Source organism: Brachypodium distachyon, chromosome 3 (assembly GCF_000005505.3).
Source record: "Brachypodium distachyon strain Bd21 chromosome 3, Brachypodium_distachyon_v3.0, whole genome shotgun sequence".
NCBI lineage: Eukaryota > Viridiplantae > Streptophyta > Magnoliopsida > Poales > Poaceae > Brachypodium > Brachypodium distachyon.
The window spans coordinates 36,123,442-36,262,201 of NC_016133.3; the positions used below are offsets into that span (position 1 = coordinate 36,123,442).

General features: G+C 44.3%; 14 protein-coding genes, 2 long non-coding RNA genes, 3 other non-coding genes and 1 pseudogene across 25 annotated transcripts in view; 10 read left to right on the plus strand and 10 right to left on the minus strand.

Moving 5' to 3' along the window:
- Positions 1 to 13,629: 13,629 nt before the first annotated feature.
- On the plus strand, positions 13,630 to 18,340 carry LOC100832569 (serine/threonine-protein kinase BSK2). Its single transcript, XM_003574320.4, has 10 exons — positions 13,630 to 13,947; positions 14,100 to 14,374; positions 14,505 to 14,640; positions 14,913 to 15,046; positions 15,199 to 15,304; positions 15,718 to 15,803; positions 16,116 to 16,304; positions 16,412 to 16,570; positions 17,182 to 17,295; positions 17,648 to 18,340. The coding sequence occupies exons 1-10, from the start codon at positions 13,860 to 13,862 to the stop codon at positions 17,897 to 17,899; spliced, it is 1,539 nt and encodes a 512-aa protein (XP_003574368.1). The 5' UTR covers positions 13,630 to 13,859; the 3' UTR covers positions 17,900 to 18,340.
- Positions 18,341 to 22,766: 4,426 nt separating this feature from the next.
- LOC100843368 (NAC domain-containing protein 72) lies at positions 22,767 to 25,270 on the minus strand. Its single transcript, XM_010236717.3, has 2 exons — positions 24,579 to 25,270; positions 22,767 to 23,990 (listed from the first exon to the last, which is right to left on the minus strand). The coding sequence occupies exons 1-2, from the start codon at positions 24,733 to 24,735 to the stop codon at positions 23,095 to 23,097; spliced, it is 1,053 nt and encodes a 350-aa protein (XP_010235019.2). The 5' UTR covers positions 24,736 to 25,270; the 3' UTR covers positions 22,767 to 23,094.
- Positions 25,271 to 29,440: 4,170 nt separating this feature from the next.
- On the minus strand, positions 29,441 to 30,525 carry LOC112272012. Its single transcript, XR_002965656.1, has 3 exons — positions 30,310 to 30,525; positions 29,712 to 29,768; positions 29,441 to 29,644 (listed from the first exon to the last, which is right to left on the minus strand). It is a non-coding gene; the product is annotated as an uncharacterized LOC112272012 (long non-coding RNA).
- Positions 30,526 to 40,406: 9,881 nt separating this feature from the next.
- On the plus strand, positions 40,407 to 43,052 carry LOC100843981 (DAR GTPase 2, mitochondrial). Its single transcript, XM_003572062.4, has 8 exons — positions 40,407 to 40,607; positions 40,699 to 40,812; positions 40,938 to 41,015; positions 41,145 to 41,292; positions 41,437 to 41,507; positions 41,879 to 41,975; positions 42,046 to 42,233; positions 42,337 to 43,052. Exons 1-8 carry the CDS (start codon positions 40,446 to 40,448, stop codon positions 42,598 to 42,600), a joined length of 1,122 nt encoding a protein of 373 aa, XP_003572110.1. The 5' UTR covers positions 40,407 to 40,445; the 3' UTR covers positions 42,601 to 43,052.
- Positions 42,894 to 45,304, minus strand: LOC100833188 (aluminum-activated malate transporter 12). The gene is made up of 6 exons (XM_003574322.4): positions 44,960 to 45,304; positions 44,725 to 44,865; positions 44,375 to 44,647; positions 44,135 to 44,262; positions 43,851 to 43,994; positions 42,894 to 43,693 (listed from the first exon to the last, which is right to left on the minus strand). The coding sequence occupies exons 1-6, from the start codon at positions 45,231 to 45,233 to the stop codon at positions 43,064 to 43,066; spliced, it is 1,590 nt and encodes a 529-aa protein (XP_003574370.1). The 5' UTR covers positions 45,234 to 45,304; the 3' UTR covers positions 42,894 to 43,063.
- Positions 44,135 to 46,805, plus strand: LOC106866526. Of its 2 annotated transcripts, none has more exons than XR_002964661.1 (4): positions 44,135 to 44,277; positions 44,414 to 44,674; positions 44,891 to 45,180; positions 45,267 to 46,805. It is a non-coding gene; the product is annotated as an uncharacterized LOC106866526 (long non-coding RNA). The 2 variants fall into 2 exon arrangements; XR_002964662.1 differs by having other exon boundaries at positions 44,138 to 44,277; positions 44,419 to 44,674.
- Positions 46,806 to 49,687: 2,882 nt separating this feature from the next.
- Positions 49,688 to 49,760, plus strand: TRNAA-UGC. The gene has a single exon. It is a non-coding gene; the product is annotated as a tRNA-Ala (tRNA).
- Positions 49,761 to 51,030: 1,270 nt separating this feature from the next.
- Positions 51,031 to 54,266, plus strand: LOC100832878 (plant intracellular Ras-group-related LRR protein 5). Its single transcript, XM_003574321.4, has 3 exons — positions 51,031 to 51,672; positions 52,813 to 53,732; positions 53,823 to 54,266. Exons 1-3 carry the CDS (start codon positions 51,129 to 51,131, stop codon positions 53,964 to 53,966), a joined length of 1,608 nt encoding a protein of 535 aa, XP_003574369.1. The 5' UTR covers positions 51,031 to 51,128; the 3' UTR covers positions 53,967 to 54,266.
- Positions 54,267 to 73,172: 18,906 nt separating this feature from the next.
- LOC100844587 lies at positions 73,173 to 81,681 on the minus strand. The gene is made up of 11 exons (XM_010236718.3): positions 81,336 to 81,681; positions 80,828 to 80,908; positions 78,997 to 80,112; positions 77,875 to 77,960; positions 76,478 to 77,277; positions 75,958 to 76,380; positions 75,295 to 75,865; positions 74,994 to 75,224; positions 74,711 to 74,835; positions 74,198 to 74,635; positions 73,173 to 74,107 (listed from the first exon to the last, which is right to left on the minus strand). The coding sequence occupies exons 1-11, from the start codon at positions 81,408 to 81,410 to the stop codon at positions 73,434 to 73,436; spliced, it is 4,620 nt and encodes a 1,539-aa protein (XP_010235020.1). The 5' UTR covers positions 81,411 to 81,681; the 3' UTR covers positions 73,173 to 73,433.
- A 9,049-nt stretch (positions 81,682 to 90,730) lies between these two features.
- Positions 90,731 to 99,240, minus strand: LOC100844896 (annotated as a pseudogene).
- A 3,123-nt stretch (positions 99,241 to 102,363) lies between these two features.
- On the plus strand, positions 102,364 to 103,100 carry LOC104583698 (E3 ubiquitin-protein ligase RNF181). The gene has a single exon (XM_010236719.3). It carries the CDS (start codon positions 102,523 to 102,525, stop codon positions 103,009 to 103,011), a length of 489 nt encoding a protein of 162 aa, XP_010235021.1. The 5' UTR covers positions 102,364 to 102,522; the 3' UTR covers positions 103,012 to 103,100.
- A 178-nt stretch (positions 103,101 to 103,278) lies between these two features.
- LOC100845202 (3-hydroxyisobutyryl-CoA hydrolase 1) lies at positions 103,279 to 109,283 on the minus strand. Its single transcript, XM_010236720.3, has 14 exons — positions 109,130 to 109,283; positions 108,216 to 108,296; positions 108,036 to 108,104; positions 107,382 to 107,445; positions 106,961 to 107,040; positions 106,796 to 106,879; positions 106,114 to 106,198; positions 105,298 to 105,383; positions 104,952 to 105,073; positions 104,395 to 104,455; positions 104,218 to 104,316; positions 103,794 to 103,895; positions 103,679 to 103,720; positions 103,279 to 103,599 (listed from the first exon to the last, which is right to left on the minus strand). The coding sequence occupies exons 1-14, from the start codon at positions 109,160 to 109,162 to the stop codon at positions 103,462 to 103,464; spliced, it is 1,146 nt and encodes a 381-aa protein (XP_010235022.1). The 5' UTR covers positions 109,163 to 109,283; the 3' UTR covers positions 103,279 to 103,461.
- Positions 109,284 to 110,100: 817 nt separating this feature from the next.
- LOC100833716 (AT-hook motif nuclear-localized protein 10) lies at positions 110,101 to 114,169 on the minus strand. Of its 5 annotated transcripts, none has more exons than XM_010236723.3 (6): positions 113,674 to 114,169; positions 112,703 to 113,469; positions 112,540 to 112,592; positions 111,320 to 111,451; positions 110,933 to 111,094; positions 110,101 to 110,829 (listed from the first exon to the last, which is right to left on the minus strand). In XM_010236723.3, the coding sequence occupies exons 2-6, from the start codon at positions 113,319 to 113,321 to the stop codon at positions 110,494 to 110,496; spliced, it is 1,302 nt and encodes a 433-aa protein (XP_010235025.1). In that variant the 5' UTR covers positions 113,322 to 113,469; positions 113,674 to 114,169; the 3' UTR covers positions 110,101 to 110,493. The 5 variants fall into 5 exon arrangements, with proteins under 5 accessions (XP_010235025.1, XP_010235023.1, XP_010235027.1 ...); XM_010236721.3 differs by having other exon boundaries at positions 112,703 to 113,472; XM_010236725.3 differs by having other exon boundaries at positions 113,670 to 114,169.
- Positions 114,170 to 117,777: 3,608 nt separating this feature from the next.
- On the plus strand, positions 117,778 to 121,776 carry LOC100834029 (uncharacterized sugar kinase slr0537). Its single transcript, XM_003574325.3, has 5 exons — positions 117,778 to 118,225; positions 119,121 to 119,386; positions 119,482 to 119,599; positions 120,211 to 120,419; positions 120,821 to 121,776. Exons 1-5 carry the CDS (start codon positions 117,899 to 117,901, stop codon positions 121,272 to 121,274), a joined length of 1,374 nt encoding a protein of 457 aa, XP_003574373.1. The 5' UTR covers positions 117,778 to 117,898; the 3' UTR covers positions 121,275 to 121,776.
- On the plus strand, positions 119,932 to 120,059 carry MIR7715 (microRNA MIR7715). Its single transcript, NR_126995.1, has one exon. It is a non-coding gene; the product is annotated as a microRNA MIR7715 (primary transcript).
- A 1,525-nt stretch (positions 121,777 to 123,301) lies between the features above and the next one.
- On the plus strand, positions 123,302 to 125,530 carry LOC100834332 (uncharacterized protein At2g38710). Its single transcript, XM_003574326.4, has 5 exons — positions 123,302 to 123,555; positions 124,035 to 124,154; positions 124,273 to 124,387; positions 124,471 to 124,564; positions 125,053 to 125,530. The coding sequence occupies exons 1-5, from the start codon at positions 123,452 to 123,454 to the stop codon at positions 125,262 to 125,264; spliced, it is 645 nt and encodes a 214-aa protein (XP_003574374.1). The 5' UTR covers positions 123,302 to 123,451; the 3' UTR covers positions 125,265 to 125,530.
- A 483-nt stretch (positions 125,531 to 126,013) lies between these two features.
- Positions 126,014 to 127,596, minus strand: LOC104584192. Its single transcript, XM_014900743.2, has 2 exons — positions 127,180 to 127,596; positions 126,014 to 126,914 (listed from the first exon to the last, which is right to left on the minus strand). Exons 1-2 carry the CDS (start codon positions 127,399 to 127,401, stop codon positions 126,147 to 126,149), a joined length of 990 nt encoding a protein of 329 aa, XP_014756229.1. The 5' UTR covers positions 127,402 to 127,596; the 3' UTR covers positions 126,014 to 126,146.
- A 4,582-nt stretch (positions 127,597 to 132,178) lies between these two features.
- LOC100845504 (abscisic acid receptor PYR1) lies at positions 132,179 to 133,485 on the plus strand. Its single transcript, XM_003572067.4, has one exon. It carries the CDS (start codon positions 132,393 to 132,395, stop codon positions 133,056 to 133,058), a length of 666 nt encoding a protein of 221 aa, XP_003572115.1. The 5' UTR covers positions 132,179 to 132,392; the 3' UTR covers positions 133,059 to 133,485.
- Positions 133,486 to 136,660: 3,175 nt separating this feature from the next.
- Positions 136,661 to 136,747, minus strand: TRNAM-CAU. The gene is given in 2 exon segments: positions 136,661 to 136,696; positions 136,710 to 136,747. It is a non-coding gene; the product is annotated as a tRNA-Met (tRNA).
- A 390-nt stretch (positions 136,748 to 137,137) lies between these two features.
- LOC106866561 (mitochondrial carnitine/acylcarnitine carrier-like protein) overlaps positions 137,138 to 138,760 on the minus strand; it is a 2,244-nt gene continuing 621 nt past the window's right edge. Inside the window, exon 2 of one of the 2 annotated variants that reach the window (XM_014901456.2) lies at positions 137,138 to 138,479. In XM_014901456.2, the coding sequence (XP_014756942.2) occupies positions 137,509 to 138,479 (971 nt within the window). In that variant the 3' untranslated portion in view covers positions 137,138 to 137,508. Of the gene's footprint in view, positions 138,513 to 138,760 lie in introns of both variants that reach the window. The other variant, XM_024461085.1, reaches the window with a different exon arrangement.

Genomic DNA, 138,760 nt, shown 5'->3' on the forward strand with positions numbered 1-138,760 from the left:
TTTTTTTTGTTCAATAAAGAAGTTTGGTTCAGGTGGGGGCCTTCTAAACAAAAACCTAATCGCTGGAACGTGCAGCTGCACTTTTTGACTCGAGCGAGCGCACCCTGTGTACACCGTCCGATCGATCAGACGAGAGGGCCACTCGTTCCGACTAGGTGACCTGTTTCCTGCGTGTATCTCGCAGATTCGTTCCATCCACCATCGAATCACGTCGGTCACGCATTCCCTGCGTCTGACCTCAAGGCCTAGGCGCTCTCCGTCGCAGCCTCCTTCTCGCAGCCGCCGCGGCCGCCTTCCCCCTCCTCGTCCTTGCAGCCTTTGGTTACGAATTGAGAAAGTTCAAGCAGATGAAACGGGAACTAAAGGGCAGAATCGATTCGTGGGATGGAGGGGAATAAGTCCCATGGAGGAAAAACCTATAGGGGAGAGAGAATTGAAGGAGAGTTCATCAGGCATGTGTGCTGCTGGAGTTTCTTCTGGATGTTGGACGTAAGGAGGAAGAAGACGACCAGGATTCGGTCGGTTGGGCCAGAGATGTGGTCAGGAACTAGATGGGCCGGTAAGGGGTGTTGCGGCCCAGGAAGGAAAGATAAGGAGGAGAAAAAGGAAAAAAAAAAAGGAGGGAGAGGTGGGCTGAGGCCCAGGAAAAAATAGCCCAGATAATTGCTTGCTATTTGATCAAAGTTGCTATACTAAAAAAAAAATCAAACGTGCTATACCTCGTATATTATTTGACTGATTTTTGAATATAAAATTGCTAGACATGCGTAGTTAGTTGCTATACATAAGTAGTTAGTTGGTAAAATACCCACCAGAGTTGTTTTTTCATCCAAAATTGTTAGACCCATCCAAATTTGTGAGAATAGAAAATACTGTTGCCAACTTCAGAAGAAAAGATGGGAAGGGGATATGGGCTCGTTAGTTCCTGGTCGCAACTTTACTTTTCTTATAAAACTTTTAAACATGTGTATTTAGTTTATTAAATATCCATGATATGCTTTTTGACACAAAATTTTTGCACATATCCAATGTTTAGAGAACAAAAGATAATGTTGCGAGCTGCAGAAAAATTCGTTAGCATAAACGACAAAATTGACACACATTGACGAAAGTTGCGACACACCAAAGATGTCTACACTAGAGTGGATATTGCTTGAGTAGAGCGAAAATTGCCACTGGTATACGAGCCAAAATTGTTAATATGAGAGATAAAGTTGGTAGTAGTTAAGCAATGGTTGCTAGTATGGGAGCACTAGTTGCTAGTATGAGACTCAAACTTGCCGGTAATAAGATAAAGTTGCCAACTCGTATACCAAAATTGTTTGTGATAGAGCGAAATTGCCAGTAGTAGCCAAAGTTACTAATATGCGAGTCAAAGTATCTGGATTGGAACCAAAGTTGCTATTTCGAGAGTCAAAGTTGTCGATGTATCAGTCTTGAGTTGTTAGCATATGAGTCAAAATCGCCTGCGTAGAAGCCAAAGTTGCTATTTTGAGACTCAAAGTTGCCGATATATAAATCAAAAGTTGTTATTATGTGAGTCAAAGTTGCTACTGTGAGAGTCAAAGGTGCCGATATAGACACCAAAGTTGCTAATATGTGGCTCAAAGTTGCTAGTTTGTGAAAAATTGCTGGTATAGCAGCCAAAGTTGCTAGTATGCTAGTCAAAGTTGCCGATATAGATACCAAAGTTGCTAATATGTGAGTCAAAGTTGTTAGTATAGCATTCAAAGTTGTTATTATGTGAAAAGTTACCGGTGTAGCACCCAAAGTTGCTAGTATGCTCGGGTGAAAGTTGTCGGTACAGTGGCCATGGCTTCTAGCATGATAGTCAAAATTATCTATATAGAAACCAAAATTGTTAGTATGTAAATCAAAATTTCCAGTCTAGCAGCCAAACTTGTTACTATGTGAAAAGTTACTGGTGTAACACCCAAAGTTGCTAGCGTGCGAGTGAAGTTGCCAATATAGGATTCATGATTGCTACTACGATAGTCAAAGTTGCGAGTATAACGACCAAAGTTGTTTCTTTGTGAGTGAAAGTTGCAGATAAAACTACTAAAGTTGCTATTATGTGAGTCAAAATTATTAATAGAGAAGACAAAGTAATTAGTATGGTAGTCAAAGTTGTCGGTATAACAAAATTGCTAGTATGTGAGTGAAATTTGCTGATAGCTACCAAAGTGCTAATATATATATGAGTCAAAATTTGTCAGTATAAGAACTAAAGTTGCTAGTATATAAATGAATGTTGCCCGTATAGAAGAAAAAGTTGGTATTATGTGAGCGAGAGTTGCCGGTGTAGTAGTCAAAACTGATAGTACAATAGTTAAAATTGCCGTTATAGATAAAAGTGCAACCAGGCACACAAAATTGTTAGTATAAGTGGCAAAGTTCCTAAAATGGAGGAAAAACTGTTGGTGCTATGCATGCAAGACAAAGTTGCAAGTTCGAGAACCGTAGTTGCATTGTTTATCATAAAAGTTGCTTTTAGTAAAGTATTGGTTAAAATATACCAAACATGGATTGAAAATCTCATCACGAAAGAACCAACAATGATGAAAACAGATCATAATTTCGACGCTGGTTTTGAAAGTTATGACATTTTAAATTTTTTGAAAAAGAAATAATTGCACCATGCAGCCAACCACTCAGTGTGCATGCGGCGGACGAGCTACCGAGAAATCGCGTTCTGATTAGAGGACGGAGACCACGTATTAATCATGAATACAAAAGTAGCGTTTCCGTATTCGCGTTGGCTGGTTTGCTCGCTCGCTAGTCGGGTCAAAAAAGAAAACCGCGGCGGACAAGGCCGCGCCTCTCCTCGCCGGCGCGAGCAGCCTCGCGCCCCTCCGCCGCACCGCCTGCATGAAGCCCGAGCACCTCCTGGCCGTCCGCAGCGCGGTCACCTCCGAGGAGGTGCTCTGCGTTCGGACGCGCGGCGTCCTGACCCCCCTCCTCGCCTGGTGTGGGTTCGAGTGCGCGCTCGCGATAGCGGCGACGCCATCGCGCCGCATCCTCACGGCGCCGGCGCACGCGGCCGTGCCCCTGCCCCGCCTCTCGGTGCCGACCAACGCCGCGTCTGGGTTCCTAAGAACCGGAACCCTTCTCCCGTCAGCAGCGTCGACCGGGACGTTCCTCCCCTCTGCAGCGGCGACAGCGACCGCGACCCTTCTCACGTCGGCCGCGTCAACTGCAACACTCCTCCGACTCCGAGAAGCAACGCTACCCCCGTCGAGCAGGCCGAGCCGGTGGCTGATGAAGTAGATGCCGAAGATGGCGAGGCGGAGCCGGTGGCTGAGCAAGGAGAAGCCGAAGATGGCGCGGCCCAGCCGATGGCTGAGCAAGGAGAAGCCGAAGAGCCGGTTCAAGACGATCGTGCTGCTGAGATTCAGAGTGCCAATGTCAGGCTACAGGAACTGTACTTGCTTATGGAGCATCTGCACGACCGGGTTCGCACCCACGCCGCCGACGCACGACACATGCAAATCCGAGCCAACGCTTCAGCAGATTCTGTTGATAGCTCCTTCCTCGCAAGGACCAGGGACATCGTCGCCAGAGCAATTGCAAAGTATGATTACTGTTCGGGCGTTGCCGGCGACCTACGACATGAGATACGTGGGCTCCTCGGAGTACCACTGCCGCTGCCTCAGATTCTGGAGACTCACCCGGAGGCCCTCTTGCCGTCGTGCTTACTTCGACGGAGTCGCCGTAAGTGATGGATCTGCCAGCTTCTATGATGTTTCGTAGTTCATGTGATTCAAATCATTGTTCAGCTTATGCGTAGTTTCGTATATGTAGCTCCGTATGACTGTACAGCTTGAATTCAGATTCAAGAACAGTTATGGGAATTTCCCATCTGATTTGGTCCTAGGATGGATCTGGAAAAGTAAATTGTTCCTAAACTCAAAGTATCTGCCTGGCTTAATAAATCCAATTCCTCCTCCTGTTGGCTTTGTCCCTCTGCCTTCATGGAGGACTGATCATCTGTTGTTGACTGCTCAAATCTGATTATCTGTTTTTTGGTACAGTAAGTGGGCACAAGACGTAGGCTGCCCTTTGAATAAAGCAAACCAACATCGAAATCAGGAATTAAGGAGTTAAATGCTCTATCTATCATTAAGAACCACAAGCAACCTGTTAAATGTAACAGATTAGATTTCTAACACATTCAGAGGTATTACTTGGCCCCTAGCATGCTCATTTGGCACTCTATGAGTATTTCTTAGAAGCACAAGGTCTTTCCCTGGCTAGCCTTTCAAAATTGCCTTAACACGCGGAGTAATATGATCAAGAAGCAGTGGAAGGATATTGATCATGGCTACTGTGATCTCTGCACAGCTCACTATCTTTGGTCAGGTTTGAGATTAATCAATCAGGCCACTCGAGCATCTTTGTCCATTAACTTTCTTGAAGAAATGAGTGCACAAAACAGCAATTGGTATATCTATTCTTCAGCTTGCGCCACTCAACTATGGCATGCCCTGAACGCAAGAGTTTTCCATAATGACAACCTTCCTATTCACATTATTAAGTGAAGAAACTCTGCGTCTCGAGTGTTAGAACTAGTAAGGAAGCACTCAAGCTCTGCCTTCTTCAGTGGGAGGACAAACTTTTCTGATAGATCACTGTACTGAACTTTAGTTTTCTTTCTTATTTGTTTTGACCCTTTTTTAAGGCCTTTCTGTACTTCAGATATTGTGTCTTCTTGGAATATATAAGGTAGACAATTATCAAAACAAAAACTCCGGAAACAACATCAAAATACTGCGAACCATAAAACGTAAGCAACATCTCTGGTTTTTCTATTTCCTCTAATTTGAAATTAATCCACAACATCGAAATGCGGAGATATTTCAGTAAAAAAGCTGAAGGATCACAGGACTGTAACCCTTGATATATCATGGCAGCAAAAGTACTAAACTGCTTACGTTTGTCAACACTTAAAGCCAAAAGAGGGGCCTACAGTTCAGTTCAGACATATGGATAACTTAATAAATGGGAAGAATCTAAAATTCAGTTAAATTATTCTTAATCATATCCGACATGAATTTCAGAAAGTTAGATACTGAAAGTGAGCATCCAAAATAACTGTGTGAACACCAACACATTTCTTTTTCTTTTTTAATAAGAAGGCAGAGAGTTTTATATCTTATATATTCAAGACAGGCCGATGGTGAGGAACACAAATGGAAATGTTTTTATCTAAAAAAAACAAATGGAAATATATATACAAGGAAGATACAAAATCAAGTTCGGGTTCTTTGCTTATTCAAAAGGATGATTATTCATAAATAAATCAAAAAAACAATAGCATGATAATCAAATCCCTTTCCTTTGCCTTTTCTTTTTTCATCATGTGCAATCCAAACAAATACTGTTGGGAAATATGTGTATCGCTTATGGTAGTTATATCTCATAATCTGATAGGTACATTACAGGTTTCAGCAACTGTTGGGAAATCTGCATTTGTCACTTATCAGTGCCACGCTAAGTATGCACTTACCGTTCTAGACTCACCCTTCTATGTTAGCGATGTACATGACAGAAATTGGAAATATTGGGGGTTTTGAGTCCCAGCAGCATGGCACAACCAATAAAATGTTGCGGGTCAAGACTTTGGCAGCTGCATAGGCTCACGACGAGTTCCAAGGTGGCCCAGCACGGCCGTGGCGCCGGTCGACCTCTCGCTGAGCCGCGGCCGTCAGGTACGTACATGCGGTCCTCAGCTTCGTGACACGGCGCGCATGGCGTCCGTCAGGCCAAACAACTCGCATGGTTCGTCATTCGTGTCGGAGCAGGTCATGATGCTCGGTGCAAGTGCAGTCGGACACGAACGACAACCGGGCGCGCGGTGAAAGCGGAGGTAAATACACTGGCAGTCCAACTAGTTGAGAGGTGGAAGCATTTTAGTCCAAATTTTTGAAAATTTGGGTGTACTAGTCCCAAAAGTTGATTTGCGGATTCATTAGTGCGCACGGCCAATAAGAAGGCGACACGTGGGCAGTTTAGTCGCGATTACAATCTTGCTGAAAACCCCCTGGACTGTATTGAAATTAAAGGCTCAATTCATACCGGTTCGTCCTTATTTCGTCTGTCCTTCGTCCCCCGCAGCCGCTCTGCTCTCTGTAGCCCCCCCCCCCCCCGTCTCTAACCCTAGAATCTCCCCGGCGACCACCGTCTAGGACAAATCGGCAGGGCGGCTTCCACATATTCGGAGAGGACGAATCTTGGGATGGAGCGCGTTAGAGGCGGCAGGTTGGGAATGGCGATGTGCGACAGTGACGGAGGTGCGGGAGTCGCCGGCGACAGCAAGCTGTGGAGTGCGGAGGGCCGCGACGGCTGGGCAAAGATAACTAGCGAGGCATACTGGGACCCAAGAGCATGCTGCAAGGTAATTTCTCAATTTTTGGTTCGATTTCATGAATCCCCATGTTTTCTTCGGTTCAATATGGTTTCAAATTTGAATCCCCCTTTTCAGGAGAATGTTAAGGTGCATAATGCTGAAAATAATGAAACGTCGATTGTGAACAACAATGTCAGGCTTTACATGAACATGGTTGCTGCTTTGGAGGGAGAAAATCTGTTGCTGATACAGACTGTTAAGGATCTGGAAATTGAGATGAAGAATTTGAAGCTAGAGAAGAAGATGATGGAGAGGAGGCATAGGGTAGAGATTAGAGTTAGGGATAGAAAAGAACTAGTCATTGTGATGGGAGTTGCAATCTATGTTCTTGGGTATGCATTAGCATCTTTGTTTAGCAGTGTGAAATGTACTTAAGTTGATGTTTCAAATCTTTGACAGTATGTAGTTTAGTTTGAATGATGTTTGAAATGAAGCAGTATCAGTTAATAGCTATGTTTGAATGATGTTTGAAATGAAGCAGTATTAGTTAAGTTTGAATGATGTTTGAAATGAAGCAGTATTAGTTAATAAACTTCATCCATCCACTTAATCATCCAACACTTAAACCTAGAATCCATCAGTAACCCAAGTGCTCCCTTACATCATGTATCCATCAGGATACCAAAATAGACACCAAAGTAACAGCAACATCAAACTGAATTAGAGCTAGTAGGAAGGAAAAAAACATCATTTTCATCCATCTACATGTCATGAGTTGGAGCATTCTGTGTAACTGGTATCTCTTCTTCAGCTGCAGGTGCATTCAGATCTGGAATGTATTGTTCTCCTTGACCTTGTTGCTCATCATTCCCAAATAGCAAATAGTGAAGTGAACCAGGTCCAGTGTTGTATCTTCTTTTTGCCCTGGTTCTAGCTTCAGCCCTAGCAGTTGCAGTTTCAGAAGAACTTACTATTCTCTTCCTTGATACATTACCTCTTCGTTGGCCTCCACCAGCCGTTGAACTTGCTCTTCCTCTCCTTGCTGCTGTATTTCCTCTTCCTTGGCCTCCACCAGCACTTGCTTGAGCAGTTGATGTGTTTGCATTTCCTATCCCATGTCCAGCATCAACATTGCTTGGTACACCTCTTCCCTGTCCAGCTGTTGCATTAGCTCTTCCCCTGCTTCCCCTGCCTCTCACAGTAAAGCTAGCAGCAGTTGCATAAAGTACAAAGGCATTGGCACTCCAATCAGCGAACTTGTCAAGCTTTTTCTGTATTTTAGGACAAATTGTCCCTGGCCATTTCTCCACTTCTTTCCTTTTGGTTTGAATTCTTTTCACCATTTTATAGAATATGGTTTCTAACATGGACAATATTGGCATCTCCCTTGCCTCTAAGATGTAACTGGAATGAAATTGTAAACAAATATGAGATAAGCTGTATCAGTTATGATATGATAAGCAGTACTATTGATTACCTGTTAAACACTTCAGAATGGTTGTTAAGCAAAATATCACACTTTGGGAAATCTTTGAAGAATGCCTTAATCCATGTGCTTGGTGCAAGCTGTTCAACCCAGTGATAAGCTTCCTCATCATGATCATTCATTCTATCTAAATTTGCCCTCCACTTTAGGACATTGGGTGACCTAGCTATGGCCCATAGACCATTTTTTAGTAGTTCACCTCTATGGCCTGCTCTCTAAAAATTCTGGTAGAGATGCCTCACACAATGCCTATGCTCTGCATCTGGCCAAACTGACTGAACTGCATTTATGAGTCCCTGGAATCAAGTTAAGTTCAGTCATAATTCATTACAAATATTTTTCAATTGAACAGAAATGATTCAAAGAAATAATTCATACCTTTTGTTTATCACTCATCAGAGTAAAAGCTGAAGTGTTTGTTATGTTCAGATCATCCTTAAGAGTAGTGAGAAACCACTCCCAAGAACTTGTGCACTCCACCTCCACCAAACCCATTGCAATTGGAAAAATGCAGTCGTTTGGATCAATACCTACTGCTGTCAACAACTGCCTTTTATACTTGGTCTTGATATGGCAACCATCTAGACATATCAATGGCCTATAGCCTTTCAGGAACCCCCTTTTGATTGCATCATATGACCAATAAAGAGTGGACGAGTGCTCTGTTGAAGGCTTATCTCCAACTCCTTCAACATGATTAGTGGATAACAAGAACTTAGAACCAGGATTTGCCCTCCTCAATTCTTGTCCATAGTCTCATAATAGACTAAACTGAGCATCCTCATCTCCATGTATCTGCTTCAATGCCTCCCTTCTTGCCCTCCCAAGCTTCCACCTATTTGGTACCATTTTGTATTCTCTCTGAACTTTTGCAGCAAAACCCTGTAAATCCAGCTTCTTATTATCTCTGAACTCTTCTATAAACCTGTCTGTAAGGAATCTTGCCGTCAAGGTCTTCACATCCCGTGCTTTCTGACATTTATGCCTTCCATTGTACTGCCTGATGATGAAACCACCACTTCTGTTGTCAATGGTAGCCTTCATGTACCAAGTGCACCCAGGGTTGCATATTGCTTCAAGTCTCCTGGTTTCGTTTCTAAGCTTCTCAAGTCTCACCCTGTTTCTGACACTATATGATACCAATGCTTTCCTTAGCTCTTTGACATCACTGAATACCATGCCTACTTTGAATATTGGAGTGTGCATGTCCACTTTAGCATTAAAAGTTTTGAATTTTCCTTTCAGGTGATCCTCTTCTTCTTTTCTCAGATTCAGGTCATCATCTTCTAAAGCAGCAGCATCTTCTACATCTTCAACCTCTTCTGGCTCATTGTGATCTTGCACTTCCTTGTCCACATTGTCAGCAAATAGATCATCATCTCCATCCATAACATCATAATCACTATCCACAAAATTGGAATCTGTGTCAGAATCTTCATCTACTTGTGCATCATCTTCTACTTCTTCCCCTACTTCATGATCATCTTGCAAATTGAGATGAGGTTCATCAGCTGACTGTTCTTCTTCACTCCTTGCCTTGCTACATTGTGCTGCTGACTTGCTAGCTTCAGCTTCCAAGTTCCTAGGCATCTTCCTTGGGCTAATAACAGGTGGCAAACTTGGTCCTCCACCATCCCAGATGATATCTTCTCTAAATGTCTTCAGAAAGTTTCTATGATCAATGATTAGATATATGTTCTTCTCCTCCTTTGCAGCATTGATCATCTCAACTATGCCTGCATCATCCTCAACGCACTGAAGAGCACCTGCCTGGTTAATTTCCATCCCTGGCCTCAACCAATATACATGAAGGAGCCCATCCATCTCATATCCCAACTGTTTCAAACATTCCTCTATCCATAACAAAGACCAAGTCTCACAGCAACAATTGTCAAAAACATCTACTTGGGGTCCCAAGTAATCTAGGTTGTCTCCAAAACCAACAAAAAGCCCACCATGTTCAATTTTACAAGCAATCATGTCTCCACCAGGCTCTACATTGTGACATTTGAGATAAATTAGCAGTTAACAACTATGAAATTTCAGTCAATTTCAAATAAAAGCTACTTAATTTCAGCAAGCAGGTAGGGTTTCGTAGATGCAACCAAAATTTAAGCATGTGAGCGAAACATTTGATCTCTGAACATCTACTCTTAATCAAAAAAACAGAGACGAACATGTATGAAACATCCGCCAAATTCCCCAAATTATGCCCACTTCAACAAATCGCCTCCGAAGGCGACTAACTGAAAACATATGACCTAAAGTCTCACAGCACAAATACGCCATCACCCGTAACTTCGGTTTTGCGCCCGCATTTGACCCTAACACTTACTCCCAATCCGTTCCTAAAACCCTACTGTAAACCCCAACTAAACCGACGACATCACCCGAAATCAACACAAGACGAAGCGGTCGATCTTACCGTACTCTATCGGCCCCGAGTCCCAGTACCGGAGGTGCGGCTCCGGCTGCATCGTCGCGTCTCGCACCGGAGGAGGAGACGATCGCCCGCGCCGTCGTCGTCGAGGGAGGCGGCAACGAAGAGTCAGGGGAGATGAATCGGTTAGGGCATAAGAGTAAAATGCGCCGGCTGGGGAAGGGGTTATTCGTAAAATTATCACCGCCTACTCGATATGAGGCCACGTGTCCTTTCAGACTAGATTGGACTTTTTTGCTCCCACCTCTCAACTTTTCGTACCAGTCCACCCCAATTTTCAAAATGTTGGACTAAAATGCTCCCACCGCTCAACTAGTTGGACTGCCAGTGTATTTACCTCTTGAGTGTTAGCTCCACTCAATGCATGTCCTATCTCGTTTACGTTGCACATATTGCATACTTCCCCCGTTCCGTAATATAAGGCTAACACAATGTGAATGATGTGTTATAAAAATTATACCACTAGATTCATATCTGAAAGAAGTTTTCACCGGTATAATTTTTATAATGCATGATTCGCATTTTGTTGATCTAATTGGTGGTCAAAACAAAATCTTGAAATGCATGCGTGTTTTATACTAGTATTATGAAACGGAGGAAGTAGGCCACGGGCTTTACCTTAGATACTAGCATCTAGATTATGGAGGAGTTAGTTTATGCACGCAACAACACCAATCAGGCAGCTAACTGAATGAGTTTTGGACTTGTGGCTGTGCTATTGATCACCGTGCTGTACCGTACGTTCCAGTGGCGAACAACGTTGCCATGCTTCTTGTGAGACTCGCCGACGACGAGCAGGGGCCATGTCTATGATGGCCACCCTGGACCTTGTAGCGAGCCTCGCCGATTTTCTAAATGCTGGATTGTCACCGAGTGGAGTAAAATCTGGCACATGTTTCGCTAAATGAGATAAAATATGTCAGAAAATTCACTAAATAGGGTAAGCATAAGGAATTACTGTTACATGGGGGAATCGTTGTCACAAATGTCAAAATAGAGGATAAAAAAATGAAATTCAATCAAAATAATACTTGTGTTCATCAACATCAGTCACACACACATACAAGAGCTGACATCTTTACAAGGCTACTGCCAAAAATGACTGCTATTAATCATCCATAATAATACCTGATTAAACAATATTTAGTTTACCAACATGCTATCCTTAGGGCGCCGACTCCAATGGGTCGACCCATTTTGCCCGGACGCGTACGTTTGTGTCTGTCGATGACAAAATGCACGGCCACGCGGCGATCCATTTCCATGCCTATCTGTTTTGTTGCTTGGCTGGACCCATTCTTCTTCTAAATAATATGGCCGAATTTGCGTTTGTCAGGACAACGGACAGGGAGTGCGCTCGTCCTCCCCTTTGCCTGCCCGTCTGCGACCAAAACAAATCTCCCCCAATCCCCATTACGACTGAGGTGACGATCGTTTGTGTGATCATGTACAACATGATTGTTAAGGATGAGGCATGACGATTCCATCTATGATACAGAGTGAGACTTCCAGGAGGATTTGGTTGAACCCCAGCCTGGACCGGGAACTTTCCAACAGTTTCTCCATGTGCATCATGAAATATGTGATCGGGCAACTCACAACCAACTACAAAATTATTTGGTTGAGGATATGTGGAATCATGCAAGAAACCGGTAGATTTTTATGCATTTTAATGTTTGAACTATATTTGGAACTATCTGTTATTGCGTGAACTATTTGTATTGTGGACTATTTGGAATGATTTGTGTGGTCATTGAATGGTCACAGTTGCAAGAGTAGCGAAAAAAACTACCGTCTATCCTCGGACCAAATGGGTTGTCTCAGTTGGGGGCACCAGCATATCTAAACGGACATCGGGTTCAAATATGTCCGGATTGCCACCCGAACAGACCAAGATGGACACTTTGCTTGTCCAATTTGAGTGGCCGCGTTGGAGCAGCACTTAAATCTTGATGGCCGATGTAGAGTAAGAGAGAGATCAGCATCCGAGATGAGTGATGATCCGAGTGCCGCGGCTTTAAAATTGCACCACTCCTGCATGTGCCTATAACTTGCTGCTGGTTTCTCTATGTTCAGATTCTGATTTGCTTTGCATCCTTACCCACTTGGAAAAGAAAAGTAATGTCCAACGATTTCAAGAAAAAAGAAAAAACATTTATGACTTATCACATCAAATTTAACGTCAGAATTAAAATCGCTAGCTAGTGACCCTTGTTAATTTTGAATTATAAAACCAATCATAATTAAATGATACTCTCTACGATCGATAATTGTCTCAAATTTGTCCAATTTTGGATGTATATATGACTAAAAAACATCTAAATACATGTAATATTTCGATAATTAATATGGATTGGAGGGAGTAGTTGGCCATGTTGTCTCTAAAATTTTCACCGCTTGAACCTTCTCACTCTACATCTTCTGTTTTTCTAGTACGTAGGTCAGGCCACAGATATTTCGTACTAGCAGCAGAATATTACTCCATCCGTTCTTAAATACTTATCGCTATTTTATTGCAAACTTGAACTAAAACAGCGACAAGTATTTAGAAACGGATGGAGTATTACGGAGTAGCAGTATTCAGTAGTATTGTAGCTGTAATAAAACAGCGACAAGTATTTACGAAACGGATGGAGTATTACGGAGCAGGAGTATTCAGTAGTATTATAGCCATTAGTCAAGCAATCAGGCCGGAGTAGACCTCCTACGTAATAACGGTATCTAGTGCCCTGTGACTGGGATTGGTTTCAGCATAGCCAGATTAGAGGCGGGACCGGCTAAATCGTAGTACTTGCACAAACAAACCCAGCTAGGTTGGGCCTGCTGGGCCTAGTGCAGCATCATAGTCAATTAGCCATAGACACCACAAGTAGACTAACTGGAGGGCCCAGGGTAAGTGACGTCTCCTCACCAGACTGACTGGCGGGCCCGCGTGGGCCTGTCAACAGAGAGATGTCATGTGTGGCGGGCGGGCGGGGAGAGCCGAGCAGGACAGCGGACACCGGCAAGCCCACGTGTCGAGCCTGCGACAGCGACTTTCCCGCTCCGGCCAGGGCCCCCGTGCGTGCCGTCGAACCGGGACGCAGCCGATCGTGCCGCGGCGCCCATAGGCTAGTCTGCCGCATGCTGTGCCTGCCGGCTCTCTCTGCCCATGTCTCTGAGGCCATTGTTTTCTTTTTCTTTTTTCATCTTGTTTCTTCAGGCAGGTTTAGGCATCTGATTTCGCAGAAAAGGACACATGCAGAAATTGATCCTGGCGACATAAAACAGACCAGAGAAAATATTTAATTGTTTCTGTGGAAACGGAATGATTTTCTGTTTAAAACGGAGCGCAGAGCGGTGCACTGGAGCGAGAGCGAGGTTGCTGCACGGTGTTAGGTGCGCACGCACCGGATCCCTTGCTTGCTTCCCCTACCCCGCTCCCTGCTGCCGCCGCGCTTCTCTCGGAGCCCTGCCTCCCACCTCACTGACCACACTCCCTGCTTCTTCCGCCAGTTCACACACACAGACACGCACGCTCTCCCCTCCCCCACACCGTTCCACCGTCCACATTCGTTCGCCAGCAGCCAGATCAGAGTAGATCTCCGATGGGGTGTTTCCAGTCCAAGCCGGCGGGGAAGCCGCTGCCGCCCGACGCCGACGCCGCCCTCCCCGCCGACGACCCCGCAGATCCCGGTAATAACCAAACCCGCAACCGCATTGCCGCGCGCGGCTGCTGCTGCTTCGTAAACCCTAGCCAGCCGCACTCGTTGTGTACTGTGTGTATCTGGAACGAATCTAATCTGGTTGCTTTCTCTTGCTTGCTCGGCGGTTTTGCGTTCGGGAAGAGGCGGCGAACGGCGTGGATGGGCCCGCGGGGGTCGCGGAGGGGGACGAGAAGGATGGCGGCGCGGCGGCGGCCAAGCGGGCGGTGCCGGTCTTCAGGGAGTTCGGGCTCGCCGAGCTGCGCGCCGCCACCAAGGGCTTCAGCGCCGACCTCATCGTCTCCGAGAGCGGCGAGAAGGCGCCCAACGTCGTCTACCGGGGCCGACTCGACGGCGGCCGCCTCATTGCCGTCAAGCGCTTCTCCCGCCTCTCCTGGCCCGACCCGCAGCAGTTCCTCGTACGCTTCCTCCCCCTCGCCTCCCCGCACGCCGCTGCAAAGGCGAATGCGAATGCGAATGCGGCGTCTGTTTGTGCGGCTCGCACCCCTTCCGGATCTCGCGCTCACCTGTCTGATTGCTTTATTGCAGGCGGAGGCGGGCGGCGTGGGGAAGGTGCGGCACAAGCGCCTCGTCAACCTCATCGGCTGCTGCGCGGAGGGCGACGAGAGGCTGCTCGTCGCCGAGTACATGCCCAACGACACCTTGTCCAAGCACCTCTTCCACTGTACGTGCCACCGTCCATCCATATCCAGTTCGTTACTTACTTGTTGCTTTCTGACGTACTGGATGATCCGTGGAGGGTGGATCCAAAAAATGAATCTCCTCCGCATTGATTGAAGAGCTTAATGCACCCTCTACAATTACTCCATTTGACTCTTGTTGGCTCTGCAAAACAGATGTGGCTAAATTTGTCAGGACTATGTGGCCGTGTCTCCATTTTCTCTCTTGCTATTTTTGCTTTCTTGTTTGACTGTGGAGTGGCATGCATATTTGCAGGGGATAAGCAGCCATTGCCATGGGAAATGCGGTTGAGGGTTGCACATTACATTGCACAAGCACTCGACCATTGCAATGCAGAGAACCGGAAAATCTATCATGACTTGAATGCTTATAGGGTACTTTTTGATGAGGTAGGCACTATTTTATATTTGTCTTTTGTGCCATAACTGTTCTTTGATGAACATGAAAGTTTGCTCATAACTATTCTTTTTGAAATTTAATTGACATCTGTCACTACTGAGGAAATTCTCACTTGTCATGAATAATCTGTGATTTCTCTCAGGAAGGTGATCCTCGCTTGTCAAGTTTTGGACTAATGAAGAACAGTCGTGACGGGAAAAGTTATAGCACCAACCTGGCTTACACCCCACCAGAGTTTCTACGAACCGGTAAAATATAACCACACGAACCTTGCACACTAGTACTATCTGTATTACATTATACAGTGCAAATGATTATGCGAACTTAATTTAAGCTCATTGTGTTCTTATTGTGTTCACAAAAGTAGTTCATGAACCTCTAATGAATGTCTTTCTGTTATATTATACAGTGCAAATGATCACGTGAAAGTGTTCTTATTGTGTTCAGTGTTCACAAAAGTAGTTCATAAACCTCTAATGAATGTCTTTCTGAAAAAACACCTGTGACTGAGGTTCATGAGTATCATACAATATGTACCATGTGGATCGTGGTAATAAACTGATCACAATATTTTTTTTCTTCACTCCTAAGTACTGACTGCCTCTTACCATATGCTTTTGGACTGCATTGAATAATTTTGTGCTCCACTCTTGTATGACAGGCCGAGTCATCGCTGAGAGTGTGATATATAGTTACGGAACGGTTCTCTTGGATCTGTTGAGTGGGAAACACATTCCTCCTAGTCATGTATGCTTCATTTCCATCTTTACTTTATGGTTATCACTTCCTTCCATCTTGGATAGTATTACTGTGATGTTGTTTAATTATCACGTTTGAAGCCAATACGAGCTTTGAACCATTGACATACATATGTTAAGCACTAGATTTCTGTAATGGGCGACATGAGGGTAGAACCATCTTGTATTGAATATCTTCTATTCAAAACCAAGTGCAGCTCAAAGAACGTAGCAGCATGATAGTGAAGTGCTAGGATGTTGTACTGCCATACCAGTGTTTCTGTGGCAGTAGATTTCTCACTTCATCTGTTTCAAATTCCAGGCGCTTGATTTGATAAGAGGAAAGAATATACTGTTATTGATGGATTCCTCCTTAGAAGGGCAATATGCTAATGAAGATGCTTCAAAATTAGTAGATCTTGCATCAAAATGTTTACAGTTTGAAGCTAGGGACAGACCCAATATAAAGTATCTATTGTCTTCTGTTGGGCCTCTTCAGAAGCAAAAGGAGGTATATAGCTTGAGTCTTCTTCCAGACATTCTTTTATATTATCATTGTTCTGCCGTCTGCGTTACCTACAGTAACATGATTGATTTCTTTTATCAATCTTAATTTAGGTGGCATCACATGTGTTGATGGGCATTACAAAAACCACGTCAGTCTTACCAACTATTCTTTCTCCACTTGGGAAGGCCTGTGCTGGTATGGACCTTACAGCAGTACACGATATATTGCTCAAAACAGGTTACAAAGACGACGAAGGTGCAGAAAATGAGGTAACATACAATTTATGCATCATTCTGCATTTGTGATGCATCTGATGTTAGATCGTCATTTATGTGGTGAACTTTACTTACTCATGATTTGTTTCCACTTGGCATGTTTGTAGTCCTGTCTTGACTTAACTGCGAATTGTTCATGAAGGTCCCATACTTGTTTTTTTTTCTTTCTTGACATATAGTTTCCTGTTCTTTCCGATGCTAGTTTACATATGATTAGCTATGTTGGCATTTCATGATTAAAATAGAGGCTCTGATGGCATTAGCATATACAGTGTGCATTATGTAAGTCTCTAAAACGCCTTCTAATGCGCATGGAGAGAAGTTGACTTGCATTGGCAAATATTTCTTGTCCACAGTTTAAATAGCTAACAGTTTTGCACTGAATATTTCATCAGCGTTCAGTTTAGGAGGTTGTAGTGCACTTTTGCGTATTAGGCTCCTTTTTGCCCATTTAATTTCAAGCGTAGAATATGATATGTGCTATTGCCCTTTCTCTTTTGTATTCCCATTTGCCCATATTCAGAAATTATGAATTCTCATCCATTACTTTGTTAAGAAAAGCTAGTTTTATTTGTTGCATGTTTATGCTGCTGTAACAACTGAAGTTGTCCTTTCAAGAATGGACTCAGCAAGTGCAAGAGATGCTGAACACAAAGAAGTTTGGTGATATTTCATTTAGAGATAAGGATTTCAAGAGTGCAATTGACTACTATACGAAGGTGACACCACTTAAATTCTCTCTGCTTATTTTTAACTAGTTTATCCAGTTTTGCGAATTTAGCAATGTCCATATGCTGTTGCTTCATGATTGTTTGTGCCCCTTCAAGTTACTGGGGAACTTTATTCTATGGAAAAGACTAACATGACTATGAATAGCTTGGTGTCTGTAAACAGTTTGGCCCTTAGCCTGTTCGCTCATGTGCTGCCAGTTAGCAGTCACTGAGAATTCTATGTCCATACTACTGATGTATTATGTTACCAAAGCATTCATTGGATTTGTGATTTGCATTCAGCATTGCAAATCTGTACCTCCTGTCCTGTAACATGACAAGCTAATTTACCATGCTGCAGCTAGTTGGAATGATGTCAGTGCCTTCAGCTACAGTTTTTGCAAGGCGGAGTTTCTCCTACCTGATGAATGGGCAGTCGGAGCTTGCTCTGCGGGACGCAATGCAGGCTCAGGTCTGCATGCCTGAATGGCCTACCGCATTCTACCTCCAAGCCCTTGCTCTCTCAAAGCTAGGCATGGAAACTGACGCGCAGGACATGCTCAACGACGGAGCCACTTTTGAGGCCAAGAAGCAAAACAGCTGGCGTGGTTAGGGAGCAAGCCACAGCTTCCTCCAAACTGTTGTTGCCTTTCAACAGAGGAAGGTACAATGAAGATTGTTCACTGGGACGTCGGATGCGCTGCTAGGAGTGGGATTGAAGTGCACTGTTTTATCGTGCGATCTCCACCCTGAAATGTCGATAACGTTGCTGTTGTGACATGGAAGAAGAGAGCAGAGGGGTAGGAGTTGCGCTTTGTTTTCATCAGCGATTGCGGCATGCTCTTGCTAGTCATTACGCCATGGTGCTCCTTTGGGAGAGAAGATTGTAATTAAGGTGACGCTGTCTTAACGATTCTCCTTTTTCGTTTTTCTTTCCACTGGATGGTTGGATGATTGATAGCGAGGTTAGGAAGGGGGCTCCTTCCTTGTGATTAGCTGGGAAAAAAATAAATTAGACTGAATTCCATTCGATTCAACCATGCATGTTTCCTCATATGATGTTTTCTATCGAATGAACGGTTGTGACTTGCATAAAAAAGAGAGAAGAAATTGCACACTGCGGGTCACTAAACTTGGCACGTGTGTACAGTCTAGTCAATCAAATTCTAAATCGTGCATTTCTCACTCAACTTGGCAAGCTTGCACGGGCGGCCCGAATCCAAATCTCGCTGATGCTAAACTGGCTATGTGGCTGCGGATGTGGACATATGGGGTCGGCTGCAGGTTCTTTTAGCAAAGTTGTAAGAGTGTAATTTGACCTTAAAATAACGATCTAATTACAGTTTAACCCATGGGTCCGCCCTCGCTCGCCTAAATTCCCCACTCGTGAAATCCCTAACCCTAGTTTTGAGCAAATAACTCCAAAGAGTGACTCCCTTGCACTAATCTATGTCTCGTTGATATATGTATCATCTCTAAAATTATACTCCAAAGAGTAGAACTGAAGAGTGTCATGTAAGTTTTTCGTTGGTAAAATCTGCCATGTGCCAAAAATTTAACTCAGAGGGAACATGAACAACATTTCTCTACGGGAGAAAGATTAAAGATACCTCGTGGAAAATAAACTGTCGTTTGTCCTCACTTGCCTAGAGAAAGAACAAAAAGGTCACAGGAAATAAAGTGAATGAAATGTGTGGGTCCGGTGAACACCTGCTTCCTGCAAAGACCGGCTGAATTTTGGAGTCGTAGCAGCAGAAAGTCCTCGTGATAAGATAAAGGTGCTAGGAAAAGAGAAACTCGGTACAAAAGTTTGATTTGTTTGCCGCCGCTCCATCGCCTTGCGTAACTATACGAATTTTGTCATAACGCTCGACGGCAAGCCGCTACACGTTTCTCATTTTCCTGGGCAACGCAAGAACTCATTGGTCCTCGTCTAATACACACTGCTCAGTCTAATCCTAAATTATTGATTCAAATTTGTCTAAACATGAATATATCTATTTTTAAAAAGTCTAGATACATGTAATATTTCAATAACAATTTAGAATCGAAGGGAGTCGTATTTTCTTTACCGTATAATGCGCACTAGTATTGTTAGAGAGTGTGCATGTTTGATTTTTTTGGTCTGAGCAAGCATGCATAACGGTCTTATGTTGAAACTCGACAAGATTTGAGTTTTCTACATTCTCTGAACAAGTTCGTTCGTCTCATGGAGCACAATCTACTCATTAGTTAAGAGAATTGAAGCCACAAGTAAAAGGTCAATTCGACACTTGTGTAGTCAACGTCAATGTTTCCCGAGATAGGCCGTTTGAGACTTCCAAAGTCGACTGTAGAAGCTTCCCACACAAGTTCTGAGTTACGCACCCCATAAATGTCGCAAAATTCATAGATGCACGCTAAGGCGTGTCCGATTACAGAAACATGACAAATTTTACTGCAAGATAAACCCAAGTTTGTGTAAGCACTGACTGTGCACAGTTGCTCCATTAATCCTTCATCTTTCATCCTTTTTATACATCGGACAACATGTGTTTCTCATAAATCTTGGTACGTGTTTATGTTATGACCTTGTTTTCAATTTTTTATAAGACTTGGAGATGCATATTCTCAGTGTGGAATGTCCTTTTCCGTGCTAATTGCGGCACCGTGTAAAAACCTAGAATATGAAAAGGTGTAGAATAAAGAAATTTAAACTTTTTTAGTGCAGAATAAAGACATTGATTGAGGGAAAAGCACTAAGACGGTTAAAATTTGTGGAGTGGCCGCTGCGGTGTGCCGTCCTCTCGTCTTTTAATTTGCTTGAGGAATGACTGTGGCCACTTTTTCATGTATTTCAGCGTAGGTACGTATGTGGTTGTGTCAATTGTCTCGCTCTTGACAAAAACTACAAAACAGAGCCGAGGCCAAACAAAATTACAAAATGAATTCGGTACGAAACTATTTCACAGATCTAATCTTTTTGCTCAGTGCCTGACAGTGGGACGCTATCATACATAGCTCAGCGCCACTCTCCTAGGCGCTATCCAACTGCCAGCGTGGCCAAACGCGTCCAGTCTAGGCCCCACACGTGGTGGTTTAACGCCTAAGGGAAGGGCGCTATGCATCAGAGCATAGCGCATGTTTGTAAGGCACTGTGCCATGTACTGCCCCTGGCTCTTTACACGAAGACAAAGGAGTGCTGGCGATGCTGATTTATGTACTGCATGCCTCGCCTCCCTCCCATGTACTGCATGCAAGCCTTACAAATGCACTGGCCATTTATTGCATCTCATGAATCATGATGGCATACTGCATGCGAAATCTCTAGGTCCAGGTGCAGCAGCAACGGGGGCAGAAGAGGGACACCATGGTTGGCGCGGCGGCCGGAGCATAGAACGTTGAGTGCGCGGCAGCCCGTGCCTCGGATGCGTTTGGTCACGGCGGTTGCGTAGCGGCTGGTGCCTCGGCACGGGCCCACGACTCGGGCATGGCGACCGACGGGACGGAAACGCACTAATTAGCACGGCATGGAACGGCCGGCCGATAGCACGGCAGCATGAGGCCACGGCTTGGACGTGATGGCCAGTGGGACGGAAGAACGCGGCCACGGCGCGCATCGAGCAGACGGCCGACGACATGGTGGCGCGAGGCCACGGCAGCGGTGCAGCAGGGTCGACATGGCGGCATTGTTCAACTTCATGGAGTCAGCTCGCGAATTCATGGAATCAATCGGCAGCCTCGACTCCAACGAAGAATCGAACGAACCAAGTCAACAACATCCTATTGGACTTGCAAGGCAGTGGGATGGAAGGCACGGAGAGCTGCAGCATGCTAGCATGTGCTGGCTGCAATATTTGCGGAGAGAAAGCAGGATTGGAAAGCACACAGTACATGTGTACAACGTAGGAGGCATGCGGTAGACCAGGGGCAGGGCTGCACGGGCAAAGTAATCCAAAAATGTACAGCACCAGCACTCCTTAGTATTTTTTGCAAAATGTTTTTTTTTAATGTTCCTGAACGGAGGGCTTGCATGCAGCACAGGAGAGAGAGGCGAGGCATGCCGTACATCAGGGGCAAAACAGTATAGAAATAAGCATCCTAGCTCTCCTTGGTCTCCATGCAAAAAGTTAAGGGCAGTGCATGGCATAGCGCCTTACACAAAGGCGTTATGCTCTCATGCATGGCGCCCTTCACTTAGGCATTAAACGACCATGTGTGGGGCCTGGGCTGGCCCCGTTTAGCCATGCTGTCAGGTAGATAGCGCCTAAAGGAGTGGCGCTGAGCTATGTATGATAGCGTCCTATTTTCGGGCACTGAGCAAAAGAGTTAGATCGGTGAAATTGTTTCGCGCTGAGTTTATTTTGTGATTTTGTCTCGTCTCGAGGTCTGTTTTGTCATTTTTGCCCTCGCCCTTCTCTTCACGCCCTTTCCAAAGGAGAGTGTCGTCACTTCATTTTTTAATCTTTTTTGCTCGGACACCATGAGTTTTTGCGATGCTAATGATTTCTTATCATCACATATACAACATCCTTTTCAGTTTACAAGAGGTGTGTATTTCTAGATAATCAATACAGTATAACCAACGAACATGTGTTATATGCTAGAAGACGTATACCGTCTAATGATATACTTTTGTACAATACTCAATGATCCAGATATACAAATGTGTCCTGTAAAGTGAATTAGCACAGTGACCCGCACATTTGCGCGTTAAGGTTTTTATATTTTTATATTAGTACATTTACATATTTATTAGTATTTTCCGTGTGACATGTTTTTATATTTTTATATTAGACAGATATGTTATATTTTATCACCATATTTTAATCCATAATAAGTGTTTAAAATTTAGTACTTTCTTCGTCCAACAAAGGATGTCTCAACCTTAACTAAATTTAAATGCATCTATACACTAAGTTATGTCTAGATACATTCAATTTTTGACAAACTTGAGACATCTTTTGTTGGACGGAAAGAGTAGTATAACTTTGTACTAAGTTAGTAAAAATCTGTGATACTTTGTACTAAATTGGCAGAGAAATTGGGTGCGGCAGCAGCTCGTCCTTCCCCTGCGGAGGCAGGAAGGGCTGCGCCCTCTGGGTTGCCCCTACTCGTCGAACGGGTCTTTGCGTGAGCGATTAGGGGATTTGATTCGGAGTTTTTTGTTTGTAAGTGAAACGACGCAGGGGCTTTTCATAAAATGAACAAGTCAACAGGCACACCACGTGTCGCCCTCTCATTGGCTATGACCAAACGTGCACCGGTAAGTCAAGTTATTGTACCACCTGACCCATTTTGTAACTTGTTGACTAAACTGCTCGCGCAATACAAATTTTTGTACCTCCGGTGTTATTACCTCTACATTTTAAGCCGATGTAGGTATACATCGTGGCCTTTCTTCGTCAACATGTGATTTATGCGATACAAACCATAAACAAAACAAGCAATTTTAATGTACAATTGCTTATTATGAGAAAAGTGTGTCCTGGAATCAGATCAGGCCTGCTAGAATATTCATACATGAATATTAATACCGTATGAAAATAAATGGAAACTATTACATCCCGTGAAATGAGGGTGCGACACGTACTTGCTCGTATACACGTACACAAGAGAAGGCGGTGATAAAATAGGCCGTCACTCTGCAGCGACTACGAGACACACACACACCTGCACGTAGGAAATACATATACGGCTATATGCCTCCGTATACACGGTGGCTAAAAATATACGGTCATTTTACGGGAGCAATTAAAAGTTTCTGGAATGCTCTGTTACTTCCTTGCCCTCGAGACGAATCACTGAAACCGTAAAGCCTTGTTGAGATCAGAAGACCACCATGTTCTCGTCCACCGGCGAGAACCACGCCGTCAGGTCGTCGATGCCGTCGCTGGCCTGCCTGCACAGCAGCGGCGCCCCGCCGGCGTTCGGCGGCGCCGGGTTCCAGAGCTCCCCCGCGCCTGAGGAGGGCATGAAGCCCCCTGTGGCGGGGAAGCCGTTGTTGGTGGAGGGGAAGTTGTCCCATCTGAGCTCGTTTTCCGGGATCAATGCGCCGCCGCCGCCGCCAATGTCGCCGAAGATGAAGGGATCGCACTCTCCTGCCGCGCTGGGGAACAACAAGTCGCCGGTGCCGCCGACGAAGAAGGCGGCGTCCTCCTGCTGCGGCGGGAAGCACAGAGGCGCGGGGGCCATGTCGCGCCAGGATTCGGTCCCGCCGCCGCCGCCGATGATGTCCAGACGAGTTGGGCTCGGCGTGAAGGGCGAGGACCCATTGCTCGGCTGCTGGTGGTCGGCGGTGACCAGAGACGAGCTGCTAGCCACTTTGCTCATCCTCGCCCCCTTCCCCGCCACCGCCGGAACCATCGCCTTCGCCGCCGCGTCGCCATTGATGAGGCCGGCCTCGCTCCTCTTGACGACGCGGCAGAGCGCGTAGGCGCCGAGGAAGACGGAGGCGCCGTGGAGGGAGAGGTCCTGGCAGAGGCGGTACTCGTGCATGACCCAGTCGGTGCGCTCGCCGCCGGGGGCCCGGCCCCGGTAGAACACCAGCGTCTTCCTCACCCCGCACACGGCGCCGCCATCGCAGGAGACCTTGCGGTCCTTGCCCGTGGCCTTCCAGTACCCCGTGGTCGTCGCCCGGTTCGTGCGCGACCCGTTCGGGTACTTGCGGTCCCGCGGCACGAAGAAGAACCACTCCAGATCCTTCTTCGGCAAGAAGGACTTCTCTGAAGAAGCAAACAGGAAACTCTGAATGTTAGCATTCTGAATCACATTGATAGCAGCTGTCTTTTTCATCAGCTACTCATTGAATTTTTCACATTGATCTAAACAAGATTTAATTGAAACAAATCGTACTGTAGTAGTGTGGTTTACTGATTTGTCACATAGTAGAAAGCTTTGGCAAAATTAACTGTGCACTGATTACTGTCATTAGCTGTGGAGAATATGCTAAAAGTCTCAGAAGGAATGAAATGATGCCTTTTTAATTTTTGCTGATTTGGAGAACAAGTTTCTTTTCTGGAAAAGGTGTCAAAATGACTCATCTGCAACCGACCTAAGCTAGGGAGAATAAGGCTGGATGATTATTCTTGTCCGAAAGTCCCTTTTCGTGTATGCTAGCTAGCAAGCAAATGTGAATGGCATTTTTCTCTTTCCAAAAAGGTTTACTAATTGAGGCTGACAAATTAATCTCTAATGAATTGTTAGTCAGGGAAAAAGTAAACATCATGCTGTTTGACATTGCTAGAATTCAACTCTTCTACATCAAAGAATATTCCACTAGCTAAATCACAACATGAAAATAGGATATTTACCTGGTAACTCCCATGGCTCGAACTTGTAGAGATCAATGACAGGGATGACCTCGAGCTCGATCTTGAGGTTGTCCACCCTCCTCTTGAGGTAGTACCCGACTAACTCGTCGTCGGTGGGGTGGAACCGGAACCCGGGCGGCAGCGTCATGGTCCCCATTACAAACTTGCTTGAAACTTTTGCAGCCAATTCAAATATCTTCGGCAATCGCAATTCGATCTAACAGTGCTAGTACTGTAACTACCTAACTATAGTGTCAACTGCCAATCACAAATATCTTTGGCAGGACTTAACCAGAAATAAAAGTGGGGAAGTGAAAGAATCAGGTGGAGAGGCCGTATCGATTGAAGATTTGGAAGATCCAGAAGTAGAAGCTCTTGTGGAGCTTCTCGACGTCCAGCGGCGAGGCGGCGATGAACACGGTGTTGCAGCTGCAGGGACCCACGCTCATTATCCTCTGATCACAAGTCTCAGAAGTCAGAACCTAGAACCAGAAGGCCAATGAAACAACTTGAAGCACTCAATGGCTTATGATCAATTTCTAAGGCAAACTGTTGATTGCCAAAGATTAATTGGGAAGACTATGGCGGCTGGAGACGATGAGGAAGAGAAGGGTGCTTGTGTGTTGTGCTTGATTGCCAGAAGATTAATTGGGAAGACTGGTTGGGGTGCTTGGGTGTTGTGCTGGATTGGGGAGGGAGTTGTGTGGAGCTCCTAGGGTGTTTATAAAGAGGGAAAAGGGGGGGAGGTGGTCGTGGGAGGCAAGCAATTCGAAACCCTTGCCTGCGCTTGTCGCGCCCCCAAGCAGCCGCCAAACCGTTCGCACTCTGCTCCTCTTTTTCCTTGGGGGCTAATTAACAAACGTGTCCGTCCTGTGTGCAAAGCATCCTCCTCATGATGATGATGACCATGGTGTACTTCTTCTGATTTCCTGATTCCTGAGTTGCAGGGCAGTCTTGCAGCAGTAGAAAGTGCAATCTTGTTTCATATGAGCTTTTGTTTTGTCTGTGGGCTAATTCCCCATCAGCCGCGTATATGGTTTCAGATAAGTCCCGTGAGTAATTTTGTCTCTACTTTGTTCCTTTTTACAGGTCATGTATGGTATGGTATGCTAATCTTCAGCCGAATTGCACATTTGCAGTTTTACACTAGGCTTGGACGAGGACGAATCCCACATCTCCACCAGACTATATCCTGCAGTAGTTAATTAGCTAGCTAATGACTTTGATTGACATTACATGGTTTCTGAATCGTCATGCATTAATTAAGCATATCAATTCAGTCTGAAAAAATGTTTCTTCTGAAAGAAAAAATATTCTTTCCAAACGACCATCAGTCTTTTTTTCCCCGAAAAGAAACGACCATCAGGCTGGATTTCAATAAAATGGTTCTTCTGTTTTCTTTCAATTTTGCCTCCCACTTATTTTCTGCAGGTTCCCGCGATACTCACCACGAAACAGATGCAGTTCCAGCGACAAAACTTGGTTTGCAGCTCACTATAAATCGCCAAAGAGAGGAGTCATGGGTGACAAGCACTAGCTCCTATCACGATGAAATTGCATATTTGCATGTGAATCCTGGTTGGCAGCCAATCATACAGTATGTTCGAAGAGCATTGTATGTGTATAACAGATACGATGACGCAGTTACAGCCAGATACCATCTCCTTTCGACAGCTTTGGGGCGTATAATCTATATATAAAGCTACTCCAGTCATTTTTCACCATGCCTGAATGTTGAAACTTGTTCTGCCGACAGGCTTGTTCACTGAACATGTACAAAAAGTTATCCCGGGAATGCATCTGCAGAACTATTTCGGACCTTGACTAGCTGCACATATATTTCCAAGCGCATCAATTGATCGACACGTATTTTCTTTTCTTCCTGAAATGTTTAGAGCCTTAGACAGAAAAAGGAACATTCAGTGAGCCTAAACTGTTGCCAAATAGGGAAGAAGAGGCCCTACCCCTGCAGTGACATTAAGCTCTGGAGTGCTACATGCACTAGCTAATTTGTTGTATCACCCTTTTCCTAGCTGAATTGCACTTTAACGCACATTCCTCTGCTTGTCTCTCTCTGAAAACAAGAGCACCTCTGCCTCCACTGGGGGACAAATGTACTTCTCAGACACCAGATCTCCCAAGAACTTGAGTGCTTCAGTCAATAACAGTCGCCATCTTATCACTGCTTTGCCACCCTCAGCAGGGCCGGGGTTGGTGCTCAACTACTTACTTACCACCTCTCCTTGACCAGAATGCAAGTGCTTAACTTCACTTGGAGGTTCAAATATGACTTACTTTTCCAAAAGTGAACACGTCATGGTTAGTATACATGGCAATTGGTTTAAGCACGCTAAACGACAAGCGTTGGCATTTCAGCACTTGTTGTAACTGCTTAAATTATCACTTAATCAGTGGCTCACTTAGTCACTTTTGTCAATGGTCAAGCAAACTTACTAGCATGGGTCAGTGCGGGTCGACCCCGCCCGACCCACTAGCATGCATGCCTAACTGAATTGTGTTGCTGACAGAGGAAATTTAGTAAGCTCTTAGTGTTTAAGTCCTGCTAGCTCACTCTCAGGTGTTCCTAACTACAATGTCTCCACAAATTAAAGACACCTCACTACCTCAGCCACAAAGATACAAATGCTACCTTTAATTGTACTTTGCACCTACATGCATGCATGACAAGCTTTGTATGATTGTATCGTTACTTAATTAGCTTAATATCTTGGACCAGGCCACTGCTACTTGCACTGTCAAGACCCCAGTAATTGGTGGGGTTTTAGGACATAGGATGACGTAACCAAAGCCATTTTCAGATATGAACGCTTAAAGGTGTCTCCCGAAGACCTGAATTGCTTTATGTGTGTGCAGTGGGGTCTAGCTAGCTCTAAACTGCTTGACTTGGCAGGCTGGGGTGCATGACCAGGTCACTTTTCAGAGGGCATCATCATCTGCACCATCACAGCCTCATCAGCTTGCCACTTTGCCACTATGGTGGCTCCTTTTGATCTCATCCCTAGGAGACCCCCACTTCTCTAATTTCCTAGCTATTTCCTTACCCTGTTAACTAATTACGCAGGCATTGTTAATTAATCCAGCCATTAGCTGTGATCTGACAGGGCATCATCACTGGAACTAATTCTAAGTTAGTGTGAACACAGACGCTTTATTTTCTTATCATGATTTGCATGCCCATCTTATATGGTGATGTTAGTCCAGCTAGCTTTAAAGCAGATGTGTAATGGTATGATCAGGCAGATCATCAGCATATAGCTAGATTGGAATGCAGGTACATACAGCTGAGTCAGTGGACTCGTGCATATGATTAGATGTCAAAGAGACGAGATGACACATGCATCATCTTATCTTGACTGACACTGCGTACCTTTTAACTGCTGCACCCAAGAATCTCTCTGTTTGCATGTAATGGTGGCCTAAGTAGGGTCGGGTCATATGCTGCAAGTTCAAAATTCGTCTCAAGTACAAATCGGTAGCTTGATGCCATGCATACATGTAACTAGCTAGGATTCTAGGATCGTCTTATAACTAAGTATTCAAGTTGCATTCATGCATTGGTCGATAGAGACTAAATTGTTCCCGTAGTTAATGTGAGAATCATTGGATTCTCTGCTGCTATAATTATTTGTACAGGGAAGCACTTTGGGTGACCAGCTTCAGACTGAAGTGTTGGCTTGGATAGTACTTACGGAGTATATGTTTTCTCTGAGGTAGCTTCCTTCATGCATCCGAGACAAGTGAGTGCCATATAAATAATGCTATCAGTTAACTGAATACTGATATATATAGCTAGAGCCGGAACAACATAAAGGCCTGGCCGGCCAACTAGTACTGATAGTTTAATACATGCAAAAGAGAACCTTCTCCTATATGCTACACATATGCCAAGTAAGTGATTAGTGATTACATCGAAAGGAATCTGCGTAATGTAATGAGGGCACGAAGCATTCCACAAAGATATACCTTTCCTGGCCCCTACTGGAATCCCATTGACAGCACAGATTAAAATATCTAGAAAAGAAATTGTGCAATGCCCATAGTATATATTGTAACTAGTTATGCATGTACTAGCAGCTAGCTATTTGCTTCTCTCCCAAGATACCAAACAATAAGGAGAGATCCAAAGCTTGATGAGGGTCACTCAGGCAAGGAATCAAATAGCGCAAAGCCGGTTTCGGCGTATGCTTTGCTTTCCTGCCAATTGTTTTTAGTAGGCGAAAACTTGCAACTTGACTTTCGTTCGTTACCGCTGAAGTAATATCAGTATATTACATTTGCCATATATTTGTTCAGCGTTTGAGCTTAATTTCAGTGCATGAAACTTGACGATTACGACACAAGTAGTGCACGACATGAGTTTCGATCAAGTAGGAGTTACTTCCTCCGCTCATTTTTATAAGACAAATAAGAGCATTCTCAACATGATGTTATTATAACCGTTACTTTGTCTTTGATGTCAATATCTCTTTTTATTAGGACCCATTTGTCATACTCCTCTGCCATTACTTCTTTTCTCCAACTTTTTTTTGGTAACAATAAGGTAACTGTTTTTGACTTTTTTTCTGCAAGAAAGTGGTACTGTACTTCTTCCTATTTTCTTTTTCTCCACTTAGGCAAAAAAGTGAAAAACCTGACATGCCACATGTGGCCGCAAGCAACGGTTGATTTGCAACTGTTCAAGATGTTCTAAGGGCTTATTCTGTTTACGGGATTTTTTTTTTGAGAACACAGTACAAACACAGACGCTCACATTGAGCACCTCCGAAAAACTCAGCCGGCAGATCTTAAGAGATTGATGAAGTTACCGCAGACGCCTCGCTATTCAGGGGCGGAGCTAGAGAAAAGAATGAACTGGTGCACAATAGTCTTCTTGGGTTGCTTACACTACGAATTTTCAGGACATAGTGCACTTTTCTTCATCTAACCTGGTGCACATTGCAAACTTTTATCCTGATTGCTAGTAAAAAAAAAATCTGGAACCTGGTGCCTGTGCAGAGGCTATGTAGCTCCGCCCCTGTCGCTATTGATGGGTACGTCACCTACCACTGAAAGAATAGCGCCGGTTAAATCACGTAGTAAATGTCACACTCATGTCAAGTCTAGAACTTGAACCTGAATGGGTTGGTTCCACCACAAGAAATCAGGCCGCCTGAGATAGGCTCAGTTCACCTGTTTACGGGATTTTGAAATCACATAAATAAGAAAAGTAGAAGACTGTAATGTCAAGCAATCTTCAAACCTTAAGATTTTTTCATGATGTCTCACATAGTACTAAGAATCCATGAAATTACGTCAATTTGGACATGATCCACATATCTAGACGTCTTTATTTATGTGAAACGAAAGCTGCAGATAGAAAAGAAGTCCTAGGGTTCAATATAAAAATCCTCTAAAAATCCTTCAAACCAGGAAAAGAGGAAGTATTTAATTGTTCCTGGAAAGGAAGCATTAATTTTATATTTTTATTGCTCTTTGGAGTTTAAATTGTGTGCACACATCGTACTATAAAGATCAAGTTCCATTGAAGTAATTAATTGTACATAGAACAGATGCAAATGTAGGGTACTTGTGTGAGTGTGTCCCTTTGTCGATGGCTACCATTTTATAAGTATATTTCTGGGGTGTGTTGGAGGGATGCATGGTCGGCAGGAGATAAGAGTGGCTAAGTCGTCGAGATGGCGACGATATGATATGGAGGTGAATGAGATACCTTAATTTGTCATCGATCGTTGGTTTCCTGCATCCATGCATCTTCTTCTTCGTCTTCAGGCCGGGTTGAATGAAGCTGTTATTTTCATGATTAATTGTTTCTTTGTCACCAGCCGGCCGGCTGTCATGCTCAACACGTACTAGTACTTCCGAACTAAGCGCCCGTTGGGCATTTCCTCGAGCAATTGCGAACTAGTAAGGTTCAGTTCAACAGCGGCCAGCAATTAAAGTGTGCATGCGAGATGCACGGGTTGATGGAGAGTGCCGCATATGTGTGCGATGAATTCTTGCCATGCATGTAGCTCAACAAGGACATCGACGGCGGCGAGAGAGCGGCTCCTCGGGAGTCGGAAAAGACGCCAAAGACAAAGTACAATGGCATGTCCGCGTCGTCATGGACTAGTAGCTGATGGCTGATGCTGCTCCAAAAAAGAACATGGACATGAACGCAGCGTGTTTGTGAATCTAGCTGGCTTGATTAAAGCCACGTTTCACACTCGCGGAACATGAAGCCCGAAGAACAAGGCGACAACGACCGCGACGATCGAATGTCCTTCCTTGTGTGTGTTTCACGCAAGCCATATGCCATTGCCACCACCAATAGATTGCATGTATGCATGGGTAAATGGGTTGTCGTTAGGGGCGGTCTCGAGCTACGAGATGTTCCAGATTTCTCTTAAATTAAGTTATATTTAAAATTTGATTAGTTTTACAGAAAAATGTGCCGACATCTACGATACTTTCTCCTTTTCACGAAGGTTCCCGTATTTGATTTCGCTAAGACAAGAATTAATTTGATAAAAAATATTTTATTAATATGTTTTTTTAAGATATGGAGTTTATATCAATATTGTTTTCAAAAGTATTGATAGGCACAAAAATAAGTTGGTTTCAAGTAAAAAGAATTTTTAAAACAGTAGATATGGATGGGGCTCTGGCGACTGAAACCCTAACCCACCTTCACCTTTCCGGCCGGCGATCTCTCTGATCGGTGGCCTTTGGCGGTGATCTCTCCGATCAATCTCTCCGTCTTTCTCTGCGCTTTTGTTTGATCCCCATCTCATGGCGGTGCACGCCTCCATCACGTTGGGATTGGACTTTGCGCCGGGAGTGGCTTTTCGAAAAGAAGTCAAGAGGATCCATGGAGTCCCCGTCCACCCTGAGGGTAAATCTAAGCACTTTTACTTGGCTGTTTCATTCGGACGTGCAAAATTTCGTTTGGATGTGGATTCGGTCGGTCTTGCTTTGGAGTGTTGCCTTGGGGGACTCTATGATGAGTTTTCGGTGGTTCATCTGCGGGATCGAGTTTTTCGATTTTCGGTCTCCACCAAATCTGTTGGTTTCATGATCCACAATTTGCATAAGTTTTCTTGTGCTCAGTTCAAATGTTTCTTCCATCTTTGGGGAAATGGTGTACCTCATTGGAATTCGGAGTTTAAAGCTTGGCAGCGTGAAAATCAGGAGGAATGAACCCTCATCCGGCTTTCTGATCGTTATGTCAATCGCGCCCTGAATGCCATGAACTCTGTTGCTTCCCCGGTTCTGAAATCTGCTTCCCGGGGCAAGAGGAAAGTTCATAATGTGACATCCGCTCCTATTATTTCTTATGAGGCCTGCAAAGGTTATTCGGCCCCTGATCCGGAGGTTCTGGTCATGGATTTATTAGACGCGGGTTATGATCATGCTGATGCTCGTGCTACCGTTCTTTGCCAGTTTAATTTGCCAGGGGTCATATTTTTTCCCGGGGTTACTTTGGATTCCCCTTGTCAGATTAATTTCGGTTCGTTTGATCGGGTTTCTCGTGAGGAGGAATTCTTGGCACCAACTGAGCCGGCTATTTTTCCTGCTCCGATTATCACGACCCGGACTTCTGCTCCGGATCATCTGGCTCAAACCTCGCTAAGCGGGTACTCAGGGATTTCAAATTTGGATGGCCATCTGGGCCTTTCTGCTGACCGTCTTTGTGGCTGGACAAGGTTGTGGATGACATTGCTTACCGTTTCTAGGACTGTGGAAATTGTTTGCGAATGGGCCACTCTGCTTCGGAGTGTTCGAAGCGCGTGCGTTGTAAAAGGCTGTTTTAAGCTGGGCCACATTCTGAAGGTGTGTCCTTCCAGGCCTAATGCCTCATCGTAGCAGCCTGAGCATCTATCTTATTCAGTTTTGGCGGGGGCTGATACGCCTCCTCTAATTCCGGACGGGACAGATACCTACCCTACTTGTTCCTCGGAGAGTCCGGATGCTACAGTTGAGAGGGTTTTCAAGAATCCCAATCTGCCATCGCTCTCCTTTGAATCCATGGCGAACTTCGAACTCGACCATGCTCCCTATGTTCCTCGCGGCATGGCGATTGAAGATGGCGGTCCGTTCCGCCTGCAATGCACCTTCGTCACACTCGCGGGTGCGCCGGCGCGCCACCATGAGTCCTACCTCATCACCTTGGTTGAGCTGCCACCGCCAACGGAGGAGGTTTCGGCCGTCATTGCTCAGGTGCATGTGTATTACGAGGTGGTCAATTTGCGTCGCCACCCCTTTGGTCTTGCTAGATTTCGCATGCGCAATGCTATTGATAGGGATGTGCTGGTCAGTTTGCTTCCTGTGGATTTTAGGCCTGGTCGCACACTGAGATTTGTCAAGCATGATGAGACCAATAATTTTCGTACAACTGAGTTTACTCGGAATGTGTGGGTCATGCTGTTGGGGATTCCTTTATATCTCCAGGACGATGCTTTCATTACACAAGCTGTAGAAACTTTTGGCAAGCTTGAGTATTGGTTTCAGAGAGAATCTACGGATGTTAGAGTTCTTGCCAAGGTCATTTATGAGGACGCCACCACTGTCCCTCGTGACATTGTGGTTAGGGAGGTCATGGTTGTTGGGGGAAGGACTGCCAGTTGGACAATCCCGGTTTATATTCTGAACAACGATTTTGCTGATGAGTTCCCCCCTCCTGAGATCAGCTCCCTCCACATGGTGGCAACCAGCATCTCTTGCCTGGTCATGCACCTGTTCAGTAGCAACCTGCTTGGGTTCCTGATCCTGCTTGGGACGTTGCTGGACAGGGGGGCAATTGGGGTCAGCCTCAAGATGAGGAAGATGATGACATGAAGGGCGTGGTTGATGAGTTGAACATCACCCCTCCGAGTTCAAGTTCTTCTGGTGCTCTGCTTCGTGCTACTGGGCCTAGCCTGACTCTGGAGGTGGTTTCCACTTGGAGGAATGAGGGCTTTTCTGATGGGTTGTCACAATGCAGGGCCATTGTGCCTTTTGTACCCCCAAGGCCTGTGGAATCTGATTTGCTTTTGTAGGCCTAGGCCTGGAACTTCGCTTCTGCTCTCCCCAGGATTTTGGCAGTACAGATACCAACTCAGTTGCCTTCCTTTCTGGGCCCAATACTTCCTATCACTTTATGCAAGAGATCTTGGTCGGTTGCTTTTGAGCAGAATTCTGGTTTCTCAATGTCTTGGCAGCAGGGGGATTTGGTTCCTAAAGTTGCTCCACGCAGGGTTGCTAGATCTCTCAGCTTTGATGCCGCCCCCCCCCCCCCCCCCCCGATGAGGATGTTCAGACTGTGACTCCAGTCTTTGCTCAGACCCCCCATTGTCACTCCTAAGAAGCGTGGGCGCCCCCCAAAGGTTACTATCCCTGTGGTCTCCTCTGGACTGCGAAGGTGCACTAGACAGAGTGTCAAGTTGGGTGGTTTCAAATTGGCTGGCCCAATTGATTCAGTCAAGAAGAGTAAGAGGCCCAGGGCATCTGCTAGAGGGGAAGACCAGCCCGTGATTCCTTTTCTGACAGTGGGGCAAGCTAGAAGGATTGGGTCTGATCTTGAGATAGCTGCTGAAGAGCTCACTGATACTTCCCTTATGGGTGCATCCACTGCTGCTGCACCAGCTGGTTCTGATGTTATTTAGACCTTGTTATTATCTTCAGCTCATGGTTGAGCTTATTTTGTGCTCCATTTAGCTGGTCTATTTGGATTGTCTGCTTTACATTATGGTTGTTTTAATGAATAACAATCATGGTGTTAAAAATTGGCGTGTTCTCTGTTGGAATGTGAGGGGCATTAACTCTGCTGATAGACATCGTGCCATTAGAAATAAGATTGAGGAAAGTCTTTGCTCTGTGGTTTGTTTGCAAGAGACAAAGAGAGATAGCTTTGATAGCTCTTATATTCACCAATTCTGCCCTAGCAGGTTTGATAGTTTTGTTTTTTCTCTTTCGGTTGGTCTTTCTGGTGGTATCTTGATTGTCTGAAATAGTTCTGTTTTCTTTGGAGCTCTTGTTCATATGCGCCCCTTTGGTATCATTGTTCGTTTTACTTCAGTGCACTCAGGGGAAACTTGGACCTTGGTGAATGTATATGGGCCATGTTCTGGGCCACAGAGAGATGTTTTTGTGCAATGGCTTTTTGACTTGGAAATTGATGAAGAGGATAATTTGCTTTTGCTAGGGGATTTTAATTTTATTAGGTCCTCTGATAACAGGAATCAACCTGGGGGAGATATGAATGATATCTTCCTCTTTAATGAGATCATCAGTCACCTTTGTCTGTTAGAACTTCCTATAAAAGGAAGGAGGTACACCTGGTCCAATATGCAATCTACTCCTCTGCTGGAACAGTTGGACTGGTTCTTTACCTCTCCTTCTTGGATCTCTGTTTTCCCTGACACTGTGGTGCTGCCACTGGCTAAGACTGCTTCCGATCATGTTCCCTGTGTTGTGGTTGTTAATACTTGTATTCCCAAATCAACTATCTTTCGGTTTGAGAATTATTGGGTTGAGCAAGCTGGTTTTCTCGAGGTGGTGATGAATGCCTGGAATGCCCTGACTAGGAGGGATGACATTGTTTTGATCATCTCTGAAAAACTTAAACGTGTTCGGTACTCGTTGAAGCATTGGAGTAAAAATATTTCAAAGATCAATGCCTTAACTGATGGATGCAATAGGGTCATTTTTATTATTGACTCTGTGGAGGATCAGAGGCCTTTGTGTACTGTTGAGAGGACTTTTCGTATTATTGTCCAGCGGCATCTTGCTAAGCTTCTTCGTTTCAGGCAACTCTATTGGAGGAAGCGATGCATTATTCGTTGGGTTAAGTTGGGTGATGAGAATACTAAGTTCTTTCATGCTATGGCAACTGAAAGGCATCGCATAAGTTCTATTACTCAACTGGTTTTGGATGATGGTAGGGTGGTCACCGATCATTATGAGAAGGCTGCAGCGTTGTGGGCTTGTTATCGGCAGCGCATGGGCATGTCTTCTGGGCCTCAGATGGCTTTCGACCTACATAATATCATTCAGCCCGTTGAGGATTTGGATGGGATTGTGGCCCCGTTTGGTAGAGAGGAAATTGATAGTATTGTGAAGAGGATGCCCATTGATAAGGCCCTGGGCCGGATGGTTTTAATGGGCTTTTCATTAATAAATGTTGGGGCATTATCAGAAATGATTTCTATACTTTATGCGAGGCATTTTTCCATGGATCTTTGTCTTTGCAGTGCTTAAATGGGTCCTTCATCACGCTGGTTCCCAAGAAGAACTCGCCGAAATCAGTCAATGATTACAGGCCTATCTCATTGACAAATTCTTGTCTAAAATTCTTGACCAAGATTGTTGGGGATAGATTGCAGGGACAGATTTTGCGATGTGTGCACGCCAATCAGTATGGGTTTATTAAATCTCGTACTATTTAGGATTGTCTCGCTTGGGCTTTTGAATATCTGCACATTTGTCAGCAATCTCGAGAGAAGATTATTATCTTAAAGCTGGATTTCGAAAAAGCTTTTGATACTATTGAGCACTCGAACATTCTTCAGGTCCTTCAGGCTAAGGGATTCCTTGTTAAATGGATTGGTTGGGTTAAGGAGATTTTGTCTTCTGGCACTTCTAGTGTTTTACTCAATGGTACTGTTGGCAAGAGTTTCCACTGCCGCCGGGGTGTCAGGCAAGGTGACCCCTTGTCACCTTTACTCTTTGTTCTTGGTGCTGATCTCCTTCAGTCGGTGATCAACGAGGCTTTTAGGCAGGGGAGATTATCGCTTCCAGTGCCGGCTTGCCATTTGGATGATTTTCCGGTTATTCAGTATGCGGATGATACCTTGTTAATCTTGCCTGCTCGTCAGGATCATTTGGATGTGCTGAAGGAGCTGCTTCTGACTTATGAAACCTCCACTGGGCTACGGGTCAATTTTCATAAATCGTCGATGATCCCTATTAATCTGGTAGACGGGGAGGTGGACATGCCGGCGGCTAACTTTGGTTGTGTTGTGGGGACCCTCCCTTTCACATATTTGGGTTTGCCGCTGGGAACTACACGACCGCGGGTTTGTGATTTCACTCCTTTGCTTGATAGGGTGGAGCGTCGTCTTACTGCAAGCTGCTCCTTCTTGTCTCAGGCTGGTAAATTGCAGATGGTCAATTCTGTGCTTTCTTCGCTTCCCACATATTATATGTGTTTGTTGCGTATCCCTCAAGGAGTGATCGTCGATTGATCGTGCGAGGAGACACTGTCTTTGGAGTGGGTCTGCAAAAAATCGTCACCGTCAGTCTTTCGTGGCTTGGGATGCTGTTTGTCGACCAAAATCCAGAGGGGGTTTGGGGATTGTCAATCTCAGGCTTCAGAATGACGCCCTGCTCATGAAACACCTGCATAAATTTTATAATTGTGCCAGGGTGCCGTGGGTGGAGTTGATTTGGAATTGTTATTATGCTCATGAGGTCCCCCATGCTGCTAATCTGTGTGGATCTTTTTGGTGGAAGGATATTATGAAGCTTTCGGATCAGTTTTTGCCCTTCACCAATTGTCATGTGGGGGATGGGTTGTCGATCCTTTTTTGTTTCGATCCTTGGCGTGGAGATCCCCTCTGCCTGCAATTCCCCCGGCTGTTTTCTTTTGCCACTGATTTCAAATGGTCGGTTGCTCAGGGCTCTCATGTTGATGATGTTTTAAATATGTTGCAATTGCCTCTTTCGGAGGAGCCTTACTTGGAGTATGAACAGCTGGTTGTAGGCCTCTTTCAGAATATTCAGCATGACCAGCCGGATGGATGGACTTATTCTTGGGGCACCAATTACTCTTCATCTAAAAGATATGGGCTGAATTTTGATCATTTGTCAACTCGCCCTGATCTGATGAGGATTTGGAAGATTGGTCTTACTCACAGAGTTAAGGTCTTCACTTGGTTTTTGATTAATGATCGTTTGAACACCAGGGATATGCTGCATAGGAGACATTGGAATGTGACAAATGACTTTATTTGTGTTTTGTGTCACTCGGGCATGTGGGAGGATTGGCAGCACTTATTTTTTGGGTGCCAATTTAGTCAGCGGATTTGAAATTATCTTCAGATTCAGTGGTCTGCCGGTGTGGATTTGAAGCAAATTATAAGAGACACGCAGAGATCTTTTGGTCATCCTTTCTTTGTAGAGGTGGCTGCCATGTGTTGTTGGCATATTTGGAAGCAGCACAATAGATGTATTTTCGATGGTATTAGGCCTTCCTTTAGATCCTGGAGGAGAGATTTTGTTGAGGACATTTCTTTGCTTCAACATAGATTTAAACCTCCCTGGATAGCCCCCTTCCTCCTTTGGCTGAGGTTTTTACCTTAGTTTTGTAATTTTAACCCTGTACATATTTTTGTGATTAATGAAAACAACTCACTGTCGGGGCTTCCCTACAGTTTCCGGTCAAAAAAAAGTATTGATAGGCCAAATCTTGTCTTAACGAAACCAAAATATGGCCACCTTTATGAAAATATATGATGGCGGATTTAATAAAAACAAATTAAGTTGTAGACGCCGATAAATTTTTCTATAAATTTAATAAATTTTTAAAAAATATGACTCAGAATAAAGTTCGGACTTCCTATATAAGGAGTATTTAGAAGAAAAGAACCGTACCAATTTACCACTGGCGTCAACTCACCATCGTTACTTGTGAGTACGGGCGTGCAAGTGCAGGCCATTCCATGCGTGCAACTTAACTTATAGAAATAAATAAAATAAGGAACAGAACAATTAGCCTAAGTCTCGGATCCGCCGCGCAAATGCATGGTCGGCGCATCAGGGATGCTAAAAGGAAGAAAATGTTCTATGTCCTGGGAATAGACCAACCGATCCAGCCAAGCAGCCAACAAATGGCGAAATGAAGAATGATTTTATATGCTATAAGGTTGAAAAATGGAGTAAGTCGCACTCTCTCGCTCTGCGCTTTCGGTGAGCAATCCCATGACTCTTTTGCTGCTGTATTCTTTGTCGTTTTGGATTCGAATTAGCATCATGCGGGACATGACAGGTCGCGCAGCTTCGACGGCTGGAGCACCCAAGCATACTTGATCGACTTTCTGCGGTCCGGTCAAATACTCCTCAGGACCACTGATATATTTGGTTATTGTCTATTCATGTCTTACCAATTATTGTCAACTATGTCTTTCAAACTAATTGGTTAAGGATTTATTGGGTTATACTTGGTTAAAAAGCTGACTCGGATTGTGAAGTAATATGTTGGATAGTTGGCAAAGTTTCATTGACAACAAATTTTTCATTAACCAGGTACGGACCAAAGTAGTATATGCTGCCAAAAATTTGGTAACACAAGTTTGGGCATAACCCAAACACACCCTAATGACACTTAGAAAATATGCTAAATTACCCAAATTCATATAGGTGCTTAATTACATGTGACGCGAAACTCGTGAGAAACTGGTCCACGCCACACACAATGAATGGAGTGGCTGCACATTTCATCACAGATGTTTCACACCGCACACCGCATGTTTAAAGATCAGAGTCACAATTTCAAGATTAACAAAGTCACCGCTATTGTTTTATTTTTTTGAGAGGTCACCAGGAGATCTCCACCTTATTCATAAAAGGAAGCATGAGAGATAATACACCTTGCCGGAGTAACGAACACCGAGGAAAGCAGAAAAAAGCTAGTATATGATTACAACACAACATAAAGAAACTCATATAAATCAGCTAAGTAGCCTTTAGGAGACTCAGTATGCATCATAGGTTATGGTGTAATCAATGGCCGCACCGCACTAACGACCGAAGACAACACATAAAGCAAGAACTCTGAACCACAACATTTGACAACAATCAAAACCGCCGAGATTAGTGGACTGGCAATAGACAATTACCATACCACTGCCCATAGATAGCAGGAACTCCAAACATCTCCAAAGACCAGCAATCAAAATCGTCGAGATTATCCCCGTTGAATAGCCGCACAATCATCAGCTCCTTGCTGCGGTGGGAGCGGGGCAGAGGAGAAGAATCAAGCTCATCGATCGCACAACACACCATTACTATTTGCAATTGAGTTGTACTTCGGCTAGACAATCCATCCTTTATGAATGATACACACTATAGCAAACCTGAGATCTAATTACTAGTGGGTTTGGGGGTATAACCAACCCACCAAATACACTATAATTTACCTAATATTAATGCATTCAAATTGTTAAAATAAAACGAAGAAAAAACTTGAAGCTTTGTCGCTTTGTGTAAACAAACTTGCATGGAAGACAAAAATCCATCCATTCCAATCATTTTTGTGAATCTACTCACTGCACTGTAAAAACATCTTTAGCATTTTTTTAGAACAATGATACTCCCTCGATCCTCAATTCTTGTCGTGGTTTTAATTCAAATTTAGGATCGGTGGGATTATTATTTTATTGATTAATTAAACGATGATATGAAATTATTTTTCTAGCAGATTCCTTATATCACGACCATTAAAGATGCATATAAAGTATTTTCAACAACAAAAAAACGCTTCTTAAAAAAAAGTACTCCATCTGATTCTAAGTTCTTGACTCAAATTTGCCCAAATATGGATGCATCTATTTTTAAAATGCATCTAGATACATGTAATATTTCGACGACAATTTAGAATTGAAGTGAGTATAAGCTGAACGACCGACAAACACATGACAATGATTTTTTTGGGGCCTCACAGATGGGCCTGGAAGGCAAAGTCTACTCCACGACCCAGCCCTTGATGACAAGCTCAGCCCACTGGATGACACGATGATCCTTTTCGGGCTTTACTCCCGCAACAGCCCGGCAAGGCGGCAGCCCGACCACACCAATCCCGTGCTCCCGCTTCGTCGACCGTCGTCCTCAATGGCAGCAACAGCGGCGGCGGAGGCCTTCTCGCGCCGCCTGGGCGCGGCCGTGCGCGGCCTCTCCGGCGCGTGGTACGGCCGCCACATGGCCGCCGCCGACCGCGCCATCCGCGCCCGCCTCCCCCTCGTCGACCTCGTCCTCGAGGTCCGCGACGCCCGCGTACGTTTGCCCGCCCTCCTTCACTCTCCACCTGTCAGACCAGACAGAATCTCACCGTTTCGTGAACTCTCCCCTCCTCCCTCCACCGCAGATTCCCGCCACCTCGGCCTTCGAGCCTCTTCGCCGCCGCTCCCAGGAGGACCTCGACGGGCGCCGGATCGTCGCGCTCAACAAGGCCGACCTAGCAGACCCGTCCGAAACCCAGGTGACAAAATCACGAACGCTACGTTGCACGTGGGAACAATTTGAACTGTTTGAGATGCTGCATATATTGATCAGTTCCGATATACGCAAGCTTATTTCGTGATTGCATCCGTGTTGCTGCTGCAGAAGTGGGTGGCGTTCATGAAGCAAAGGGGCTGCTCCTCCGTCGCCATTAATTCACACAGCAGGGAAAGCATCAAGGAGGTAGTTAGAACTGTGCTAGTGTAGCTTGTTTCTAAGTAAATCTATTTATCAAATGAACAGGTGGTTGTTATGTGTTTGCCACGGGAGAGATTAGTACCTGAATTGTGGTTCGTTTCAATCTTAATGTAGCTGTTGAATGTTGTGCGGTCGAAGATCAGGGAGATCAAGCTAGGGGAGAATGATTGCACCGGAACTGTTCTCTTGGTTGGTATCCCTAATGTTGGCAAGTCAGCCATCATCAATGCCATGCATCAAATTGGGAGGATTGGGGCAGCAGGTATAGGAGCTTATTTTCTGCCACTTATGTTCTTGCTGCTTTTTTTATGCAGCTTATGTGTCGTCAATGTTCTTACTAGTTACTGCAGCTATTTCTTTTATTGGTATTTGACCATTTTGTAATAATGGCTGATTTGGCTTCAAGAGAAGGGAAAACTCAAGCATGCCATTGTCAGCAGCCACCCTGGAGAAACCAGGGACATAAGTGGATATAAGGTAATTTGATTGATTGCATAACTAGTTCGGTACTGTCCAATGAACAAAAGGAATCCGTGTTTTTGCAGAGCACATGTTGGTATTTGTAGCGATATCATACTAACACAAAATGAAGTACGCACAATGCAAGCATCATATAAGTTACTTTTGTTCATGCTGGCCAAAAGTCTGAAAAACTGAACTTTTCTGTAGAGAAGGGCCACAAAATTCAAGCTTGCTGGTTGTAGAAATAGTTGCTGTGCCTGTCTTTGGCAGCTTCTAGTGTGAGTTGGGTGGAGTCCACTACCATCACCATGTGTTGGCTCAGTAACTATCTATACGGCAATAAAGTGGAATTTAAATCTTAACAAGATAAATTTGCTGGTTTTCAGGTTGCTAGCCATCCCAATATATATGTGTTAGACACACCTGGCATTCTATGTCGTACATTTGCTAGTGATGAATGTGGTCCCAGGCTAGCTCTGACAGGTACCAACTGCTATGAAGTTTATGGTTTCACTTGTCATTATACTCATTATCCGATGCATAACTATTTCAGGAGCAATTAAGGATTCCTTGTTAGAAGAGCATGATATTGCAAAATTTCTTCTTGCACTTCTGAACTTAAGGAAGGAATACAGGGATTGGGACAACCTAAATCGAATGGGTGATAAATCTTGTCTGGCTGATGGAACGTCCGGTAGGAGTCAACATACTAAAAGGCAGTATTCTTCAGATCATACCCAGGTAAAGTGTATGAATGAATGTCTGAATTGCAGCCTAATATTGATCTCATTCAAGCTCTTACTGACATGCATGCCAGTAACTGCTGTGTTTAATTTCTGTGCAGGATTTTATTGTTAAAGCTGTTCGCCAAGTGCTTTTTGAGACTACTGTATCTTTCCAGGGAGATTTAGGAAATGAGAATGAATTAAGAAGATTGGTAGACAGCCAGTTTACATCCTTGCAGAATGCTTTCAGGCTTTCTGCTGAATCCAGTGAGGATATGAATAAGCGTGTTGCTATTAAATTACTCAATCTCTATCGAACGGGAAGGCTTGGCCATTATACATTAGACCATGTTCCAGAGGTCAGGCATGAAGTAGTTGCATAATCATGCAATGTGCGGCAGGTCAGAGAAGGATATATTTAGACCAGAAAGGCATTACTTAGCCCAGAAACATGATAGATTTAACATCATTCCAAGTCTGATCACTGAGACATCTGCAAGCACTCCCTCTGTCCGTTTATTGTGAGCGTGATTTATTTCACCTTTAGTCCCCTAGTAGAAGGCGCATACAACAGCTGCCCAATCACATAATCATGCATGCAAGAATGGTCCAATCAATATCAGAGCAGCAGCTTTCCTTGGTATGGGAGAAAACAAGCTTCATGACTAGAAAAAAAGGACGGAGGAACTAATTCATTTGTAGGTGGAGAACATTTATTACACCTATATGCCATTCTAACAACAACAATTATTGAGATCGCACAGTTCATCTTTCCCTAACCAAAGAATATTACATATTGCTCTCAGAGTGATCAATACACTACTGCTTTGATCTATGAGTGAGTGCTTATTCAGCTGCAGTAGAAACTGTGTGGCTGCCTAACGGAACACTGCTATTGTTTTTCTTCTCCTCCTTGCAAGTGAGATCGATGGTCAGATGATCATACTCCATGAACTCTTTAAAGTTTGCGGACCTTTCCAGATCCTTCACTTCCTCAATAACTAGCTCCAGTCGTACTACCATTTCTACAAGTAATGAAGCAAAAGCAGCGAATGGAAGTGCTTCAGAAAACTCGAGGCTTGTGATGGCTATCTTACTTAGCGTCCGTCCTAATGTGCCCCTCTCATTGCGTTCTGGTGGTTGATCTGCTTTCATGTTTTTCCTTTCTAATAGTGATGCTGTATCAGTCTTGAATGAAGGCAGAGTAGTTCTTGAGGTGGTATGCTTACTAGAATTCAATTCCATTAGCATACGACTATTTGTAGATCCATGTTTTGCACCAAGAAAGAGGCGTGGTTGTGCCCGTATTGCTGAGTTTAGATCTTGTAGTGCTTCATGAAGATGATCAGACAGCACATCCGGGGCACAACGATGGTGATTTCTTATGCTCACTGCAAGCTCTTGTAGAACCTTGGCCACTTCTCGTGCTACTCTAGTGCATGGATTTCGAAAGAGTGATCTGACAGACGTCGGAGTCTTCATCATTAATAAATATAACTATATGTTAGCATAAAATATTTAGAGAGTTGGTTTTGCTTGAAATAATTTGATATGCCATATACTCTTCTACTGTTCTGCATGCTAATTGAAATCTGGAAAAGCATGATTAACAGAAAAGTGGTATTTGTAATACCTGAATTTCAGATTCTAGACATCCATGAAGTGCAGCAACAGTATATGCGAAATGCCTAAGCACAGATCCAAGTTTCACATACTTTTGCCATGGGTAACTGTAACAATGCATTGAGTGTCTTGGCTCCCAACTTGCATAGTGTGCCTGGACAATTTGTTATTATGTTCTAACCATCAAGTGCATAATTTTACAAATAAGAGATATGCATGACATCAAGCTGGATAGAAAAAGACTGCACAAGAAAATTTTAAAAAGATTGCAACATGAGACGGTGAGCTACTTACTAGGTTCTCATCACTTGATTTTGAGTCTAGGACTGCTCTATAACCAGTATGAATGGAAGCTCTTGATGCCTGCTTATCAAGAATATTATCATCCTTGTCTTGATCTCGGAAATACTCATCAACACAAGCTGCAATACATCTTTGTAAGATTGATTGGATTTTGATATTTGTTATGTTCTTTAAGGCTTAAGCTATGATACTTCAATTTTTGCTAGCTTACTGTTATATGATGATACCCACCTTCAACTGATCTTGCTAATCCTTCAAATTTGCGCACAGTACAGCTGTGGAGGTCCTCTCCTGACCAGTTTGGCAATACAAAGAGGCTCATAAAGAGACATATTGCACACCCTATGGCAATTGTACTCAAGCGATCTCGTGCTAGTGGCAGCACATCATCTTGGCGGAAGCTTGAGACGGTTATCAGATTGAAGGTTAGCAGAAAAATCACCACCCCGTAATCATAGTTCTTCTTAATGGATGGGAAGAATCTCAAATACGTTGCAGCAAATCCTGTCAGGGAAAATGCAACAACATAAGGTATGATGGAAAAAAATACGCACTTAATTTTTATTCTACAAGGTGCTTACCTATTAGGAAGACTGAAGAGCCGATGAAAACACCACGGAAAATTTTTCCAGATCTTACTGCTACAAGTTCAATGATAAATGCTAGAGATGCTGCCATGACTGTTCCAAATCCTCTATTCAGACCTTTGCATATGGTTGCACCTGTTGATCGGTAATTACTTGTCAGGAACCAGAACTACATTAACGAAGAATATGAACTGTTATCAACGTGATGCTTATGGATGATGCAAGTTACCTGCAGTAAATTCGAGCACGACAACAACTGTAATGACAGCCCACATTGCATTCTTTCCCACTCCTTTGAACAATGGTTCTAGTATATACAGGAGCGAGACCAGTGTGAGAGCCGTCCCAACCTTGAGAGCATGAATGCCTCTCCTTTGATCTTCTTTTCCAATACTCCATGCGTATGCCCCCCATGAAGCAGGAATTCTGCTGATTTCCTTCACTTTCTCAGTAAGTATCTGCAAACTGTTCTTGTTGCTGCTGGAATGTAGAGTGCAAGCCATTGGTGCAGCCTGAAGCTCAAGATGAATGTTCAGGTTCCTTGGATGATGGCAATGCAAAACTTCCTGTACCGAATGCCAGAAGTAAGTGCCTCCCTAGATAAGGTATTTATATAAGCCATATGGTCTGGGCTTCAATAATACAAGCAACCACACACATACTAAACTTTTTCAATTCAACGATGTTGCAAAAAGTGTCTTCATGTGCTTTCTGGAATGTTGCTATCGTGTATGTGAATAAAGTAATGGACTGATGGCCGCCTAGCTAATCCTTCGTATGTGATAGTAAATAAATTCACCAGCTTGCTACTACCTATATACTTTTACCTGTTCTTTTTTTTAATAGGTTTTATGTGTTCTTTTTAACACATTTTTGTGAACTTTATAGAGAACAAACTTGTTTATTGCTTTCATATCTTTGCAGTAATACCTTACTGCCAGTTTGATACTTGAATGTTCTGGCCCTATGTTCCAATTTTCATTTGCTTACTGTTTTGGTTTAAATAGTTTGAAAAGGGGTGAAGGTGGGGATACTATTTTGTAGATAAATAGCGATCTTGTGAAAGGCTGAATATACTTGCTTTCCTGGCTTACCACTGTGATTAAAGTTCTGGACAATTCAGACTAGCTAATTTTATAGGCCAACTTTCCTGCTGTGCTGTGTTTTCTGTATTATGTAGAATTAGACCGTCAAATTTACTGCTTTTCTTGTCATGCTCTTTGTTCTCAATTTCTCATCTTGTTTTTTTCGCTATCCTACATTGCGTTTTTATTTCTCAATTTCACATGTAGTTGTCCCCAATATCTCCATCCATAGAACCATTCCCATCTCTAGTTTGCTTGAGACATTTTCCAATTTTAATTTATCGCCGCATTTTACAATCTATTGCTACTTTTAGTTGCTGCTTGGCCTATCGTACACGCAATTCTCTTCGTCCTTTCCGCAGGTGACGCTGTCTAGGTGTCCCAAACATCAGGACTCGAGGGGACGCCAGCTTCCCGCCGTTTGGTGAACAACTCGCCGAGTCACAAGCAGATACGCACTTCCCCTTTTCCTGACGCTGATACATGGCGAGACAGCGTTGCCGGCCTTGACTTTTGCATGCAATGCAATGCAAGCGCGAGACGACCATTGATAAGTGAGTGAGCTCACGTGAAGGAGGAAGTTGGGGGAAAGGGGCCGGACTCTGGCAAGCCGCTCGTGTCCCTCGCCTTGGCCCCTGCCTGGCCTTGTTTCGATGGACAACGACTTGTGCGGCCGCGGTGGTTCCGGGCTTCTTAGGTCTTTGCCAACTGCAGTGATTTACGGCCGGCCGGGTTTTTGTATCTGGATCTGGGTGCCTTCTGGTGGTGACACCTTGCCGGGTGAGACAGAGGGCACACCTGTGAATGGGTTGTTGGCGCTGTGTCAAAGCTGGACTGCTCGAAATGTACGGCTGGTGTGGTGTTGGACTATGGATTCGTTCGCATGGTCACGTAGCTAGCTTAGGGATAATTTTGTTTTTGTCGCCACGCATTTGTATATGTACTACCCCTCCAATCCATAATAAATGTCGGAAATTTAATACAAAGTTAGTATCTTGTTTCTTTTGTTGTTACTTTTGCTGTAATTTTGCAACTAGCGACGGCAAAAATGAGATGAATGGACGGACGGTTGAATAAAAAGCAAAGCTATCGAAAGCAAGGCTGCATTTTTTTTGTTTGACGAAACGGCACGGCGTACCGTTCATATATCAAAGAACATCAAGGGGACCTTAGCCCAGGATTACAAACACAGGGCAGAAAAAAACAATAGAAAGAAAATAAAAGATAAAGAAACGTTTAGATACATGTAATAGAAAGTTGCTTAATACGAGACGTAGGAAGTACACAGGACAGACGGAGAGGTTAAAAACTAGGGCACATCGTCGATTCCAGATTATTATTTTTTAGAATACGTCGGTTCCAGATACAAGGCTGCATTTGTATGGGCCTCAGTTTTGTTGGTTTCTTGGACTACGCCTTGCCCCGTTCTGTCGGGCCGAAATGAATAATGGGCTACTCGCAGAAAAAAAGAGTAATGGACTGGTGCTGACATTTGGACGCAGTAAAATCAGAAGACTTGGGCCGATTTGCTATTGAGCTAGGCTGGGGCTCATTGAGCAAACGGGATAGGTTTTTCTCGCGCCAAACTTCTGCATGCACGATGTTCCACTCTATCCCTCCAACAAAAAAGATGTCTCAAGTTTGTCAAAATTTAAACATATTTAAACATGATCCTGTATAGATGCATTTAAATTTAGTCAACGTTGAGACATTTTTTATTGGACGGAGAAAGTACGATTGTTGCTCTGATGGATGTCTCTCGCGTGCCTGTTGTAGCGGCATGGCATCTTATTCCTTCTTTTATTTTGGCGACTTGTCATTTTGTTTTTGCCACAATACATGTACCATAACTTAACAACTAGTTAAAAACCCATGCGTTGCTACGGAAAAGAAATAATCAAACGTAAGTAGTACAAAACATGCTAATGTATAGAAAAAATCCCACCATTTTCATTTTCTCTCTCTATATTCATTCTGCATCAATATTCTCTGGTTCTTTAACATATATTTTCATTTCGCTCCACTCCCCTCCCTTTTTCCTTCTGGGCTGCAACCGACCTCTCTCTTTTCCTTTTTTCCCCCCATTTTTCTTCCTGGTCAACACCTTTTTTTTTTCTGGCCCATCTTCATGCCAATCGCCTCAGCCTCATCTTCCTGGCAACACACAGTGGACTCCAGTAGCGCCAGCCACCAGCGCCCGCTGATCTCGTTTCGATTCTCTCTCGTCCGAATGTTTCTCCTCAAAATGAAAGCATCCGAATTATTTCTCATCACCCCACGAACCGAGTCCGACTTTCAATTCCACGTTTCATCTCCTTAATTTTCCGATTTATGAATCATCTCCGACTTGTAATCGAGGCAAAAATCCTACCTTGCTCTATGTCCTGCGCTCCAACGGTCAATGTTGCGCCGGCAAGGAGCTCTTGGCGCGTGGGCAGATGGCACTAGCAGTATGCTGCTGTTACAACTCGGTGGGCTCAAGGCCGCCGTCGATGACATGCAGCGCCGCCGGCCCGGTGGCGGTCGGGACAGTGGTGGGGAGGATGGGAGGAGTAGCAGCGGTCATGGCAAAACTCTGGCGGCCAGAACGGAGTCGGTCGGTAAGAAGAAGGGGTGATGGAGGGGTAGCACGGCCATGGCGAGATTTGGTTCTCTCGCTCTCTTGATTTGGATCCGAAACGGGGGACGGGGTGCTATGTGTGCGAGGAGACGGATCGGGCGGGCGTGCAAGGAGGTGGGGCGTGGAAGAGATCGGCAATCTGGATCCCATTGCTCGAATTCGTGTTGGAGATGGGACCTGAGGAGACAGAGAGTGGGGAGTTCATGTTTGAATTGGATAGGATTTTGAGCGATAGAGGTGACGTACGGGCAACACACGCGATTTTTAACATCAACTGCAATTTAATACGGAGTAGATAGTAATAGACACTCCCTCCGTTCCATATTAGATAATAATATCACAAACACATGCAGCCTCGGCTCGGCCCTAGGGACAGGCCGCTCCGGGGATGCCCTGTCTGTGCTAGCCGTTTTAATTAGGGGTTTAATTAGTGGTGACGCAAGCGCCTAGCGACAGACATGCATGTACACTTGTGCGTGTCACCAGTGAAGCTCAAGAGGGGCCGCCGAGACTGGACTCTGCACCGAAAGCAACGGAAACCAACCCAAGAAAAGACAAGGTTTCTTAATCTTCAGTGTTCCATCCGTCCCTTCCATGTGTGTGTGTCCGCTAACTAACCCTCTCAACTCAAGCGTAGCTGCGTACTCTTCGCGCTCGCCCGTCTGATTGATCCATCAAATCCGGGGTCCCTGCTTTTGCCCTGAAACGCTCCAACAATAAAAGAGTCGCACCGTCGATCATCTCGATCGTCAAGGCATCTCATCTGAGTTTCTCCTATCGTGGCAGCGATGCCGATATACTTACGATGGGCGCTTTCACATGCCTGACGACGAGGTGTAGCAGTGGACTTGAAATGGAGGCATGTGCGAGTTATTTTGTTTATATATACGAACTTGATCGACCAAATATATACGTACTTGAGTAAGTATATACAGTAGTAGCAGTAATAGTAGGTCGGGCAGGTGGTTTGAATTGACAATTTCCTTGGCGTAGCGTGCGTTTCGTTGATTATTGCACGGATTTGTTGGGTCCAATTAGTGCAGGCGATGAGTATGCGTCAGGTCTGTTAGTTTGACTGATACACGTCGATATTTTAGTCCAGCACATTGATAATACAGTGGGCGTTTGCCGCTGTTTCGACATCTAGTCAACGGTTCGTAACTTGGTGGTTTTGTTTACCGCAAAAAAAAAGAGGAAAATTATACCTAGAGAAATATGTCTGATAAAATGTATAGGATTGAAAGACAACCCTGGGGATGTAGCTCAAATGGTAGAGCGCTCGCTTTGCATGCGAGAGGCACGGGGTTCGATCCCCCGCATCTCCAGTTTTTTCACCTTTTGCGTTTTGTGGTGCCAGTAAGTCCAAATGAATGCTTCGCATCTTATCCGATCAAGAATCACTCTTCACATTGTTCTTCCTCTGTCCTGTCGTATTCGTTTCGGTAAAATTCCAAACTAACATGCTTGGCAGCTTTATATCTTTACTCATCAAGCGCCCGCACTCTCCAGCGCTTTGTTTTGCTAGCCGCCTCACATAAATCCCCATGCTCCAGTCCAGCAAACTACAACTCCTCCTCCTGACCTCACGCATGATCAAAGCAGATCGCGTCGCTGCGGAATTTCCGAAGGGCTTAATACATCAACGTCGAGCACGCCTCCATCCCAAGTCCACCGTAGCAGGTCATAGGTTCCGTTCCGTGCAGGGACATACACACACAGATCGATGCGGCGATGTTGATCTACCGTACGTCCTCCTGCCTGAAATCTCCTTCCGGAAGGGTCAAATCCGTGGAATTTCGTTGCTTGGCTCCCGTCCAAGATCCTGCTTTTAAGTCTTTTTACCATGCCCGATACACACGAGGGGGGGAGACGAGGAGATCGGGTCTTCAGCTGAACCGAAAACCGGTGTCGTATCGTGTCGTCCGTCATCCAGCCCACCGCATAGAGCGACGCGCGGCGGAGCCACCACGCATGTTCTTGCACGACAAAAAAAAAGAGAAAAACCAACCTCTGCTTGCATTGTTGGATGCCTGACCTGTCTCCGCGTCATCCCAGCCTGTGACACACACAACGTATAGTAGCTCTAACTAACTTAATTAGCCGCCTCCCGGAATCTCATTAACTGCACTAATGATTCACTGTTCCAGCTGAGAGGAAATAGTTACTTCGAAGAAGCGACCGTGACGCGGAGCAGAAGAAACAACAATGCCTGGACTGAAACCACGCAAGTTTCCAAGATTGTTTTTACTGAAAATCTCAATCCCAGTTTGCTGTAAAGACTGTTTTACTTACAAAAGGAAGTAACTGTGGCGTGTGAGCTGAAGCGGTCTCGGGACCATGGATCGGACACAGCGGGGCCGCAGCGTGGTGCGATTGCGTTTCCAGATCCCACGGGACGCATCCCGATGCGCTGACAGCTAATCCAGGGGGCCCATGTGGCCCCAGCCGGCCGCTTAATGAATATTACTCCGACACCCCTCTTTTTTATCTTCAATCCCAGTTCAGCCCCTCCTCTTCCGGAGACTTTTCCGCACAACGGAAACCTCCGCCGCATTTCCCCTTTGTCTATATACAACTCGCATCGCACTAACGCTCTCCAGTTATTACCGGCCTCGCTCCCCTGTCCCCTTCCCCCTCTGGACTCTGCTCTGCTGCTCCCTTCTCTAGCCTAGCCTAGCCTGCCTGGGAGAGAGATGGCCGGGATGGCACCGGCGACGGTGGAGGTGGTGGAGGAGCTCACGCGGTTGTACCGGGAGCTGCCGCCGCGGCCGGCCGTGGAGGACGTCGAGGCGGCGGCGGCGGTGCTGGCGTCAGCCGACGCGGAGGAAGAGGCGCGGCTCGGCGAGGTCGCGCGGGAGGAGGCGGCGCGGATGCGGGAGGGCGTGCCCGGGGAGCTCCTCTCCGTGCTGAGGGAGGCGAGGCGCGCCGCCGTCCGGCTCCACGCGCTGCAGCAGCGCAAGGAGGCCGCGCACGTCGTGGAGCTCGAGAGGCGGTTCAAGGTGCTCGACGGCTTGATCCAGCGGGCGTCGCGGGTCCTGTCGTCCGCTTCTTCTTCCGGTGAAGGAGGCGGCGGCGGTGGTGTGGAGCAGGAGGGGGAGGTCGTCGCGGAGGAGACGGAGGCCAAGCGGCGGAACGACGTGGCCGCGGCGCCGGCGATTGTGGAGATAGAGCGCGGAAACATGGGCCTTGGCTTCGGCTTGGAGGCCGTCTCGTCGCTCCGTCGCCATGGTTCTACAGGTGATTTTTTTTTAAAAAATTCCTTTACTTATTGATTAGCTTCCCCATGGTTCTGTTGGGAGAGCTGTGGGGATTTCGTTACTGCGATAGGTTGTTGGAGCGGTGTGGTTTGGACGGAGTTTTGGGGATTTGTTATTTAATCTTATATACGAATTGGACGTTTCCGGCTAGATATGCGAGTGATACTTCCATTACGCTGCACTGCTCCATTTTTTAGGACAGTTGACTAGAAACTCCTACTACTAGTACTTTGGATAATGCAGTAGGAGTAGCAAACAATCTACTTCCACCAGATTTGTTGGCGTTGCTTTTATTATCAAGAACTATGGTAAAGGGAAACTATTATTTTTTCATGTTTGTTTCGTAAAATGTACTATTCGAAAGATGTCATGATAGTACTCCCCCCGTTTCTCAAAAGAGAATGGCACTCGCATTTTGAGATTTTAACTTTGACCAGCAATTAGATCAATAATACGCGGAGATATGTGGATTATGCATTGTAATTTGGCCATCAATTAGACCAATAATATGTTGTTATTATGTGTTATAAATTTTATATCATTGGAAACAATTTTCGAATCAAATCAAATGATACAATTTTTTGTAGTAGCATGTAACCCATATATCCTTGGTCTAATTGTTGGTCAAAATTAAACCTTGGAATGCTTAAGCATCATTCTTTGAGAAAGGAGTGAGCAGCATTCACCACTCGGTGAGAACACCATTCTTTGAGAAACGGAGGAAGCAGCATTCACCACTCAGTGAGCAACACCGGGAATACTGGAATAGTGGTGCCCACTATTAATCTATGCTTTCCTTTTCAGTAGTTTACTGCTGTTAGCCTGTTGGTGACTGTAACTATGGGGGATGGGCCATGGGATTTGTGATGTTTCATCACAAGTTTGCATGTTTTTTAAGTCATGCAAAAAGCTGTATCATCACAAGTTTGCATGTTCTTTAAGTCGTTATAGTCAATTTTCCCCATGCTATTTTGTTTAACTTTTCTTTAGAAGTTGGTTTTTGGCATACTTCTAATCAATTCTTAGGCAGGTAACGACCATCAGTTTGTAACTGTGACATAAATGTGATTAATGTTTTGAGCCCTTGGTACTTATCCTAACTCTTGTGATCACCCTGCAGGTAGTGATATGGTGGACCAGAAACTCAGCCTTATCCAAGTGGCAAGCCTTATAGAGTCATCAGCAAAGAAAGGGATCACAGAGCTCAATCTCCGAGGGAAGCTGGTGGACCAGATCGAGTGGCTCCCTGTTTCACTTGGGAAGTTGCAAGATGTTACTGAGCTTGATATATCTGAGAATAGGATCATGGCACTCCCATCAACAATTGGTAGCCTTAGATACTTGACAAAACTTGACCTCCACTCAAACCAACTGATCAATCTGCCTGATTCATTTGGGGAACTCTCCAGCCTAATTGATCTTGATTTGCATGCAAACCAGCTTAAGTCTCTTCCTACATCATTTGGAAATCTCACAAGCCTAGCAAACCTTGACCTGAGCTCGAATCAGTTCAGGATTCTGCCAGACTGTTTAGGAAAATTGACGAACTTAAGAAGATTAATAGCTGAGACTAACGAGCTTGAAGAGCTACCCTATACTATTGGATCTTGCATGTCTCTTGTGGAGCTTAGGTTGGACTTCAATCAGTTAAAAGCCCTTCCAGAAGCTATTGGGAAGTTGGAGAAGCTAGAAATTCTCACATTACACTACAACAGAATCAAAGGCCTGCCTACAACAATTGGCTCGCTTACCAGATTGAGAGAGTTGGATGTCAGTTTCAATGAAGTTGAAGGTATCCCTGAGAGCATTTGCTTTGCGACTAGCCTTGTGAAGTTGAATGTCAGCAGGAACTTTGCTGATTTGAGAGCGCTACCAAGATCAATAGGAAATCTTGAGATGCTCGAGGAGTTGGACATCAGCAGCAACCAGATACGAGCACTGCCAGATTCATTCCAGTTCCTTGCAAAGCTTCGTGTATTTCATGCTGACGAGACTCCGCTGGAAGTACCACCAAGAGAAGTTATAAAGTTAGGGGCTCAGGTGTGTACTTGGTGTTGCTCTGCTATATTTACTATCTAAACTTGTACTAGCCAACTAAATGCCTAAATTATGTTTTCTCTTGCATGTCAGGCGGTTGTCCAGTATGTGGTTGATATGGTTGCTTCAAGAGGAGCAAGCCAGAAGGAAACAGATCAGGCAAGCTTCTGGGCCTGGCTTCGCTCACTGTTTGGTTGCTGCAAAAAGGATGAAGAACTGGGATTGGTTGCAGCGTAAAGAAGTTCATATGTATGTATCATCATGCATTATTTGTGCTGTTGGTATCAATTCATATATCCGAAGTCAGCAATGAAAGGAAGGTTGCTCTTCATGTTGATTCTTTTCATTCTGCCCTAAGTTTCTGTATATGTTGTTTTGTTTTTGCTGGGATATGTATATGTTTTCTTGTATACAAGATTCATTTCTTGTTCTTTCTGCAAGAACTTGTAAGATTCACTGTTGTGTGTAACTTCACCTGTACTATATACTGGAGTACTACATTAAATAAAAGAATGTCTGTTTGACATTTATATGCAATCTGTCTAGTGCTGATACCTATTTTGCCTTCCATATTAACACCACCGATTGTTCACTGTCTTACAAACCTCCTCTGTTATCTTAGAGGTGAGAGGTGATGAAGAACTACACGTGCAACTAATTCTTATCCTAATCAACATACCTATTGTGCTAGTGTGCTGAAACTTGGAGTACCATATTGTCTCATCTACTTCCAAACCTGACGCACTGATACTATTGCAAGACCTGTCATTGTTTATTTATTTACTAATGCATGATGTCTTCTGTAATTTTTCTTATGTAATCACTTTGTCTAGGTACTTTCCATGTAGAGTAAATCTACATAGCAACGTGTTTTTTCCAAACTGAAGTCCGAAGGACTCAATCCATTAATATAGAAGAGAGTTGCCTAGTAAATTAAATGGAAACCAGGCAAAAATCATAACAATTCAAAGATAGAAATGATGTTGCAATAGCTACGAGATTCGCAGATTAAAAAAATGTAAACCAATTCAAACATGAACGAAGGAACAATATCTGTTATGTATTCCCGGCCCCAAAGCATCATCAGGCTTGTCGATTTGCTTTTCGTTGCATATTATTTTCAGACACACAACACCCTTTGGTGTCTTATGCGTTCCTTCTGCAGAACATTTATTGTGGTATTGCACTTGCTGTGCTAGAGAACAATGGCTTCCATGTCCATCTATGTTATTTCAAATCGGGAGAATTTCATTCACAAATTCAGAATAACAAGAGTAGCAACATTTTTTCTGTTTAGAGACATACAAAAGTAACAACATGTCTGTCGTATCTATCCCCTTGGGTGCACATCATGGTTACTAAAGTCAGTTAAGTTGACTAGGTGAGAGTTTTGCTAATTGAATGTACTTCTTCGTAGATAATTTGTTATGATGGCTCAAGACTGATGGCTCCAGCTGAGCTCTCTAATACATATGCGGAGAAAAACCGGACATGACGTAGAATGACTTTGTTTTTGTGTCGAGAGGCAGATATAGGGGTCACATCAACAATAGAAGAAGTCAGTGATAATCCTTGGGCACAGCGACATTTAAGCTTTCTTTGAATATGACAATAGCCAGTTAAAAATCATGTCTATTTACGTCGTTACCTCATTGTAGGATAGAGCCGGATTCGTTCCATACAGACTGCATGCACATATGCACATAATAAAATTCATACTTCACGAAGAAAAGTGCAAATCAATTTCTCAAAATTAAAGAGAAATTCGCATCTAACAGCAGGAAAATCTTCACAACAACAGCAGAGGGATAGCACCAGGGAAGGAGCTCTCCGTCGCTGGATCTGCGTGGAAGGGAAGCGATGATGGCGAGCAGAGCGGCGGGTGGACGAGAAGCTCGCGCTGGTCCGTATGCCCCGGAGTTGGCCGGTGAAGGGCGGAGTTGGTCAGGGAAACTCGCCGGCGGCGGGGTCAGGGGACTCGGCAGCGGCGGGAGGAGGAGAGCGGGGAGAGCGCGGACTCGAGGGAGGACTGGAGATACGCGGACGAGGCCGCAGAGGCCAGCGTGGTGGCGGGCGCGTGGATCCTCCCCAGACTAGGGAACTCGGCAGCGGCAGGCGGCGAAAGATGGCCGGGGACGGGCCCATCGAGCCTTGGAGCCACGGGGGGCACTCGAGGGCAGCGGCGGGAGGGATACTCCGGGGTGGTATATTCACCGGAGGATGCTCGCCGGATGTCCCATCTTGTGTGGCGGCGTGGATCTGCCGGCGGAGGGGCGGCTGGTGGCTCTGCCCGGAGAAGAGGGAGGGAGGAGGGGGGGTGGAGGCTGGGGGACGGAGTTCCGGAAAGGGCAAGTTGGCCGTAATGTTGGAGAAGCTCGGGAAGCGCCGATTTCGCCGCTTCCTTGTAGCAACGGGAAAATGAATGGGCTTCCGGAATTGCTTTTTTTTTAAAAGGGCTTCGGGATAAGCAGTTTTTTTTAGGGGATCCGGGATAAGCAGTTAAGAAGGGCTGTTTGGTCTGCAGGCAAAAACTAAACTACTCCATATCAAATAGTTTTGCTGGGCTAGACTTGGCGTTTGGTATTCCGAAATTGTCATGACTTCTCGGAAAGTATATCAAGATAAGCATGCTATCGGTTCCACACCATCTGTTCAGTGCCCGATCGTCGCTAGGTTTTTCAGGAGCATTGTCGTAGCCGCCGTCACCGGAGATTTTCGGTTCCCCTCGCCTCCGGCCGCCGCCTTGGCGCTGCGAGGTCGGGGAAACCTCGGTTCCTTATAAGATTATCCAAAAGTTTTTGCTTATATCGATTGTTTGGTTCGGCAACGCCGTGGCGGAGGGTGCGATGCCGTCAGGAATAAACGTACTCTGGTTCTTCCTCTGCTGTGGTGGTGCCTCAACGGGCGTTGCTGCGGAGCCAGAGATTTTAATCCTCGTGGATTTAGTGTACCTGATCTTGTGGATCTTGGGTTTGTGTACTCGCAGATCCGTTTACACGTATCTGTTGAGTTTTTGTTAGTGTGTCATGGTGCTTTTGTTGGTTTAATGTTTTGTAATTTTGGAATACTTATCTGGCGTTCTGATGAAGATCTTGTGGTTCGACGACCTGCACGTTTAGGGGATTATCTCCAGCCCAAGTATGTTCAACGCTCATGGCTTCTCATCTTTTTGGATGATCGACTCAAGGGACTTTTCGAAACCTTTGAAGGTAGTCAAGTTTGTGCAGGGATACCAGTAATGATTTTGCTGCTACAGTTTGATTGCAGTCTCTATGTTGAAGCCTCAGCAGAATTTCATGTTGCAAAGTATGAAATCACGGAGAAGATTTTTTTAAGAAATTTCATTGTAATTCCTAAGTATAGGAGTTACCTTAGAGTTTATAGAGTCTATGATCCAAAACATTGTATCTGTAATGGTTCTCTGTTTGAATAAAGTTACAAGTTATTCTAAAAAAAAAGATAAGCATGCTACCTTGACAAAAGGGCAGAGTATATCAATATGCCTGACGAGGGAATGACCCATTGGGTCCTCAACTTCGGTATACCTACTACGGCCTAACAGGGGGTCCACTCGGAAGCCCACTACAATCCGTGAAGCCCAACTACCTCGGCTTGCGGTTCAAGATAAGAACAGATAATTAAGGAAAACAAATCAGGTTTATCTCTAATTGTAACCGACCCGGACTCTATGTCCGAGACCTAGCCTCCTATATAAAGGACTAGGAGGGGGAGCCGGGGAGGACAGAGCCAGACAGATTGAGACGGATTCTCTCTCACCAGAACCTCTCCTTCTAAACAGATCTCATCTCTCATACACGCCTTCATAGCAACCTTGTACTCTTTCCATCAATACAGATCAGACAAGTAGAGCGTATGGATATTACCTTTCGAGGGCCCTGAACCTGGGTAAATCGTGTCCCCTTGTGTCCTTGTTAGCCGACAGAATCGTCAACACACACCCGTGCTGTCCCTACTTGAAAGCCCTCTAGTTTGGGGTATGCCGAGGTAGCCCCTCGTCAATGCCCATTGCTTCATTTGATCATATGGAGTATGTATTTCAAGATAAGCATGCTCGCGGAGAGTTCTTAGTTCTGCAAACACCCTATGACCATGTTTCTTCTCGTGACAAGGATTTTGTTGGTGATAAGAATGTGAGTGATGTCGATGTTGATCCTACAACGCAATATGATTCGGATTGTCTTCCCGACGACACCAACAGTGAAAGCTCCTCTTCAAAGCGCCCTAGAGGTGGTAGTCTTGACAAAGGTAAGAGAGACAAGTGTGATGACAACGTAGTTACAGACGTAACATATTCTCTGCGTGATATATCTGAAACCATGCGTTTCACACATGTGACTAATCCAAACGAGAACTTATACAAAATAATTGATTACATGGAAGAATACCCTCTCTACATTCTCCTTGTATTACATACATCTATGGCCACGAATGAACAAGTGGCTTCCATGTTGAAGGAGCGTCCAATGCATTCTATCAAAGAGTGGGTGCGGCGATGGGTCACGGATAACTATTCTTCTTACGTTCCTACTAATATGTGATTTATTTTAGTTGTAACTTTTGAAATAAGTGTTTATTCCAGCATTGTGCCATGTATGTAATAATGTGACACATTTATTCTTGAATAATAAGTTTGTTATTCAAATTATGATCTATCAATGTCTCAAATTAATTGTCTTGCAGTTGCAATGTTTCTCTATGAGTGATTATCCATTGAGTAGCTATTTACAATTTTAATTGTGTATGCATTCACATGAGCTGGTTGCCTGCGCCTGAGCTGAACTAATCCGTTGCTAGTAGTTGGGCTTGCCCTCAAAAATAAATCAAACAAACGACTAACACCTAGCTTTTGCCGGCCTAAGCAAAATAACCAAATGCATAGCCGAGGCAAGGCGAGCTAAGCTCAGCTGCGGCTAGCTGAGCTAGCTGGGTAGCACCTAAGTGAGCAAGGGAACCAAACGGACCCGAAGCTTTCCCTTCTAGATGGCTTATGGCTTCCTGCGGCCTAAAGCCATACAAGAAGCTGTCCCCTAGAAGCCCGGTATCCTTCTGGTTAGCCTTAATTGTGATCTTTTTATTTTTTGTTTATAAGCAAAAAGCCAAAACCAAACGCACATAAGTAGATGTGTTTGTGACTTATAAGCCAAAAGTCAAGTCATATTCAAACCTAACCAAACAGGTCCTTAAATATTCATGAGGTGTAGCTAGGTTCATTAGTTATTTCTATTATGTACATCTTCTTATCGTGCTGGGCTATACCATTACATCGTCGAAGCAAAATGAGGTTCTTTTGTTATTTTCAGGAAAGAAATGAGTGGTTTTCGTGTTAGGCCCCAGATTTTAGATCCACGACAAAGGAGACATGATGAATCATAAAGACTCTGCTCGTGTTTTCACAACGATTCATGACTCCCACTCTACAAACCATGGTTTCCAATAGCCGTGATATAACCTTTTGACACAGTAACCGTTACGCTATTGTCAAGACCATGTATAGTTGGTGAAAAAAGAAGGTCCTGGAAGTGGAGCCACTTACGTTGTGGTTAATAGCAAAGGGTATGAGTTAAGATCACTTAGTTTGGGCATCTTACATGGTGGGATGTTGGTGATATGGAGTGTGGATTGCTTCAATTGCCTAGCATTGAGAAGTTGCATTGACACAGTTCTAATTTGCATAAAAAGATGGATAAATTGAGCAACTTTTGTTTTGGCTATTGAGTAAATTTTGCGATATCATGTAACTAGTTAGAAGAAAAGCATCAATACACTAAAGATTCTCACGACAGAATCTCGAATGTGGTTAACATTTTGAACAACATGGGTAAAGCTTTGGGTGCTCCTAGAGGGTCAGTACGTACATAAGAGAGAACCGACCTGAACTGTGAAACTCTTATGATGCTAGAAAGTTCACAACCCTTGAATCTAGCTAATTCATTATGATTTTTGTTTTCTTCAGTGAAATGTTACTACTTGCAAAATTTATAAGAAAAAATATACAAATATTTTACTCAATTGATAGCAATAACCAAAATACATAACATAAGTAAGATACAGATTAGCAATTCAACAAATTGATACTTGCCTTACTGTTCCAACTCCTTGTACCGATAAATAGAATCCTCAAATTACTCCTTGGTGCTTCACTCTAACGATAAGAAACTAAGAAACATCCACAAACAAAAAGAGAGAGAAAAAATCAATAACAAAGATTTTAGACATCATGAAATGCATCATACCAAATGGAATATTAAGATACGAAACTAATGCAACTGAAATAAAACAAAATGAAGTTCTAAAATCAGGGTACACATATTACAAGTTTCGGCACTTTTAAGATTTTCACACTCCACATTAGTGGCGAACCACCACGTCACATGTCATATTTGATAACTAATACCAAATAACGAACGAAGTAAATATGTGCTCCCCACAACATAAATGGCTCAACCTCTAGGACCTTATAGTCTCACAAAACGAACATGGGTTTTCCATGCACATCACCACGTAAGAAAAACCGGTAACCCATAGTATGCCCACTCTAGGATCAATCAATTGTTTAGGTGTACATGCTTAACTTTATACTCGCTTTTCATGCTACGGCCAACATGTGGCCACATGGAGATGTGGTGGACCGTCTAGACAATCTATCAGCTTGATCACATCTCGTGAGTGGTACTTGTACGATATGTGGCATCTAGAAATGGGCACAGGGGCAGACACACTTTAGGGGTTGTGGGGGCAGATGCCCCCACTGCAACGTTTAATCTTCTTGTATTTTATTCATGATATATTAAGATTGCTCCCACTGATGCTAAAATATATTTGCCCCATTCTTTTAATTTTGGTGTATATTTTCAAATGCTTGCAATGTTTACCCCATGTCAATTAATATTCTGGGTCCGACCCGGAATAGGCATCTCCTATAAATACCCCAACACGATCCTTCTCTCATTGCAAAAGTCGAGCTGGCACACAAGACAATAAGTCATGTATCCGTGTGAGAGGAGAACAATATTGTGTGTGAGTGGGATCAAGCTTGGTTCATCTCACGAGGGCAACCATGGGATGGAGGGCATCGCTAGAGGACGACCCGATCTCAGATCTGGAGGGGTACGACTCTGTCAAGATAGGAGGAAACCACTCATGGACCCCAAGGAGGAGCTCGGGACAATACGAAGACGGAGGAAGAAGGCGTCAGCTGGGAACTCATCGATGCAGAGGAGCAAAGGTGTGGCGGAGATTTACACAGAACGAGAAGGAAATGTGCTGAAGGTGTGTAGACAAGCCCCTTTCTTTCTTTTTGTTCTTGTTGCTTTTGCATGTAAAAGATGCTTGTTTTGGCTACTAGCTGTGGACTGTGGTATGGTCATTTCGAAGTTTTCGTTTTGTACATCCGTTGCAACAGAAGTGGAATAGGAGGCAGCCACGCAAGATTAGGGCACCTGAAGACGTCCAAATCTCACAGTATATATACTCACGTTGGCTTGTCGAGGATGGTTTGTGGGAGGATCCTCGTTGTTGTCCGACGGCTCGAAGGAGATTGTGTAATAAAAGAGGAAGATAAGGCAGCCGTGCAAGGCCAGATTGCTTGACATGCTGATCCCATTGCCGAGCGATCTGGACTTACGTGAATGCTCTATCTTCCTCTTATGTAACACAATCTCCTTTGAGCCATCGGACACCAACGAGGATCCTTCCACAACCATCCTTGACAAGCCCACATGTTGGCCGTCTTAGAGTGCCTTGATCTTGCGTGGCTGCCCCTCCCCTCTTTTCTTACAAAGGATGTACAAAATAAAAATTTGAAAATGACCATACCACGACCCGTTGTTTGCTAGTAGCCAAAACAAGCAGCTTGTATACGCAAAAGCAACAAAAAAAATAAAAGAGAAAGGAGAATGTCAACTCACCTTCGCCATGTTTCCTTCTTGTTCTGTGCAAATCTCTGCCCCACCATCGCTCGTTTGCATCGATGAGTTCTCAGCAGACACCTTCATCTTCTTCCTCTATCTCCATGTTTTCCTGAGCTCCTCCTACGAGGTACATGAGTGCTTTCCTCTCACCTCATCAAAGTGGTACCTCTCAGCTCTGAGATCTGGTTGTCCTCTAACGATGTCCTTCGTCACATGGCTCCCGTCTCGGGATGAACCACACACACACACATTGTAGTTCTCTTCTCACACGAATACATGATCTATTGTCATGTGTGCTTGCCACATACTCAATTTGCATCAATCACGAGACATGATATCGTGTTGATAGATAGTACCCCCGGTTCACTATATCTCCATGTGCCCCACATGCCGAGGATTGTATGGAAGATTTGAAGTTAAGCTTGCGCACCTAAACGATTGGCTGATCCTGAAGTGGGCGCACTATGGGTTGTCACCCGTTTTGCTTAGGTATTGATGTGCATGGAAAGACCATATCCGGTTGGTGAGAATAGAAGGTCCTAGAAGCGGAGCAACTTATGTTGCGGAGAATAGCAAAGGGCATGAATTAACATCACCTAGTTTGGGCATCTTACGTGGTAGGATGCTGGTGATATGGAGTGTGGATTGCTTTAATCACCTAGCCTTGAGAAATTGCATTCACATAGTTCTAATTTCCATAAAAAGATGGATAAACTAAGTAAATTATGCGATATCATGTAACTAGCAAGAAGAAAAGCATCAATACACTAGAGATGCTCACAATAGAATCTCGAATGTGGTTAACATTTTGACAACATGGGTAATGCTTTGGGTGCTCCTAGAGGATCAGCACGTAAGAGAGAACCGACCCGAATTGTGAAACTCTTATGATGCTAGAAAGTTATCAACCCTTGACTCTAGCTAATTCATTATGATTTTTGTTTTCTTCAATGAAATATTTACTATCTTGCAAAATTTATAAGAACAAACAATATAATTATTTTATTCAGTTGATAACAATAACCAAAATACAAGGAAATAAACATAACACAAGTAAGAGACGGATTAGCAATTGAACAATTTGATACTTGCCGTACTGTTCCAACTCCTTGTACTGATAAGTAGAATCCTCAAATTACCCCTTAATGCCTCACTCTAACGATAAGAAGCCAGAAACATCTACAAACAACAAGAGAGAAAACATCAATAACAAGGGAGTTTTGGATGAATATGATATCCATATTAACTTCTCGAAGATTGTCTAGATATATACAAATTGGTGTGCTGATATTCCCAAAGGAAGGTGCTCAAGTTGTAAACCTAAGAAAACTTGTTTTTACCCAAAATTCTTCATCACTAATTTCTGCCTGAGATGATTATGTACTTCATCAACATCTTGGTGGTCAGCAATGATGTTTAGATCAACTACATGTTTGAGATTTCGTGATGAGCGCATGAGCAATCATTATTTGAGGAAACCCTTTGTATAAGGAACTTGCTAGTCGGTTGTACCAATTTGGTTGTGTGTTAACTCATTAGTGGCTTAGTCAATTATACATGATTTTGGTGAGTGTTAACTCATTAGTGCCTCATTTAATCATACATGATCTAGTTTACGTTGTATGCGTATTCAGAGTTTGAACTCCATGTAGAACGATCATGCATATGTCCTAATCTAGCATGCCATAGAGATATCCTTGCGTGGAACCTTATTCTACAAGTATTGCTCTGAATCTCACTCCATCTCCGGATGGAAACCGGTGTTGGTATTACTTCTGTGCATACCTTTTATTGAAGGGGGCCATTTCTACTTGGACTACACCCTTCGATTGAGTCTGCTCCAAGTTCTTCTAAATCACCATGGTCTTTGGATCAGGATCACTCAAGAGATTTTTTGCGATCATAAAACAAAAATTTATGTTTGATAGTTTGACTTAGACTTCGGTTACACGTTTCTTGAGAATCTAGAAAATAATAATTAGAAATTACATTTACCTATTACCAATGCAATTAAGTCTAGGTTCTCCCATGTCCTGGCATTAGTAATTGAGTACGCGAAGTTGTGGAGATTTTCCATCCATTGGGTGTACACAACCCATTTTATCTTTGCCAACTTGGGGTTGACTTACCTATTTCCTTTGGTAACGCACGGGTGACCTAGCAGGTGCGGGTCGACACAGCAACACAAAGGCGGTGTAGAGGGGTTGCGGGATGCTGTAGCGGTGGAAAGAGGGTTGGGCATTTGATATAATCGAATGTTAGGTTACTAAAATTAGCAACTAAATAGGCAAATTGTAAAGTCGGTTAACGCAAATTTTGGTTTGATGGCACACGCATTCAGTTAGCATTTCACCAGAATTTTTTACCACATGTGCTAAGGCGTCAATGGGGTGTAGTATTGGGTGGCATGTGAGACTACACCAGCAATAGGTGGTAAACAACAGCCTAGCAGCGCCACGATACAAGGCCAAGTTCGAGGGCAGGCGGCGAAGACGTACTCGGTCGGTCCAACAAAGCCACGAGACAATAGCAACGAGGATTAGAGAAGAACGTCAACAACGCAATGACGTGGGGTACTACCCACGAGGAGTCGGGACTAGTCGTGCTCTGTGGCGACAGGAAGTTGATACGAGGGAGACGATCAGGTGCAACAAAAGTAGAGATTTCCTAGTCCCTTAGTTGGGCTATGGTGCGACAGTGGGCCCTTGGGCCTTACAAACTTCGGTTTTCTTGGTTAACCAAAGAAAGTACCGAACCGGCCGAATCTTGTACGGTGAGCACCAACCCAATCTACTCCATCCGATCCTAAATTCTTGTCGTTGGTTTAGTTCAATTTGTACTAAAACAACAACAAGAATTTAGGATCGAAGGGAGTCGTTTGGTGAGCTACAATAAAAACCGAAAAACACTAAGAGCATCTCCACTCGGCCCCCCTAAACGGGCTTGGGGGGCGCCGGCGCGTAAAATCCGACCTAGCCGGCCTTCCCAATTTGTTTTTTTAGCCGGCGCGGCCCAAAGGTTATCCGGCGCCCCAGGCCGAACCCAACTTTGGGGGCGATCGGGGGCGCCGGCTGAAGCCAAAAGGCAATGCGGGCCACACCTGTCAGCGAGATAATCCACTCCAAATTTTCGGCGGCTACCCCTTCCCCCCCCCCCCCCGCCTGGGCGCCAAGTCCCGCCATTTCCCCCCTTTCTCGCCGCCGACACCACCGCCGCTCCAAGAAAAACCATGGCGACGAAGAGGTATGCAGCGCCTCGTTGCACGCTGGCCAGCGACGAAGCGGCGAAGAAACCAAAGGAAAAGGAGCGGCCGCCTGGGATGAGCAACGCCGACTGGGCGGCGGATGTTACCCGCCGCAATGTCAAGAGTGCCTCCCGCCGTGAACGGGAGAGGAGGGCCAAGGAGAGGAACGCCGACCTGGCCCGGAGATGGAGGCGCAGAGGGCCGTGGCATCGGCGCAGATGGCAGCGCAGAGTGTTGCGGCCTCGGCACAGATGGCTGGCATTCCTGTGCCGCGACCACCCAGCACTGGAGCTGCAGCCAAGGGAGCTCTTCGTCGTCCCCGTCGCCGGTGGGCATATCGCCGGTGTCGCCCCATATGCCCCATGACCACCAGGGGAATGCCACGCCGTCCCTCTCGTGGTTCTCGCCGGACTACCCCGACACCGATTCCCTCGACGGCTTCAACCCCAACACCTTCGCCACAGATCCCCTCGGCGGTTTCAACCCCCAACGCCTTCGCCTCACCTCCTCTGCGGCGGAGGCCTCTCTCCTACGGCGGTTCCTCGCCGTCCGCCTCCTTCCAGCAGTTCCCCGCCGGCTGCAGCCAGCCCGCGCCTAACCCGTTCGGCGGAATGTCGCAAGGCGACTCCATCATGGCCGACATGATCAACAACGGCTCCCAGCACGCCCACTACAGCTACACCCAAGAAGAGGAGCCTTACGCCGCCGAGGACACCAAAGCGTGAGAAGAACGGGCCGACGAGACAGAGGAGCCCGTCATTGCCGCGCCGAAGGGAAAGAAAAGGGTGCGACCGAGAAATTAAGGCCGGCGGCAGAGGCCGAGGCCCCATATGGACCGCCAAGGAAGACGAGTGCCTCGCCGAAGCTTGGAAGGTCGTGAGCATCGATCCCTTCACCGGCGCGAATCAATCCGGCGACACCTATTGGTGGCGTGTGAAGACAGCATATGATGAGCGCCGGGTCATCGACCGGGAGTTCGCGTCGGTGACCCACGATCGCAACGAGTCCAGCTTGTCGCACGGGTGGCAAATGATCCAATAAGCATGCAACAAGTGGCATGGCATTCAAGAAGACCGCCGGCTACCCGCAAGCGGCAGCAGCGCCCACGATCAGGTAAGCTGGCGCCATCTTTGAGCTTTTCGTCGCCGATTTTACATTTGACGCCCTGTCTTGTAGATGGTCGCCATGTTCACCACCTTTCAAGACGACAACGAAGACGCCGACTTCAAGTTCATCCACGTCTTCACAAGAATTGAGACGTGCGACAAGTGGACGAAGACGCGTGCCGGCCTCGCCAAGACCGGCACCTACGACCCGAAAGCAGCTCCTCCGGCAGCAGCGGAAGGCCGACCCATCAGCTACAAGAAGGCAAAGGCAATGAGGGATGCCGCGCCGGCCACGGAGCGCCTGTACATATGCATCAAGAAGTGCATGTCCGACGACGCCGCACAAGCCGCGAAGAGGGACGAGCTCGCCGCCAAGAGGGAGACTGTCGCTGCGTCACGGTGATCAAATAGCAAGATGACAAGCTCGAGAGCCTCAAGGCGAATGTCACGGCAAGAAGATGCGGGAGGACTTGTTAATCTTGACATGCGACACCAGCGGCATGGACGACAAGGTGAAGGCGTGGTACGACGGCCAGCGCAGGTTCATTTTGGCCAAAGCGAGAGCGCCAGCGTCAGCGCCCCAAACAGCAACAACGGCCACCTCTACTCCATCGGAGCCCTCACCGCCCGAAATAGCAACTCTTGCCACTTCTACACCACCGGCGGGCACAGAAGAGCCATCAGCGCTGACGGAAGACGAAGAGCCCGAGTGATTTCACTTTTATTTAAGTTTGATGTTATTTTGATCGCCAAAACTTGTGATGAACTTGGACAATTTCGTGATATGTGCCGGCATGAAAAATGGCGCTTTGTTTAAATTGTATTTTTTTTTGGGGGGGGGGGGGGGGGGGGCGGGGTCGACGTTTAGAGGGTGCGGCTGGATCCGACGCCTCCTGAAATGGCCTACCGCTGGAGGCGAAATGGGAGGGCCGAGTGGAGTTGCTCTAACACCAAAAAAAATCTGGTTTCTTCCCACTCCTAGGCACGGAGTGGATGCAATGCCGAAGCGGCAGCGCGGCAACAAAGGACCACCCGCCACCACCGCTTCCTCTCCAACAGTGAGTTTGAGGTCCACAGCGTCCCACCGTCAAACATGGTGAGTTCAAGATCCAACGAGGGTAAAATGTGGGATTGGGCGCATACCTGAAGCTGATGCAAAGGACGTGATAACGAGGCCACAAAGCTGCTCGTAGTGGCAAGAAAAGCCTCCGAAGGGGTCGTTTGGGCTTGGTTGTCCTCCAACCTGAATCTATATTTGGCTCACAACCGAGCTGGGATGGCTTCCCCGAAAGAGTAGTTGTTGGAGCCTGTTTTTCAGTTGCAGTAGCCAAATCAAGGATGGCTTGTGGGGTAGCGCAGCTGTTGGACATGCTCCAAGGCTTGTTCCAGTTGCCTCGCCCTGCCGATGACCTGCAATCTGGAGAGGAGAGCGTTTGGTAGCAGAAACTTCCTATAGTACACGAGATCCCCCGGGCTCAACACCTACCAGGGCAGGGCTGGCAAATCGCTACACCTGCAATGACCAAAACCATCATAAAAATATAAACGGACAAACAGAAGAACTGTTCTACTACAAACAAACGTATGATTTTGGGCATGGAAGTAAAAGAATATCGATATTACATCCTGACCCAACTCTGCAGCCCTTAATAACTAACATAGCTCACAAGCCCTTCCACAGGGACGACATTACAGACATCAATAGAAAGTTAGAAACCGTGGAACTAGGAAGGTGACTGTTTGTTTCCACCGTTGTGTTACTAACTAAAATTAACCAAGAGAGTCTGAACAATATCCCAAGACCAGAAATATTAACAAAGCAACCCCACACATTGTTTAAGCTCTGATTTGAGATCCTCCTAGCAGGGCAGTCATATATATATATATATATATATATATATATATATATATATATATATATATGTATGTATGTATGTATGTATGTATGTATGTATGTATGTATGTATGTATGTATGTATTGCTTTTAAGTTTAAAACATCCAGGTTCATCATTCTAAATTCAAACACTGAAGTAAAACCTTCTGAGCTAGTTGGATGAAGCTGAGGTACTCTGACTTGCATGAGTAAATGGAGGATAATCGTAGAAATATCATATTGAACAAATGGTGCGTGGCTAATTTAATAACTTGCACCATGTAAGATGGCCTGATATCAGAACTAGTGGTGTACTAGAAGCTACGGCATTTTCTAAGGTCTAGACTCAAAAATACTTTTCACAAATCAAGATTAACTTAAGATAGTAACTACCTACATGTAGACCCTGCATAATTTGATGTCAAGTTAAATGTTATTGCTTTAAACAGTACATCGATTGTTTGCATGCAGTACTTTGAACCAATACAAGGCCTAGCGTGGAGAAAAGCAGCCCTTTTGAGGCGTGATGCTGTAGTTTGTACCATCACGACCAGGCTACTATAACTTGCAGCTACAAGATGCTATATGGCAAATTAGAAGAACATGATCTCGTATGAAAATATTCCAGTTTATAGAAAATTAGCAAACATATGACGTTCAGCGACAGTGTTTATGGGAATGTACATGCCATGACCCACCACAGCTGAATCTCAGCCACTGATCAGCACACATCATAAATTCATAGAAATGAGACGGGGAGCTGTAATGACCAAAAGGCAGAATAAAAAAAGATAAAGGTCTTCGAGAGGCAAAAAAGATGACTGTCGCATGAGATGTTGACAGAGCTGGGGCGGAGCGCCAAGAGACGGTAGTCACGAACGAAACATACAGTACTAACATAATCCCTCTGATCCAAAATAAATGTCTCAGTTTTGAACTAACCCTAGTTCAAGCTTAGTTCAAAGCCGCAATACTTGATTTTGGATTGGAGTTAGTAATAACAAATACTAGTATATATTGTTCTACATATCAAATGTGATCACTGATTGGCATGGGCAATACAAAAGGTAAATGCGTACTCCCTCCGTCCACAAATAAGTGTACTTCTGGGTTTTGTCCTAAGTCAAACTTTTTAGATTTGACCAATTTTGTTGAAAAGAGTAGCAACACATATGATATCAAATCGGTATGTTATGACTTATGAAACTACGTTTCAAAACGGATCTAATAATACTAATATAGTGTCATTAACATTGCTATGTTTTCCTATAAAGTCAGTCAAACTTAGGACAAAACCTAGAAGTACACTTATTTGTGGACGGATGGAGTATTAGTTTAAACTTGGCCCTGCAACTACAAATAAGATCAAAGATGTTAACATTAATTGGAATTGAACTTTGATGCTAGTTCATTTTCAATATAGACTGTTGTGCAATGTCGAAGAAAATAATCTCCCATTTACAAAACCCAGTTACTGCTTTCATGTTCTAATTATACAGTTCTATAGCACAATTTAGGAGATCTGCAATTTGGGAGTTTAGTCATTCGGGGACTAACAGCAGAAATTCCTTAGCGTTGTCACCGGCACCAATTGGGTGCAGATTGAAATTGAAAGATTGAGGATATCCTGACAACTTCCGTCCTGGGCGAATTGCCCTAGACAGGGGCGAGAAGAAAATGTTCGAGAGAAGAGAACCCCCTTCCAATCTAATGGACTGGACAATATAGTGTTTTGGCTATTCTATGGCTAGTTGGTAGCCTTCCTGATTTACTTGCATCGACACCTTGATCATGGAATGCTCGACCTATATGCCAGGTAAAGGTAGATCAAGAATTTTGGCTTGGAGGGGTAGTTCTGAAGAGTGGGTTTACCATTGACAAGTAGCAAGCAGTAAGTAGGTAAAATTCAGAAAAATAAGTACTCCAGAAGTGAATCTAACAATGTCAGATTTGAATTATATTCTGGGACAGCAATGAACGGTGGCCCATGGATGATATTTCTAAGTGTTAGTTTTCAATATACACATTTGGACAATGGTACACATCACTCAATTCTCATGCATAATGAAAAATCGAAGCTGTAAATTTATGCCACTGCCACATCACAAAAGGCTTTACTTGAGTTTTCTTAGCATGTCTACTATTAATCGTCACAGCACATACATGTTTGCCAATTTGCATCGCCTTCCAAAGTGCATGCATGAACTAAAGTTCGAGCACTAACAATATGCTGCATAATTTCAAGACCTCTGTGTTGCACGTGAAGGCATGCCTTTAGTGTGGTTCTGCAGTTCTCTGATATGCTTACTACATACCACGCGTCGTTATTAGGTAATACAGTGATGTGAGGTGACTCACCCCCTACCTTACAGCTGAAGAGCCTAAAGCGTACAGCAAGAAGACGTCATACACACATCCAAACCTAGTAAAGCAAACACAGAAAAGTAAATCAGCTATCTGGTCAGATATGCATACCTAGATGTTGCTGGTTCTTGAGTCAACTCCTTTGCTATTCTCCCATGAACCATCCATCCCTCAAAGCTCTAACATCTGCCTTGTTACAAATGTAACAGCACAGTAAGTAATTCAAGTTCCAGTTAATTGAACAAATATGAATAAAGTTGCATACCTTTTTAAATATCTCACCTCCCAACTTCCATTATCTCACCTCTCTTCTCCTAAGAAAAGATGAGTGGCGACAAACTGCATGTCAATATTTGGTTCAGTGCATGTCAATAAATGTAATAGCACAATACATCATTTAAGCTACCAATTAAATACACAAATGCATGAACAAACATAAGCCTACACGCATAGAGAATAAAGGCAGAACATGATCCAGCATCATTCAGCATTAGTATCAAGACATCAACGATTAATAGTAGTATCAAGTCATCAAGAATTAACACTTTACACTGGCAAGTATCACAGACAGATGGTGACGTGAGAATAGCTAAGAGAGCAGAAGAGGTCAGGGAGAAGAAGAAAAAGAGAAGGGGGAGGGAAGATCATTCCTTCAACTCCTTCCTCGGATCTTGATATTTTTTGCCTGTCGGTTTTGCTCCTTATTTAGCCCAATTCTTTACCACTCAGTCCTACCAAATGGCAACTGCTTCAACTGTCCCAACGCTATACTCCTTCAACCCAGCTAAGAGAACACCAGATAGCTTCTCGTTATTATTGTAAAAAGGGATGGTTATCTATAAAACATTCCAAATACAATATAGTGCTTGCGAATATGAAGACAACACACAAAGATGCAACATAGTGTGCTAAAAGCTCAGAAAGAACATTTTACAATGGGCAGTTGTTATCTTTTTTAGGCCTCTCTACTACAGTAGATTGTAGTATCTGAACTCACACACAAACGCATGGCACACGCACACCACACTCACACACCCTACCTCCAGTGCGCAAGACAGACTTACAACCTAATACACGCAACTAGATTCCCAGAATCAGTAGACTCTGTCGGCAACGAGTACGTTGCACTACCACTAAGGAACAGGCGTGAGAGAGGCAGACCAAGAGGGAATTAATTCCCGGTGAGACACGCAGGAATCGCCCCAACCGGGGATCGATCCCGCGCGGGGTGCCTGCATGACAGCAGTGCAAGCCATCCGAGCAATGCTCAGTTCTCCAATGGGCAATTGTTATCCCCAAAGCAAATGAGCAATTAATGAATAAAGATTATCATGGTATGTTTTTGCCTGAGGATTGGTATTAACGGGAATACATTGCTACAAATTGCCTCCATGATCAGTTCTCCTAATAAGAGCATCTCCAATGGGATCCAAAGCCGCCAATCATATGGGCCCCAGTATTCCGATAGGTGGAAGTGAAGCAGAAGAGAGAAACGATGCTTATGCATTTGTCGGTGCTAGGAACAGACCCCAAACTACGTAGGAGGGAGAGGGATTGAATGTTAAATTGTCGGGGTGTGGAAGGGAAAATTGGGAGTATGGGCGCAGAGGGTACCAGCATGAATTAACAACAAGGTTTTAAATCGCGGTTTTCACGGCTTCAGCTGTGATCCTAGCTATAACTATGGTAACTATTGCTAGCTATTGCCAGTAGCACCTTAATATTAAAATAGAAAATAAACACATAACAAAATCATATTCAGATAAAGTCATTTAGAAGTACTGATCCATGTCCATGGCACCATAATTAATGTCTGGAACCGGTCAAAGTAGCATTACAACATGTCTAAAAGAGACTAAACGTAAGTTGGAACTGAGAAAGATAACAAGAGAATCAAATCGTGATAGTTAATTTAATTTCTTGCTGGCCGCGACAACATGAGATGTATGTAGATGTCGTGGCCGGTCGAAGCTTCAAGACGGAGCAGTAGGCACAAGTCTTTTTGACATCAACCTATTCGGATTTTTTCTGTTTTTTCACGTGATTTTCTCATATACATGGTTCTTGGCTTAGCTCACGACTACTATTGAGGACATGATCACATGATGTTGTTCTGGCCCATTTCCAGTTACAGAGAATAGCGTCGACTAACCAGATTTCGCGTTAACACAAATAGCACAGCTATTTCCCGCAGTCGCCACCTTATCAAGAATAGCAATACAAAGTGCCATAGCTTAGCTTTTGTGTTCCAAAAAGGTATAGGTCCACTATAGCTAGCTACTCCCTCCGTCCAACAAAGGATGTCTCAACTTTGACCAAATTTGAATGCATTTGTACACTAAGTCATGTCTAGATACATCCAAATTTTGACAAACTTGAGACATCTTTTGTTGGACGGAAGAATATTTAAAACCATGATTAGCAACATGCATGGAGGGTCGGCCATTTAGTAATAATATATTGAACACTACTTGTGATGAAGGTGCCATAAGCAGAAAGACTCAAGCCACGACATAGTTTGAGAACAAAAATGGTTCCATTTTTTTTACCATATTGGTCAACCATGATAACTACTGTAACAAATACTCCTAGTTACCTGAAGTTGCATAGGGAAGACTTTGAGTTATGCGTCCTGTTGTTGACTGCTGATCTCAAGTATAAAAACTTTCCAAATACAGAATGGAGAAAACAGGAGTAATAAACTGCCAGCTGTAGGCTAACATTCTATAAGATGTCATAGAAAAGAAAAGGTACCGTATAGTTGCCTGTGGAAAAGCCTCAGCCCTCATGAAACCTGATAACTCCTACACCACAGCATGGCCAAATGAAATCGAAGTTCAACAAAGAAGAGCAATAATTACAACGAATCAATTGATAACAATTGACGAGACACATGCACATACCTAATTTGCATGCAAATTTGGTTATTTTAAAATTTTGTCACATAAACCATAGGAAAAACTTCCATCTATAAAACCGTTCACATTCCGCAACTAAAACTCAATATATCAAACAAAATGCAGCAGTCAATACCATCACTAGACCAGCATCAACCAACAACAGCAAGAGATGCATAGAGCAGTGAAATAAGACCAAGATGTTCATAATTTAACAGCTATACCATACTTCTACCCTGTCTAGACTCCATAAAGTTAAAGACAGCACAAAACTGTACACCCGCATATCTAAAGAAGAAACGAAGTGTTTATGCCAGGCTTCTCCGGCAGAAACTGCTTTATCTCGAGAGCTTGGTTTCCTTCCGCTACACCAGGGAGAGGGAGCCCAAGAGACAGAGACAGTGACTGATCATCTCCCCTTTCAGAACCACCAAGATTATGTGGTTTTGCCACTGTAGACAGGGAAAGTGACAATAGAGGGGAGGATCCCTCCTCTGCCTTCAACGATGCCTTATTCATACCAGTACTAGGTTCTGGAGAGTCTTCATCATCGGATGAAAGAACATGAACGATATGATCTGAGATGGTTTTTGTTGTAGAACCTAGATCAGCAAGACAGCTGTGGGTATACTGTGTGTCATCTAATGGAGTACACCAACCAGCTGGCAATGATTGTATCTTTGACAGGCATTTGCTAGGCATTTGTTTATCTCCGCTGGAAGTCTTCTGCCTTTTGTAGCTGGACTCAGAATCACGCAAAATAAAGTCCACCTTCAAGGTTGATTCGCTAGGATGCCGTAGGGATACTTCTGTTGAGGATGTGAGTGCTTGCTTCTCAAGTAATATGTTGTCAGATATTGATCTGCTTGCACCTGCATGCCGTTCAACATAGCATGGAGCTTCATTCGGATTAAAGTCCTCCTCTTCCTCCATGTTGTCTCTACCTGCAGTTCCCATGACACCTGAAACAAGTAAAAAAAGTAAGGGGAAAATGATGAGATGAAAAATCTAGCTTCATCAGTAGCTTCATGTCATTAAAAAAATATCAGCACCTATCATATCATTTGGATAATATGGCTTCATGTTGCAACCTCCCGAGCTTGAGGGGATATAAGATTCACAGACAACTGCAGAAGCACTTCCCAACATAATTTTTTTGGTGACTGCAGTATCTTGGTGGTATATGCCACAGGTATCCAGATTTGCAACCTCATGTTTTGACCCAAACAAAGTACTGTAATCTTCAGTTGCACCAGAATTCTCTGTCTCTGATCCAAGTGATATGGGTGCATCATATAATTCATCACCAGGACACTGGTTCAAATCAATACACAAAGATTGAGGAACCTTAGGGGAACACACAAGCTTATCACAAGGTCCAGCGGTTGATTCTAGTGGACAAGGATCTGTCACTCTGACAAGAAGCTCTGCTGGCCTATTTGCTTTCCTGGCATAGAAGACGCCCCAGAAGTAAAGCAAGCCATTCCACCCTGGAAAGTATTGAATCATTTAAATGAGTAACCCAGACGTTTTTAGACAATAACCTTAACTAAGATAGGTCTTACGTTGAATCTTCTCCGGTAACATATCAGAAGACAAGATGAGTAGCTCAAAGCCACTAATATTTGCTGTTAGGGACAAATCTCCAACAAGCATTTTTTCCAAGAGCTTCGTGTATACTCTTTCATAACTACATAATGAGACAGGATAATTCAGCTAGCTTATTGAGGGCAAAAGATAAAAGTACTCCCTCCGTTCCTAAATACTTGTCGTGGTTTTAGTGCAAAGTTACACTAAAACAACGACAAGTATTTAGGAACAGAAGGAATAATAAACATTGACCATTACCTTTCAACATCTTTAGCAAAGAAAAAAAGAGCAATGTTATCTTCACTCGGCTGTGCTTCCTTAAATTGCTGTGGCCATGAGGAACATCGAGGAACTTCTACCAGCTGAATTCTCTGAGGTAATTGTTTGACTACTTCAAGTGCTTTGGGCGAGGCACAGGTAGACAAGTGAGCCTGAAACCCATCATATACTTCGGAAGCGTTTCCAGGTCTCGAAACCTCGAAGAAACCTCTGGAACAAAAAGAATATACATGTTAAAGACTTCATAACTAGTTAAGAGGGCTAAGGTGAGAGGACATACTGCCAGATGTAAGTCTGCTCTGGAATAACTAAAGCTGTACAAAGATTCCCAGGAGTGGGCATTTGATCAAAAGAATCTTGATGCTTCAAACTGGGCTCACTCAATTTGTTGTCAGGGGCACACAGTTTCTGTGCCACTGAAAGGCCATGTGGACTCTGAAGCAATATGCCTTCTGAAGCCTGAACTGCCTCAGAACTTTGACTTGACTTGTTTGCCGTGGTTTCAAAACTCTTTTGTTGGAACTGTCCCACATTAGGAGTCAAATCTTCTAAAGCAATTGCTCTTGGCACAATATCTTGTAAATCTGATTCAGAAGCAGCAGCCAGTGGCGTGGAAAGTGCCTCAGGCTTAGTTGGCATTTCACTATCATTTGTCAGCAAAATGAATGAAGCTTCACCAGCACAATCATTTATGCTACCCTTATTAACATTTTCCAATGGAACTGGTGGCTCAGAAGTCTTCACTGTGCAAGCATCTTTAGCAGAAACAGCTCCTGTTGACGTTGAGTGAACAGCAATGGCCCGCTTCTCACTTTTAGAAAAAACAGAGCTCTGCTTCTTTTCAATGTTACCTGATTCCAACAAGCCATAAAAAGGAAAGTTTGTCAATTACCAAACCCTGGTATTTCCTTGAGAAAATGTATTACGGAAATGACCAGCTTACCTGGCTTTTTGCTAGTTTTAAGTATGCTTGGTCCAGGCCTTGGAGAATCTTGGTCAATTTTTCGATCCCCTGACTTGATAGAACAATCAGTCCTTGGTGATGAAGGAATATTTGGTTTCTGAAGATTAAAAGAAGCCCTCCTTTCTAAGAAACTTCTATCGTTCATCGGCTTCAACATTCTTGGTTTTTCATCTTGAGACAAAAGAAACGATTGCTTCTGCTTAAATGAACTTGAGTCTTTACAAACTGAACCTTCACGTTTAAATGATCCAGAATTGACAAGTTTTCTCATGGTCCCCTTTTCTCCAAGATCTATTGAGGAATGTTTTGCAGGCTTCAGCTTGCTTGGCACACCTTCCACTAACTGCTTGACCTTTGGTTCGCTGATCGATTTGTTGAAAGACAATTGCTTCGATAAAGAACCTAGCAGACCAAGCTATAGAAGGTTAACAATGCAGTACTAAAAATAAATGAAATAAAGATTTTATTGCAAATATAAGCCAAAAGGGTTTGGTCAAACCACGTGGTGAAGGTGAAGGAACTGGTGCTTTCACATTTGCCATGCTTCCTAACGAATATGACCGTGATAAGCTCGCGGAACTTTTGACTGCCTGAATACCCCTCACTGGAACATTATTAGGTGACTTAAAATCTCCCTTGTTAGATTTCTTAAATGAGTTCTGTCGAGAGAAAACATCATGTTTCCTAGGGCTTTCCGTCTTGAACAGTCTCGGATTAGAGGATGAAGTATTTTCTGCATGCCTCTTGCATGATTTAGGTGGACTCAATAGGCCTTCACTTGGCAGTGGTGATTCCATATTAGTTGCAATTCGCAACTTCTTACAATTCAACAAAACTTCCGAACTTTCATTCTTCTTGCCTAATCTTCCAGCTGTTGGTGTGCCACAAGTGGGTGGCCGTGCTTCCATGTCAGAGGTAAGAACTTGCAACCGCTTACGATTTGCCATACCCAGAGAGTTTTTATTCTTTGCATCCAGCCTTTCAGCAGTTGGGGCAGTACACTTCACCTGCCGGCCCTCAGGATCAGTTGCCACTGATTGCAGCTTTTGACTATTACCAGACAAGTGAACAGCTTTTGGTGGTGCACAAGCGAGTTGTTGAGCTTCAACATTACTGACAGCAACCTGCAACGTCTTAGGTTTGCTCGTACTTTCTGAATTTGGGTTCTTTCCATCCAAAATATCAACTGACGATGCACCATGGTTACTTCTTGTTTTATTTTGATCTTCATTAAGCTGGCATTCTTCACATAACCATTCACCTTCTGGAACCTTCTCCAACTTCACTCGCATGCAGTAACTAATCAGCAATAAACAGAATGTCAATAGCTACCATATTATGGCATATGCTTTTCTGTTACAACATACACAGAAATGTACTAGCTAAGAAGGTAACACACAACAAGCAGAATAGTCTAAGTAGGTAAAATGTAGTTCCCTTACCTTTCATCTCATCCATCTACTCTGATAGAATTGGTATGCATGTAAATGTTGTAGGAAAAAATTGCATTCCATGTGTAAAGCCATTAGCTCGGCATGCATTGTGAGAACAGTACATTAATGTATTATTATTATTATTATTTTCTTCGAGAAACTATCCTACTCCCTCTGACCCATATTAAATCTGCGACAAGTAATATGGGTCGGAGGGAGTAATAGATTTGGCATACGTAAACATCCAGATTTAATTCTCTATAGCGCCACCGTCATCAACTCATCATACATGTCTTAAAAGTGATGTAAGAATATCATCCTCACTTCCACAGAAAGCTAGTTAACTTACGCACAGAATTCACCAAATAGCACTTCCAGTGTGAAAAGCAAAGTAACTTTCAACTTTGATGAAAGACTTTCTGAAAAAGCAAAATAATAAATAAGGTGTTTTTTAAAATCTTACGTATGCTCCGCCCCTTCAAGGCACCTAGTGCATGTAGCCAGAAAATACTCCCTACCAACATCTCCACATATATCACAAACATTAACCTGGAGACAATGGAAGCCAGAGAAGTAAGTGTTATAATAATTGTAATGACAAAATACAAGTAGCAAAAAAGGCCATGAAATCAAAGCATAAAATAAATTAAAATCTCCAAGTATATGACAAGTCTTAAGACTTCAGTTAGGAGATGAACCTATATGCAAATACAGAACAAAAGGTTGCGCATAATAAAGAACCAGAATACATCTTCCCTTTCAAAAAGAAAAAGAATACATCTTCCCTGTCACCAATTTTGCATGAGTAGGAATGTGGGATATCCTATATGCAAATGCAGAACAAAAAGTTGCACATAATAAAGGACGAAAATACATCTTCCATGTCGCCAATCTTGCATGAGTAGGAAAGTAGGATATAACAATTATATTTCATAGTACAAACTTCCAATTGGGTGGGTTATTATAAGCACAAGATTGCATGTAAGATTTTAAGTTATATTTTTCCATGGAGGTTGCTAATCCAAAAGATAATTCTATGTACTGAACTAAAAATATTTACATGGTCATCATGTGTAACTGAAAATATTCAACTAGCTGTGCTTTATTCTAGCATTTCATAATTTCATGCATTGCTCTGACGGTATAAATAGGAATCCAAATCAATGTCCCTGAGGACTCAAACCCAGATGGTGGGATTGTGCATTTACTCCTCCGCCAAGTGAGCTAAGGACAGAAGACTACGTGGCTTCAAGCTTAAACTTGAAACTTCACCACTTCAATCTATCTTCCGCATGAAACAATCAAACAAGTATTGCTCAATAACTGTCAACAGACTGTGAGGTGTTAAGTGTGTGTTACACACCAACTAAACAATGGCCTGCATATTAAACCTTTGCGAACAACACTCCCGGTCAAGCCAAGCCCACCTTAAAACAAAACAATTATGGATATGTTACATTCAACTTTTCGTCTAAACACATGTTAATTAGTAATTAAGGTTCACTTGCATATTAACATGGTTATAGGAGTTACATTTTGAGGAAGCACACAGTAGCAGGAAAAGAAAGATCAGGAAAATACTTACATCTATTAAGCTTTCTGAGTTCCCGCAGTCTGTCATCACATCATTCTGTGTATTCAACTCCCTACCACTCGACATGTCCGTTGATAAATCTTCGTTCTGATCTTGCTGAACATTGTCATTCCTCTTAGCAACATCATCAGATTCGGTGTCAGCGTGCTCTTGACTGCCATTCCTCAAGCAAGGGGTGCCACTTTCCAGATCCTTTGATGAAGATCCAGCTTTGATTTTATTTCTGTTACTTGTACTGCAACTAGTCAGCATGCCATGCTTGTCACCACCAATCACAGACAGGTTTGATTTCCCTCCCAGTGAATGATCTACGTTATTATCTAAAAGAGGAACTTTGTCGTGAGGTTGTTGCACTAAATTATCTTGTGAATTCCCTAAACCCTGGCTTGGTCTTTTAGGAGATGATCCTTGAGATGCACTGGCAGAGGAGTTCCGGAGTAACTTTTTGATCAGAAATGAAGGAGAATCTGCAGGAACTGATCGATCAGATGAGCTAGGATGCGTAATGTGCACATCAGATCTCTTCTCATGTGTAGATTCTTCAGCACGGGAATTTCTTAGTCCGTTGTGTCCAGAAATGTTCTTGTCTTTGTAGTCCTTAACAGAAAGATCACGACTTGATGCAGAAGTAGATAGTTTATCCTTTCTATCCAACAGTACTTTGTTTCCTGCTGATGTACCAGTAACACATGAGTTACTATCATCGTGACAATCTTCTCTAGGTGACCTCGGATCATGATTCAATAGCCTTCTACGTTTTGCTGGCATGTCTACCTCCGAATCTGCTGCAACGGATGACCTTGCCATCGCCTTATTTCCACCATTTTCAGAATAGGAAGCATGGCTTGAAGTAGCACTGAATTCATCATCATTCTCTACTCCCTTGGCATGGAGCCCTTTCCCAGTACGAACTAACAAACTGTTTTTTGATTCTGACCTTGCACAGCACGTTTGAGATGATCCGCAGTCCATATTAGAATCCACAGGTGTAAGACTTCTGTGTAGGCAGGAGGAGCAAGGAGCAGAACAGACATTACAATTGCCAGATTCTGCCTTCACGCGAGGACTATCGCTTGGCACTGGTCTTTTTGTTACTGTAGGGTTGTCCTGGCAAAAGGTGAACTCACATCAATGTTCAAAATCATTATCTAAGAACAGCGTAAACATAACGAAGATATGGAAGCCACAAAAATGCACTTTATAGTACAAACAAGAACATAACATGGGTTGGCTAGATAGTACATCCATTTAACTGATTACAAGATCAGATTAAGCATTACTGGAATTAACAATCATTATATTATCTCGTTCTAATTAGCAAGCTGCCAGTTTGACCTAAAATGTATTACCTTGATCCAGAAACATTTCTAAGACTAAGAAATGAACTGTTTGGCATACATTGTTTGCTCCCTTTGCATCCATTGATGTACACCATACGTATTCACAACACACAAAATCATGATCACTAACCAAGTAAACAAAGGGCATGAGAGTGTAGCAAAGAAAGATCATTGAAGGGTCCAGGTACTGTCAAGCAAGCGAGATTAAGTCATCCAAAAGTAGGAGATGCACTCATCACATATTCATATAACCCTTACTGTACAGCATTATGGGATCAGAATCACCTCCAAGCATCTGATACCACAACAGCTAAACCACAGGCCAATAGCATAAACACCGGACCCATAAACACCGAGGAATAATCTTAGACTAAACTCAGGCATCAGATCATCAGAACAACATGCAGATTTGTACGAAATTCTGAAAGAACCAGAATATTTCCCTGCATATTCAGGGAAAACCACACACTGGTAATGCTCACCTCAATCTTGGGGGCCACTTCACGCTGTTCGGACCCCTCCGCCCGTCCTGCACCACCGCGTCGGCGTTCCTTGGCCGATTCCTGAAAATCACAAACAAAAAAATATGACACCGCACGTCAATCACCAAACCCTTGGTGCTGCAACTCACCTAATCTCTCAGATTGACGCCTAAATCGGTGAGAAAATAATACCACAGATCATATGGGGGAGATTCAACTAGAGGGAATCCATCAAATCCGATCGCCTCTCGCAAAATCGCATCGCCCCCCACACAAAACGCGAAAAAAAATAAAACCTAAGGACACCCAGGAACGCGCACCGATAACCAAACCTCGAATCGCGAAACCCCAACGCCGCCGATCTCCAATCCCATCCCCATCCAATCGCCCGCGAAAGGGTTATTAAAACCCACGGCCGCCGCCGCCTCCGCAATCAACAGCCGAACGGAATCGGCAGGGGGGAGATAGAACGAACGAACGAACGAACATGGGCGGCTGATGTACGTACCTCGGGGAGCGCGAGATCCTTGTGGCGCGTGCGATCGTAGAGATCCCTCATGGTGCGCTCCTGCGGCGCCCTCATGCCCGGCCCCACCCACCCCCCTCGCCGATCGGAACGCCCCCTACCTCCCGGCGGCGAGCGGCGCGGCGCCGACCATGGCCGTCCAAGAGGAGAGAGATGGAGATTGGTTTCGCTCGGTCTAGCGTGGGAAGGAGCACAGCGGAGCGGAGCCGAGGAGAGAAGGAGAGGGGATGAGAGAGAGAGAGAGAGAGAGAGAGAGAGTGCCCCTGTGTGAGTTTTGGAGTCCTCGGGAGAGGCGGACGGTGACGCGACCGGGGAGCAAGCAAAGGAGGGGGGGTCAGGTCAGGGCAGGGGGAAATGAAACGGGACGGGAACGAGGATGATGGGCCGGTGGGCCCGCTCGCTCAGTCGCACGTACGTACGTAAGCCCGTCGCGGCGGATTTCCAATGGCTTTTTCGTTTTCTCAGAAATGTTTATACTCCTCAAAAGGCACGAGGTATCGCAAATAATTTATTTTTACGAGAGGTTACTTAACTTAACCCCGTAATTTATACGGTAAATAAACGAATACATATGTTTTTTTTACATTCTGCTCATAAATCTAAACTTGGATATAGAGAAATGCCATAATGACTTGCTTTCTTTTGCTGGCCTGCTCCAAACTTGGTGATAGATAAATACAATAAAGGCCATATGTTAACCTCCTGCCTTTTATATGCTCCCTCAATCTGTACGCTGCAAATGGCATACAAGTAACTCATCCGTCCAAAAATAAATGTCGAATTTTTGTCTAGATACGTATTATGTATCTAGATATACGTATCTAAACACGTTTCTCGTGTAGATTCACTCATTTTGAAATAAAATTATAACACTTATTTTGGTATGAACTACTGTGAAGAAAGTAATCCATACTAGTAGTATTTTTCCTGTCTGTAATTTGATCTTGCTAATTAATCCACCCCGCGCGCGTACCTCCGTGCGTTATCTCGCCGAGTTAAGAGCACCTACGAACGTACGTACTATACGTACCTATTACGACGCAGTTTGATACGGAGTATGTCGTTTATTTCAATGCAAAATCGGTAGAAATATTGATGTTACGCATGCATGTGGTCAGTACGTACATACAGATCGATCATAAGCACGTACTCCGTACTACGTACTACGTACAGAAGAACGCATGTACGTACGCGCACATGTGCCCGCACTGACCGACGTACCAGAGTTTCGACTCCGCGCGCTTCTGTCTCTATGTATGCATGGACGACTTGCGAGTACGTCTTCGATCGTTTCTCAAAACAAAACATAAAGTACTCGTATGTGTACTGACAAAGAATCATGCAAGACCACGGCAACACGCTTAGCTGCAACAATATTCTAACTCGATCTCTATCTACACTTACCAGAGTGGTTACTAGTGACTATGTACGGCCTAGATCATCGATCGAAAGAAAACACAAGGCTGGCTCGATCGGTCTAGCTATAGCTAGCTGGTTATAATAGTTGCGTGGATTTCTATTGCAAAATGTCCGAGCAAGCTGATCATGAGTATGTGTGCTCGGTCCAGGTGCACGAGTCCAGTCCACGCCTCACGTTGGAGCCAGCTGTTTGCCTCGCCGGCCCCAGCTTTTCTCGATATTTACGACTTGCTCGCTCCGTTCTTAAATAATTGTCGCTGTTTTGTTTTAGTGTAAATTTGTATAAAACAGCGACAAGTATTTAGAAACGGAAAGAGTAAAATTTTTTTCAGGTTTATATTTACAACTTACGTATACAAGTTAATACAGTAAAACTAGAATTCGTACTATGTATGAGCTGGATCTATCCTCATCAAACAGGAGCTATAGCTGCGTGTCAGTTTCTTTGTACTCATATACGTACACACGCAAAGCAAATGTACATGTAGTGTACATGCATGCTATACGTATCCGCATGGTAAAGAAGAACGAAAAGTCTATAGTGCATGGCTTCATGCCATCGAGTGAACGAGGAACAAGATTCTGCGTCCCGTCCACGTGCCACGAAATGACACGTTGCCTTATCTCGAACCACGTCTCCGATCTCCCCCCTTCTCTCCTTTTTTTTCACCACCTGTTACCATGCAACTTGCAAGGCATCTTTCATCGCCATCCTCCCAAGTATACGTAGCTTTATTTTCTTGTAGATAGGTAGGCAGGAAATTACTATAAGTATATATGGTGCCGGTGCTGTGCATGCACATTCTTTTTTCCAACGAAAAGCAAGAACTTGTGGCGAAAAGTTACCCGATGCTTACTTGCACGCACACGACATGCCCAAATTAGCATGTAGGAGTAGAATTTTATTTTTTTCAGACCCTACCGCGAGGTCCGCGACAGTAATATATAGAGCTATTCAGTACCGACAGATGCGCAAACACACTTGCGCTGTCCACTGACAAAATGGTCCAACCAAGCGCGTGGTCCCACTTGTCGGTCAGCTGTATGATGAATGGATAGGTGAACGAGGGAAATACTAGGGCGGGGGGACATGGGTGGGGGAAGGATCAGACGTGTTTCACAAGGTATCCCCGTAGAGTACAGTGACCATCCCTGACACGTGGTCGGCCATGCTTTCTTCGTAAACAAGTATAGTACGCGAGCATGCAATGCCCCTGTGATTGACTAAATCATTTTAACCCCCTTTCTCAACGGACAATGAAACAATATTTCTAGGTGGATTTCATACAAGTTGGATATCATCTTATTAGAAACAATATTTCTAGCTACTACTTTTCTCGTATAGTATTAATTGGCCTGGATTTAATAAAATTAATATGGAACGGAGAAATTACTGGTTGTTCCATTATCCAGAAAATGGTCATATACACAGCTGAGAATCAGTTTTTTTTGTTTTGTTATCTAGGAGTATCGCGTTAGATGATGATAGCTAGACACGCAGATAAACGTCCAGTCCGATCACGACCCACGAAAGCGAGGAGGAATTCGTATAACCAAGCAAGAAGGAAATCTACACACTCGGTGCATGAGCATCCAGATCCAGGCCAGGCAGACGTCTGAGAGTCATCATCAGATGCAATCAATCACATCAAGTCAAAATCACATCATCGATCAATTGCTTAGCGTCCTACTACAAATGTCTAGCTAGCCTAAGCATTCATAGCCTAATTCTGATCATCAAAAGAAAGAGCATGCATAAATATAAGCATAGGGGCATATAGCCCTCGTTGAGTATGGGGTTATCTTTCGTAGTAGTACTACGCCGTGACTGCCCTAGCATGGAGCGGCGTGCTTCGTGACGGTTGCGCGGTGCAGAGGTACGGAGTACTAGGCATTTTCATGGCGGCCGGCGGATCGGGCAACGTGGCAGACGGGTCCACTGGTGGTTGACACGTGGAGGTCCTCTCCTGCCACACCGTACACGTAGAGTACGTTCGAACCGTAGAGCCGGATGCGTGGGCAGCCTGCCCGGCCGCCTTCCAGAAGCCCTGGCCGGCGCGCGGCGGGCCTCAGATCCGCCGCTGCCACGCGCGAGGAATTGCATTCTTTGTTGGAGCGGTGCTAGCTGTGTGTACGCATGCACGATGGCGCGCACGTACGTACGGAACGGCAGCGGGAGAGATCATGCATGGTTGCATGCATGCATGGACACTGCTCGAGTGCTAAGCTGGACGATGGTTACAATAAGCCAGCCAGCAGCCAGGACAGCACGAGTGATCGATGGAGTAGCTAGCTAGAAGGGCATGCATACATTATTCCGGCCGGCTTTACACGTACCTGCTGGCTGCTGGCTTGCTGCGCGTGCTTACATGTTACGAGCTGGCTATATATGGCTACGTCGATCCGTCGATTTACAATAATTAATTAGATTATATGTTAATTTGTACTACTCCTCCGTTCTGCTCCCTCCGTCCTATATTAAGTGTCCAAGTATTACATGTATTTGGACGCTTTTTAGGTGTAGATACATTCATATATGAACAAATTTGAGACATTTAATATGGGACGGAGGGAATAAAATAAATGACTTGGATATGTATAGATTCTTATTAAAATCCACATCATTTATTTTGGGACGAAGGAAGTACATACGTGATTAGTATGTTTTGTGTTCTAAAACTGTATAGTACTACGTTACTACGTACTCCTATAAATGTACAGAGTTAGGAGGACTAGATCACGCTCTTCGTGCCTATAGGGATCGATCCCCAGTGATACAGGATATACATACACCCATAATAAAACGTAGCGCACCGTCAAAATTAAGAGAAGCGTAAGGCGCTGTGGCTTGCAGCTTTCAACTGTACCCTTTGATGAACGAATTAACGCGTTTATATTAGAGAGAGAGACAGACAAGGTGGACGGCTGGGCCAAATAATTAAGGCGGCCGGCCCGGCGACGAATCACGTCGACGAAGAATTAGCTACGGAAGATTGATTTTCGACATACGTGTTGGAAAAGTTTGACAGGTCAGAGAAAGCAGAGGCTGCTATACAGAATGGACGTGGCTCCTGACGGAGAGCGCGTTGACGTATTAATCAGGGACTACCTATATACGTATGCAAAACTTCACTGTAAACCACTTTTGCCGATTATTACTTAATTGTATGATCGAGTAGGTACGAATATATATAGGTTGGAGAATTGTCAGAAAAGAGAAGAGAGATCAGTAGGTACGTATAGCTAGGTTGGAGAATGGAGACATATATACGTACACGTCGATTGATATTTGATTCGATTCGATCGACAGGCCAGTAATGAATCCGTCCGTCCGCGAGCAAAGTCCAACGTCATAATTAACAGGCCTCCATTAAATTTATCTGACAAGATATACACACTGCAGTACGTATCCTAGATCGAAAAAGAGAGGGGGAAAGCGCCACGATGTGATAGTACGGCACATTACATACGCGTATGCAGAGCTTGTAGGACCGGCCTCTATACCACGCTCCTTTTCTCTCTCACACGCACGAATTAAAGGGGTGGTCTGTGGTCATATATAATTGATGATTTTTCTTATTTGTCTCAGACTTAGTACTAATTCGTACTAGCTTTGTACAAAACTTGAGCCAAGTATTATGAATCGTGGTATAATTTACGTACAAAATTTAGTTAAAAGGTGTTAAGGGCGGTTGCGATCTGCGCTCTATTCATGATGCATGCCGCGTGGATCAGCTAGCTAGCCAGAGGATTTTCTTTTTCTCAAGTGAAGTACTCAACGGGGACGGGGATCATCACGCGTACACATCCAAGCAAGTCGCGGCTAATGCACGAGGGTAACGTACGTACAAAGTACACGGCACATCGCTAGCTTGATTAATCAATACAAACACGCACGCATCTCTCGTACGCCTCATAAAATCCATCACCCCGATCACGCGGTGCGTGCATGTAGCCATACAGCAGGCCGGCCGGCCGGAGGGCCGGAGAAGGGCCGGGCGCGGGCGGTGTCGGTGAGACGACTCGACCAGTCGACCGGCCAGAAAGTCGTCGTCGTCGTTGCTTAAACTGGGTGCATGCATGCGTCGACACACGCGTAAATTAACTGCATGCCGATCGACTCACCCCCAACTTCATTCTCCGACTGTACGCAGTCCTCGCCAAAAGGGGTGGTTCTTAACTCGCCAAACCGTAGCTGCTGCTAACTTTCAAATCCTTTTAGAAAAAACAACACCGGCTAGCCTGCTGCTTTTGCGTCCCTAGCTACGTGCCATGCACGTTGTTGTGAGATACGGTAAGCTAGCGCGTGTATATATATATATATATATCTCATGGATGTGAACGCCGGTGACGGACTGACGGATAACCTCAAAAGAGAAGCAGGACCAGACCATACGCTGAAAGGGAAATGTCAGGAGAACTTCCCGGAGCGGAGTAACTGTGTTAGATGAGTATACAAATTAAGTGCTGGGGCCGCGCTAGCTAGTGGTTGGTTTTAATTTCAGTTCCATCGGTGCATGCGATGATACGCACGTGCACGCGCGCATGCATGCCGCGCGTGTTGCCGGCCGTTTTATTCCCACGCTCGTGTTTTTTCTTTGTTCTGCATGTATACGGAGCTTCCTGCTCGTGGTTGGAATAAGTAAATCCATACGGCCTCAAGCAGACAAGCAGCAATTTGCATGGTTCATATCCGGAAATTAAGTTGGGTTTCCGGCTTCCTGTGTACTTATCGATGAAGCTCTTGCGCATTTGACATGGCAGGCCGGGCATGCATGCAAGCCTTTTTTGACTACTTCTATGCTTGAATCAATCTTCGCATCTCTGGCATTCTTGAAAAAATCTTCGCATCTCTGGTCATTAGCTAGCCAGCTGGCCTTGCAAGAAGTGATAGCTAAAATAGCATGGTGTATTTGGTGGGAATGGCATTAGTTTGTTCACGGTGAGCAGGTGCATATTCATCTCGCTCTCTCCCATAGCCATTAGTTCTCGTGGCGAACGTACAATTCGAAGAAAGCCCGGGATAAAGATTCAAGGACGGGCTCGTCCTTTTGCAGGCACGACGAAGCTTAATGTGGCTGCGGGTTTCAATCGATGCGGATACAATCTGAATCATGCCTGCTATCTGGTGGAGACTCCGAAGGATTGGCAGCAACGATCTTTGGTACTCACGAGTCACGAGTAACTGTTTACCTTGCGAGAGATTAATTTGTTAAGGCAATGCGTGGAATGGGGAGAATTCTAGTAATCTTCCAATCCATAAAAAATATTGTCCACTTGGTATAAAATTGTACTAACTTAATATAAAATCGACGACATTTTTTATGAATCGGAGGGAGTATAACTCATCTAAAGCTTCTTGTTCTCCATCAGGATATTATGGTGAGGTGATCCCCAAATTTCATTGTCGATCTGATGATGGAAGAAGTAATATTGTTCACGAGTTACTAAAGGTGGTTTAAAATAAAGTTTATACAGGGAAAGAAAACTCTTCGAAATTGTCAGGTTGGGCTTTGTTGTGCTCGAGCCGGCCCAAGCAATGCCTGGTCAAATATGAATAGCAAAAATAAATTAGATTCTAAAAAACGTTGAAGAATCAAATTTTAGTAAAGAATCGTAATGACCCACTCTGAAAGCAAGAGAAGAATCATTCGTGAGGTGTGTAGGGACGCGTGACATGAGAGAAGGAGGGAGGAAAGTTTCTCTCACGTGATGTTGACTTGACCGAATCATACGATGCGGAGCACAGCACAGCACATCACGTATTAATATGAGCAAAAATACAATATAGGCAGTTAGCGCGCGAGAATTCGTCCCGCCATGGAGGCCACCTGCCTCCCATACTGACAAGAGATAAAGGTGAGATCAACATACGGATTTGTCACATGACTGTCTTATATTATATGATGTGGCAAGGAAAAGCCAGCTGCACCTCCCCTTGCATTTCGCATTTATCCACGTTTAATTACTCTTTCCATTCTAAAACACAACTCATATAGATTTTTTTTCATTTGTTTCACAATACACCTCGTTTTTCTTTTGAAACCCGCACCCGGCCAATAACTACTTACATCCATTTACTATTAATCCAATATGAATGGTCAGACACTATAAACGAGAGCTGACTTGGTCCAAATGCACAAATCTATATGACTTGTGTTTTGGAAACGTAGGGAGCATGTGTGACCTGTAATTTCCCAGAGTCCAATCCAGGTTTTAAAATCGAAGCTTTTGATCTGTGAAGTGCATGGCATCAGATTATCTACACATCAACGCATGTGTTTGTCTCATGCACCGACCTATGGATAAACTGGTCCGTTCGCGTGAGGTTAGAAATAGAAAGTTGGGTGTGCTGAAGATATTCCAGGCGACGGTTCCTGCACGGGTATGAGAAGAACATCATTTGTTTTAGGGGACGAGAAGAACATCTTGTCGGTGGTTAAGGCCCCCTTATTTAAAGGAATTCCGAAGGATCTTTGGAGGATTTTGAATCCTCAGGAATTTTTCCTACGTGGTTTCGTTTGATTCGAACGATTACAAACTATAGGAAACTTTTCTTGGCGTTCATTTCTACTAGGTTTTGTAGAAAGAATTCCATCCAATCCAATCTCATTGTAAGAATCCTATGTTTTTTTTTGCACAATCAAACATCATCTAATTACTGTATTATTGAAGATGACATGTCACTTTGACCCTGTATTTTTCCTATTCCTGCATTTTGAAAATCCTGTGAATCAAAGAGGCCCTAAGTGGTTTCAAGGGGTACGAGTTAAGGTCTATAAGGGGAGACATGCATCAACAAAGAACACTCAAAGAAAACATTTTCTTCTTCTTTGTGCTTGCGATCTTCGAGTCTCACCCTGCCGTGCAGCAAACAAGGAAAGCACTAGTCGACGGATTGTCCCCGACAACCAAGTTTGTAGGAAATGCTCCGTTCATGTTCTCCATCTCCTCTTCCCATCGTTGTCTTCTTCCTATAAGTATGATCACATCACTAACTCTCCATCATTACTAACTTCGTACAAAATGTCTGACGCTTATTATGGATCGGAGGGATTAATTTTGCACTAGATGTCCGATACTTATTATGGATGGGAGGAAGTATCATGTTTCATTCTATTTTAGATGTGATCAGGTCGTTGGTCGGCGCATGTCGGAACTAGTTTGTTCAATGTTTATGGCGATGATTCATGCAGTAATAGCTTTTGTTTTACAACTGCTAGTAGATATTTTGTAGATGTATCTATATTATCTTCTTTGGTTCGTATGTTCGTAATTCTTTCTTTTTTTTGCGTATGTTCGTAATTCTATTCATGTTGGATCTTGCATTACTTCCAACGACACTCGTCTCTCATTAGAGCGTTCATCCAACGGTGAGAAATGGTTTCCACCTGAATACTCTGTAGGTAGTACATAATTCAGAATATAATACAGAGTGAAGAGAGAGAAAAAACGGAGTGATGTCTACGGCGCGGTTGGAAGCAACAAATGAAAGCGATGGACGGTGCACATGCTATTTGTTTTCTCTTCAGTAATTGAAGTCGCTGGATTTTATATTCGTCGTTGGATCAAGACACGTCAACTGCTCCTTTTTTGGTCTTATATATTGCAGCAAAGAGTCCTAAAGAAAGTTACGAGGGTCTTACTGTAGTGTTCCAGTGAGCTGTCAATTGGCGGCTACTGAAGAGAAAAATAATGTACAAAATGCAGCCGCTTCTGTCAGCTAATGTATGTCGTTCATGACTTTTGCGACACCCATTCAAAGACTTCGACTGACTTTCAGCCTAAGGTGCTGCATACCAATGCCAATGGGCCGCTCTCGAGGGCCCTTCTGCCAGTGGGCCGTGCAAACACAGCTATCGTCGCACTGTTAGAAGCCGAAGCCACTTGGAGAGCAACCTTTGACCTAAAGAAAATAAATTTGGAGAGCAACGTCGGCAAGGATTACCCCCCTGTGCTAAAAAAAGCAAGGATTATCACTGGAGACTTCTTCAACAGTTCTCTTTTTCTTTGGAGGAGTTCAACAGTCCTCTTTGGTCCAGTTTTTTTTAATAAAAAACTTCCTATAACTACAGGCCATCCAGAGTTTTCTTTTGTAGTAATGAGTGAATTTACAATGCGTATTTCATATTTATTTCATCAGTTGTCTCGGACTGGAGATGATATGCTACTCGGGATTGATAACCGTCCACTCGTCCAGGCTTGTTGAATCCTCCACATGAAACTCCAAGCAAAGCTTTGAGAACAATTCTTCTACCATGAGAACGTCTGGTGGGTAGGTTCAAATCTTAGCACTGTGGATCATCAACCTTGGAGAAATATTTTTTTCAACTGCCACATCGTGCACCTGATCCAAACTTGGAGGCATCCACTGCAATTTCAATATGATCCATATTCTGAGAACCATTGTACATTTGAAGTAATATATGTGACCTTTGGGTTTCGATCTTTATCAACTAATATAGCCCTGCATCCCTGCAACAGTAATCCGGTTTTAGATATATATGATCCCAAATAAACAAGACCTCAAAGAAGTCTCTACTAAAGTCACCTCGCATCACATGGCAAACCATTCTATATTCTCGACACAAGCATTCGCCAAGTCTGCAGTCTTCCTTCTCTTATCTGAAATGACAATCACAGAAAAAAAAAGTAAGAGCCCACATAGAAATGGGATATGCATGAAAACTCACTTAGTTTAACATCTCATTGAAAGCAAACTTGGTTCACGAATTGGTGAAACTACACAGTTCTTCAGAAGTTCTGAAGTAAAACTAAGACTTTTGGTACTGATGCTTTTTTTATAATACTAATGGTGTTTGGTGCAGCCAAATTACTTTTTCATGAGCAAAAGCAAATAAGCTTAATATGTAATGATTCTGCTTGAGGTAGGAACTGGTCCAAGGTAGACCATATGATATTATTATGCTCAGAGCTGATGGGTATCTAACTGGAATAGGCTAGAAGGTGATATAGAGAACACCACAAGTAGATGATCTGGAAAATTGGCAGGAGTTGTAAATTGTAACAAAAATAAATGCAAGAGGGGACAAGGAAGTTGAGATGGGGTAGCTGAGCAGGGAGGTGGAAAGAGGGACAAGGCTGGATCCAGTTAAGTGTGCACCGGTCTCACGAGTAGACACAAAGCATCATGACATTGAGAATAAATTTGGTGGTAACTGCAGATTTAAAAAAATGAACAAATCAACCAGTCCTTTTGTTATGCGCCGGCAGTTGTGCAGATAGCCAGAACACTACATAGATGCTGGGATCCCACACTATCAATTCCAAGGCTTTTCAACTCATATGCCTGAACTCACAATTGGTCCATGCAAACTGATACATATATGGGATTTATCGATCGTGCAAAAACACAGGAACCAAAGTTCAGCAGATAGGACACTTGGAACCACTCAGCAATTGGAACGTGGCTGTTGGATTACCTTCTCAGAGACTGTGTGTAGAACCAGACCTACATCTGATTCGGACTCTTCCAGGTAGTCCTAGGTGAGTCAGCTCAGTGCTCCAATTAAAGGTCGCGTCAGACTGAAGTAGGAATCATGTACTCCTATTAGGAATAAAAACAAGCCCATCTAAGTCAACACCAGAGTCAACATCGAAGTCGTCTAGACTACTGTCTATATAATGGGGATGGACACCCTATAATGGAAATCAATGAACAGCTTAGTTCCATATCTATGTGTTATTTGAATTTTGGCCAGGACCTCTGGCTTCCAATGTAGAAGGAGACGAGCACCCGTGCCAAGCTTGGGTTTGAAGCGGGTGAGGTGGCTTGACCACCAACCTATGGTCAGCTAGGCCATCAGGGTGCCACAAGGGTCGAGGTCCCCAGCATCCTAAGGTCCTACCTAGCACAACTACTGCATTCGATCAATACTATACCAAGCAATAGAGATATTCAGTAGATGAAATCATATCAAGGGTCAATGGATCAAACCAACCATCAATTACTATTGAATAACATAACATGCCAAGACAATAAAACAATTGACTAAAATTATATGGATAATGATGTTTTGGAAGTGTTTGAAAGATACCGATGCGAGAACAGATTTTCAGACTAGTAGGAGAAGCCTTCGGCAATGATCGGATTGCAGCAGTTATCCATCCATCAGCCGCACTTGGAGCTTCCTATTCCTGACATGATAGATACCAAATTTAGTAGGACAAAACACATAAATTCATAAAAGCCACAATTAACTCCAGGAGAACTCACAGAGCGGATATTATTTCTTCGACTGTTCTTTCCGAGAAGCATTTGTTGATGACTTCCAGTCTTGGGGCACAAAAGAAGTGGAAGTAACAACGAGAGGAATCAGGCATAATTGATCCAAGCATCAGTACATAACCTTAATTACAGGGCAACATGGACTTCGGCTAGTATATAGATGGGCCTTAGGACCAAATTAAAACACAATGACAAAAGCAAGTGTAAATGATCACTTCAGATTATTCATGCATTGCTAGTTTAAATCAGTTGGAACATAATGTTAGGAAGTCTTATGGACAAGCAAGCTGTCATGTTGCAGAACTTATAATTAATGAGCAATTAGACAAACTGTTTTTTTACAACACATGATTATGTCAGAGGCAATTTTCATACGACATGTCAGCAGAAAAAAGATGTCAAGGATATCTTGTCAGAGGCAAACCTATGCCATATCTTATGCATGCAAAGGACAGAGCATGTGCATAACAACTTCTCTTTCTTGACCAATATAAACTCCACATGCATTCCTGAATATAATTCCACATACATGAATAGATAATACAATTGCCCACCTACCTATTCAGAGTGCTGCTTTCTTTCAGGGATGGCTGTTGTGAGAACTGATCGATAATGCCACAGACTTCAAATGGGTCAGAAGTGTCCACCTTTTTAAGCGATTCTTCAAGCAATGACATCCTCTGGAAAAAAAAACACTAGCATGAAGGTCAACTAAATATCAACAACGTTAGCAAAGCATGTGCGTAGCATAGTAATACAAATCTGGACCACAATATAGGAATGAAAATCATACAGTAACTGAAAGCATGTAAGAAAAAAAAAACACATATTGCTCAACTTTCCAAGGATGTAAGGAACAAGCACACGGTGATGCAGCGAACATCAAATTTAAATTATCAGCAAACTTACATTCAAATGGACAAAATGAGTTGCCAGGCCACATGCAAGCATTTCCGCACCATCTAATCTTGCACCAGTAAGACCAACATATTCTCCTGGAGAAAGACGTCATTAACAGTTTAGTAAAAAAAAACAACATATTTCTCCTGGAGAAAGATGTCATTAGCAGTTTAATGAAAAACTGTCTTCCAGGATAATTCTGCAAAATCAACCTAAGAGTGTGTATAACCAATTGACAAATGATCCTTGACTCAAGTTGAACTAACCAACCTTAGAGAACCAGTGAAGTTAAATAGACATTCAGAACTTTGGCTACATATATTTCCACAACCATGCAGCATGAAGATAGTTTTAGTTTTCTATGAGATAAACTGAAGACTGAGAACCAGTGAAATTTAAAGGCATCCAGATTTTTATTTTTATTTTTCTACATATATTTCTAATGCCTACCTGAAGCATACCTTTTCCATAATTTCATAGGTGTTTTTCATTAGAAGCACCACGGATCAAAATCAAATAAGGACATGGTCATTCAAAAGAGTTATTTTAAGGATAATAAACGAAAATTCCTCAGCAATGTAAAAAAAATGAATATAGCAGTACACAAACTAATTTAATAGTTGCAGATTAAGTTGGTATGACATATGATTATGTGTCAAAAATCAATTGAATACTGAAGATATGAGAGAAAAGGTTACCATAGAACCCAGGTAGTTTAGAAAAAAAAAGACCCTAGATCTGGAAAGAGTCCCAATACTGTTTCTGGCATGCAAAAACATGCATAGACATTTCAATACATGAACTCAAATTTTGGTGCATACAAACATGCTGGTTATCCATAAAAAGGCATCAAGAAAGCAATCTTCCTACTAATTACAAGAGCTGCAAGCACAGACAGGTAAGTGGCGAGTTGACTACATGATTACCGACCTAACTGTGAGACCTGACAAACAAGTTAGCACCTAAAAAAACATCAAAAACATGAGAAATGGTTGGCTGAGAAAAGGCACAAAGAAGAGTAAGCACTTAGCCATGAATTAATAATTCTTGGTCAAGTACTTTGTGCCAACATGGAGTATAATCTCCATAACTTATATTTGACATGCATACATCGCGGTGCAATACAAGCACCAGTAAACAGTATACATATGAGTGCCAGTGGCGGATCTAGGAATTCAACAGTGGGGGTGCCATGCTTAATATCTATTAAAAAAATGTCGCATTCAAACATTGCAAATTTAACACACAAATTAAAACTTGTTATAATTACAATACAAGTAGTTTAATACAGTCACGGACAATAGCAATTGCAATAAAAAGGTTCAAAATGTGGGAAAAGCCGATTTAAAACTTTAAGTTTAAAATACTCTACATGTTTTTAGCGCCATGAAAACCTTGACTACATTGTCACCGGTTACTTCCATGAAGATATCTTGCTCAAGAACCAAGCAATTATTCAACTATGGATCACCAGTACTATTTCAAAGCCGCTCAAGAAATGTGACCAAGCAATCATTCAACTATTGATCACCAGTACTATTTCAAAGCTTAATCTTCACTAGCTTCATCGCGGAATATACTCTCTCAACACTAGCCGTCGTCCATGTCTTCGCTGGTTCTGCCGTTGTGAGGTTTCGTGTGGGGATGGGGGATCGATTGATTCCTCTGGACTCATCGACCGGGTCGTTGCTACGTGAATGGCCCAGCTTATTTGCTTGCTGGGCTATTAGGATGGGTGTTGGCCCATAACGAATTTGTTCCTTTGATTGTTTCTGATTTATAGTTTTAATCTCAAATTATCATCTAATACACCCAGGTTAAGTGTAACTTCTATATTTTCAAAAAATCTGCATTGTTTGGACACCCCCCGCTGGATCCGCCCCTGATGAGTGCGTGTATACAGTATCATCATAAAATATTTAAAAACGTGAAATTGAATAGGGTAATATGCAATCATTACACAGTTATAGTACTGGACTGAGTGTGCGGGAACCCCAACTACAACCCTAATTAAAAGATCTAAGTAACGAGGGAAACAAAATGCCTTTTGAGTTTTGTTCAGAAAATATATACCGTGTTCTCCGTGGCAACTAGAAACCTTCCATGTATAGAAACCCCAGCACCTCCTCCCATGACAATTCCGGCAAGTAGAGAAACCTACAACCAAATGTTGTAGCTTTTAGTAGTGTGCAATAGAGACATCAATGATTTTCTGGAGAATAAATTTCAAAGGATGAAGCTCACCTGTGGTTTGATATAAGTTGCAATGGTCTAGTTTAACAAAAATTCAGTCCGGAAAAAATCAGCACCATATTTCCAGGTATCTAATTTCAGAGAACATACAGTCAGTCAATGTCCGGAGTAACAATAAATGAATATAAATATTACTCCTATGATTGAATCCGTGCAGGAGAAAATAAAGGTGACAGAAGTAACAGCAAAAATGCTGAAGCAATCAGCTTTAGATATTCAACTAGCGCAATACCCATCATTGCTAAGGATTAAAAATAGTTACACACTTGCACTACATGTTGAACGAAAATTTTATACTACCATTTATTGTCTTAGATCAAATAATCTATATCCGTTCTCATCTTAACCTTTTGTGCCACTGTTGGCATGGTCTGAAGGTGATGGACCGCCGCCACCAACTGAGATCTTTATAAGAGTAAAGATATCCTCAATGCAAGTAACGAGTACCATTATTTACAGACCGGGCAACTTCAGCAACATCACCTCTACCTTTACCCTGGAAAAGGTGGTGATTGAATCGCATAAAGATATGATTTGTTAAAATCGGCAAAGGAAGGGATGGAGATCAATCTAAGAGAATATAACATAAGAATAGCCGGAAATGAAAAAAAAAATGATCCAAACAACAATATCAACAGCAAACTAAAGAACAACCCAAGTCTCCCTCTGTTTCATAATAGAGAAAAGTCTATTTTCAACCCTGATCTTTAGACAAAGTCTGAATTAGACCCAACCTTTTAATCCCTGGATTTTGAACCCTAACTTTACCGATCCCGGTTAATTAAAACCTTTAATCCCAGAAGTCGTGTTTGGCCTTTGGCGGACCAGTTTAATTGGCTTGGGCCGGGATAGTCCCAAGACGGTGTTTTCTCTTATCTCTCTTCTTTCTGGCATCGACGCTCTAGCGTATGTATAGCGTGCGACGCTGACCAGTACTTTGCAGCATGTAGAAACGACGTGATACCTTTTCCTTGCTATTTATATTATCATTTTGTCGAGTGGGCTGGCTTTGTGGATCTTCTATACTTTCGGGTCCATAAATCCGGCCATGTATAGTACAGTATGTTTACTGTAGGCATATACATAGACCATAGCTTGCATGAAGCCATGAGGCCCATGAACTGAAGTCTATAGTTACGTGCTAGGTTGTACTTGACAGCTAAATGATCATCGAGTCTGCCAAACAGGATTCCCGGGATTAAGGGGATATTTGACCGGGATCAGTAAGGTTAGGGTTCGAAATTCAGGGATTAAGAGGTTAGGGTCTAATTCAGACTTTATCTACAAGATCAGGGTTGAAAATAGACTTTTCTCTTCATAATATAAAGACTATTTCGTTTCCTTTGACCAAAATTACTCCATTAACATGTAATTTATGTGATATAAAATTGATATCATTGTATTCGTATTCAGAAGTGCTTACTTATGGTTATAATTTATACCACATGAGTCACATGTTAAAGAAGTAATTCTTGGTCAAATCCTCGGTCAAAAGAAATGAAATACGCCTTATATTTTGGAGCTGAGGGAGCTAAATGTGAAATTGTTAAAAGAAGACAATATGCCATACACTTCAAATCAGCAATGAGTACGGACGGAAAAAAATGAGTGCAAGGCTCAGAAAACAAACGATACTAGCACCATAATTGTTTGACTAAGCACAGCATTGTTACTTACAGCTCCTCGATTTTGAGAGAACTGATTGGGTGACTGTTTCACTGCGACTTTCTTATTACTCGGTAATTTCTATTTCGACTTATGTGTTAATAGACAGCATCCTAATATTCAAAGGTGAGGCCCAGGTTACAGGACCAAAAAACAAGACATCCACAAGCTACATTTAAGAACTAAATCAAATATTAAATGATAATAGACATGCAGTGGTATCCGTTACCTTCGCAATCAACAGTTTAACTGCATTTTTTTTCCTCGTAAGAATTGACACACCTCAGAAGTCCTGTAAACTGGAGGACAATAACAGAATTTTTGCCTCAGCCTTTCTAAAAGCAAGTGTGGCCACTATTTCTACATGCTATAGTACTAGTAGAAATCATAACAAAACTCCCTTGCAGACATACCATTGCAGAGGAGAGGGCATTCAACTGCCTTGGCCTATTGAAAATCAATGTCCGTGTACAGCCTTTTGCTTCCAACAGTACCTGGCAAATTGAGGGTGGATACAAGGCTCATTATTTATTTATTTTGAGGAAAAATGCTCGTTATTTTGCGGTGAAATCTATTAGAGGTCCTTACATGAAAATTGAGTGCAAGATAGCATCAGGGAAAAGATGGAGATTGTAAAAGGCAATAAGTTTGACAATACAGCCAATTATTATATGAAACAACACAGCATTGCTTGGTCATTAAAAAGCATGCAGACCCTTGGAAGCATAGTGAGCATCCTAGAACTAGCATACACCAATCAAAATATGTACTAGAACAGAATGAAACCCACGCAACGACGTCACAAAATGGTCCTGCGGATGTAAACAAGGTGCTTCTTGAACACTTCATTCTGACCAAGCAACCAACACTTTTATTTTTGCAGAACAGACAAGACGCATAAGCAGTCTGGAATGTTCGAGCTTGGTCAAAACTCAAAATTAGCGCCCTAATCAAACATGGACTAGTGATTCCAGTCTTGCCCGGACAATTTGTGATCCATCTATCCAATCAACCATTCATGTGTTAATTTATAAACACTAGGCGTTGGGCAAGCGAAAGGGGAATCGCCAAACCTATCGGAATCGACCAAACTGCAGCTACGAACCAGGGCACAGCGGCTGTAAGACAGTAGAAGCATCAAGCGTCCTTAGCCCTAACCTAACAATTGAGCCTACGCAGTTAAAAGAGTCGAGCACGACCGAAGCAGAGCGAGAGAACGCCGATGCAATCGATAGAAGCGCCAGCAGAGCAGTAAGACGCGGGGGTTGGGATCGTGCGATCCATAGGCAACCGATGGGTTGGGCTTGGGAGGGGAGAGGGGTAAATGAGGAGGAGGAGGAGGAAGCGGCCTACCTAATCGGAGTCGCCGCTGGCCGGCGAGGCCATCTCGTCGGCCGTTGGAGCTCTGGAGCCTTCCGATTTTTTTTGTTTTACAATATATCTGGAGCCTTCCGCGACGACGACGGCCGACGAGTGAGGAGAGCATGGGCAATGGATATCCATACCCGCATACCCGAGGGTTTTTACCTGTTTAAGATGGGTTTGGTAAAAACAAATATCCGCGGATGTGTAAACGTAAGATTTTGTAGCCGACGGGTTTGGCATCTACGGGTATGGTATTCGAAGACGCGAACCCGTCTATCTTTTTTTTTAGAATAATCTATAACTTTATTTAAACACGAGAACCATTATAGGTACAATGCTTTGGATCATTGATTCTAGAAACTACTTCCTCCGTTCCATAATTCTTGTCTCAAATTTGTCCAAAAATGGATGTATCTATTCCTAAAAAGCGTCTAGATACATGTAATATTTCGACAAGAATTATGTAACGGAGGGAGTACAAGATAACTCTTATAATTAAGAATTACAATGAAATCTCTTAAGAACACATTTTTTGTGATTTCATACTTTGCAACATGAAATTCTGCTAAGGCTTCAACATAGAGATTGCGATCAGACTGTAGCAGCAACATCGTTATTGGTATACCTGCACGAACTTGACTACCTTCAAATGTTTCGAAAAGCCCCTTGAGTCACTCATCCAAAAAGATGAGAAGCCATGAGCGTTGAACGTACTTGGCCGGGGATGATCCCCTAAACGTGCAGGTCGTCGAAACGCAAGATCTTCATCAGAACGTCAAAGAAGTATTCCAAAATTACAAAAGATAAAACCAACAAAAGCATCATGAACGGATCTGTGAGTACACAAACCCAAGATCCACAAGATCGGTACACTAAACCCACGGGGATTAAAAATCTCTGACTCCTTAGCAACGCCCGTTGAGGCACCACCACAGCAGAGGAAGAACTAGAGTACCTTTATTCACGACGGCATTGCAACCTCCGCCATTGTGTTGCCGATCGAAACCAAATACTTCTGGATAATCTTAAGAGGAACCGAGGTTCCCTGCACCTCGCAGCGCCAGTACGGTGGCCGGAGGCAAGGGGAACGCTAAATCTTCGACGGTGACGGCTAGGGCAGAGCTCTCGTGGAAAACCTAATCTTTCTGTGTACCCGTCTATCTGTGTAACTGCACCTACAGTTGTTAGTGCCTAGTACAAGAAGCCCATTAACCCCTGTCTAAGACCCAACTCCGGATGCCCAAGCCCAACCCAATATCCTTTGACTGGCACGTATATGCTGAAATAATGTTGTTTTGCGTTTTCAGCGGGTCAGGTATAAATACCCGCGGGTACTCCTTATCCGTCATGGGTCGCGGGTATGGTAAAATTTTATACCCAACCACGGGTACACCACTACCTTATGGTAGACATTTGCCTGTACTATGATAGCCGTACTTTGCTCAAATGTAGTTAATTTTGATTTTTAACCGCATTTTTAGCACTTCAACCGCAGATTTTGTCAATAAAGTACGTCAAATACTTTTGTCAACGCGAATATATTCAACACTTTTAAAATGCCACGAATATAAATTGACGCACTTTGGAATGCGTCCGATTATCTACCGTAACGTAGTGCGTGTTCGTCGAGGACGGTTGAGCTCTACTTGTACCTGACGAGGCCGGATGCCATCCATCCGTAGAGGAGAATGAGCAGAGCGACAATATTTGGAGACTGGAGCAACATGGGTGATAGGCCCATATCGCAGCGTGGGCCTACAATCGCATCTTTGTGGGCCCAGGCTAGGGACGGGCCAAAATTACACGAAGTAGGTCACCTGTCGGGGAAAAAAATTAGCCAGACCAACATAGGCCTGGCCGGATGTCGTTGCCGGGACGGGCTCGAGCGTGCCAAAAGATTTTACGTTAAGCCCGGCCCAAAAGCTCGGCCCGGCACATTTTTATCTCTATGAGGCCAAACTCGGGCTTGTATTTCAACATTTTTCGTTGGGCAGGGCCGGGGTCGGGCCAGGAAATTTGGCCCCTCAGCCCCGACCAGGCCAGGGCTGAGACTTGAAAAGGATGTATAGCGTCGAGCTACTGTATTTTTTTTAGATTTGATAAAAATCTACATAAATTCGATAAACAAATCCTTTATCAAAACATATAGAATTTTTTTTGATGATTCCTAGGTTTCAAGAAGCCCACCTTAGGTGAAACATAAATATTTCATCATAATTTGATGCTCGTTTATGCGTTGCACACATAGTTTTAAAAACCGGACCGGACAGCCTGTTGAACCAGAAAAAACCCGGAACATGAGACATTGTCGGTTTGTTACGCGCACGGACCGCCCCCGCCCCCGAGCATGAAAAACCGATAGGTTTTCATAAACCGGAGGACCAGACTTTGTGGAAAAACGGACGAACTGGCCGGTTTTTATGTTACCCCTTGTTAGATTTATTTTTATGTGAAAAATGCAACAGTAACTTTGGAAACGGAAGGAGATGATGCTATCTCTAGTTTTTCCGGTCGATCTCGATCCACTCCATGAAATTATAATGTGAATTATTATTCATATTGCCAAGTCTAAATTTTGCAGTATACATTCTAATCTGTTTATTGCAGTATTTATGAACAAAAGTACACCATTTTATATCTTAAAATACCGGACAATGACCGGTAAAATCCGAAACCGACAGCCTCGTCGGGTTGATCGCCGGCCCGGTTTTTAAAACTATGGTTGCATATACAAACTCAAGTAACACAAAACAAATCATATGAAAGTAACCATCCATCCCAAAAATTGGATTATTCTGTGGATGCTCTCTAAGAGTGTGATAAACCTATTACATGTGTAGAAAAATTAGTTAAATATTTATTGAAAACCTTATGCGCTGAGTATAAATTAAATTCATAGCTAGGTAACATAAAACATTATGTAATTGTGAACATTTGACCTAAATTGAATTTAGGTTCAGTATAATCTAGTACTCCCTCTGACCATAATTACTTGTCGCAGATTCACCATAATTTTTGGATGAGTATTTTACTTTCTTGCGATTTGTTTATTGCGTCGTACTTTTGGAAGGTGGGAGTTAATCCGAACACACATCGGCCACCGAAAGAAATCCGTTCCGTCGGCAAGGTCGGTGAAAAATTTATGGCTTCGACAGGGCGATGACGGACTCCGACTAGGACTAGAACTGGTGCGCCACAGGCCCACGCGCAAGACCTCAGTATATATATAGATACCCTCCAGGCCAGCATCCTTCGCAACCCCAAATCACGACCGAATTGCCTCGCAAAATTAGAGCAAGCGATCTGTTATCGAGGAGCATGTCGGCCGCCATTAGCAGCCCTCTGGTGGTGGAGACGGCGTCACCTGGTGTCGACGCCGACGGCGATGATGCCATCAGGAACACGGCTCGTGCTATCTACCGTGCGGCGATGGAAATGTTTGGCCCAGAAGCGTCGAGGCGCGTTTTTGAAGATATGGAGACGGAGTTGATGCTTCTTGATGATTCCGACGACGACGAACCAACGGCGCCGCTCCGGCCGGTCGTCGTCGACCCCACATCGGCCACGGCGGTCGCAAATCTCCGGCGGGTGAAATTCGAGGACGGCGCTCGCAGCAGCAGCGCGGAGGGGTGCGCCATCTGCCTCCAGGACTACAAGGAGGGCGACGAGCTGACCGAGATGCCGTGCTCGGGCGGGCACAGATTCCACCGGCAGTGCATCCTCGAGTGGTTGGCCCGTCGACGTTCCTGCCCGCTCTGCCGCCATCTGCTGCCCGGCCAGGAGCGAGATACACCAATGTTACTTTGACTTGCTTGTATGTTTGACATGGCGCGGCTTGTAATGTATGGAAAACAGTACTATAATGAACAAAAGGATATATTGGGTTGCAAAGCTTATTCCATGAATCATGCATGTGGCCATAAGCCATTGCTGAAATGACGGGTGCCAAAGGAGCTGTTAATGTGATCTTGCTCCTTCAATAAGAATCTGATGATACCCAGAGTATGCAACCAGAAAACACAAAAGCTCGCAACCGGCAGTGGAATCAACCACCTGGTCGATGCAAGGCTGAGCGAATGAATCCTTCGGACATGCTTTATTCAGACCTGTGTTTTTCTTTTGTAGCAATACAAGTGAATTTACAATGCGTATTTCATATTTATTTCAAGTTGTCTCAGATTGGAGATGATATGTTACTAGGTATTGATCATGGTCCACTCATCCAGTCTTGGTGAATCCTCCACATAAAACTCTCAATCAAAGCTTGGGAACAATTCTTCTCCCTTGAAAACGTCTGGCGGGTAGGTTCAAATCTTCCCACTGTGGGTCATCAACCTTGGAGAAATATTTTTCAACAACCCCATCGTGCACTTGATCCAAACTTGGAGGCATCCACTGCAATTAACAGAAGCATCAATAGAATTCATAGATTTTCTGAGAACCATTGTATATAGTATTAAGTAATATATGTGACCTTTGGGTTTCGATCTTTATCAACTAATATAGCCCTGCATCCCTGCAACAGTAATCCCATTTTAGATATATATGATCCCGGTAAACAAGACCACTGCTGAAGATGCTGATAGTACCTCAAAGAAGTCTCTGCTAAAGTCACCACGCATCACATGGCAAACCATTCTATATTCTCGGCGCAAGCATTCGCCAACAGTTTGCAGTCTTCCTTCTCTTATCTGAAACGATAATCACAGAAAGAAAAAAAGTGAGTCAATATAGGATTGGGACATGCATGACAACTCACTTAGTTTGACATCTTCATGACAAAGACAACAAACTTGTTTTAAGGTATTGCACCCACATAATTGTCTCCGGATCCGCCACTGGACATACTTACAAAACTACTACCTTCGATCAATACAGATATTCAGTACATGAAACCATATCAATCAACCATTAACTACTATCGAATAACACAGCATGCCAAGATAATAAGACAATTGACTTGCAGTATATGGATTGATTGATGATAATGTTTTGGAAGTGTCTGAAAGATACCGATGCGAGAGAGATTTTCAGACTAGTTGGAGAAGCCTTCCGCAATGATCGGATTGCAGCAGTTACCCATTCATCAGTCGCACTTGCAGCTTCTTGTTCCTGACATGATAGATCCAAATTTAGTAGGACATACACGTAAACTCATAGAAAGCCACAATTAATTCCAGGAGAACTCACAAGAGCAGATACGATTTCTTCGACTGTTCTTTTCGAAAAGCATTTGTTGATGATTTCCAGTCTTGGAGCACAAAAGGAATGGAAGCAACAACAAGAGGAATCAGGCATAATTGATCCAAGCATCAGTACAAAGATTTAATTACAAGGAAAAATGGACTCTGGCTAGTATATAGATGATGGGTCACTGGGCCTTAGTACAAACTTTAAACACAATAACAAATCAAGTGTAAACGATCACTTCAGGTTATTCATGCATTGCTAGTTTACATCAGCTGGAACAGAATGTTAGGAAGTATTATGGACAAGCAAGCTGTCATATTGCAGAACTTATAATAAATGACAAATTAGAAAAACTGGATTTTTTTAGCAAGACATAATTCGTGTGAGAATTTTCATATGACACCGCGCACAAGAAAATGGCAATGATATCTTGTCAGAGCCAACCCTATGACATCTCGCATGCATGCAAGGGACAGCATGTGTAGAACAACTTCTCTGTTCTGGAATATAAACTCCACATGCATGAATAGATAATGACAATACAATTGCCCTCTTACCTATTCAGAGTACTGCTTTCTTTTATGGATGGCTGTTGTGAAAATTGATCGATAATTCCACATATTTCAAACGGGTCAGAAGTGTCCATCTTTTTAAGCGATTCTTCAAGCAGTGACATCCTCTGGAAAAAAATTGAGAACTTGCAGAAGTTACATCAACAACGCTAGCAAAGTGTGTGCTAGCATAGTATTGCAAATCTAGACTACAAATATAGGAATGAAAATCATAACTGAAAACATGTAACGAAAAAATGCATGTTCATATGTTGCTCAACTTTCCAAGGGCGCAAGGAACAAGCACATGATGATGCACAGAACATCAATTTTAAATCATCAGAAAACTTACATTCAAATGGACAAAATGAGTTGCCAGGCCACATGCAAGCATTTCCGCACCATCTAACCTTGCACCAGTAAGGCCAACATATTCTCCTGGAGAATGCCATTAACAGTTTAGTGAAAAATACCAACATATTTCTCCTGGAGAAAGACGTCATTAACAGTTTAGTGAAAAACTGTCTCCCAGGATAGTTCTACAAAATCAACCAAACAGCACATATAGCCAATTGAGTGACAGACAATGACAAATGACCCCCGACTTATGCTGAACTGACTAACATTAGAGAACTGTGAAATTAAGTAGATTTCAGAATTTTGGTATTCCCTCCGTCCAACAAAAGATGTCTCAAGTTTGTCAAAATTTGGATGTATCTAGACATGACTCTTACTGTATAGATGCATTCAAATTTAGTCAAAGTTGAGACATCCTTTGTTGGACGGAGGAAGTACATATATTTTCACAACCATGCAGCATTAAGATAATTTTAGTTTTCTATGTGAAAAACTTTAGACTGAGGACCAGGGAAATTAAAGAGATCCAGAATTTTATTTTTCTACAAATGACTACCTGAAGCATACTCTTTTCAAAACTTGATAGGTGAATTTCATTAGAAGCACCACTGATCAAAATCAAATAAGCACAACTGTCCATGGATAGCACCACCAATAGAGTTATTTTACGGATAACCAATGAAAATTACTGGGGAATGTAAAGAAAATTTAATACAGCAGTAGATAATTTTTTTTACTAATAGCAGAGCAAGTTTGTATGGTTATTGGTGAAAAATAAATTGAAAACTGAAGATATGAGAGAAAAGGTCACCATAGAACCCAGGTAGTCTAGAAAGAAAATAAGAAGCCCCTATATCTGGAAAGAGTCCCAATGCTGTTTCTGGCATTGCAAAAACCTGCATAGGCATTTCAATAGGTGAACTCAAATTTTGGTGCATACAAACATGCTGGTTATCCATAAAAAGGAATCAAGCAAGCTCTCTTCCTACTAAGTACAACAGCTGCAAGCTCAGACAGAGCCTGCATAAGTGGCAAGTTGACTACATGATTACCGACCTAACTGTGAGACCCGACAAACAAGATCTCACCTTAAAAAAATTCAAACCGTGTGAAATGGTTGGCTGAGAAAAGGCACACAAAAGAGGAAGTGCTTAGCTCTGAATTAATAATTGTTGATGAAGTACTTTGTGCCAACATGGAGTATAGTCTCCATAACTTATGTCTGACATGCAGGCATTATGATGCAATACAAGCACCAGTAAACAGTATACAGATGATTGTGCGTGCATATATTATAAAATATTTACAAGCATGCAACTGAATAAGGTAATATGCAATCATGACACAGTCATAGTACTGGACTGAGTGTGAGAGAACCCAAACAAGCAGATCTCAAGCAGCCTCATGACATATCAACATTCTGTGCACCCCAACTAAAACATACAAGTAACAAGGAAACACAATGCCTTTTGAGTATGGTTAATAAAATATACCGTGTTCTCTGTGGCAACACGAAACCTTCCATGTATAGAAACACCAGCACCTCCTCCCATGACAATTCCAGTAAGTAGAGAAACCTACAACCGAATGTCGTAGTTTTTTAGTAGTGCGCAACTGAATGATTTTGTGAAGAATAAATTTCGAAGGATGCAGCTCACCTGTGGTTTGCTATAAGTTGCAATGATATAGTTTAACAAAAATTCAGTTCGGAAAAAATCAGCACCATATTTCCAGGTATCTAATTTCAGAAAACATACAGTCTGTCAATGTCTGGAGTAACAATAAATGTATATAAATAGTAGTCCTACTCCTATAATTGAATCCATGCTGGACAAATAAAGTTGAAAGAAGTAACAGAAAAATGCTTTAGATGTTCAACTAGCACAATACCCACACGTTGCTACAGTTTAAAATAAGTTACACTACATGTCGAAAGAAAACGTTTTACTACTGTCATTTATTGTCTCAGATCGAATAATCTATATCCATTCTCATCTTAATCTTTTGTGGTTACGGACCGCGGCCACCAATTGAGATCTTTATAAGAGTAAATGTATCCTCAATGGAAGTAATAAGTACCGTTATTTACAGACTGGGCAACTTCAGCAACATCACCTCCAGCACAAAATGCTCTCCCTTTACCCTGAGAAAAGTGGTTTATGAATGCCATGAAAGATATGAGTAGTTAAAATCCACAAAGTAAGAGATGGCAACAAATAGATCAATCTAAGAGAACATAACATAACAATAGCCGGAAATGAAGAAACATGTGATCCAAACAACAATATCAACAGAAAAATAAAGAACAACCCAAGTTATAAATGTGAAATTGTTAAAGAAAACAATATGTCATACACTTCAAATCAGCAACGAGTACGGACGGAAAAATGAGTGAAAGGCCCAGCAACAAATATTACTAGCAGCATAATTGTTTTACTAGTCATACACTTCAAATCAGCAAGGAGTAATGAGCTCCAAAACAGTAAGGCACTAAGCACAGCAATTTTTGTACTTACAGCTCCTCGATTTTGATAGAACTGATTGGGTAACTGATTTCACTGTTACTTTCTTATTGCTCAGTAATTTCTATTTCGAATTATGTGTTAATAGACAGTACCAAAATATTCAAAGGTGAGGCCCAGGTTACAGGACCAAAAAACAAGACGTGCACAGGCTACATTAAAGAACTCAATCAAATATTAAATGATAATAAACACACAGTGCTACCCTTACCTTCACAATCAACAGTTTAACTGCATTTTCTTCCTCATAAGAATTGAAACACCTCAGAAGTCCTGTAACCTGGAGGACAAAAACAAGATATCTTACCACAGCCTTTCTAAAAGCATGCATGGCCACTATTTATGCTACAGTACTAGTAGAAATCATATCAAAGCTCTATTGCAGGCATACCATTGCAGAGGAGAGGGCATTCAACTGCCTTGGCCTATTCAAAATCAATGTCCGTGTAGAGCCATTTGCTTCCACCAGTACCTGGCAAATCGAGGGTGGAGAAAAGACTAGTTACTTATTTATTTGAGGAAAAATGGCTCGTTATTTTGTGGTGAAATCGGTACTTAGAGTTGAAAGTTGAGTGCAAGATAGCATCAGGGAAAATATGCATATAGTAAAAGGTGATATGTTTGAGAATACAGCCCATTATTATACGAAACAGCACAGCATTAGTTGGTTATAAAAATCATGCAAACCCTTGGAAATATATTGAGCATCCCAGAACTAATATACACCAATCAGAATATGTACTAGAACAGAACAAAACCCACTCAAGGATGTGACTAAATGGTCCGGATGATTAAAGAGGGTGCTGCTTGAACTCAAGCAACCGACTCATTTCTTTTTGCAGACCAGACGAGACGTGTAATCGGTCTGGAATGTCCGAGCTTGGCCAAAACTCAAAATTGGCGACCTAATCAAGTATGGCCAAGTGATTCCAGTCTTCCGAGGACAATTTGTGACTCGTCTATCCAACCAACCATTCGTGTGCTAATTTATAATCACTAGGCGTTAGGCAAGCGAAAGGGGAATCCCCAAACCTATTGGAATCGACCAAACTGGAGCTGCGAACCACCGCATAGAGGCCGTCAGACAGTTTAAGCATCAAGCATCCTTAGCCCTAACCTAACACTTCAGCTTACCCGAAGTTAAATAATGAGAGCACGAACCGAAGCAGAGCGAGAGGACGCGGATGCAATCGAAGGAAGCGCGAGCAGAGCAATAAGACGCGGGGGTTGGGATCGAGTGATCCACACAGGGCAACCGATGGACTGGGATCTGGGAGGGGAGAGGAGGGGGAGGAAGCGGCAGACCTGATCGGAGGCGCTGCTGGCCGGCGAGGCCATCTCGTCGGCCGGTGGAGCTCTGGAGCCTCCCGAGTTGGAAGCGACGAGGCCAGGAGGGAGAAGAACGAGCAGAGCGAAAGTTGCGTCCGGGGCACTCCTGTCATTCCTGTGCTAGTTACTCATGGGCCACCCTCTCAACAGCAGTACAGCACAGCCACAAAAACTTTTGGGATTTGGTTCAGAAAATTTTCTAGGGTTTCCAGCACGAAATTGCCGAGACTTCTAAGTTCAGGCCTCATTTGATTCTCAGACGATTTTCATAGGAACTTTGTAGTGTTGAATTTCCTACGTTGATCGTTTGATTTCATTGGTACTACATTTGCTTTTCTCATCTACTCCAACCTCTTGGTACAAATTTTATGGTGCAATTAAATAAACTCTGGGACAAACAAAATCTTATAAGGATCAAGCGGACATAACATTACAGTCCTTCATTTTTGTATTCCCTTTTTTTTTCAATCATGTGAATCAAAGAGGCCCTCGATAGGTGCGTTATTTTTGCCCATCCTGCATGATATCGATTACACGAAGCTAAGTAGTTTTCATAAGGTGAAACCCCAGATTAAAGGTTGAAATCATTTCGATTTTGCCTACACGAAGCCAATTTTCATACGGTGAAACACCAGATTAAAGGTTGAAATCATTTCGATTTTGCCATACAAGATCTCTTATACTCCGTAGATCATCTGAAACAGGTTTTTAAACCGTAGGGTTCTGTGATAATTTTGTACAATCTTTTGTGTGCAACTTTTGATTTTATGCAAAAGGGGTTTAATTCGCGTGAGTAACAGTAAATATACCAGCACGGAGCACAGTTCTTCCAGAGCAACCCACAACACAATTGAACTGCAACACGACAACATTCATCAGCCAGTTAAATCACAGTACATGGCCAGAATAATGCATCAGACAGCAGCACACATTGGCAGCAGTACACAAAGGTCAAGAAAACAAGCTAAACGTTCTTGAATTGAAATCAAAGCATCCGAGTGAATCCATGATCCACGGCAGAGAGCAATCAAACGACTAGCCTAGAGTCGAAGATCTCAGCACGCATCAGTACATGACAGGACGACAACGAATGATAATACCTCGCGTTAGTGACAGCGGCTTATGAGGCTACAGCATTACACTAAATTAAATCTTACTTCTGGAAAAACAGCAGGCGAGATCATGAACCTAAATCTCCTAGCTAGCAGGTCAACCATCAACGGTCAACCCCAGACGACGTTACAGGAGGCAGGCGCGCAGAACGCAGTGCCAGACAACCATCAGCTCCTCTCCAGCCCAGCAAACAAATGGGGCTCTCTTCAAAGGCTGGGCCTGCGGTGTTAGTTCGACATCATCTTCACGTCGCCGTCATGCCTGTTGTTGTTCTGATGGTGCGCCGAGTGCGACCAGCCGCCGGATGCATATGCAGGCGGCATGTGCTGCTGCTGCTGCTGCGGGTGCTGGTGCTGGCCGGAGTGGTTGTAAGGCATCCCGCCATGGTTGATGGGGCTTCCGGAGTCATCGGACGATGCGCTGGATGTGCCCTCTGATGGAGGGCTGGCCACGGGAGCTGGCACGTAGTTGGCCATCTGTGGAGGGGCCGACATTGGTTCAACCTTCCGTGCCTCGGCCAGTTTTGATTTTTTACCTTCCGCTATGAAGCTAGCCACAACAACCTGATAACACAGAACACATGGCAGAAATTCTAGGTCAGCACTTTCAAATATTCAAGCAGGCGGAAGCTAAAAAGGATGAAGACAGTGCTCAAATGAACAGAACCTGAACAGGTGTTGCAGCTGTTAGCTGCCCAGCTACACATCCACCAAGAACACGACCGTCAGATCCTGCAAGTGCAACACTCAATCCACCAGTCCTGCTACGAGTGTCGCCGTCCTCTGCAAGCAGGAAAGAGCCAGATAGAGAGATGATCTCGAAACGGCCCTGCACCATAATCATAAATCAGAATGTTAGCCAAGTAACATGGTCAGAAAGCATTCTGCTTGTAAGTAGTATTCTTACAAGAACACATCTCCGTTCGATTGATGTGTACATTCCAATTTGTAAGAACAATTTACAGCGGAGAAGTCAATACTCTTCCAATTTTAAGTATATCAAAAATCTAGGAGCATCAATCAACTATTCAGCCCGAACAAGATAATTATGTACCTCATAAGTCACTAGCCCACCGGATGTAGCCGGCTGCCGAAGTGTTACATTGCTTATTGCACCATTCGCTGAGAGAATGCAAACTGTGCGAGGTCCTTGCTGTGAGAAGGACATTATTTTTGAAGCAACATCCTGTCATAAAAACATGGCATTTAGTACTAAAAGCAAGATTCCAGCCACTGGCCCACATGAACAAGTGGGATGCTGGCTAATTTAAACATGAATTATGGATACAATTCTATAACAGATAGAAATTCCATAGAATTGGAGAAGTACACATAAGGTGACACCTCAAACGAAACGACGAACACAGACATCTACAGCTAGTAAAGAAAAGTCACAAACAGCTAGCAGCCTAGCACAGAGGAGTAATCAATATTCATTCACCAAATGCCATCTGGTGTGTATACACAAACCCAACAGTACTTGAAATTTTGAATGAGGATCTGACACCAAACATAATTTCTTTCCAACACTGCCTACAGTATCCACTTAATTATGGGATAGGTGAGTTACCAGCCTACCACAAATAAATGAAGAGTGGACCTTTGCATGCATTGCGCCAGTTACGTACGCTTAACAACAAAACTATTGACAAATTACACACCTAATTAGTTCTTCTAGCACACCTAACTTGATCAAGAGTAGTTACACCTTATTACCTAAACCCTTTTACTATCAGTCAAAACATTGTCACTGAGCAAAGTGAACACGAAACTTTTGACGACGGCAGCAACCATGAATCAAAGCAAACTTGCTCATCAATCGTTTCAGTTAGTCACAATCTTGGATGGTCCAAGCACAACACTAGCAACAGACACAGGTGTCTCCACTTGCAGGTGGCCAGGCAAGCTTAGGCAGGAGTGTGGATGTGTAGTAGCAAAAAGGCCAGAACCCCATCTCCCATGGTTTTTTCAACTCCCACTTGAAGCTGACCGGTGGGGCCGGTCAACTGACAGCCTTGCTGGGAATCTGCCGGCCACCACACAGCACCACAGGTTGCCGGCTTCCACACCGGCAGATCCTCCTCCCATGTTCCTTTCCTACGGCAAGGAATTCCAACTACTCGCTAGCTAGCCGCCGCATGGAGACATAGATCCACCGCCATTAGTGCAAGTAGAAGTACCAGGTAAAGCAACAAGATGCATGCACGGATGCGGAGGGAGTAATCAAAGCAGGGGCAGAGAAAAAGCAAGATCTGTGGAGTTGGTTGCTACTACCTCGCCGGCCTTGACGGAGAGGATGTGCGGAGTGAAGGAGATGCCCCAAGACCCTGCAAGAAAACAAAAATGGCAGCCACCGCAAATCAGATTTGTGCAACAAGGACGCGGCGCCGGCCATGGCAAGTAACGTTGCTGGAAGTGAGGAGGCAGAGTGACATACCCAGTGCTTCGAACTGCTTCTTCTTGCCGGAGCCGGGGGGCCTGCCGCGGCGCTTGGCGTTGGGGTCGGACGGCGGGCTGCTGATGGAGAAGCCGCCGTGCTGCTGCTGTTGCTGCTGGCCAGGCTGCATAGGGGAGCCGCCCGAGGCGGAGGACAGGGGAGCGAGCGCGAGCGCCATGCTCCCGTCGGGCGCGTACTTGCGTGGCCGGCCCCGCTTCTTGCGCATCATGTCGCCCATGCCCATGCCGACGCCACCCTGGGGCCGCACCGGAGCCCCAGCCGCGTGGGGTGGCGGCGCGGCGTAGAGCATGGGGCCCGGAGCGTGGTGGTGCTGGCCGGGCGCCGCCTTCCCGACCACCTGGTCAAAGGACAGCCTCATGCCGCCGCTGCCCGGCATGGGCGCGGACGGGTTCGCCGAACCTGGCGCCGGCTGCTGCTGCTGCAGCGGCGGAGGCGGCTGGTGGTGGGCGAACGGATGCGGCGGCGGCTGGTGCGCGTGCGCGTTGGAGGTTGCCGGTGGCAGCGGCTGCGACTGGGACGCCGGCGCCGGGACCGGCGCGGCGGGGACAGCGGCGGTGGTGGCAGCCGTGGTGAGCGGGGCGACGTCCTTGGCCTCCATTTCGGTCAGATCTATTCAACCCAGTAGCTCCTAAACTTGTGCTGCTCTCCTTCACAGTGGCAGAGCTCTCCTTGGTCCGGACTGAACAAAGCAAAGCAACTAATCAATCTGGTCAGTCTGAGTTTGACCGAGCTGCTTCTTCCTCACACTGCTGCAAAACCAAACACGGGGGCTCATGAGCAAAAGGAAGAGAGCGACATGGGAGGGATCGAGGAGCAAAGGAACAAACTCTGGATTATCACACGAAGCCGATCTTTAAAACCGGGAGCAGACAAAGAAGAAGAGAACAAAAGGGCGGTGCGCGAGAGATTAGGTGGGAGTTAGGAGGGGCCGCGCGCGTGCACGCACCTACCTAGATCGCCAGGTCCATGCCACCACTCTCTCCTCGAGCTTCTTCTTCGTCTTCCCTCCCTCCACACCAAACGCCACTCACACTCTGCTCAGCTCAGCTCACTGCCGAAGTCTGTCTGTCACTTTGCTTGAGAGGGAGAGGGAGCGGGCGCAAAGCGAAGGAGAGAAGAATACTCCAGGGAGGAAATTACGGGGAACGGAAATTGGTAAAAGTAAAGGTAATAAAGAGGAGAGAGAGAGAGAAAGGGGATTTTGGTACGGGTACACACTTCCCTCACATGCATGCGCGCTGCATTTCGGGTAATAATAAAGGCGGGCGGGCGAGAGGAGGTTGGGGTTTCGTGAGCGAGAAATAGAAACGAGCCTCATTTACTGCGCTCAAAACAAAAACTCCGCTTTCTTTCCCAACCAAAAGAAACCAACGAAAAATAGTAAAATACTCCTGCTCCTCTAGAGAGAAGGAGAGACTAGTCCACACTCCGCTCGAAATTCGAAAGGGACGACGATTGCTTGCTTTGCTTTGCTTGTTTTTCTACGCAAGCGGGGGGGATTTTACGCTAGGAGGAGTATTTAATGGTGGTACCGGGTACTAGTGGTGGTCTTGATGACTAGTGCTACTAGTAGCGGTGCAGTTTTTATTTTTATTTTAAAGGGTGTCTTGTCTTTTTGGGCGTGCTTGGCGGGCAGGAATCAATCATCCCTCCCTGCCCATGGTCGTCATTACTGCCTTTTTCTCTTTTTCCAGCTTTTTTTTTCTCTTCCAGCTTCGAGCTTTATCTCTCTCGCCTGCGCCATCTCGCCTCTTTTCCCGCTTCATTTTCCAGAAAATGAATTTTTGCTGTACGGGCCCCACAGGACAGTGAGATAGGGCCAGAGAGAGAGAGGGGGTGAGGTGGCCTGGTCGCCGGTCAGAGGAGAAGAGAGGCGAGAGGGGAGGGACACCGGGCCAGGATTCCAGGCCCATCACGTGATACCATCCGCATTCGGCCCCAAGAATTAAATACTTTTAAGCAAACAACGGCCTCCCTTCCCGAGGCCGCCACCTCCCTGTGGACCCAGCAATTCTCTTTTTTCTTTTCTTTTGAGAGGTGGACCCAACAATGCTTCTGCCTTCGTTCCGGGCTCCACCGCTCCTCAATCACATGGGGGCCCATTTCCTTTTGGCGTCAGGGGAGCTCGACGGCGCCAGTGTCAGCTCTGCTCGCAGGGCGGCGGCCGAGACGATGAGATACGCCGATGCAGAGGCCGTCGGAATCGGATGGGAAACGGGATCTTCGCAGCCAAGGTTGGCGCTGGCGCGCGTCTCTCAGACAAGCGTTCAAAGGAAAGGATCAGCAAACTTCCCACGACGTCACCCGTGTGTTGGCCAGCCGCGTGTTCGTTGACCAGGCCGGAAAGTCAACGCTTTGGTGATCCGTTGGGAGCGACCGAACGGCGCATGCATACGACAAAGACCGCCTCTTGCCTACTCATCACACCAGCGGTACTGCTCAGTGCTGGACCGCGCCGGAGCAAATAATAGCGGCCGGGCTCGAGGGCACTCCCGGGAATCCACACGGGAATTGCTCGTTAAACTAGGGTTTTAGGGCGTTTTGGTAATTCCTCGCACGAATCACCTCATTCTGTACCTGCACTAGGGGGGGACTAGTAGACCGTTGTGCCGTGTGATGAACTCTAGCTGACCGCTGGATCCGATCCAGTCAACTCACAAGCAGATCGGTGGTGTACAAGTTTACACAGAGTCTCCGAATTGACCTTAATTTTTCTTTTCACGAAAACCAGTACTAGCATAGTGGTATTCATTGATCCATAGTTAATTTCTCAATTTCTTTTCCTTTAGTTTTTCATAGAAAAATTCTCACCCTCTAGAACAATCGAATCCTTAAAGATATATGGTCTCGGTTTTTGCAGTTTTGAGCCCTCGTATTCCAAGCGGGGCCTCAAACAATCAGCTGGCGGGTCTGCCATTTGTGTTTAATCCTGTTTTCTTATCCTAGAAACTAGAGATTTTACTATTTATCCATTTTTTTGGGAAATTCTTAGTCCTGGTCGTAAGGCAAAAATAACTTGTCCGCCTTTGCAACTCTAGTTCGAAAGCTCAAAATACAACTGCACCGAGCAGTATGTTCCGCTGGTGGTGGTTAGTCCCGGATTTAACGTGGACCGTTCATTCGTATCGATCCAGGGGTAAGTAATATCTGGCACTCCATTATTAACTTTAGAGAGTACGTAATCAAAAACTCCGTTATTAACTTTGGGGAGTACCTAGTAGAAAACCGCTAGAGTACCTCAATTTGGAGGGCAAAATCGGAAAACGTGTGGGTAGTTTGGTCTTTCCCGTGCGAAACTGGATCTTAGTTTGCGACTAAGAAAAAAGTCACAATTTGTTTTAAACACATGACGAGGCTGCCGCGTCGGAGGTGCCGACGAGAGGACCGGCAGAGCAGACGAAGCTGCCGCTCAGTTGGGCCGCTACGCCGGCAGAATGGACGGGGCAGCCGCACCGAATGAGGGCATGCGGAGCGGACGAAACTGCCGCTCAATTCAGACGCCAAAGCGACTGGAGGGGCGCTACCGAAAGAGAAATGGCTCCGCCAGCTGATGATGAAGGCCGGAGGAGAAGCCACAATCTGAGCAGGGCCCGCTGCTTGATTGGGCCATCGCGTCGGCGGGTTGGACAGAAAGCGTAGCACGACGACCACTGGGAGACGACGATGTGGCGGTTGGCCGGAGACAAGTTGAGCACAACAACATACAAAGGTGCCCATGGAGCTAGATTGTTGCAGGGCCGGCCCAAATCAAATCGATCGGGCCCTTTTTTCTGCATTACTAACAACAGATCGAGAGGTTAAATGCCCAATTGGCCCTTCACCATGGACGGCCAGATCTATCTGGTGCTCCCGTATTTGTTGTTGTTTTCATGTGTGGGTGTCACAAGGCGTCCATACAGTTCGGTTCCAGTCATTACTATTTCGTTTTGGAGAAGGATGGAAAAGACAAAAGGAAAAATCTGGCACGTTTTGTTATACGATGATTTTCCTTTACTTATTTACTCAAATACAAAGATAAAGTAGGTGAAACATATCGAAAAAATCTAACTTACACAGATACAAAGATCTCCAATAAAAGTAAGATTCCATCTCAAGATCCTTGGAAGCCACCATTTTTTGTGTATATGGGTCATCGGATAGTAAGATTCCATCACAGGATCGCCAATGGGAGTAAGATTTCAGCAAAGACTCAATCCTTGTATTCGGCGCAAGACTACAAAATATCAGGCAAATACATGATGAGCTAACCTTGTAAGATTTAAAGGTTGCATCAGTCGTCTGCTTAAAAGAAGCGGAAAACTAATGCCCAGGACACGATCATCGAAAAGCATGACGTGAGACTGCTGCTACATCAAATACAGAAGGAAATTTTGAAGAGCTCCATAGAATAGGCTGAGGATGGAGCCTGGATACTATTTATCCTTGCGACGCTTCCTCACTAGGGATGAAACCAGAGTGCATACGAAAGTAGATAGTCTAAACTTTATTTGCTATCATATTATAATGATTTTACATTGTTTCGCGGATACCTGACGCGTGGCTATAGAATGCGGCATGGTATCAATTTTTTTTAGAAACACAATACAAACGCAACGCAGTCGCTCACAACATGTACGTACACTCACCTCTATGAACGGACACACGGACACCCTACCTATGAGTACCTTCGAAAAACTGAGCCGGCAGATCTCAAGAGATTGACGATGGTATAAAAAACATCAACATAAATATTCATGTTTTGGAGATGGAAGGCTCTGGGTTTCATTTGTTTGTTTTTCCGGCACGGGCTCTGGGCTTCCTTGGTAACAAACGCGAGGTGGGAAATGCTGAAATGCCGCGTCTTTCCCCCATAAGGCCGGCCATGCCTGCCTATGGCCTGTAGGCCCATTCGCCCAAGAGAGATTGCACTGGGCTCCAATTCGGCTCGAGATTTTTTTCACAAAGAAAACAGAAACTCCCCGAGGGGCTGCACGGTGGTCCCCACGGGACAGACATCCTTCTCTGAGAAGGAAAAAAAGAAAAGAAAAACGCGTCCTATGATCCTATCGTTCTCCTTCATCGGCCTGGCCGCAGGAGACCCACGTCCTCCTCCTGCGCTCCTGGACCACCCTAATCCTCTCCATTCTCCTTCCTGCCCCGAACACGCGAAGGAACTCTTCTCCGTGTCCTCTTCCAATGGCGCTCGCCTCCACCACCGCCTCCCGCCTCATCAGCCGCCGCCTCCCGCCTCCTTCTCCTCCCCCCGCCGCCGCACCCTACGCCGCCGCGCTGCGAGGAGGAGCCTGCTGGGCAAGGCCGCGCGGGTACCTGTCGGTGCGCTGGGAGGCCAGGCCAAAGGCTCTCATGGGGGGGTTGTCCGACGCCGACGACGATGACGAGGAGGTGGACGGCCGTGGCGTGCTGAGCGGGGCCCCGTCGCTGCAGCAGGACGTCTTCGAACTCGCCGTCGCTTCCTCCTCCGGGCCCGAGCGCTGGGACGTGCTCGGCCTCGGCCAGGCCATGGTGCGCATGCCTCCTTATCTCTTCTTCGCCTTCTGAATACTCATGTTCAGAACCAACTGTGAAACTGAAAAATTCAACAGTAGAAAACGTGGGAGGTATTGATTGGTCTAGAATTCCTCAAAGGCAAGCATTTCAAGCCTTTGTGGCTTTCCTTGTTTTTTTTTTTGCTGGTAGTGTTAATGGTTCAACTTTGTGCAATGGCTGACGATTATTAGTTACCTGTATATATGTCACGACACTCTACTTCTACTACGAGTCTACAACGGCTACTTGTTTCTTGTCTACTTCTACTACGAGTCTACAAAAGGTTCACAACTCTAGTTCGGTCGTGGCACCTCTACTTTTAGAGATTGGAGAGCTAGCTCCCTGTTTTACTTCTTTTGTAGCCAATCATTATTCATTCGGTCCATCTGTGTGCGAAGCATGCTTGCACATTGACGGTAACGAGTAGTTGGCTGGACTCTGCTCCAAGCTTATTGGCAAGCAGCCTGATGGCTGATTGTATTTGTACCTGGAGCTCTTTTGTTGAATAAAGCTCTATGAATTCCACGAAAAAAATGTTACAAAATATGGGGGAGCTGAAAGGTGATTTTCTGGTGCCACATTGCGAGAAACTAGTACTTGGGAAAAGAAAACTGACTGCTTCCACGCAGCAAAAAAGTTGTCAACAATAGCTATTAAATGGCGAAGACAAGCTGTTGCTAGGATTCATCTGGTGTTGCATTGTCATTGATTGATGATTACTTGCTTCTTGTGTGTATGCTTAAATATGTCTTGTTCAGCCTATGTGTTGTCGGGGACAAATATATACAACTGACAATCGATGCACAGAAGTTCTGTTTGTATAAGCTGATGGGATCCTTGCTAAACTATTAATTGGTTGGTGCACAAATAGGTTGACTTCTCTGGCATGGTGGATGATGAATTCCTCGAGAGATTGGGCATAGAGAAGGGTACGAGGACACTTGTGAACCATGAGGAGAGAGGACGGGTCTTGCGTGCCATGGATGGTTGCACCTACAAGGCTGCCGCGGGAGGCTCACTGTCTAACTCACTTGTGGCTCTCTCTAGGCTTGGTAGTAGTCAGATCACTAGTTACCCGGAGCTTAGAATTGCAATGGCTGGCAGTGTGGGCAGCGATCCGCTTGGTAGTTTCTACAGGTAAATTCACTAAGTTGATGATATCTTCATTTCACTGATCCTGCTGCTTTAGAGCATTGGCTGACATCAAATTGTTGTTTGGATTGTGCTATTAGGCAAAAACTGCAGCGTGCTAATGTGCAATTCTTGTCCAAGCCAGTCAAGGATGGGACTACCGGGACTGTGATTGTTCTAACAACTCCAGATGCGCAGCGTACTATGCTTGCATACCAGGTCAGATCCTTCACTAATGGCTCTTTTGTTTCTACAATGATTGGCCAGTACTTCAGCTATTGCTTTATCCCTAACCTAATTATCACTCTCTCTACTTTTTAGATGCTTTAGGGTTGTGGTGAATTGTTAATTCCTTCCTGGAAATGTAGCAATTCACTATTTGGGTTCTTAAGAGGGCATCCAAATTATTGACAAAGTTTTATTTGAAATAAGGATGGTCAATATTGAGAACATACGTCTTATATAAAGTTTGCTTGCCATGTTATTACAATTGGCAAAGTATCCGGTGAAATTCGGCAAACTCGCAAAGTGGGTCGTCCGATCGATAATGGACGGCATAGATCAAAGATGGGATTTCTGAACAGCCACTTAACTCTATGACGTGGGTAAAAGAAAGGGGTTATTGCAAAGTAGAGTTAAGTGGCTGTTAAGAAAACCCACCTTTGATGTATACCGTCCATTGTCGACCCACCGGCCCACGTTGAGAGATCGCAGGTTTTCACTGGATACGTCGCCATTATAATTTGGCTGCACTATTTTGTTAGCCAATCAATTAGAAATTCTCCTGGCACTACTTTATTATTATTTTCTAACTGTAACTTGTGTTGCAGGGTACCTCTTCAACTTTGGCTTATGATTCAGACTTGGCTGATACAGTATCCAAGTCAAATATACTAGTTGTGGAAGGCTACCTATTTGAGTTTGCTCACACGATTGAAGCCATCAAGCAGGCTTGTGAAGATGCTAAGAAGAATGGTGCACTTATTGCTGTTTCGGCATCAGATGTGTCATGCATAAAGCGCTGCCACAGTGATTTTTGGTGAGTAGCCTCCTTGTGAAGGATCTCCTGTTAGTGTCACATCTTGCAATTATCTCGTCCCAGTTGCGAACAATCCAGTCTCATAAGTCATCTTCCATTTCATTTCAAGTAACAAGAGGGCTATGGGTTATTCACTAGAAAAAAGAAGGTTCTTTTTACTTGCTTTCAATGGTGGTGCTGGTGCAAGTCCACTATAAAAAATGTTAAGAATCTCGCACCACATAAATACGCAACTTGATAAAAGGCATCTAGTTCTGTCTTGATCACATTGCTGAGTTACCAACTGAACTGTATAGCGATTTGTTATCTTGACTGTTCTTTTACTTCATACTTTCTATATTACGAGAGCATAACACTATGTAGCTCCCAACACTACTGATTCTGATCCAAAACATTTACAGGGATATCGTAGGAAACTATGCAGACATATTATTCGCCAATGCCAACGAAGCAAGGGCTTTCTGCGAGCTAACCTCGGAAGAGAGCACCATGTCAGCAGCGAGATACTTAAGCCATTCCATTCCTCTGGTATCCGTTACAGATGGTAATCACGGCTCCTACATTGGGGTGAAAGGTGAAGCAATATACATCCCACCACCGTCGTGTATACCTGTTGATACCTGTGGAGCTGGTGATGCATATGCTTCAGGGATTCTGTACGGTATTGTACGAGGAGCGTCCGACTTGAAGGGCATTGGCCTCCTGGCTGCACGTGTAGCTGCTGTTGTAGTTGGGCAGCAAGGCACGCGCCTACGAGTTAAGGATGCCGACAGATTGGCTGAGTTGTTTGAGTCCCACCTTGATAACTTGGAGGTTTGTTCAGATGCTGAAACAGATCAGGTTTCAAACTTCTGATTATTTTTCTTCCTCAAGTCCAAGTCCTCAGCTAGCAGCAGCGGCGATGGAGATTTTTGAGGGCCAAAGTGGGTCATTGCGCCCTTCTCAAGAAGATTTCTGAAGCAAGTACTTGGTTTTGTCACCCAGGTTCTATCTATGCTGAAGTAGCCCCTCCTTTCAAAGCATAGCAAGTAAATTTCATCAGATTGCCCCTTCAAGCTCTGCCATCGCGAGTCCTAGGCATATTCATTTGTATATAGCATCTCATTCCTTTAGGCCTAGGCCTTTTGTTACTTTTACCAGAAGGATTTCAAAGAAACAGATCATCATAGGGAAGAAAGTGATGCAAACCCTTACCATATGTTTGGCCGAGATGCAAACTCTAATAAGGGGAAATACCATCTTGCTCTGGAATGTGAATAAACTCTTTCGGCAAGACCTGTGGTCCATTGAATTCGCACTCAGGGGATATGCTATCAAATTGTAATGTGATCATCCGACTTTGTTGGATGGTATTCGATGTGGTTGGGTGAAACATCGACATCATCTTGGAAAGGTGACGCTGATAGAATATCTTAGAGCACTAGTCAGAACTAGTACTATTCTACCCAAAGCAGGCAGACCCAGTGATCCCCAGATTCATTTCTTTCTGTTATATATATAGCTGTTCTGCGTGATGTGATTCAACTTTGTTTCTAGCTCGTTATTTTTCTCCAACAGGATGCTGCGTGCAGCGTACGTATGATTTTTGCCTGCGACGACATGATATGAACTTTGTTTCCGTGCGCCGATGCCACCTGATCCATGAAACGATCTTTCGCTACGGCCACGTGTGGAGCTCACACGCCAACTGTGTCAAAGAACTCACGTATTGGATTTTGTTTTTTACCCGCGAGAGCTAGGAATCCCGGCAATTTATCGGACAAGATTTCTTATCATAAAAAACCCGCGAGAGCTAGGAATCCCGGCTATTTATCGGACAAGATTTCTTATCATAATTTAATTACATTTTTTCTTTTATTAAAGATGATTCTGTAGCTGTACTTATGTGATTCCGCAAATGCAATCACAGTGAGCGATCTCTTCTATTCGGTGGTCTTTCATCCTGCCTTAAGTTCAAAATTTTCAAATAAATATGAGATTTTAATGTCCGATATACCTATTTTATGAGGACCAGAACCTTCATACGAGCTTGAAATTTATACTCCATCCGATCCATAACAAGTGTCTCAGATTTTGTACAAACTTAGTACAAAGTTGTTTTAAATGTGAGACACTTTACTCTCTCCGTCCGAAAATAAGTGACTTGAATTTGTATAAAATTATATACTAAGTTCAAATCATCCACAACGAAAAAATTGAACAAGACTGCACTTTTCTATTTTTCAACGTCAAAAACTGAAAACGTTAATTCGGATGGGAAATATTGCATAATACACCGAAAATACACTCGTTATACAGAGCTTATGAACGGCGTTACATGAGGTCATGAGCTTTGACGTTAGCCAAAACATAGCGTAAATGTGCTATATTTGACATGATATACGGAGTACATACTTTACTACGCCGAGTATGACCTGTATTGGAAATAAACCCAAATTTGCGAGAAAATCAGGGCTCGTGAATCAGGATTGAAGTGGCATAAATTTCCTAGATAAAAGTCCAATTCTCCTTGGATTCATGACGCCGCCTATGTGAATTCCCAACCTGCCCACACAAGGCGTCATAAAACACAAGCGACATCCAAAGTCAAAAACGACCATTTTTTTTGGGTCCGGTTTGGTTGGGGTTAAAACTGCTTTCTGAATTTTGACTTATAAAACACAAAAGCACCAAATTATGTGCTTTCGGGTTTGGCTTTAGACATTTGACTTGATATTGTTAGATGACAGTATAAACAAAAATCAAAGTCAAAGCAGCTATTTAGGTGCTGACTTATAAGACAAAAATAAAAAAACAGTTTTAACCCAACCAAACACACAGTTCCGGAAAACCCCACGCATCTCTGCTCGGTCCCTCTCGTGCGTCTATGACTCAACCGCTGGGTCAGGGCTCCGGCTCAGAATCCAACGACACGAAACAAACACACCGCTCGCTCGCTCGCTTCCTTCCTCCTCTCTCCAACCTCCGTATCCCCCCTACCTTCCCCTACCACCGCCCCGCCTCCTACCCCGAAGAAGCGGCGGCGATCGACGATGGTGGTGGCCACGGAGGAAATGGCGGTCTACTGCTTCGACACCCTCGTCGCCTACTACGACGGCGCGCAGCCGCCGCCGCCCGCCTTCGAGGAGGGCGTCCAGTGAGTTTCTCTCTTCCTCCCGGTCGCGATCGGCCCGGGGCCGAATAGGGTGGGGTTTTGCGGCGGCTCCGGCGTGGTTTCGGGTCAGTTTTGTCCGAGATTTGGGCAAAGGGGGCGCCTTTGCGGCAGCAAGAGTGGATTTGGTGGGAGTTTACGGCAGGAAGAGTGGATTGGATATGATTTGTCATATGTGTTTGCTAGTTCTGGCTGCACAGACTACCTTAACAAGGGAATAATAATTAGTTTAGGTGGGTTTATTTTCTTGCCTCGGTTAGGGTATATAGGATGTTTTTGATTGTTTGAATAGGAGTCAGTCTGGATTTTTCCTTAAAGTGTTCTTGGTGGAGTTCCCTCCTCCTAAATTTGTCAGGTTATCAAACTAAATTTTACGTACAGTATTAGTTTGTGATGAAGTTACTGTTGTTGCTTTGAAATATATGCAATGTCTCAACTCAGTCGGTCAATTTTTGTAAGTTCAGCCCACTATTTGTGACCTGGAAGAAGGCCACTAATGGTTCGGAACCACGCCTCCGGGGATGCATCGGAACCTTAGAGCCCCGTCAGATTGTCAGTGGCTTCAAGGATTATGCGCTCGTGAGGTAACTTTTTTAAGAACACTGGGTTTCCATGTGTAATTTCTATTGCAATACAAAGGTGCGAAGGCACTAAAGCAAGCTTTGTGTTGATTATATCAATTTAATATGCTATCTCTTGCAGTGCCCTGAGGGATCGTCGCTTTCCACCAATACAGTCGAAAGAACTGCCACATTTGGAGTGCACAGTATCTATATTGACTGAATACGAACCTGCACTCAACCACCTTGATTGGGAGGTTTGCTTCTACAGTATATTTTTTCACCATGATATTATCTCGTGATAATTTTGCATCAAAGTTATTTTCTTCTATTGCTGCAGGTTGGAAAGCATGGCTTAATTATTGAGTTCACCGATCCAGACTATAATGTAAGACGCAGTGCAACTTATTTACCTGAGGTTGCTGCCCATGAAGGTGAGCACTTATCTGCTACATTTCTCCCAAGAACTTTTTAGTTACTAAAACTACTAAATTTAAGTATAGATAAATCAAAACCCACTGGAAACAAAATCTATTTAGTTACAATGACGTGATTTATTTAGAAATTTGGTTCTAGGAGCAAAGGTATATTAGGTTTGTCTATAACTACAGTGAGCCTGTTATTTGTCTAGAAAGTGAAGGTCCCAATCTGTGCCTCCTTTAGAAATTATTTGAGTCAACATGGTCAACTCACTTGCTTGAATATATACGAAAAGTTCATGTATATACGAAAAGTTAATGTGAGGAGAGCCTCAAGTGCTGCATATGTCAATCATATGAGATTTCACATAATACGAACTGATATGGCTGAAATAAAAAATTGAAGAGCATGGAAAAACAGATACAAGTATTTAATCAGTACATGCCTGTCTCAGTTGCTACTACCTCCGATCCATATCTAACTTAGGCTTGATACCTGACAGGATGGACACAACTAGAGGCTATTGACTCGCTCATGAGGAAGGCAGGCTACAATGGCACCATCACTGAGTCCTTGAGGAATAAAATTCGCGTCACCCGCTACCAGAGCAGCCTGTACACCATGCAATATGGCGAATATACTGCATATGTCAAGAAAAACAGAGATGAAATTAATGGGGCGCCCGTAGTTAATGGCTTCAAACCAGGCCATTGATTTATCTGTATTCCAGCAGGTAATGCAACTATTTATGATTTGTCATGGAGTCAGGGTGAGAAATTATTTGAAAAATTCAACCCTAGTCATTGCTACGCCATCGTTTCATTTCATTCCATGAAATGTGTGGGGGGCATGTAACTTGCCCCATAACATCACGTCATTCTGGGACAAATGATGATGGTTATGTATCTGTAGACCTATGTGCTTCAATAACAAATGATTTCGTGACAATTAATTGATTCAAGTGGGGCATTCACATGTAATGGTCTCATTAATCTCGTTGTAACCCTCTTCTGAGATAGGATCTGATCTGGAATGTTTTTCAAGTACTCAAATCAAACGTAACAATATTCACAATAAAATAATGGATGGACTTACAGTATGATCATTGAGTGATCAAGTGAAGAACAATTCTGCATCACTTGGAAGTATGGCAGTGTCCTTCTGTTCCTTCCCACTTTAGACAACTGGTGGCAGGAACCTCACACAAGGAGCAATAACACTGCTTTGTGCACAACGGCCAATTAGACTAGTTATGTTTACAAGTAGATGAGAACAGTTTGTGGGTGGGTAATCAGATTACCTTACGACAACGGCTCTCATGAGAAGTTGTATCAAATGGGTAATTTCCACATAAGTGCCTTGGGTGTGGAAAATCTCTCAGTGCCACCTATTTATCCACAACCATGGAGCAAAATAGGAGTATTAGAGTTTTGGATTCAACATGATTACAAAAATCAAAACAGTTCAAGCCACAAGAAATTTTCATCAATTGTACTCTGATTTGAAGGAGATCGGTACATCGTTTTTCTCTTGCCAAGCATACTTAAATCACTGAATACATAGCGGAAAGAGGCAAAAAATAAAATAAAAGCCAGTTCACAGAGACTCTCTCCCTACAACAACGAAATCATCACTGTCTTCCTCGTCAAAAACTCCTCCTCCAGGTCCAAGGTACTCCTCGAGGTTGACACCATCCATCTCAGGGATGTGATCATAATAAGCATCTTCTTCTTCAACACCTTCATCAATACCATTGCTGTCTTCATGCTCGCACTTCACAGGCAACATGTCCTGAATGAACACCTCAAAGTTTCCAAACTTCACCGGATTCTTGTCCGAAAGGCATTTCACATCAGCGAGAACATCAACCTTGTTCTCGTCTGGAATACATTTGACATCTGCAGCATCGGTTTTGATCTCGTCAGGGATGCTCTTGGCATCAGCAAGAACATCGATCTTGCTCTTGTCAGTAGTGCATTTGACATCACCAAGAGGATCGATCTTGTTTTCGTCTGGAATGCATTTGACATGAGCGAGAACATTGGTCTTGTTCTCGTCTGGAATGCATTTGACATCAGCAGCAGCATCGATTGCGATTTCCTCAGGGATGCTCTTGGCATCAGCAAGAACATCGATCTTGCTCTTGTCAGTAGCGCTTTTGACAAGAGCATCGATCTTGCTATTGTCAAGAATGCATACCGCATCAGGTTTGGCCTCAACAGATTCAATCTGCCGGACGCTAGGTTCATCATCTTCGATCTCATACGGGTTTTCCAAGGAATAGCCAGCAGCGCATTCATGCAGGTTGCCAACAAAAGTTTCTGCAGCGTGCCCCGATTGATCTATTTCCACCTTCACTTTGATCTACAGACATGAGAAGAAGAAGAAAAAAGATGGTTCCATCGGTTCATGGATTTTTTCGATCACGATGACTAGTCTTCTACTAGTAATGTGCAAAAATTCATTTAGCCGAATCTATTCTAAATTTTGCTTTATGTGCCGTCTCATCTCTTATACAGCATCACATCTATCGAGTAAACAAAACAAACTATCTAAATCCAAATGGTGAATTTACCGATTAAGCATGAAATTGTAGAGGTAAGGAGACAAAGAATCAGAAAGACCTTACCTGTCCCTTCGCAGCAACAATTACCACTTCATCATCGTCTGATTTGAGATTGACCTTCTTTGCGAACTCGGCAGGGTTGATCTCGCAGCAGTCGTCATCTTCCTCTGCATCAGTAGGCTGTCCTCCGATCTCCAGTATCTTCACCATGTTCGTCCCAAGTGAGAGAGTCTCATTTCCCAGGTGGAGCTCCTCGTTTTTCCACTCAGAATGAATGACTCCCATTCAACGTGGAGCCCTTTATATATACAGCAGGTAGCAAGCCTGATTTATTAGCCCAGTAAAAATAGGTCGCAGAATCCCAAATGACACGCCAGGTAACGAGGAGCCTTATAAATGTCACGTGGGAAACGAAGGGGCACAACGGGAAGTCGTAGATGCAACATACGAAGTACTCCACTGTGTTTAAGCACGCAAACCATTTCGCAACACACGGAGTATCTATATCAATATATTAAATTGGAGTTGGTGGTAATGATACGTGCGTCGCGGTACGTCATTTTACCGAAATTACGAATTTGCCACCGCTATCCTCACGCGTCTTTTAATTCCGGTTCCTGCGGTCCTCAAGCGCAGAAAAAACACGTACCGCATAAAAAAGAAAAAAAACAATAGAGCCGTTCTCGCTCCTCCTCCTCTCCTACGAATCTCACCCCCATCTCCTGCCCGATCCGGATCTCGCCAGCGCCCGCCGCCGCTCTTGGTCACCTCCACCAGCTCGTGCGCATCGGCGGTGTCCGTGTGCGGAAAGCGGTTGCGGACCCGCGGCTCCGTCGCGTGCCCCGATCGCCGCCTCTACCGGCTCGTGCACGCCGCACTACACCACGCCCCATGTTAGTTGTCGAGCTGTCTATTGGCAAAGATAGATTTTAGATGACCACGTGCTGTAGTGGCGGTGGCTCCCCGCGGGACTTGGACGGCGATGGGATGAGCCTAAGGCCGGGATGGCGGTGGCCTCTCGCAAGGCAGCAAGGATAGCGTCGGGTGAGTCATCGGTGGCCCTCCCGACGGACAGTGGCGTGTGGCGAACAGTGGTCGGACGCGATGTGTGGGTGGTGCGCGGGCGCGACAAACGGACGGCGCACAGAGGGCGCAGGCGGGTGGCGCACAGGCGTACCGGGCTGCAGGTGGGATCAGGCGGCGGGAATCTACGGGCGGAGGCGGTGCGCACAAGCAGGCTGCCGCGCATGGCGGCGCGATGTTCAGTGACGGGATGAATCGGGCGGGGAGAGGAGGAGTTTGCACTCAGGATGGATGGAGAGGGTAGTCAGAGGAAGAGCGAGAGAAATTGGGAGAAGGGATATGAGAGCCGGGCAAGGATCCATTAAGCAAAATTTATACTGCCGCTTGCTTTATGTGATGGCTGATGTTGCTGCTTGCTGTCTTGATCAATATACCGATGCTTGTTGTTTAAATCATCACCACACGGGGAGGTCGAGCGGTTTGGACGGACGGAAGTGATAAACATTATCATTGCTACATGTTCTTCATTATTCATGATTATATTGAGAATCACTTCATGAATTCAGCAAAAAAAAATTAAAAAACGCTCACACATGACTTTTCAAGTGTGGTGTATGTGAGAACAATGATAACCTGGACGTAGAGAGCAAAAGACTTGAGCATGCGTTACTTTCTTTTCACACGGAATATAGAAATAAGACAAAGACAAGTGCAAAAGCGAAAGATACCAGAATATAGCCTGCTAAAATAAACGTATCATAATCGTTATATACATATGTGCTCATGAAACACATCATCATTTAATTTGACGTTTTGATACAATTTTCTGTTATTCCATAGCAACGCACGGGTCTTTTGCTATTACTAGCAGTAGTTGACATGGAAATCAACACGGGTTTGCTGATTTAAGCACACGAACAGTGGAGTATATAAACTTGCATTGGCTGGCTTATCCTACATGGCAGATGTGAATACGTGCTGTTCTCAGGGCTCAGGCCTAGTGTACCGGTAACCTTAACGACGAGTCGTATGTCCGGAGTGCTCGGCTGCTTGTTTAGGCGGCATGAATGTGCACCCGACAGAAATGGCACAAGCGAAAAGGGCGGTGGCGCTTCGTGGGCAACCAAGGGCCGGGGTTCGGGCCGTTCGGCAGAAGAGGATGAAGCAGTACTCCTGGTCGATGCGGCGTTTCTGCCGCGGCGTCCACATTTCTATCTCGTTGGGGTCGATGGGCGCGGGGGTCACGGGTCAGCCGGTCAGCTCTTCCGCTCCCCATCCTTCCAGGCTCTCGCCGACGGGCTGGGGGACATCAGCTTTGCTGCTTCTTCGACCACGGCGGGCGCCTAGCCTGTTATTCGTCGTTGACGAGTGCATCCTGCAGTGGCGAGGGCGTGGGCGCCAAGTTGGCGGAAAAGTGTTTCATTCACAAGGTTTTCTTTTTAGAGGAAGTTTTGATTCGCAAGTGTGACGCGACAGGCTCTACACGACTGCACGAGCCAGGCCCAGACGCCATATCTCTCCTCCGGCACGCTCTCCGTGGAACCCTGCGGGCCCACACGCATCCCGTCTTTCCCAATTGAAAAGCGTAAAAATAAAAGGAAACTGATCACCACCATCTCGCATTTGTTTAGTCGTGCTGCCTCCTGAGCCAATCATTTTCCGTTTCTTTAACCCTCTCGCCTCCAAATCCAACTAGATAGGACCGATTTGAGAAATGGAGACGCGAATCTTGCGAAAAGGCACCCGACGACAAAATAAATTCTATAATGGCGGTCCACCAGTGACCAGGTCCACGCCGAAAGGAAAGCCCGCATGTTCATACGCAGTAGTAAACCGCATAGATCTCTTTTACGCCGAGTACGTGACAATCACGCTAACTTTTTTTTAAGGTATAATCACATTCACTTCAAAAACAAAATGAGTACTACGTGACAACCTAGTTCTAATTTTGCAGGGGCTTGCTAGTTTTGTTCGGTGATTTCATCCTACGCAACTGCATACAGCAAGTTAGTAGATTGAGAGCTGTCTGTTTGATCGCCGGTATCCATACGTAGGCTCTACGGCTGCTGAAATAGGTTGCGCTGAATTTATTTTATAATTTAGAGAAACATACAAATGAATAGTGAATATAGGCTAAAGTTGGACGGAAGATTAACCCTTGTTTGGTGTGACTTTGTTTTTGACTTACAAGGAAAGAAAAACATCTATTTATGTGTTTTTCGCTTCGGTTTATACTTTTTGATTTGATATTATTAGACGAAGGTATACGCACTCTTCACCACTGCCAATCTCAGCCAGACTTACTCACAGGCGTGTCGGGTTTTCTTTTCAATCTTTTGCTTTTTGGTACAATTGGTTTTACTTATGTGGGAGTGTCACACGCACCACTTCTTGTAACTTTTTGTCTCACTCGTAGCTCTGGTGGTGTTTAGGAGTCACAAAATTGGCATTGAACCAAATATGCCTAATAGTAAAATTAGCAATTTGTACGACCATATGCGTGAAGGGTTATCACTATAACAAATTTGACAATTGTTATCCAACTGTAATACCACATAAACAAATGACAATTCATTGCGTTTAACGAATTTGACGAAGTATCAGAAAACCATGACTCCTGGGGTTTTGATACTAAAGTTCTAAAAACATGGGTTCCTTCATATCATTACTCTTAAAAAATACTCATTCTGTCCCGTAATTCTTGTCTCAAATTTGTCAAATAAAATGGTTGTATCTATTCCTAAAAAACATCTAGATACATGTAATTTTTCGTCAAGAATTATGTGACGGAAATTACAAGCTGCAGAGGGCTGAAATCGGAATGAAATATTTTTCTCTGTTCCAAAAAATACGAAATGGAATGAGAAACAGGGAAATTGAAATTTGTGGAACTGAAATGATTTTTTCTTGCAAAAAATGGAGAAGTGATTTCCAGTATAGCACCGTGGGAACATTATTTTCTATTTTCTTATATATGGAACTTCTCTTTATCATAGCCTACACGTGGCCCATATACATTGAGCCCACCCCAGCCCTATCATCCCATCGACAAGTTTTCATTGCGAACATAATATTTCCTCATCACTTGAACGCCTGATCTCCCAACCCTTTGTGACCTTGCGGCCCTCGTGAGTCGTGACTTCACATGCTCCATAACAACACTTGTCGCCGACCTCCTATGGTCTCATCCTCCACGCAACCACGCGGGGTTTCCGGTGCACGCCTCTTCACCGGCGCGGGTGTTCTTCAACCGTTGCGTGTCTTCTTCCGTCATCCGACCCTCGGTGCCGTTTGCTTTCCTTCTTCTACATGCTTCAAAGGTTTTCTTTTGTTTCAACAAATATCCGTTCGCAATTCATATATGTGTGTTCCTCTTTAAGTTTAAAATTGTCTGATCTTCCGTATGCTTTCAATCACCCAGCTTAATTGAAAACATGAGGGCAACACATTACAAGATTGCTTGTTTTTGTTGCCGGGACGCTTAATCTCCCGATAAAATGGGCATTCATTTTTCCGGAACTAATTAATTCCACTTTTACAGTTTGTTATGAATTTCCATCGCTAGCTTGCAGCACCTTTCATAAAAATTGGAGTGACAATTCATACATTTAAAAAGGTTACTAGTTTAACAAATTTGAAAAACTAAATCACAGTCCTTGCACCTAAAGAAAAACAAACCAATTGATATATTAATTAATAAAATAAAAGTAACAATCCTTGCACCACAAGACTACGGGTACTTTAATCCAAATCATAGCTTCACGCGAATGAACATGGAGAAAACCATCCGCCCTAGCTTGGGGGAAAACTTAAAGAATCGGGTTATCTCTAATGTAAACAAACATGTCAAACATTCAAATTGAAAAATGAGAAAACACAAAATCCAAAGAGAATACACAAAAGATCATTTTTTTTGGTAAAACAAAGACATGGAATGGAGGGATCATCATAGACCAAAAAGAAATCGAATAAATAAAAGACGGAGAAAACTGTTCAAAAACACCCCAAAACAAGAGACGGAGAAGAGAGAGAACGGAGAGGGAGGGGTTAGAGAGAGAAAGCCCAAATCCCAATTCCCCATCTAGCCTCAGCTTCTCGCGCGGCTAGAGCCTCCAGCAGTAATAAATGTACTAGCAGGCAGCTCATTCTTGCAAGGCTACTCCATCACCTCGTCGCCTCGCCCCCCCTCAGCTCGCTCTCGCAGGCACCCATCCCATCCAGCCTCGTCCGTCGTCGGGTCGAACCCAAATCCCATGGAGCCGCAGCAGCAGCCCGACGCAGCGGCCGCGGCGGGGGCGGGGGCAGGGGAGCCGGAGGTCCCGGCGGGTCTGGGCCTGACGGCGGCTGAGTACGCGCAGCTGCGGCCCACGGTGGAGGCCTACCACCTCTACGCCGTGGGTCAAGGTCAATGCTCCTCCCTCCTTGCCCAGCGGATCGAGGCGCCGGCGGCCGCGGTGTGGGCCATCGTCCGCCGCTTCGACTGCCCGCAGGTGTACAAGCACTTCATCCGCAACTGCGCGCTCCGCCCGGACCCCAACGCCGGCGCCGGGGAAGACGACGGGGAGCTCCGGCCCGGCCGCCTCCGCGAGGTCAGCGTCATCTCCGGCCTCCCCGCCAGCACCAGCACCGAGCGGCTCGACCTGCTCGACGACGCGCGCAGGGCCTTCGGTTTCACCATCATCGGCGGGGAGCACCGCCTCCGCAACTACCGCTCCGTCACCACCGTCTCCGAGATCCGCGCCGCCGGCGCCGCGGCCGTCGTCCTCGAGTCCTACATCGTGGACGTCCCCGAGGGCAACAGCGAGGAGGACACCCGCCTCTTCGCGGACACCGTCGTCAGGCTCAACCTCCAGAAGCTCAAGTCCGTCGCCGAGGCCAACGCCGCCTCCAACGCCCCCGCCCCGCCGCCGGCGGAATAACACCGGCTGGTGATTCTGCTTCTTTTGGGAGGGGGTTGCTTCGAATTTGACGCTTTGCAGGGGCTTCGAATAGGTGTGATTCCTGAGGTGCTGCCTGTAATAAAACTCTCTTTTCCATGGATTCCTCCCTCCCTGTCTTCCTTTCTTTTCCTTTGGAATTCTTTTACCTTTGTCGTTGTGATTGCAATTGGAAATTCAACTTTGGATGCGATTCATAGCTCGGTTACCTGCTACTACTAGTAGATGATTAAGCCAGTTAAATTACTAGACTAGTAGTACTCAAATGTTCATTAGCTTTGATTCAAAACTTACTCTAGCACTCATCGATCAAGTGATGATCGATCGGTGACGCTGATAATGGCAAATTGTTAGCACCATTCATAGGAAGCCAAGATATATCTATCTATAAACTCTATGATGATGATGATATCTTGTCTACTGTTATTGTTGACGGTATTGTTGATTGTCTTGAGATGCTTGTGTAAGTAGGTGTAGCTTTTGTCTCTTGTTGTCATGTTTTCCTGCTCCGTGTTCTCCGGGATTGAAGATTTCTGTGGCGACACTTGTTGTTTCCTAAGCCCCCTGGAATAGGAAATTTCGCTTCCAATTTTCCAAAGCAATTCTGTGTCCATCACTGCATAGTTTTCTGAATTCATTGCCAACTTTTTTTTTGTCAGGCTGATGGTTGCTTGAGATTGTAATGAACAGTTATAACAAGTTTAGACCGGCTAGTGTAAACGAAAGCTTCCATTTTCTAGGAGAAAATATGCATAAATCAAGGATTATTGCACTTTGTGTTAGCCGAGCCTTCCAGAAGCTGTACCATGTGACGGCTGATGAATGCCATTGCTAAGTTAGTGCTTGGAGATTCAGACATGTAAGGAGAAAGCTAGGACTACTTGCAAGATGCGCATGAAACCCAATGAGCATCTCTTTTTTCCGTCTTCTTTCTCCCCGGACCCCGGTCCCTCTTCTTTCCGGGGACAAACCAGTTTGGAACTTGCTACAAGTGAAAAAAACAAAAGATTCGTTGGCAGTTTTCCTCTTGCCTTAAGTCAAGTGACTGATGAAAAGCCCACTTTGGAATGACAAATTTAATTTAGCAGTGATAGTACACTATATTTAGGTGCTCCACTTGCTATTAGTGGAATCCCCTCCAAACAAATCCCCTTCGCCCCATTGTCAATTTGGCATCATCATGAAAAGAATAATCACTAGATCTCCTTTCCTTTCCATTTCCATACATACATCACGCCGTTCACACACACATACACTCTCCTTCTGACCAAGTGACCAAAAGTCCAAAACCACTGGTGGGCGGCGTTTCACGGGGGCGGCGAGACAGATGAATGGGTCACCGGTGGTGGGCGCCGGCGCCGGAGACGACGACAGACGCATTGAAAGCCTAGCAGGGGAGGGGGGGAAGCGGTTGCAGGGATGACATTTCACATGGCGCTGTCTTTCGGACGCCGACCCTGACACTCCATCCTCGTCCACTTGCGCAACTTGCACCCAATAATCAAAGAAGCCATAAAAAGGCTCCACCTTTTTTTTTCTTCCTTTCCCCCTTTTTCTTTTTTTCTTCTCGCCGTGGACAAAAGATGAAGCTGCTTCTGGCTTCTGCTGGTGCTCAGACGACAGACAGCGGCGAAAAGACGGTTGAAGGGTTTCCTTTTTTCTTTTCTCCGGCGGCGTAGAATCTCATCTGTGACTCGAAACCAACACTACGTCGTTGTCTGACGGGCGAGTAACAACTACTGTTTGACTGCTGCTGTTGATCTTTTGTTTTCCGATGGGTTTTGACAGTGATTAGTGCTGCATCAATCAGGTTTGCTTGCTCCTGCAGGCGGCAGTTTGAAGATCTACCTCGGAATGAGCTGCTAACTTCCGTTCGTTCCGGAAAAAAAAGGGAAATTGAGTCCTTCTCTCCGAGATGGAAACGGAAACAGATTTTACGTGCTCCGTATGAGTTTTCGGTTTTTAATATGTTCTTAACCATAGTCATCCGGCCAAAAGCACATTCATCGTAGTACTAAGTATTTCTGAATAATCCACCAAGAGAAAAAAAGATATGATTGGTAGATAAAAATGAACTAACAAACCAATAGCTAACTTCATTTGCCAAGTGGATTTATAAAAAAATTATATCGATTCGTTTCACTACAATCTGCTCACTGGTTTCCCTGAACTAATCAATTAGATTAGGATTAGATAAATAGGGAATCGACAATTAACAACAGCACTCAAAAAATAAAGTTGATTGGATAATCGTTACTTGGATTTTTTTTAATCCAATCATCCAAGCCATCAGGAAAACATGTTGATGGCTCATTGAAAGAAATGTAACAAATTTATCGTCACTAGTGGCGGAGCAAGGTTAAACTCAAAGTCTGGACAAAGACTTGATGTTGTGCCATTTATACAAAAAATCATCACCAATTTAGTCAGTTTTTGTTCCAAGGTTGTTCATGATTATACAAGGGACATCACAGATTGGGCCTGGGCAAGTGCCCAAGGTGGTCTGACGGTGCTCCGCCAGTGATCATCACTCAAGAAGCGGCCCAAAAAACTTCAAAACGATAGAAATTTTAATTTTCATCGTTAACAAATATGCATCTCTTACATTACTGACAAATATGTATTTTACTTCATGTAGTTTAAACTTTTACTCACTCCGTTCCATAAAGATTGACACGACATTGAACTAGCTCTAGTTTAAAACCGTGCCAATCTTCATGAAACAGAGGGAGTAAGTTGTATCTCCGTATATTTGTGTCAATTTTTATCATTATGTCGTACAAATTGACAAGCGCCGCAACATGCCCCATCATGTTCTAGCCCCTTCTTAGAACAAGACATGGGGCAACGCTCAGACTCCACGACACGGATCAACCAACGTGCCACCCTAACCACCAATCGGTTTTGTTGTGTTTAACTGTTTTCTAACGGTTCTAAGGGCTTATGTGTTCCAGCGAGCATCTGCTTTCGTATATGTGCCGCTCCATGTTTCGCTCTTTTGCTTTATATTACACTTATAACACTGAGTATTTTGAATTGGTTCGACTTAAGTAAGTCATGATTTAATTTTTGCAACATACGACTCTCTAGTCTCTTTGCTCCTCTTAAAGATATCGTTTTAGACATTGACATGGTCTTTGTAATAATTAAAATTTGACTCGTAATATATTCACAACATAAAAAAGTGTATTGTGCAAGTAGTTTTCGAGTAAAGTTTACATATGGTTTGAAATCTGATAAATATCTATGAAGAAAAAGTAATTTAAATTTTGTAAATATGACTATTTTTGTTTGAAATGAGAGTTATTAAGGGACTGAAGATGATATACTATATATTCACTCCGTCCCAAAATAAATGACGCGGTGTATAAGAATTTCACGTCATTTATTTTGGGATGAAGGGAGTAGATCAAAGACCAGACCTTTTCGAGTAAAGTTTACATATGGTTTGAAATCTGATAAATATCTATGAAGATACAAGTAATTTAAATTTTGTAAATATGACTATTTTTGTTTGGAATGAAAGTACGAAGGTCCATGACAGAAATAGACCAGAAGGTCCATGACAGAAATACAGAAAAAATTGGGGTGAGAGAGGCTCGAACTCTCGACCTCAGGATCACTCACTTTAGCTATGAGACCTACGCGCTAGCCAACTGCGCCACCACCCCTTTGTGACTTCTTGATCTAATTAAGGTAGTAGTAGGCTCGGTACTAATCTGTCTTTTAGACACATGGACAAACAAGAGCATGTGTGACAGTGTGAGTTATTTCAAAAGCATCCAACGCATCTTTTTTGTTGCCTCTTTCTTCCTGACAGCATCACCAGAATCTAGCAACAGTTCGAGTTGAACTGCGAGCCAGCCATGAGATGATCAGCATACATCACTGGCCCTCCTACTCCTACGATTCACGAGTCATGACCTGACATGGCCTATACGAACTTCATCACCAACCATCGGATGAGAGTCGACACATACATACATGTGTTTTTGCCGCTCTTTTTGGTAAGTTCAGATTTACCCAAGAAGAGTAGGGAGTCCCATGTATTAAGACTCAAATTTATCTAAATATTAATGTATCTTTACTTAAAAATCGTCTAAATACACACCACACTTACATGAGTCGGAGAAAGTACATCACATGGCAGGCAGTGAGCCTCTCTGTCGACCAAAGGTAGGAGCATGTTGGGAGGAATAACGAACCGACGACGTGTCTTGATGCTGTCAAGGAAACATCTTCGCACAACAAATAAAACAAAAAGGGCGAAAATCAAATATTCTTTTGCATGTAAAAATGCAGATTTCATTCGGTTCACAAAGCTCCATTTTCTGTTACAGAGGTGCCATTGACTGAATTGTCCAGATGACGCTCGCTGAATGAATGAACCGATGGAGAAGGGAGAAAGCAGAGCAGGAGACAGCAGGGTTAGCTAGAGCAGAGACCTGGTGACCTCGTAGGCGAGGAAGCAAGCGCCATTAGCCGGGACGCTGCGGGCCATGGCGGGGCCGAACCCTCTGTACAGCCCCTTGACGCCATCTGCGGCGAGGATCTTCTTGAAGGCGTCCATGGCCCCCGAGTACTTGGGGTTCTTGTAGTCGTCCACCTGGAGCACGCTCTTGACCACGTCCGTCGGGTACACGGACCCCCAAAACGCGGCCCCGGCCACGCCTCCGGCGACCACCATGGACCCCCTTCCCAGCCCCGACGTGTCCTGCCCGCCCGCCATGGCCTGCTTCGTCGCCTCGTACACCCCGAACATCACCGCGTTCCCCGGGACCTCGCGGGCCAGCGTCGGGCCCAGGCCCTTGAAGAGGCCCCGCACGCCGCCCTCCGACCTCAGCACGTGCCTCGCCACGTCCATGGGCCCGCCGTACTTGGGCCCAGCGGCGGCCGCGGCGGAAACCGTGGCCGTGGCGCCGGCGACGGGAGCGGCAGCGGCGGCGGGAGCAGGGGCAGGGGTGGGGAGAGAGCTCTGGGCCTGGAGGCGGCACTTGATGAGCTCGGTGGGGCAGGCGAGGAAGGAGACGGCGACGCCGGCGCCGGCGCCGGCGGCGACCTGCTGCGCGACGGTGAGCGGCGCGCCGGGGGAGGAGCGCAGCGCCGCCTCCATCTGGCCGCGGACGGTGAAGAGGACGGCGTTGAAGGCGGCGACGGTGGCCAGCGGCGCGCCCATGCCCTTGTACAGGCCGCGGGGGCCCTCGGCGGCGAGCGTCTGCTTCACGGCGTCAATGGCGCCCGCGAACTTGGGCGGCTGCCCCGGCGGCGGGGTCGGCTGGCTCTGCAGCTTCACCTTGATGGTGTCGAACGGGTGGCCCACGACGAGCTGCGCCGCCCCGCCCACCGTGCCGGCCCCCAGGTCCCTTGCCACGTCGCCCATCTCTGCTCTCGCGAACTCGGAACCTGCAAACTGTCTAGGTTCAGAATGGAGACCACCTAAATACACGGCCCAATTAATTACCGTATTAACCCCTTCCGAAAAAAATTAATTACATTATTAACAAATGAATAGCATATTAATGTCATCAATGTTTGCTTCCTGCTCCGTTCGATGACAAAAAGAACATGTCAGTACACGATGGCGTCCGTTCAACACCAAAGGATCCTATCCTAACAAGAATGTCCGGCAAAAAAAGGGCTTCCTCCGTTCGATGATCTATGAAAATGTTCTTTTTGTCAGCTAC

Excerpts from the sequence above, each read along its gene's own strand:
- LOC104584192 (XM_014900743.2), bottom strand. The coding sequence starts at position 127,401 with ATGGGAGTCATTCATTCTGAGTGGAAAAACGAGGAGCTCCACCTGGGA. Across the intron at positions 126,915-127,179 it reads TTGTTGCTGCGAAGGGACAG|ATCAAAGTGAAGGTGGAAAT; the intron begins GTAAGGTCTTTC and ends TCATGTCTGTAG.
- LOC100845504 (XM_003572067.4), top strand. The coding sequence starts at position 132,393 with ATGGAGCCGCAGCAGCAGCCCGACGCAGCGGCCGCGGCGGGGGCGGGG.
- LOC100845202 (XM_010236720.3), bottom strand. The coding sequence starts at position 109,162 with ATGGCCTCGCCGGCCAGCAGCGCCTCCGATCAG. Across the intron at positions 108,105-108,215 it reads ATGCCCTCTCCTCTGCAATG|GTTACAGGACTTCTGAGGTG; the intron begins GTATGCCTGCAA and ends TTTGTCCTCCAG. Across the intron at positions 106,199-106,795 it reads GTGTTGCCACAGAGAACACG|GTTTTTGCAATGCCAGAAAC; the intron begins GTATATTTTATT and ends ATGCCTATGCAG.
- LOC100832569 (XM_003574320.4), top strand. The coding sequence starts at position 13,860 with ATGGGGTGTTTCCAGTCCAAGCCGGCGGGGAAGCCGCTGCCGCCCGAC. Across the intron at positions 13,948-14,099 it reads CGACGACCCCGCAGATCCCG|AGGCGGCGAACGGCGTGGAT; the intron begins GTAATAACCAAA and ends GCGTTCGGGAAG. Across the intron at positions 15,305-15,717 it reads ACCAGAGTTTCTACGAACCG|GCCGAGTCATCGCTGAGAGT; the intron begins GTAAAATATAAC and ends CTTGTATGACAG.
- LOC104583698 (XM_010236719.3), top strand. The coding sequence starts at position 102,523 with ATGTCGGCCGCCATTAGCAGCCCTCTGGTGGTGGAGACGGCGTCACCT.
- LOC100832878 (XM_003574321.4), top strand. The coding sequence starts at position 51,129 with ATGGCCGGGATGGCACCGGCGACGGTGGAGGTGGTGGAGGAGCTCACG. Across the intron at positions 51,673-52,812 it reads CCGTCGCCATGGTTCTACAG|GTAGTGATATGGTGGACCAG; the intron begins GTGATTTTTTTT and ends ATCACCCTGCAG. Across the intron at positions 53,733-53,822 it reads TTATAAAGTTAGGGGCTCAG|GCGGTTGTCCAGTATGTGGT; the intron begins GTGTGTACTTGG and ends CTTGCATGTCAG.
- LOC100834029 (XM_003574325.3), top strand. The coding sequence starts at position 117,899 with ATGGCGCTCGCCTCCACCACCGCCTCCCGCCTCATCAGCCGCCGCCTC. Across the intron at positions 118,226-119,120 it reads TCGGCCTCGGCCAGGCCATG|GTTGACTTCTCTGGCATGGT; the intron begins GTGCGCATGCCT and ends GTGCACAAATAG. Across the intron at positions 119,600-120,210 it reads GTACTATGCTTGCATACCAG|GGTACCTCTTCAACTTTGGC; the intron begins GTCAGATCCTTC and ends CTTGTGTTGCAG.
- LOC100834332 (XM_003574326.4), top strand. The coding sequence starts at position 123,452 with ATGGTGGTGGCCACGGAGGAAATGGCGGTCTACTGCTTCGACACCCTC. Across the intron at positions 123,556-124,034 it reads GCCTTCGAGGAGGGCGTCCA|CCCACTATTTGTGACCTGGA; the intron begins GTGAGTTTCTCT and ends TTGTAAGTTCAG. Across the intron at positions 124,155-124,272 it reads AAGGATTATGCGCTCGTGAG|TGCCCTGAGGGATCGTCGCT; the intron begins GTAACTTTTTTA and ends TATCTCTTGCAG.
- LOC100833188 (XM_003574322.4), bottom strand. The coding sequence starts at position 45,233 with ATGGCTTGCACTCTACATTCCAGCAGCAACAAGAACAGTTTGCAGATA. Across the intron at positions 44,866-44,959 it reads CGTGCTCGAATTTACTGCAG|GTGCAACCATATGCAAAGGT; the intron begins GTAACTTGCATC and ends ACCGATCAACAG. Across the intron at positions 44,648-44,724 it reads CTCTTCAGTCTTCCTAATAG|GATTTGCTGCAACGTATTTG; the intron begins GTAAGCACCTTG and ends TTTCCCTGACAG.
- LOC100843368 (XM_010236717.3), bottom strand. The coding sequence starts at position 24,735 with ATGGGGACCATGACGCTGCCGCCCGGGTTCCGGTTCCACCCCACCGAC. Across the intron at positions 23,991-24,578 it reads CGAGCCATGGGAGTTACCAG|AGAAGTCCTTCTTGCCGAAG; the intron begins GTAAATATCCTA and ends TTGCTTCTTCAG.
- LOC100844587 (XM_010236718.3), bottom strand. The coding sequence starts at position 81,410 with ATGAGGGCGCCGCAGGAGCGCACCATGAGGGATCTCTACGATCGCACG. Across the intron at positions 77,961-78,996 it reads ACTCAGAAAGCTTAATAGAT|GTTAATGTTTGTGATATATG; the intron begins GTAAGTATTTTC and ends CATTGTCTCCAG. Across the intron at positions 75,866-75,957 it reads TAAAACTAGCAAAAAGCCAG|GTAACATTGAAAAGAAGCAG; the intron begins GTAAGCTGGTCA and ends TGTTGGAATCAG.
- LOC100843981 (XM_003572062.4), top strand. The coding sequence starts at position 40,446 with ATGGCAGCAACAGCGGCGGCGGAGGCCTTCTCGCGCCGCCTGGGCGCG. Across the intron at positions 41,016-41,144 it reads GCAGGGAAAGCATCAAGGAG|CTGTTGAATGTTGTGCGGTC; the intron begins GTAGTTAGAACT and ends ATCTTAATGTAG. Across the intron at positions 41,508-41,878 it reads GGGACATAAGTGGATATAAG|GTTGCTAGCCATCCCAATAT; the intron begins GTAATTTGATTG and ends GCTGGTTTTCAG.
- LOC100833716 (XM_010236723.3), bottom strand. The coding sequence starts at position 113,321 with ATGGAGGCCAAGGACGTCGCCCCGCTCACCACGGCTGCCACCACCGCC. Across the intron at positions 112,593-112,702 it reads GAAGCAGTTCGAAGCACTGG|GGTCTTGGGGCATCTCCTTC; the intron begins GTATGTCACTCT and ends GTTTTCTTGCAG. Across the intron at positions 111,452-112,539 it reads TCTCCGTCAAGGCCGGCGAG|GATGTTGCTTCAAAAATAAT; the intron begins GTAGTAGCAACC and ends TTTTTATGACAG.